The sequence below is a fragment of the Pangasianodon hypophthalmus genome, chromosome 24, assembly GCF_027358585.1.
Source record: "Pangasianodon hypophthalmus isolate fPanHyp1 chromosome 24, fPanHyp1.pri, whole genome shotgun sequence".
Classification (NCBI taxonomy): domain Eukaryota; kingdom Metazoa; phylum Chordata; class Actinopteri; order Siluriformes; family Pangasiidae; genus Pangasianodon; species Pangasianodon hypophthalmus.
The window spans coordinates 3737791-3861704 of record NC_069733.1 but is presented as its reverse complement, the minus strand read 5'-3'; the positions used below and the strand labels follow the sequence as shown (position 1 = coordinate 3861704).

Below are 123914 nucleotides of genomic sequence, written 5' to 3'. Positions count from 1 at the left end.
TGAAGGTCATAGAGACTTGTCTATTTTTGCTTGCTGGAAGTCTTAAATTTCAATGGTTTATAATTTCTATGGTCATAATTATTTTTGTGAGACAACTCCTATTCACAATATGCTCATATAATGTATGTTCATCTCCAGACTTCTATTCACAATAAGCTTATAATATATTTTCAGTGTGTTCAGTGCTTTTTATTATCGGATTGATCAAAATCTCACTATCAAGTGTGCCCTAGGATTGGTCTTCTTTTGAGTCTGGTTCTGCTCAAGTTTCTTCCTCATGCTGTCTCAGGGTTTTTTTTTTCCTTGCCATTGTCTCCTGCGGCTAGCTCAATTGGTAACTTGATCTAAATCTGGTTATTTGAAAAGCAGATTTATGACAATGTGTTTTGTTAAAGGTGCTATACAAATAAAATTGAACTGAATTTAATTGAATTGGAATATGTTTCTAGATACTTCGACAAGGTAGCATTACTGGTCATTCAGTATGGATCAGAGAAAGTAACAAAGTAAGTATAAAATATTTCATTAAAAACATTTGGTTATGCATGGCACTGTGATTCTATTAAAACTAGATAACTGCCAGGAGCAGTGAGAATCACCAGGGTGCCTGCTTACATTCATGCAAAAGAATTTTGGGACCTTAAAAATATATCACAAAGTGATCTTATGACATAGTATTTGATAGAAATTTCACTCAGTTCCCTCTCGGTCAGCACTCGTTCCAAATGACAGGGAACACTGGTGGTTGTCTGGTGATCATAGAATAAAATACATAACTAGCATTCTATTGCACCCCTCCTAACTACCTGAGGAAGTGAGAATCATCTTGATAACACCTGCCACAAGGTCATGAGGAACCTACCATTGACTGGAAAGGTGTTTGGAGATCAGTGTTTGGAGACCACTGTAATCATACCACTGGGTTGGGCACCAAACCCACAGTTGCAGATAACTTGGTCAAGGGTGCCTGTGACAAGCAGGAGGGAGGGGCCAGGCTGTGACGACGCACGCCTGGCACTGAGTTGGCTAAGTTGAGTTGGCACTGAGTGGGAGAGAGGGCTAAAGGAGCAGCTAGAGATGCCGAGGGAGAGAGAGAGATGCACGCGTGTTTTGTGTTTTATGTTCTGTTTATGATTAAACGTTATGTTTGAGTTCACTTGATTCCCGCCTCCTCCTTGCCTGTTGTTGAATTTGTTACATTGGTGCCAAAACCAATGTAAAACCAAGCCAGTGGAAGGGCAGCAGGAGGGGGGGCATGTCTGGCACTGAGTTGGCTAATCAGTGGGAGAGAGGGATAAAGGAATGGCTGGAGACACCAAGGGGGAGAGAGAGATACACGCGTGACAGTTAGTCCGCAGTTAGCCAGCTAGACAGCTAGTCTGCTGCACCATTCTTCCATTCTAGCAAGTGGGCCCACTTGCGGAGTTTTTGTGCATGGCAAAAAGTACCATACATAGTGCTGCCCTGGTAATTAATGTATCTGACCACTATAACATTGTCAGACTGGACCAGTGGCTGTGCCTTAGAAACAGTAAGAAGAATTTGAGGGCTAGATAGACAGCTCTCAGTTCCAGTTGGTTGATGTTCTACTCTCACATTGGGGCTACACACAGCTCCTGTGCCTCTTTGGCACCACACTGCCCCCAGCCAGTTAGAGAAGTTTCCATGATCACTATCTCTTTCCAATGGAGCTTCTCTCCCAGGACCCCTTTCCTGAGAAAAGCTTCATGAAAAATAATTAACATGTCTTCAGCATGTTAATAATCTTAACATCCTTTGCATCCCATACAGAATTGTTGGTCAACTAGACAGGCAGTTGTGGGGATGATAGTGCAGAGGCCCAAATTCACACTATGCCCCTGGAAACAGTGAATCATAAAAAATGGTTTATTTTGGAGCATTGTTTAGATCAGGCTGCTGGAGCAGACCACTGATGAAAAAAACAAATAAACAACAAAAAAAAATCACACCTCCCATTTGTAACAAGTTAATGAACTTTCTTAAAATGAGCTTTACTGAGCTTTCTAAAAAACACACAGTTATCTGTTCAACACGAATGTATTTGTTTTCTGTTACATGACTAAGAGGTAGAAAAGGCAGCACTGTCAGCATGGTGTGTGAATTCTGGCCACATCACTCCAGTTCATAAATGGTCTTAACTAGAGATCTGTGCTGTTTTTTTAAAACCTGCTTGTGCAGTTATTATTTTTGTTTGTCCCTGCCCATGATATTTTTTAACAAATAACATTAGTTCTATTTCCCCAACTATAAACGTATAACATTAACATAAAAATATATACTTGTGTCCTAATTTAATCCACTGCAACACTGACCAGGCAGTTTCCCTCTCATTTTTCTCCCCAATTTGGTCATTTGCCAATTCCCACCCACAAGCTAACTCTCCCCATCACATGACACCTACCAGCCAGGGAGGGTGGGGCAAACACGTGCTTCCTCTGGGAAGCCAACCTCTGCCTTTTTTCAACCTGCGGCTCATGCTGTGTAATACACTCAGGGGATAGCTCTATCTGCCCTCTTCTGCACACAAGAGCTATTATTATGTTTCATGAAGCTTGGCATGAGTTCATATTCATATAATTATTCATTCATTTTTATTTTGTATGAAAAGTCACACACACAGTGATTCACCACAGCTGAAGGCTGGCTGTTTTGGAGGCTGGATGTTTTCTTGACATTTCAGTGATATACAAGGACTATTAGAAATACTTTCCTTTTTCTCTGAACCTAGTCAAATCCTACAATGCTCATATAGAAATTTATCTACATGTTAACATTAGTATTTAAAAACACATGTTTTTGTGCCCAGCTTGTAATGTTCTCATAATGTTCCAAGTGAGACCATCTTTTGCTCTAAGACAAGCATAATAATGGGTGGATTCTATTAAGGAGGGCTCGGGTGGAAAAAGTACCGAGCTAGGCCCGCTATCCAAATGGATAAAAGATGGGAAATAAAAGAGCCTCAATATGGCTCTGGGGCGAAAAGAGGGGCACATGTGGCTTAGACACAGGTGCGACTGATGCCGCCAGCAGCAGGGTGCGAACCAAGGAGCTTGTGCGCCCCGCTCGGCACTAGGCTACTCACATGGTTAGCAAGCCATGAGCAGAGCGAGCTAAAGAGGCGGCAAGCCACCACCAAGCCCCTCTAGCGGGCTTAGAGATAAGACTAGATATAGATGTTAGAGAAACCTAACACTGGTCCTGAACCTCAACAGAAACTTCTCTAAATCTATTCTAAGAAATAAAGCTTTCGCTTCTCAACCAAATTACCTTACAGAGTATAACACCACTCTGCTACTCAGCACGGACGTTATGTCCGCGTGCCAACTGACAAAGCGTGCACAGGTGCCGCGTATCTCTGCTGCACGGGGTTGAGGTGCCCCCCCCCCCACCCCCGGAATGGCCCCTGACGTTCCTAAGCCCGCAGCCCGGTCCCTGCGGTAGTCCCTGATAAGCTCTGGGTCCAGAATGTGCTGTGCTGGGACCCATGAGCACTCCTAGGCACAGGAGCCAATGTGGCTGTCACATGACAAAAGAAGAAACACCTCAGACCAGAAGACTCAGGAGGTGAACTAATCACTGTACATAGCCTATGCTGCTGTCATGTGACAAAAGATGGCCGCCGAGAACTACAACACGAACTATTACAGACTCTCTCACATTCACGTTCACCTGATTACTGATCACATACACCTGGACTCAATTATACAACCACAGTATTTAAGGACTCTCATCCCACACACCCATTGCGAAGTATACACTCATTGTATATGTTGTGCGCTGATCACCTGACCATTGCCTGTTTCCCGTTCCTGATTTTTGCCCTATATATTGAATTTTTTTGCAAGCTTCAATAATGTACAATTGTACCTTCACCTGCATCCATATCTGCTGCTTGACACCTAGCTATTGAATTTCATGAACACAAGCTAAATATCTTAAGTTGGAGCATGAATTATAAATGAAGATTCTGTATATAGAACTAGACATAGATATGAAGGAGAAACTGCCTTTTAAAAATAACCTTTTATAAGTGACAAAGATGAAAAATATATCCAATATGTTTTTGTAAAGAAGATGCTCTAAAGGTAGGAAGGAAGGAAGGAAGCTCTAAAAATGAGTTCCTAACATACACTATATGGCCAACAGTTTGTGGACACCTGGCACCTGACCACGCTGGCCAGTAGTAGTATTGGATTTTGGATAACAAATTCATGTTTAAAAGAGGGACTCAATATAAATTAGCCAGTATTATACAAATACAGCATGTACAGATCTGAAATATTATTTATTCATTTATTTATGGAAAGCAAATTCTACTAAGGATTGAGGAAGTAACCAATCCGTAGTTACCAGTGACCCTTATATTATTACAAAAGAAATAGGTATAAGTGCCCCTTTGCTGTTATAATAACCTCCATTCTTCTGGGAAGGCTTTCCACTAGATTTTGGGGGGCTGGTAACTGAGCACACACTGGAATGGGGTAAGCTGGGTGGCTGGATGTTGCAGGGAGTTCTGGGCATATTCTGCCCATGGTAGGAACTGGGCCCAGTCTCCTGGGTTGGCTGAGCAGAACATCTGAAGGAATTGGCCGATTTCTTGAGTAGCTCATTCAGCCTGACCATTGGCTTGTGGATGGTATCCTGACGTCAGACTCACCATTATGCCCAGTTTCTCCATAAAGCTGGCCCATACTTGTGATGTGAATTGTGGTCCCCAGTCACTCACAATATTGTCTGGTATCCCAAAATACCTGAAAACATGGTTAAACAGGACCTTGGCTGCAGCAAAGGCGGAGGGCAGGTTGGGTAGTGGGATCAAGCACAGGGATTTAGAGAACCTGTATATAATTACCCAAATGATGGTGTTGCCACTTGATTCAGGCAAGTTTGTGAAGAAATCTATAGCCAGATGTGATCAGGGACATTGGGGTGTGGGCAGCAGCAGGAGCTTACCAGCAGGTAGAGTTCTGGGCACTTTGCTCTGGGCACAATTGGGACAGGAAGACATGTACGCATGTCTGCCAGCATATTCGGCCACCAGAACTTTTCCCGCAGCAGGTGGTAGGTACACTGGGTTCCTGGGTGGCCAGTAACAACGGAGGTGTGGGCCTATCTGTTGTTGGTTCTCAGGTGGAGGGGGTCAAAGATCTTAGTGGGTGTACTCGATGCAGATATTCGTTCACATGGTGTGTTAGAGATTGCCCGATCCAGTTCCCAGTCAATAGAGCCCAATACACAGACGGGGGAGAGGATGAATTCCTCTCTGTCGAGACGGGGGTCTGTGGCATGCAGGTGGGATAGAGCATCGGCTTTGGTATTTTTGAGCCTGGGTGGCAAGGGACCAGCTGCCTTGTTGGGGTTCAGGCATTTGGCAGAATGGAGATATTCCAGGTTTTTTTGGTAGGTGTAGATGATGAAGGGATGTTTGGCCGTCTTGAGCCAGTACCGCCAGTTTGAATGCCAGCAGCTCCTAGTTCCCAATGTCAAAATGCTGCTCAGCTGATATCAAGAACAATATGTTGGAATTCTCACTTTTCCACTTTCACATATAGCTGATGTTGTAAGAGGCACTGGAAGACTTTGCGGACATGGTTAACATGGGACTCCAGAGAAGGTGAATAGACCAGAATATCATCAATGTAGGCAATCACACATTTACCCAGCATATCCCTTAGGACATTGTTAATTAGACACCGGAACACCAAAGGGGCACTAGAGAGCCCATATGGCATCACACAGTACTCATAGTGGCCAGAGGTAGTGCTAAAAGTGGCCGTACATTTGTCCCCCTCATGAACACGCACTAGATTATAAGCACTGCAGAGGTCCAACTTTATGAAGAATTGGTCCGAATGGAGTTGTTCCAGAGCTGCTGGGACTAAAGGCAGGGGATAACGGTATTTGACTGTGCGCTGGTTTAGCCCTCTGTAGTCAGTGCAAGGTCTGAAGCCCCCTCCTTTCTTCTCCACAAAAAAAAAAAAAAAGAAACCAGCTGACGCAGGAGAAGTGGATGGCCTGATGTACACCTGTTGGAGCGCCTCCTGAATGTGCTCCATGGCTCTTTGCTCAGTCACGGAAAGGGGGTAAACTTGACTTTAAGGAGGAGTGGTCCCAGAAAGCAGCTGAATGGCGCAGTCATAGGGACAATGGGGAGGTAGCCTACTGGCCTTACTTTTACTGAACACCTTGCTCAGGTCTTGGTATTTGGAAGGAATAATCAAAGAGGCATGATTTTCAGGGCTTTCGATGGAGGTGGTGGTGAAAAACCTGAAGACAGTGGGTATGACAGTAGTTGTTTGTCTGACCAGGAGAGCTGGGGGTTATGACGTTCCATCAGAAGAAGTCCCAGAATGATGGGATGTTTGGGGGAGGTGGTAATAAGTAGGGAGATGTGTTCTTGATGAAGATCACTGAACCGGAGAAAAGAGGCTGTGTGTGGTGGGTGATCACGCCTTCTCCAATGGGTCCCCCGTCAATAGCTTGGATCTTTCTGGGTTGAGGCAGAGGTTCTGTGGGGATGTTTAACAGGTTCACGGTCTCCTTGTCTATGAAATTTCCAGCTGCTCCTGAGTCAATCATTGCTGTCAATGCAGAGAACAACCCTGCATGCTGCAGAATAACTGGTAAGATAATTGCATTGCAGGGAGGAGACTGGAACGGACTCCCTCTCATGGTCGAACCAGTAGAGGCACTGTGAGGATTTCAGGATTTAGACCTCAGTGGAACGCTACTTTTAGTGCCATATTGTTCCAGCCACTCCCTGCAGCGATGGGCTAGAATTCAAGTGCGTAGTCAGACACTTGGCAAGCTCCCTGTGTGAGGGTCAGGAGCTGTTCTCTCGCTTCCTTGCCATCCGGTGAGTGGTCGAACACACGGCGGAACAGCTCCGTGATGTGCTGGTAAGAAGCTATGGGCTCCCTTCCTTGCTCCCAAACTGCTGATGTCCATTTCAAAGCCTTCCCAGTGAGCAGATTCAGGACGCGCAGGATCTTGTGTTGTTCAGACATTCCTTCATGACTAGCAAAATACAGAGAACACTGAGTAAGAAACCTTTACACTGGGAAACATCACCTGAAAACTGGTGCGGGCATTGGTGAGCTGGTGAAAGCAGACGGTGCATGTTGTGGCGTAGCAGACCGTGATGGGGCCACGGCATTGAGATCTGCATTGTGTTGCCGCTGCTCTCCCATTAGCTGCCCATGAACCATCATGGAATGCTGCCAGCTTGGCTTATCTGCTGCATCCATGCTATCGGCGAAGTATTCTGTCATGTAAAGATAGTTGAGGCAGATGCAATTGCAAGTAAGACAGCGTTTAATAAAGCATGTGCAAACAATCCAAAAACGAAGAGTAATAATCAAAAAACCAGGGAAAGGCAGAGGTCAATTCAATTCAATTCAATTCAATTTTATTTGTATAGCGCTTTTAACAATGGACATTGTCACAAAGCAGCTTTACAGAAATAAATGGATTCACAGAAATATATTGTAAATATTTAAATTTATCACTGTGAATTTATCCCTAATGAGCAAGCCAGTGGCGACGGTGGCAAGGAAAAACTCCCCGAGATGATATGAGGAAGAAACCTTGAGAGGAACCAGGCTCAAAAGGGAACCCATCCTCATCTGGGTGCAACGGATAGTGCAATTATAAATAAATCCCTTCTATTGTGTACTATATGGACAAATAGTGCAATTGTGCAACCAATAAATTCATCACAGTATTTGCAAGAGGTCCGGCTGGTTAAAATCTATCCACTGTCCACTGATGGAGTCCTGAGTACGAAGCTGCTCGTGGCAACTGCAGCCCCAAAGCCACTACAGCAGTCGCAGTCCCAAGCCATTACAGTACAGCTCCCCATATGTGATCCCCAAGCCATCTCCACAGCCCCCAGGTGGCACCATCCCCAGCAATCCAAACAGTTCTTCAGGCAGTCCATATGGGGCCACCCCCAGCAGCAGCGAGCGAACTCAACCGATGAGAACTCCAACCAGAAGTAGGGCATCAGGATGGGTCAGGCAGCAAGGAGGAGCAGAAGGGGTCAGGATCACTGGCATCACTGGCATCTCAGAAGTAGCATGTGTAGCTTGACAGAGAGTGAGGGAGAGAGAGAGATGGAGAGAAAGGAAGAGATTGTTAGGTGAGCTTTTGTCCTCTAATGGTTAAGCACGATGTACTTTGCATGCAGAGTGCAAGCAGGGACTCCGGCAAGACTAGCTATGACAGCATAACTGAAAGGGAGAGCCAGAAGCTAACACAGACATGAGGGCACCCTGGGACATAAGGCAGCCAGCCACTCCACAAGGTCAGGCAATCAACATGTCAGAGAGTAGGCAAAATGCACAAAACAAAGAAGCGAAGTGTGGCCAAGTATGGTAACAGCCTTTTTTTTTTTTTTTTTTTTTTTGCTTTGGCACCCGGGGAGCAGTTGGGGGTTTAGTGCCTTGCTCATGGGTCATACCTCAGTTGTGGTATTGAGGGTGGGAGAGAGAGCTGGTCATTCACTCCCCCCACCAACAACCCTGCCAGACCTGAGACTTGAACCCATGACCTTCAGGTTCACAAGTCCAAGACTCTAACCATTAGGCCACAACTGCCTGGGTTTTTTTGTCAAGTATTTCCCCCTCGCTTCTGCACTTAAGCAACTGGCAACGTGACAGTGCACGCTTCTGGGTTATGTCTTTGTTTACATCGGGATGTATGTTTTTGTTTTGATTCATGTCCTCTCTCCTTCCTTGTATTGTCATTGGTTGTCTCCTGAATGTGTCATGATTAGTCTCATCTGTTTCCATTTACCATTTAATTAGTTTGTGTATTTAAACCCTCATGTGTCTTTGTTGTTTGCAAGGTAATGTTCAGTGTTTTGCCATCTGACTTTTCCGAGCCTTTGTTTTGTGTTTATGTACCCCAGTTTTTGATCTCTTTCCGTTCTTGTGTTGTGTTTTGAATATTCCCTCATATTGCTGTTTGTACACCTCTGACTGTTTCCTGTTTATTGATTCTGAGTGTCATTTTGGATTTGTCTGCCTGCCTTTCTAATAAATGCTTTTCCTGCAAATGCATCTGTCCCAACTCGCATTACATGACAGTTTACTTTTTGCAGACACCATGGATGCAGCAGGAAGGCAAGTGGGGCGTAATGCCAGGATGACCATGCCAGTGTTCAACTAGGGACATTTCCCTCAATAGACTCCTTTATATCCCCCTGAACCCTTTGATGTTTTTGAGGTTTATCCAGAAAGTTACCTCCTGCAATGCCAAGTATATTTTGACAGACTGTTGGACCCCAAGCCTGAAGAGAAGCAGTGGCTGGAGTTCTTGTTGTACTGGCTTGCAGGCCCAGCCCGCCAGTGGGCAGAGCTCCTGACTGCCACAGGAACCAGGGGCCTAGGAATCATGGCCAAGCTCGTATGCTTCCTGAGAGAGGTGTTTTGGTGCCCTCCAGAGGCCGACAGGGCGGCTTCCCATACCATGCTCCTTTGTGAGGCTGCGGTGTGACCTCCCAAGACCTGCTCAAGCCTGAGGCTGGCAGCCTCACAGGCTCACCGTCTGCTTCCCGCCAATATGCACCATGTCTGCTCCCTAGCTGTGCTGGAAGAAGCCCACAAGAGAAATCTGTCTTCCTTGTGACCTGGTGTTTTGTGTGGACATTTTGCCCATAGGGGCAGGGTGCTTTGGCAGAAGCACCCTGCAAAAACACCCTGTTTAAAGGTGTTTTCGCAGAAGCACTCAGTGCTTCCAGGTTATGTCTTGTTTACATCACCATGTGTGTTTTTGTTTCGATTCATGTCCTGTCTCCTCCCCTGTATTGTAACTGGTTGTTTCCTGAATATGTCATGATTAGTCTCACCTGTTTCCGTTTACCCTTTAATTAGTTTGTGTATTTAAACCCCAATGTGTCTTTGTTGAAGTAATGTTCAGTGTTTTGCTACCCGAATTTGCTGAGTATTTGTTTTGTGTTTATCTATCCCAGTTTTTGATCTCGTTCCGTTCTTGTGTTTGTTTAGAAAATCCCCTCATATTGCTGTTTGTAGATCACCCAACCACTGACTGTTTCCCGTTTTTTTGATTCTGACTCTTGTTTTGGATTTGTCTGCCTGCCTCTCAAATAAATGCTTTTAACTCCAATTGCAACCTTCTCCACTCACTGTTTATGACATTTTTATTTACTTTTTAATCTTGCTTTGGCTATCTTCTTGCAAAAATCATGTAAGTTAAAGAGCAAGTCTAATAATCACTCTTGTAAAAACAGTCAATTTGTGTAAAGATGTCTAAAACCTTACTAGCTAAATGTGATTTCCTCACACAGTGAAAGTATAAATGTCTTGAAGTTGTTAGATACTGTAGTTGCCTATGTGCTGTAGAAAAATAGACATAAAGCATTATCAATTCACTTAGGTTCATTGAGGGTGGAGTGACTGGCCACTTTATGTCCCAGGGCGCCCTCATGTCTGTGTTACTTTCTGGGTCTCCCTGTTAGTTATGCTGTCATAGCTAGTTTTGAGTCCCTGCTTGCACTGTGCACACAAAGTACATTGTCCTTAACTACTGACATGACAGTAAGCACACCTAATAATCTGTGTTTTTCTCTCTCTCTCTCTTGAGCTTTGCATGCTACTCCTGAGATATCAGTGATCCATTCTGCTCTCCAGACCTGCCTGATCCATCCTGATGCCCTACATCTGGTTGGAGTTCTCATCACTTGGAAACCACTCGCTGCAATTGATACAAACAGTTTTGCTACGATGGTTTAGCACTACAATTGCTATGATAGCTTTAGGACTGCAATTTGCCACAAACAGTTTTGCATTCAAGTCTCTGTCAGTGAACAGTTTGATAACTTCAACAAAATAGACTTCATGTGAAAACTATAATGAATTTCCTGGCTACTCAATTGCACTTTTTGACCATGCAGTACACAATTATAAGAGGGAATTATTTATAGTTGCACTATCCATTGTCTCCCGGATGAGGGTGGGTTCCCTTTTGAGCCTGGTTCCTCTCAAGGTTTCTTCCTCATATCGTTTCAGGGAGTTTTTCTTGCTCATTTCTTGCAAATTTATAAATCCTTCTATAATTGTGTACTATAACTGTGTACATAGTCCAATTGTGTAATCAGATTGATTACAGTTTTCATATGAAGTCTGTTTTGTTGAAGCTATCGGCCATGGTCACCAAGATACACCATCTCCAGCAGTCCCAATGATCTTCAGGCCTTCTATGTGGGGCCACCCCAGCAGGAGCAAGTGAACATGTGAGAGTGGGAGGGCAACAGCATCCAAACATCCCAGTTCACCACAACACTCTATGCCTGTGAACACTCCAGGTCTGCTCCTTTACCTAAGAAAAAATATTCACAAAAGGCTCAACTAAACAAATATGTTTTCAGCCAAGACGTAAACACTGAGACTGTGCCTGAGTCCCGAACACTAATTGGAAGGCTGTTCCATAACTGTGGGGCTTTGTAAGAGAAAGCTCTACCCCCTGCTGGTAGCCTTCACTATTCAAGGTGCCAACAAATAGTCTGCACTTTTTTCATCGAAGTAGGCATGACGGATCATAAAAGTTTGGTCAGGTATTGCGGCGCGAGACGATACAGTGCTTTATAGGTCAATAATAGTACATTATAATGAAAGCAAAATTTGATGCCAATGCAGTTGAGATAGGATAAGATAGGAGTGATGTGGTCATATGGTTCTAGTAAGGACTCACACTGCTGCATTCTGGACTAATGCAATTGCAATTCTGAACTAATGACATTACAATAATCCAACCTAGAGGTAGCAAAAGCATAAACTAATTTTTCTGCATAGTGTAGTAGACTTTAATTGCAAAACAGTAGTAGTATGGGTAGTGCCCAATCCTACATTATACAGAATGAGTTGTGGTCTTTGTTATGCTGACTTTGTAAAGTTTTAACTGCTCATGTATTGTTATTCAATTCATGTCAGACATTGTTACATTTTGTAACAGACTGATGCATTGCTTCCGACTCTTTCTGACCTACCGACCTCAGTTTTTTTCCCTGTAAACATGAACATTATGTAAATGCAAGCTGCTGAAAGGAATCAGTGCATGAGGACAGTTCCCAAGTGACATTCTTTTTTCCAGTAGAACTACCAAGCACACACAGACAGGCATATGCACATGTTTTCATCTCCCAATGCTATGTTCTCTTGTTAGAAAATACATATACAGTGGATATAAACAGTCTACATCATCAAAATCATGCTTTTTTTCAACCTTTAATGTGATATACTGTAGCAACCAATAAAATTAAAGTTAAAAACAAATATAAACATTTTAGGGGAAAAAAGAAAGAAAAAACTTACAATGACCTAGTTGCATAAGTGTACACACCTTGTTATAATGGGGCATGTGACTGTGCTCAGAATTAACCAATCATATTCAAACTCACGTTCAAAAGTAATTATCACACACCTGTCATCAGTGAAGTGATTCTGATCAACCCCAAATGAAGATCAGCTGTTTCTGTAGGATTTTCTTGATATATTCATGGTTTCATCTGACTGCTGAACCCAGGCTCCGCAAAGAGCTTACAAAGCATGGACAGGATCTCACTGTTGAAAGGTATCGATCAGGAGAGGGGTACAGAAGGATTTCCAAAACATTAGATTTACCATGGAGCACAATGAAGGCCATCATCAACAAGTGGAGAAAATGGGACACCACAATGACATTACCAAGAGCAGGATGTTCCTTCAAAAATTGATGAAAGGACAAGAAGAAAACTTAACAGGGAGGCTGCCAAGAGATATATGGCAACATTAAATGAGCTGTAGGAATATCTGGCATGTACTGGTCATTCCCTACAATTATCTCTCATATTCTTCACATGTATGGGCTATGGCGCAGGGTGGCTAGACGGAAGCCGTTTCTCACATATATACATACAATTAGCCCAAACCATGTGGCAAAATGTGTTATGGTCTGATGAGACCAAGGTAAGGCATAATTATAAAAGCCAAGACAGCCTATCACCCAAAAATCACCATACCCTCGGTGAAGCACAGTGGTGGCAGCATCATGCTACAAGGCTGGTTCTCTTCAGCTGGGACTGGGGCAAGATAGAGGGAATCATGGATAGCTCCAAATAACAATCTATTTTGGAACAAAATGTGCAGGCCTCTGTTAGACAGATGAAGATGAAATTTTTTACCTTCCAGGTGGTTACTATATCACAAATATCAGGGAGAAAGAAACCTAACTTCTAATTGTGAGTTGTAAACATTAAGCTCCTTTTGGACCGAGCATGTTTCTAAAGCTCTTTGAAGTATGCAAGAGTGTGAGCACTGTCTTCTCACACCTTCTGTGCTGCTGAGGCTAGTCAAAGGAAAGAGAGAGAGAGAGAGAGTGAGAGAGAGAGAGAGAGAGAGAGAGAGAGAGAGAGAAAGTGGCCTGTGGACTTTATGGAAATAGCAACCCACATCCATCAGAGTGTGATCGGGCTGTCAGAATAAATTATTCATAGCTGCTCTTGCTGAAAACTACAGAAGGAAAAAAACGGCCTGTGAATTATTGAAGACACATGCAGAATTAATTAGCAGCATGATTAAAAAATAATGAGATTATCATAAGTGCTTTTCAGTAATCTGCTGCTCTAGTTCCCCAGCAATCAACAAAAAATATCTGGCTTGCCATTTTTTTTTTTGCAATAGGTGACACTGATGTATCACAATGTAGAATTCACCCCAATATTTCTGAATTGGAACTGACTGCTCTAAGACATACAGAGAATCTAAAGAATCTAAATTTTTTGTTGCAGTCATGGTTGCTTTGAACAAGCATGGAGAACAAGTGAATGTCAGTGATTCCTGTTTTGAAGAGCCAGACATTCATTATAATGCTGTGCTTAAAATACAGCAGTCATTTCAAATTCATCAGCAGCATCTGCATTTCCTTTCCCCCCTCTAGTGATTAAAGTCCTCTCAGTGTTTATCTGTGTCAGTGAGAACTTTTATGCAGACAGTTAAGGAATTGAGCACTCCATCAGACAAGTTCATTTCATTTGTGTGGCAATGAAGTCAAAGTCAAAGTCAAAGTCTGCTTTATTGTCAATTCTGCCACATGCTCAGCACATACAGAGAATTGAAATTATGTTACTCTCAGACCCTAGGTGCATACAGATAACACACACAAAATGTAGAGAGCGTACGTTGGCCAGTACGATGGTGGGGATCGCTGGCTTGTGTGGGTTAGCTGCTAGCCTAGCCCGGATACCTCCATGCTTACCCCTCTTCTGCTTCCTCTCACGCCGCTTGTGGAGCAGACCGAGGTCACGCAGCTGTTCGGCGTGCGCAGAGTTTAACTCCAAAAATGTGGTTCTACCGACGTCGAGCAGAAACCCACGACTGTATACACACTTAAAGACAAATAGACGTGACGAATACTTACAATAACACTGCGACTTAGAAGATAAAAAACACGAAAACACCGTTCTGTCGGGAGAGAGAGAAGCCGCAGCGTGTGCACGCGCCGCCATCTTGGATCGAAAATGCCTCCATCAGATCTTCACCAGATTCAGTCATGTTCAGACATGAGGAAAGTCTCAGCCAAGCCTGTTGTACAGGAAAACAGATATTCAATGCTGCAAACACTATATTATACAACTACTGGCCACTTTATTAGAAACACCTGTATACCTGATCATTCATGCAATTATTGAATGACCCAATCATGTGGCAGCAGCATAATGCATAAAATCATGCAGTTACAGGCAAAGAGCTTCAGTTAATGGTGACATCAAACATCAGAATGGCAAAAAAAATCTCTGTGATCTCGGTGACTTTGGCCGTGGCATGGTTGTTGGTGCCAGATGGGCTGGTTTGAGTATTTAAGAAACTGCTGGGGTTTTCATGAACAACAGTCTCTAGAATTTACACAGAATGGTGGGGAAAACAAAAAACATCCAATTACTATTCTTTACAAATAACTACTTTTTATAACTGTGATGAGCAGAAAAGTATCTCAGAACCCACAACACATCAAACCTTAAGGTGGATGAGCTACAACAGCAGAAGACTACATTGGGTTACACTCCTGTCAGCTAAGAGTGGGGATCTGAGGCTACAGTGGGCACAGGCTCACCAAAACTAGACAGCTGAAGATTGGAAAACTGTTACCTATTGTTTTTCCAATGTAATCTACCCATGTAGTCTTCTGCTTTTGTGAACTCAGGTGTGAGTTCACAATGAAAGAGGAATTATAGGAATTATAGGATTATAGGAATAATATCTGTGCATCAGAAATAGTGTGTTGAAATAGTCTGTTTTTTCCCAGGCATAGGCTGAAAAAAAGGAGAAAAATGTATGTTCCCCCCTCCACCCCTTTCCAATGCCCACAGTTTTTGGGATAGTTTCAGGTCTTTTATGTGGCTTTTGAGATGTAGTTAAGACAGGTAAGACAATGAGTGAGGTAACAGTGAAAGAGGTACAAATGTACCCTTTTACATTTTCAGACTTTCAGGTTCTGTGAGATGGATTGCAGCACATATGTACCATTCACAGGTGACATTAATAGCTAATGGCCCACCACACCAGTTCTGGTAATGGAAATCACACTCGCAGTATCGAAAACAGTTGCACGAAACAAGCCGCTAGACTGTACGCTGTATGACCGTATGTTGTCAAATTCACTATATAGTAGCCTATAGTTATGTGATAGTCCCTTGTTTGAAGCTATATACACTATATTTTTGAGGACGCCTGACGAATCACACCCATGTGTGCTTGCTGAACACCCCTTATAGATTTAATCCCCTTTTACTTTTATTGAAGAATAACATCCACTCTTCTGGGAAGGCTTTCCACTAGATTTGGAGCATGGCTGTGGGGATTTGCCCATTTAGCCACAAGTCAGGTCAGGGCTCTGTGCAGACCACTCAAGTTCTTCCATAACAGCTTTGGAAAAACCATGTCTTCATGGACCTCACTTTGTGCAAAGGGGCAATGTCATGCTGGACCATGTTTGGGCCCCTTAGTAACAGTGATGCTACAGCATACAAAGACAATCTAGACAATTGTGTACTTTAGAACTTTGTGGCAACACTTTGGGAAGGGTCCACGTATGGGTGAATGGTCAGGTGTCCACATACACATTTGACCATATAGTATATGTTATTATTAACCCTGCCCCATCAAAGTCTACAGGCACGAGCTGCTACTTTCAGTTACTGAAGATGAATGTTTTTCCTTTTTTCTAGAGGAATTTTTTTTTAATTATCATGATAATGTTTGCTTGTTAGTGACTAACAGGTCTGATAAATTAAATAAATTTGAATGTATGAATGAATTTTTTATGCAATTTTATGCTCTTTATTTATTAGAGAATCAACTGGATTCACAAAATTAACTGCTTCTAGCTCTCTCTCTCTCTCTATCAGGGCTGGAGGGGTAGGTAATGCAACAACAAACAGTGACGCTGTGGTACAACTGGAAAAATGCAAAGTAAGGAAGTGCAAAATACATTTCACGGCTTGCTTGTGAATTAGAATGTCAATGTTTTGAGGCAGAGCTGAAAAAGGTGACATTTTCACCTTTGTAATGTTGGAGTGGGACTGAATTTTTAGCACTGATTTTTAACAGTGGCCTTCCCCAAGGCACATTAGACAAGATAGGCAGGTTATATATTAGTATACTCTTACATTTACTCATTTGGCAGAAGGTTTTATTAGAATTAAATGAGAGGTAGATGGGGTAAATTTTGTCTATCTATTTTTTGTTGTTGTTGTTGTTATTTGCTATTTTCTTATGCTGCTATAATAATATTCCTAATCTTTAACATGGATGTGTTTTCTTTTTTTTAATTTAACATTAATAAAAAAAGGTGAGCACTGACTCACAATGTCATGACTTTGCATAGTAACAATGTGATTAGCATCTACTAGCATACTAGCATCTATGTTGTGATTTTTTTTTTTGGTTGCTACTACATATCCAGGAGTTTCACTTTTCCAGTTGAGAAAATGTCAGCTTGCAGTGATTCCTGTTTAACATATACTGAACTTTACTCATAAATGTACACAGTTGAAATGTCCCTTTTGTATACAATTTGTCAAGAAGGAGAGGTAGACATTATCAACTGCCAAATTGGCTAAAGAACCTTTGTACATTGCTCCCATTAATTTACCTAATTGTAGGAGTAAATTCTCTTATTTATAAGAATTTTGTTGTGACTTCACACCAACTTTTTCTCTGCGAAACTTTATACATGTCAAATATGATCTAAAAGAGGCAGTACATGACATTGGGCAGAGGTATAACAAATGTGTGAAGAAAAATGGGCACAGATTTAGCAAGAAATCTGGCAGAATTATAATAGACATTTCAAGAAGAACAGGAGAGCAAATGTTACTGGGACGATCCATAAGAGTGGAAACAAGCTGAAGTCATCCCAGTCTTCTCTATCCCCAGCCACAGATCTCCTCCTGTGGGATTGGAAGACCTACTTCTTCAGTTTGACAGCTTCCTTCTCCAGTGGTGTCCACCAGGGCATCCTAAGGTTACCACTATGACAGGCACTGACTGCCTTTCAGCCACAACTTCTTGTAGCTGCCTCTGTGATTGAGGATTTGAGTGTGGTCCATTCAGACTAAATGTTCCCAACCTTATTTGATACATGGGAGGAGGCCTTTAGGATGTTTGAGTTAAATATGTCTTTCACTCAAAATTCTGCCACTTCAGAGTAACCTAGTAGGCTATCCGGGTAAATCTGGCCAGTGCCCTGTGCAATGAATCCAATTCACCACCAAGTGCTGATCAGTTGACAGCACCGACCCGCTCTTTACATGAGTACCCAAAACATATGGCCTCAGGTGTGATGATACAATCACAAAATCTATCATTGAACTTTGGTCCACAGTGCTCTGACCAACCTTTTGTTTGACAAAAGTGTTTGCAATCAACAATCAGTCACATTTCACTGCATGGGTTCAGATTCGGGAGGCTGCTCCTCCCAATCACGCTCCCCCTAGTATCCCCATCATTCCCCAGATGAGCAGAAGTCCCCCATTGGCACTATGGAGTCAGTAGAAGGAACCATCCGAACTGCGAGTCCCACAGCCAGGGACTGATGAGTATCCCCACACCTGCCAGAGGCCTGTCTCCTGTGGAAACTTTGAAGTATAAGAGAGACCACCTCCAATCAAGAGATTTGGTACCAGAGCCTTTACTGTGTGTGGATGTAAGGCTGACTATATGCAACCTCTTCATCATGACCTCTTCACTCCATCCATGAAGGGGACCCCACTAAATGTGTGAAAATTTTTTATCTGACTGCACACATAAATTAGTACTCTTTATTTGTGATCTTTGTAAACCAGGGCCTAAAAGTTTTGGTAAAAACATTCTTAGACTTCTTCACTTTGGTATGCAAACTTTTGCACTCAACTGTATGTGTTTCACACATCTTAAGCAAAATATCAGAAAGTTTAATTGTGTTCCCATCAACTATATTTATGCTGACTATTACAGAAGAGAAGCAACAACAACATATCAAAAGGTCATCTTCATCAAATAACATCATCACCAACAAACACTAAGTCACAGAGAGACTCTTTTTGTGTCTAAAATGGTGCCTTGCCTCTTATTCACTACCAAGTGCATAATAGGTATTCTGTATCCTCTAGGGTACAGAATTTGGACACCAAACTGTTGCATTGAAATGAGTGCTCTGGATATTGTCCACTATGCTTTTACACATGGCTACAAAATAACAAGGCTCCCATAACAGTGAATTCACTGTGATTCACTAAATTGTGAATAGGGTGAGATTTCATTACATTATGCAAAATTTTCTTGTCATTGTTACTGCATCTTCTCTTTATCAATATGCTCAGAAATAAAAGAAAAGAAACTCCATTTGTATGAGCATCACAATGGTCTAGATGAGTGTATGAGGCAGAGGAGACAAGGCCAATTTGGCTGATGCATCAAATAGAGCAGTGAACAAAAGCTAATCTATTGAAGGCGAATAAAAAGTCTGTGCAAGAGGTAGCAGAGATAGAGATAGAAAGCTCTAGAGATTGCTTTGGCACACAGAAAATGTTTACTCTGCTGAGGTGGAACAGAACAGGAAGCTGGAGACAAATGATTTGGCACCAGGACACAAAGCTGAATAGGGCTGCGTGTGTGATTTCAGCAGTGCTGTTTGATCAGGAGCCCTGTGTGTACCTGTGTGTATATGTGTGTGCATACCTGTGTTTGAATGAGCATTAAAGTTCTGTGAGCAGAACTGACCACTTCTCATTAAGTCTTATCACTGTTTACACACATATGTTCCAATCTCATTCACTCTCGGTCTCTTTCACACACACAAACCTAATCTCTCAAGTCAGCTATGACAAGACATTTGGGTTGTGTAAATCACTGCCTTCATCCACACATAGCTGCCTTTTGCACCAACAGGGCTAACAAAAGTGGCTAGCAAGCTAACAATTCCATCTCTTTCAAGGTGAAAAAAAAAACATCTAATGGTGCTGGTGTATTTTTTTTTTTCAGAAAAGAGAAGTGGCTACCAAAGTGGTTAAACAGAAAAGCTTTCTCTAGTGTTGCTAGATCGCAAGTTTGAATCCTGCCAATGCCACAGGCTGGCCGTGGTCTCTGGGTGGGAGGGATGCACATCTGTGAGTTCATGTATGTGGAAGAGGGTAAATAGCACTTTCCTCCAAGTGTGTTACACTACCGTGTGATGTAGCATGAGTAGCAGTTTGAAAAAAAAAATGCAGTTGGTTGGCATCACATGTCTTGGCGAAAGCACGTCAGCCTTTACCCTCCCCAGTTGGTAGCTGGTGCATGATAGAGGAGAGCTGGCTAGTAAGCGGGAATTGACAGGGGAACCAATTGAGAGAGAAAATGTGGGGATGTGCTGGCTATAGAGCCTATTATTAACAGATCATGTGACGCATACACTGTAACCATGAAAACATTACTGCCAGTCCTAGCGAGTACCAGCTAACTAACTAGCCAACTTGCTATCTAGATTAGCCAGTATTATTACTTGCAGTAATAAAGATTAAATAAAGATCCATCAATGAGGAGGTTTGCCTTCACTGTAGCTTTGGAGGAAGAAAATCAAAATAACTTGAGCTGCTTGTGCAACTTGATGGTTCGTAGCCACAATTAATGTCAGATGTCACATTGCAACATTTGGCTGAATATTCCCCACAATTTTTTTTTTTACTTATATTGCAATGTTATGGAATATTGGCTTTGTTTTGCCACTAAGCTGCAACCTGATTGGTCAGAAGGATAAAAAAGTGATATTTGGACACTATATTCAACTGTGGAAGCTTCACTATGAAAAAAAAGTAGGTGCATTCAGCCTGCCTTGCAGCCACTTCTCATAGGATTACACGTAAAATTTAAAAAAAAAAAAAAAAAAAAAAAAAGCCTAGTGTGAAAGCAGATGAAATAAGGTTTAATTTGGGGGCAGTGTGTTCAATCAAAGTACAAACTACACACAAAAGGAAACAACAAAAACAACAATCACAAGTTGTGTATTTTAATGCAAGCATAGGCATTTAGTGCACAGCACTGGCCCACAAGGTCAACTGACTTAAAACATTTATCACAAATGCAGCTGCACCAAATGTCCCTGCAAGGGTAGGAATATTTGTATTTGACAGTTTTTGGTTGGTTCCCAAAAGGTCCCACAATAATTATCAGTAGAAAGCATATCATATCATAAGGATTGTAAGACAAACATTTTTAGAATTTCTAACTCTCTCATTGGATATCACGACAAGCCATGACTGCACAGACTTTTTTTTTTAAACCCTACCAGTCAGTGGCTGTTCAGAGCATCTGTATGGCCAGGCATCTAATGTGCCATACAAAGAGGTATTAAGAGCCAGCTATGTATGTGTGAGTGTGTTTGTGTATGCTCTGTTTTTGCTATCTTTGTGGAAACCAACTGTTATGAAGGAAAAATGAGGAACAACTTGTAAACATCTGAATGTTTGTTTGGTTAGTGGTTGGTTGGTGGAGTTGGTCAAGGTCAGGGTTTAGGTTGTAGGCATGCCAGTGTTTAACTACAGTGTAGTTCAAAGGCATGTAAACTGAGACTGTGTGTGTATGTGTGTGTGTGTGAGGTCTGAGCTCCCTTTTCAGAGGCAGTGAACCGGCTCCAGCCCCCAGCCTGGTCTGATATTGTACACCTACATTTGAAAGTAAAACACACACACACACACAGGTGATATAAGGTTCATTTTCCACAGGAAACTGGGGGGCAGTAGGGGGGGTCATTGGAGGTCACAAAAAAGGTGGGTCAAGTCACAGCGTGTCCTCAGACCTCATCTCTGACCTGTCAGGCTTATGAGACAGAGAAGATCAATTACCTGATCCACCCAAACAGACAGAAAGAAAATCCACTTAACTCATTACATTTACTTTGACGTTTAGTCATTTTTCAAATGCTCTTACCCAGAGTAATTTACAAACCTTCAGGAATCTGTAAGGATACATAATCTGAAAGACAAGAGAACATCCTTTTAACACAGTCTTTAGTCTACCCTTTACTCTTCTACACCTGTATATTGTAATGATTTATAATCCCACTTTCTGGTGTCGGCTCTTTTTTAGTCTGGTTTTTCTCAAAGTTTCTTCCTCATGTCATTTCAGGGTTTTTTTTTTCCTTGCCACTGTCATCTCTGGCTTGGTCATCAACTACATCCGGATTTCTCTAAAGCTGCTCGGTGACAATGCTAATTGTTAAAGTCACTATACAAATTTAATTTAATTTAATTTAGTTATTAAGGATGAGGAGTTTTGTAGTTTTTTTCCCCTGTATTCCCATAGGCATATTACAACCATGACACAAGATTTTTAAGGAAGATTAAAACAAACAAAACTCCAGCTTGGTTTCTTCTTCTTTATAATCCAGGAAAAAATGTATATATCTTTAATATTTTACATATACGGTCAGAATGGGGGAAAAAACTCTAGTTTAGAAAAGACATGTCATGTGCCTGTACTGAACTGTGAATGTGGAAGGACCAAATTTCCATAGATGTACGGCACTGACATCTAGTGGTACACACATATGCATGTTCAGTTTAATTCAATTTTATTTGTATAGCGCTTTTAACAATGGGCATTACCACAAAGAAGCTTTACAGAAATAAATATACTCAGGGTATAAATTGTAAATGTGTGAATTTATCCCTAATGAGCAAGCGAGAGGCAATGGTGAGGAAAACCTTCCTGAGATGATATGAGGAAGAAACCTTGAGAGGAACTGGACTCAAAAGGGAACCCATCCTCATCTGGGTGAAACTGGATAGTGCCATTATCAGTAAATCCCTTGTACTACATGGACAAAATAGTGCAACTGTGTAACCAGGAAATTGATTACAGTTTTCACATGAAGTCTTTTTTGTTGAACCTATCCACTGTCCACTGATGGAGACCTGAGTGCAAAACTGCTCATGGCAACCGCAGCCCCAAAGCCATCACAGTACAGCTGCCCATGTGAACCACAATCCAAAGCCATCTCCACTGTCCCCAAGCAGCACCATCTCCAGCAATCCCAATGATCTTCAGGTCGTCCATGTGGGGCCACCCCCAGCAGCAGCGAGCGATCTCCAACTGATGAGAACTCCAACCAGAAGTAGGGCATCAAGATGGATCAGGCAGGTCCAGAGAGCAGAAGGGGTCAGGATCACTGGTATCTCAGTAGTAGCATTTGTAGCTCAACAGAGAGAGAGAGAGAGAGAGAGAGAGAGAGAGAGACAGGGTGGGGGGAGATGGAGAGAGAGGTAGAGATTGTTAGGTATGCTTTTTGTCCCGCAATGGTTAAGGACAATGTACTTTGCATGCAGAGTGCAAACAGGGACTCCGGAAAGACTAGCTGTGACAGCATAACTAAAAGGGAGAGCCAGAAGGTAACACAGGCATGAGGGTGAACTGGGACATAAAGCGGCCAGCCACTCCACCATCAACGAACCTGAGTGAACACATAAGTTGGGGGGCGACAGCATCCAAACATCCCAGTTCACCACAACACTCTATGCCTGTGAACCCTCCAGGTCTGCTCCTTTACCTAAGAAAAAAAAATATTTGTAAAAGGCTTGACTAAACAAATACGTTTTCAGCCTAGACTTAAACACTGAGACTGTATCGGAGTCCGGAACACTAATTGAAAGGCTGCTCCATAGCTGTGGGGCTTTGTAAGAGAAAGATCTGCCCCCTGCTGTAGCCTTCACTATTCAAGGTACCAACAAATAGCCTGCACCTTTTGATTGAAGTAGGCATGACGGATCGCTCAAACGTTCGCTCAGGCATTGCGGAATAAGACCATTCAGTGCTTTATAGGGCAATAGCAGTATTTTATAATCAATGTGAAATTTCATTAGGAGCCAATTCAGTGTGGATAAGATAGGGGTGATGTGGTCATATCTAATGGTTCTAGTAAGGACTCTCATTGCTGCATTCTGGACTAACTAGAGCTTGTTTATAATAAGAACTAATTTTTCTGCATTGTGTAGTGACATTATATTTCTTATCTTAGCAATATTTCTGAGATGAAAGAAGGCTGTCCTAGTAATATTATCTACAAGGGCTTCAAATGAATGTCTGGAGTCAATAATCACACCATGGTCCTACACTGCTGCACATGATGAAATAAGTCACTTCAATTCACCTTAAAAGGAACTGTCCTTTAGTACTGTCTTAAGTCTGTTTTGTTCATTTTAATGCAAATATGAGGGTTTGCTCAAAAGCTATATGTTTGAATTCAATTCAATTTTATTTGTATAGTGATTTTAACACACAAGCAGTCACAAAGCAGCTGTACAGAATGGGATCAATAAAGTTTATCTTATCTTAATTCCAGATGTAGATGATGTAATGATCATGCCAGAGGTGACAATGGCAAGAAAAACTCCTTGCGGCAACTTTAGGGAGAACCCATGCACTTCTAAAAGTCTACAGTATCCCAGTCAGATTATCCACTGAAGTCTTGGGCAAAGTGCAAAGTTCAAGTAGGACCATACACAGCAGTAGAAAGTGAGTCACAAATTCAGAAGCTCCAAGCAAAAGTACAGCATCAGGATGAATCCACTTGAGCCACAGCAGGTACCATAAAATCAGGCAGCAGGAGAGAGGGAGATAGAAAAAGAGAGAGAGAGAAAGATTATTAGGTATTATGTGGGATTATTGTCCTACAGTGGTTTAAATGGGTGTATATTGTGATCAGAATGCATGCAGAAATCTTGTTCTACCTTCAAATAAATTATAAATAACTAAATAAATTGCATTTCATAAAATCCAGTTCAAATCATTTTCAAATCAGCAAGGGACTACAAATGTGCATACAGCAAGCATGTGCTTTGTCTGTGCTTTACTTAGAAGATTCATTTTCCTTTAAGTTATATTGAATTTCACCTTCCCTAATACACTTGACTACATACAGCAGGATAGTAGACACTGCCTAGATCTATTAAAAAACATAATAACAAAAGAACTTGGTGGAGTCTCTCTATCTGATCCCGAATCATTTTATGCCTCTTATACCACAGCAATTTTCCAACAGTTACAATTTTTTGCTGTTTAAAAAAAAAAACACACACATAATTTTATCCGTCCATAATTCCAATTAATCTCTCCAGCAAGTTTCCTGTTATCACTTATACTGTCCTCTCACTCTTTTTTCTCTCGCCTGAAGTTAATTAAGACAAAAAATGCAGCTTGTTACCAAGAAACCGCAAAAGTCCAAGTCCTGGCAAGTGCTGACACTGGAGACTCCTTCCAAAAAAGTTAAATAAACACTCCTGAAACTTTCATTATCTAAAATTTTTTTTTTCTTTGTTAAATTTGATTTTAATCCCTTTACTATTATATTATTTACTATTATAGACTGTTTGACTTAACTCGGAAGTGGGAAGTCAGAACTCAGAATTATGTCATTTCGATCTCCATGCCTTTGAACCAGAAAATGGGAGAAAAACATGGCCGCCTTCATGTATGTCTTTTGTTAGCAACAATCTAGACAGTTAACTGTGATGAGTGATATATTTAACTCCTCAAAACAGTAAACTGTATAGTCAGTGTAATAGATTTAACAAGCGAATATGGCTATATGTTGATTGATCTAAAACAAATACTGGTATATATAGTATAACTCATTAAAAAGTAAGAAGTTATCAAGCTACTTTACTTGCTGTTGATACTGTGAGCAGCCATGTTGATCTGACATCACTTGCTGAACTCAGGGTTGAGGAGACTGACCTCCCCCCCTGCCGGTTATGAGTTTTAGTCGAAGCATTACTATTACTATCACCTAGATGACCAGACTTTTTTTTTTTTTTTTTTTTGCAAATAACACGTTGGTTTGCTATGAAATCCACCAAATATTATTATTATTATTATTGTTGTTCTATGTTATTCACACTGCACTGACTCACTGTAATACTTGAATACTCTGTATGGATTTCTGAACTGTCAGCGCCGCACATCGATTATCTCTGCTATTGATTATAAGAGTCTGCTGTGTTTATCCGTGTGCAATGGCTGACAGCAGCATGGGCACTGAATCTGCAGACCCAAACCCAGAGGAACCCTGTCTTTACCGAGGGAGAACCAAATGTTCCCCGGAGGAAGAGGCGAGACTAGAAAGACAACACTTCTGGAAAATTATCAACGCATTTAGATATTACAGGTAGCTCATTCGCCATTTTGTTAACTCCTCAAGTCCTTGCTAGGCTGTTAGCTAGCAAGCTAAACAAAAACAACCCCACTCTCTCTACATTTATAGCGTTAATAAAAATACATAATTCATTTATCAAATGAATATTTGTGAATATTTTAACCGCTTGAAATGCATGGACTCTGCTCAGGTTAGCATGAAACCGCGAATTGCTCAGTTCACCGTTTCCTCAGGCTGAATCCCAGACGGCTCGGTTCTGCCTGTACATGTGCACTACTTAGGGTATAAACTAATGACTTGTGCAGCCTACATAGTGAACTACATGAGTAACAGAGTTTAATTTGTAATCCAGGTTAGTTTAAGTTTGAAGTAAGCTAGCTTTTGAGCTAGTTAGTAAGAATGAACTTCTTAATAATGTAGAAAAACATATACTGTTTATAATAATAATAATAATAATAATAATAACGTTGTTGTTAATTTTTTTGAGTCCAAAAAAGTTTAAGCAAAGTATTAAAAATAAAGAACCATACCACAGGGATGTTAAATGCTCAGTTCTGATTGGTCAGATGTTGTTGATTAATTTCCATAATAGCAGCTCTGAAAGTAGTTCCGGCTGCAAGGCAAATCACAGGTTTATATTAACGCGCTTGTTCTAATAAGTTATTGTTTCTATAGTAATAGCTGTTATTTAGCAAAGAAGAACAGATGAAAGAGATGTTTATTTAATGTTTATAGAAGGAGTCTTCAGTGTCAGCATTTTGTAACAATCAGTATGTTTTCCACCATGGGAAAGACATTAATAAATTAAAAATAAAATAAATAATAAATTAAAAATTGTTATCGTTGGTAAATCGCTCTGGTAGAAATGTCTCATGAGGTGAGCGTGTAATGATTTCGGCTTTCACTGTGCACAGTGCTACGCTGGTAGCTACAGGATTCCTTGGATCACTTGTTAGCTAAATTAGCCTAATATTGTCCAAATATACTCGGACTTTAGACATGTCTTAACCTTTGTTCCGTAATCCTACCATCTCTATATCTCTCTCTCTCTGAACCAGGATCCATGTTGAGGAGCGGCTGAAGCGGTGTGAGAGGCAGTTCCTCAGTCTTCCTCACCGCCATCAGCAACTCCTCTCTGGCTTCCTGGATAAGCTGGCTGAGATCCGACGCTGCATGGAGTGCAACCATGAGGTCCTGCAGGCCATCATACAGAACTGCACGCACATGTTTGAGAACATGGAGTATGACGAGGATGTAGGTGAATCCCAATCAGGTTAAGTAAGATTTCAGTTACAAGTGGTTCACGCTGACACAAAGACTTCACCAAGCAAATATTCAGCACTGCTTTCGTACATGTTATTTTCAACGGGATGCTCGGGATGCATGTTATTTTTTTTTATTATTGTTGCTGTGCTGAACATCCTTTTTTTCCTGTTGGAAGGACCACATGAGGAAAGCTGGGCCATCTTCAACATTCGACATGGACAAGCTGAAGTCCACCATTAAGCAGTTTGTGCGGGATTGGAGTGAAGCAGGCAAAGCAGAAAGAGATTCCTGCTACATGCCCATCATTGAGGAGATACAAAAACAGTTTCCTCCTGAAAAGTGGTGCGTATATGATTTTATATACGTGGCATTGCCAGCTAGCTGATGCTACAATATTTGTCATGACATATGTCTTGATCCAGTGTATCACAAAGCATTGCAAGTGGATCAAATTAATATACAGTCAGGTCCATAAGTATTTGGACAGTGAAACAATTTTAGTATTTTTTCTTTGTATTTTTTTGTATTTGGACACCACCACAATGGATTTGAAATGAAACACTCAAGATGTGATTGAAGTGTAGCTTTAATTCAAGGGGTTTAACAAACATATAGCATTACCCTGTAAGGAATTACAGCTTTTTTTTTTTTTTTTTTTAAACACGTAGCCCCTTCCATTTTCACAGGCTCAAAGTTAATTGGACAATTGACTGATAAGCAGTTTATTGTACTCACCGGAGAGTCATCAGGATTCAAATGTGCTGTCTCTTGGAATCTTATTTGAGAAGTTATTATTGATATGCTGACAAATCATTTCTCCACAGTGACGTCTCTGAGGTGAAGGTGTTGGTTCCTGGAGCCGGTCTGGGCCGCCTAGCATGGGAAATCGCCTGCCGCGGTTACGCCTGCCAGGGCAATGAGTGGAGCTTCTTCATGCTTTTCTCCTCCAACTTTGTCCTTAACAGGTACAAAGACGTCACAAAACATGTTTTCTTTTGAGAAAGCGGTAACTAAGCTTTCTACCATAAGAAATTCTTCAGTGCTTTGCACTTTCCCAGTAGCATGACTTAAAACCCAGGTGGCTTTATCAGATTACAAGAGCAACTTTCATTTCAGATATGCTGTTCACATGAACACTTAAAATAATCTGAAAACTGCCAAAAACTGACAGGCAAACTAGGCAAAAATTAGGCTCCTTGTCATTTTGCTGCCTAAGGAAATGAGCAAACTTGAAGTGAGCTTGACCCTGAATTCTCCCTTACGCTCAGGTGCGAGAAGGAGAACTCTCTGACGTTGTATCCTTGGGTTCACCAGTTCAGCAACAACAAGATGTCTGGAGACCAGACGAGAGCCGTGACCTTCCCAGACATTAACCCCCACAGTCTCCCGCCTGATTCTGACTTCTCCATGACGGCCGGCGATTTTCTGGAAGTGTATACGGATCCAAGTGAGTCGTAATTTCAGTGTTGGCTTTATCATGGTATCTACTAAGACTTCATCCTTTTAAACTGTAACTTTTCAACATTTTTTTTTTTTTTTTTTTTTTAAATCATGTAGGATATTTTCAAGGATGTGATGTGTTTTTTTTTTTTTTTTTTTTTTTTTTTTTTTGTGATGTCATTATCTGTACGAATATATCCTAACAGCATTACATTAGTGGCGTAATTATTTCAGAATGACAAAATTTATAACATTTAATTATATTTAATTACATTTATCTATACAGACTGTGTCTTGCTGGTGAAGTTTACAGTAAAGACTAAAAAAAAAAGATTTATTTTTTTTTCATCAGACACGTGGGATTGTGTCGCCACCTGCTTCTTCATTGACACCGCCCACAACGTAATTGAATATATAGAGACCATCTGGAATATTCTCAAACCTGGTGGAGTGTGGATCAACCTGGGTGAGTTCTAGTTTACCTCAGTATTATATATCGAACTTTAAAGGTTTTGGATTCGTGATATCAGTGTAATTTAAAGCTTCAAGAGCTACATGACCCTGGTTTTTTATATGTGTATACAGGGATAGGCAAATCATAAATTCATTAGGTAGCCCACAGGGCAAGTAAAAAGCTCCATGAGCCTTAGCTACTGATTTTTGATGTAGGTAATATGCATAATAAAATATTTACATTGTAAATACACAGTGTAGAGTGATATAAAGCGATAGAGACTGCTGCGTCTTTTTCACGGAGACGTAGCTCAGCAACAGAGTTCCAGACACCACCATTTATTGCTGTTGGAGTTTTTGACTGTTAGATGCAGACCATTTTATTTAGCACGGGAAATCACCACTGTCCTCATAGTCGGAGTGTACATTCCCCCCAGTGCTAAGGAGGCACTCTGTTAATTGTATGGGGTTATTAGCAAGCTGCAGATCTTCGCTTATCACTCCAACTGCTCAACAGATGACGCCATCACCACCACCCTCCATCTGGCCCTCACCCACCTGGACAAAAAAAGACACATGTTTGAATGCTGTTCATAGACTTCAGTTCAGCATTCAACACAATCATTCCTCAGCACCTGATTGAAAGCTGAACCTGCTTGGCCTGAACACCTCCCTCTGCAACTGGATCCTGGACTTCCTGACTGGAAGACTTCAGTCAGTCCGGATCGGGAGCAGCATCTCCAACACCACCACACTGGAGCCCCCCTGGGCTGTGTGCTCAGTCCGCTGCTGTTCAGTCTGCTGACTCACGACTGTGTAGCAATGCACGGCTCGAATCACATCAAGTTGCTGGGTCTCCTCAGCAAGAACGACGAGTCAGCACACAGAGTGAAGGTACAGCAGCTGACGGACTGGTGCGGAGTCGTATCTCTGAATGTGGACAAAACTAAAGAGATGGATGTTGACTTCAGGAAAGCAAGGAGCGACCACTCTCCGCTGAACATCGACGGCTCCTCTCTGGAGATCGTCACGAGCACCAAATTCCTTGGTGTTCACCTGGAAGAGAGCCACACCTGGTCCCTCAACACCAGCTCCATAACCAAGAAAGCCCAGCAGTGTCTCTACTTTCTCTGAAGGCTGAGGAGCTGCATCACTGCCGGCTTTGGAAATTGCACCGTCTCGGATCGCAAGACCCTTCAGCGGATAGTGAGGACAGCTAAGAAGCTCATTGGGGTCTCTCTAACCTTCATCAGACATTTACACCACATGCTGCATCTGCAATGCCACCAGCATTGTGGATGACCCCACACACCCCTAACACAAACTCTTCACTCTCCTGCCGTCTGGTAAAAGGTACCGAAGCATTCGGACCCTCACGTGTACCACTGTACCAGTTTCTTCCCCCAAGCCATCAGACTCCTCAATACTCAGAGACTGGACTGACAACACACACAGACACACATACTCATACTTCTACTCAACTGAACACCATCCCACTCTTTTTGCAATTTTTGCACATTTCTGTATTTACTACCTGCATTTTTGCTGCTACTGTATTTATAAAAAATATTGCATATAAATTCTTGTCATTACTATACTTTCTACCTGGCTGCTTCCCGAGTAACAGATGTCCATATATAGTATAAGCTTATTTGCCAAATACCATGTCATAGTATGTTATGTTTACATTCACGGCAATTTATTATATCGTTATTCTATTGCACTACTGTTATCTGACACTTTCATACTAGAACTGTGTACTGGTCGGTGCTGCACTGTCTCTTACTGTGCCTATTGTTCTGTTTTAGTAGTTATTGTACTGTCTTGTGCTGTTTGCATGTTTGCACGTGCAGTTTATATAGTAATGTGTAGTCTCTTGTAGTTCTGTGTTTTATGTAGCACCATGGTTCTGGAAGAACATTTTGTTTCACTGTGGACTAACAAGCTGTATATGGTTGACATGACAATAAAGCCACTTGACTTGATAAAAACAGCAAATCAAATATCTATGGGTTGTTGAAAAAAAAGCTAAATGAAACATGTTCTTGAACAGGGCCTCTTCTGTACCACTTCGAGAACATGGCCAATGAACTGTCCATCGAGCTGAGCTATGAAGAAATAAAGGACGCCATCGTGAAATGTGGCTTTCACCTCGAGGTATGACAACAATCCAAATCAGTGATTTACATATAAACATCTGATACGATTGTATGTATGTGTAAAATGTTTTTGTTTTCATTTTTCTGTCTCACTAGGTGGAGAGAGAGTCAGTGCTCACTACGTACACGGAGAACGAGCGCTCCATGCTGAAGTACTTGTACGACTGTGTGTTTTTCGTGGTGCGGAAACCCGCAGCTCTTCTCTCCAGCTCCCAAAACTGTAAAGACAGCGAGCTTAGTACAGAGAACTCAGTACAGAAAACAGAAACTACAACAACATGACCTCAAAGACTGGAGCCTTCAGACAATTAGCCATTTTAATATGTGGATTATTGGATGAGACTCTGTTCCCTTTTGCATGTTTCTCTGCGCCTCAGGATGCAGGTTACTAGTGATATTACAAGGGGATGAAGTGTTTAAAAAAAAAAAATCAGTGACAGTTATATCAACAACCTACTGAACCTGCTTGTCCAATAGGCAAAAGCAGATAGCATGGATATGTAATCTGCTCCTGGTCACGGATGTCTGTGATGTGTTTGGGATTTGAACTTTCGATGATGGGATATGTTCCGACTGGCTGCCTGTTTGCTGACCTCATTTGACAGGAATCGAGCTGAGGGGAAATGGTAAGGCCAAGTCGACGAGAGTGTGTTAAAAACAGCATCAGGTCGCAGCTCTAATGCCAAAAACAAAAATCCATAAAGGATAAATGGGTATGTATGCAGCAATTATAGCACTGATCTAGGATATATTGATCAAACCCTCTAAGTAAGATTGCTTTTTACTCAGTAATGCAGTGCTTCATCAATTTAGCACAACTTCTTTAAGTCAGTGAGGGTTAAAAATATGCTTTGAAGTTGGAGTTTTAACCCGGTAAGTGTACGTCTTAGTGCTGTACATAAATCAGCACATTTAGCACATGAAGTCTGGCCTTTACACATAACAGCTAAAGTTACACTTTACGTTAAAGGAACTTGCTATTGCAGTTAATTTACCACTGCTAAGACTTTAACTGTTAAACTGGTGTATGCGATGCATTGTGGGAACTCGCAACAATCCACAGGCCACTGAGATTATGCTCTATGAACACTCTAAGGGTGCTTTGACGTTTGCAGAATTTAGTCAGTTTGAATGGAACCCTAGTACAGTTTTTTAGGCGGGTGACAACACAGCAATCATTCTATGGTGTGGACTAATGTACACTATATTTCCAAAAGTATAGATACCTGACCATTACACCCATATGTGCTTTTAGAACATCCTGTTCCAGATTTATTTCCCTTTTGCTGTTATAATAACCTCCACTTTTCTGGGAAGGTTTCTGCTAAATTTTAGAGTGTGGCTGTGGGAATTTGTGCTCATTCAGCCACAAGAGCATTAGTGAGGTCAGGTACTGATGTTGCTGAGGAGGTCTGGGGTGCAGTCGGTGTTCCTGTTCATTGGGGTTGAGGTCAAGGCTCTGTGCAGGACACTCGAGTTCTTCCACACCAGCTTTGGCAAACCATGTCTTCATGGAGCTCGCTTTGTGCACAGGCGCATTGTCATCCTGGAACATGTTTGGGCCTCATAGTTCCAGTGAAGTGAAATTTTAAAGCTACCGCATACAAGGGCATTGTATACAATGTGTGCTTTCAACTATATGGCAAGAGTTTGGGGAAGAACCACATATGGGTGTGATGGTCAGGTGTCCACATACTTTTGGCCATATATTGTAACTAGTCCAAAAGTGTCCAAGAAATGTGGTCTTGGTCCGCTTCCAAGTGAATGATTGCAGTGAAGTCAAGTTTTTGGGTTGCAGAGACTTTTTACAAGGACATTTTGAGCCCTGCATGTTGGTCAGCCTGTTTTTGAACCAAATGTATCAAATTTGCTTCACACCTCTGAGTCTTTTCTACAAACTTTTCGATAATTCTATATAAATGGGTAAGTTCTCGCTACAGTCAATTTCTCACGGAAGCAGACCAAGACCTCCTGGTTAGCGTATTGGCCTGCACCCAAGTGTGTTCTCACCGAGGAGGAAAACATATCAGGGCTCCATTTAAACAGATTAAACACTGTATATGTGAAAGCAACCTAAAATAACCATGAAGTGGTGTTAGAATGCTGGTAATGTGTTGAGACCTTTCTTAAAATCGTGAACATTTATGTGCAAACACTAATTAGAGATGAAACACGACACGAAAGCCTCGTGTAACTGTTAGACATCCACACAGTACTTACTGAGTATTTTGTATTCTTAGTGATTCACTTACCATTGATCTGAACTATCTCACCTAAAAATCTCATTATTTTGGTGGTATTCAGACAGAAGAGTGTTCAGAGATGCTCCACGTTGCAACAGGAAACTCAGCCAAATATGTTGTATTTTTAATTATTTATTTTTCACATTTCTGTTAGATTTACCACTGGATGATTGCTGCCTTGAGAACATTTTGGCTGTCTAAAGTATAAAGAGTTCACACAAGCACTAAGGAAATAAGTTGTTTTAAACGTACTGTACAATTGTTCTTTTTTTATTACAATAAAGGAGTTATTTCTTTTTTTTTCCAAAATGTGAAATAAATGACTGCTGTCATGTTGAGATATATTTTAATAAAATAATTTTTTTCATGCCGATATTTTGCTTTCTACAAGTTCGCACTGAAAACCGTCCTAATCTATATACTACCAAACTAAAGAATGTTAGGAGAGTATAGTAATGTACTCATTTGAAATGGTATTTAGTGTGCATCTGAATAGATCGTTTTCAGCATTCCACACTACCAAAGAAGACTTTGTTTCAGAAATAAGCATAAGATAATATTTTTCTGGAATTATGGAGGATTTCATTACAAAATGGTGTGATTTTAAAACAGATTGTACAAACTTATAATTCTGTATCATGTTTCACAGCTTAGATGCATCATCAAGCTCATGGCTAACTCATCTTTAATAAAGGAAAAGCTGTATTCAAGCAGGACTTGCTATACAATACACAAAATGCACACAGTGTATAGAGAAAATCAGTACCTTATAAAGCACTTTTATTGTTGAAAGTTTCAAAATGCGCATATTGTATAAACAGCCAAAAAAAAAAAAAAGCAGAAATATGGTCAAGTGGTCAATAACCTGAGACTAAAGCTGTATTTGGATTGGATTAATTTTACATGAGTAGGTGGAGTAATGCCATTCTTACTACTATAAAATGACCTTTAGAAATAACCCTAGGTAATGTATACTATATCCTGACTTGTTGGTAAAGACGGCATTATATCCTGAGATTCTGCTTTTTTTCTTCAGTAAAAAGACACTCCAGAGAAGAGATTTTGTGCTTTTTCTTCAGTAAAAAGACGCTTCAGGAAACTTTTCTATCATCTCTTGCCAAAACCCAAGCAAAAACCATGTATGAGCCAAGGTTAAGACACAGAACAATAAAATGTAGATGCCATTTAAAAGTATGTGTCAGAGATTTTAGGTAAGCTATTGAGTACCTAGTCATGTGACTTACTAATGCTCAGGCTCTTGTAATAAAGGTCAAATTTTGTAATAAAATAAGTTGTATGCATGCGTTGTACATCAGGAAGACACTCTCAGCTCTGTGATTGATACAGAGATCACTTATCCCATTCTAATTGATCATAATTACTACAGACGTCCTCCAGCAACGTTACTTAATGCATACTGTATCCCATCTGAACAGTACTTTAATCAAACCAGCAGCGTCATCTGTCAGTGGTTTTTAATGTTGTGACTGATTGGTGTTATATCAGTCATCACAGTTACTAACAAAAGACAAAAACTGAGGCATCCATGTTTATTTTTCAAGGTCGAAAATGACAAGGTAAGTTGAATGCAGCATTAGCCCTCACTTCATCCCCACCTAAACAGAGCTATGCAGCAGCGCTTTAATCTTTTCGTCTGTCCGGCTGTCTCACCTCATCAGTACAATCTGCTCAAACACATCACCTTCCAAAGCTTCAACTTTCATGATGATACCGCAGTCAGCACCATCAAGCGAGTCTTCAGTGTCCGCTATGCTACTCTGGATATCTCATTAATATGACATCGAATGTCGATGGGAAATGGTGATTGAGAGAAGTTGTTGTTTTTAGGAGCTAACAGTGAAAAACTGTTATCGCTTATGCTTAAGATCGTTTAAATGTTTTCTCATTTGTAACCGTGCTCCCGTTAGGGGTCGCCACAGTGGATCATTTATCCGTGTATTTGATTTGGCGCAGCTTTTACGCCGAACGCCGTTCCTGAAGGAACCCTTCCCAATTTTATCCGGATATGGGACCAGCACTGAGAGCGCACTGTTGCATACGGGGTTGGTTCCCTGGCCAGGAATTGAAGTAGCAGTGAGAGTGCTGTGGCCTAACCACTAGTCCTCCAGGGACCCAATAATAATAATAATAATAATAATAATAATAATAATAATAATGATGATGATGATGATGATGATGTCCCCTCGTGATGTTGATGCTAACGAACGCTAACTTCTCACAGGCATACAGGAAATACATCACCAACAAACAAAACAGCAACCGAATCACTAAATACATGAGAAATATTTTAATATAAACATGTTTAATGTGTTTCAAGGTGGTGTTTTCCTTTAAAAATACAGTCGCTGGTTGTTGTTGTTGTTGTTGTTGTTGTTGTTGTTGTTGTTGTTTGGTCTGCCGGACACACGGGGGCGCTGTGCTCAGTTCTAACGTGTAATTTGCGTCTGTATGAGTTGACGTGAAGTTGCAGTCTCTTCATGTTTTCCGGAATTTCTTTAATTTAACGCAACAAGTAGGAAGTGTAGAACTTTCCGGAGACCTCCTGCGCACGATGAGAAAGCGCAGAGCCGAGAGCTCGTCACTTCACGAGGTTCCTCAGAAGAAGAAATGTCGCTGTGTGTGTGATGCAGAGCCCGAGCTGGAGGCAGTGCACGCGCTGCACGCCGCTCCGCGTGCGCTCTTCACCACTGTAATCGGAGAGCATCGCAGAAAGAGACCGAGATGCTGCGAGGATCCTGAACAGCACGGCAGAACAGGGGCACCGGGGCACAGACTGAGTAACGCTACAGACGGCGTGAATGAGGAGACCGGGGATGTGCGCGTTTCTGGAAAGTTCCGAGGCGCGAGCGGTGCGTGCATGTGCGAGATGGCGTCAGAAGGAAGCGCGAGCGGGACAAAACCGGAAAAGCGTACGAAGGTGGCGATTTTACACAATGTTGTGGTAACGAAAATGATCTTTGCTAATTCACCAATGTGTCAGTTCACACTTTCCACCTGGTAGTGGCGCTGGAGTTTTAGTTTGAACTATTTTTGGGTAAGGAATGCAACACGTGCAGGTGTGCAGTGATAGGACAACAATCAGCGACCTGCTGGTGTGAATGCAGCGAAGTGGACTTACTGTTCCCATCTTGAAGTTAGTCATTTTCACATAACACCAAACGTATTACCATATTTATTTTATCAGTGAATGAGGCGTTTTTTTGTTTTTTATCCGGTTACGGTTACATTTAATGTTGTGGATCATCTGCGAAACAAGTTCCTGCTATCACTATCCCGCAACAGCTTTCATTTTTCTCCCCTTCTTGAATTTCATAAGACAACATAAAACAAAACAAAATCCTCTGTCCTGAAGACTTTCTTGTGGTGCGCAAACTGTTACAAAGCACTGACACTGGAGACTCCTTCCATAAATATGAAAATACACATCATCTTATACAGAAAGAAAAGTTCACTATATCAACAATTGCACATTTTTCTTAAACGTGTCACTATTTAATTGACATTATTAGCGTCAGGTTACGTAGATTGTCGGCTACATAGGATACGTGTTCCTGCGAGTGAGTTGTTACTATGGTAACAATAACATAAAGAGAATTAAAGACTTCTGTCAGAGTATACATCAGAATCAAGAATTTAACAGCGTTGTGGCGTAAAATAAAAAAAAAAAAATCCATGACAACTTTAACTGTGCATAGTTTCACATCAAGGCAAAATGAGTTGTTTTCCAGTTTAGCTGTAGAGCAAAGTGAAATTTTGTGTGTGTGTGTGTGTGTTTGTGTGTGTATACATACATATATATATATATATATATATATATACACAGTACCTGTCAAAAGTTTGGACGCACCTTCTTATTCAATGGTTTTTCTTTATTTTTACTGTTTTCAACATTGTATATTAATACTGAATCCAAACAAAAATGTGTTAAATAACTCAGAATATGTTTTATATTTTCGATTCTTCAAAGTAGTCGTCTTTCGCTTTGATGACAGCTTTGCGCACTCCTGGCATTCTCTCAGTCAGCCTCATGAGGTAGTCACCTGAAATGGTTTTCCAACAATCTTGAAGGAGTTCCCAAAGGTGTTGAGTACTTGATGGCTGCTTTTCCTTCACTCTCCGGTCCAACTCATCCCAAACCATCTCAGTTGGATTTAGATTGGGTGATTGTGGAGGCCAGGTCATCTGATGCAGCACTCTGTCACTCTCCTTCTTGGACAAATAGCTCTTACATTACCTAGAGGTGTGTTTGGGGTCATTGTCCTGTTGGAAAACAAATGATGGCTCGACTAAGTGCAAACCAGATGGGATGGCATGTCTCTGCAAAATGCTGTGGTGGACATGCTGGTTAAGTGTCACCAGCAAAGCACCCCCACACCATCACACCTCCTCCTCCATGCTTCACAGTGGGAACCACACATTCAGGAACCGTCCATTCACCCTCTCTACGTCTAACAAAGACACAGCGGTCAGAACCAAAAATCTCAAATTTGGACTCATCAGATCAAATGACAGTTTTCCACTGATCTAAAGTCCATTCCTTGTGTTTCTTGACCCAAGCAAGTCTCTTCTGCTTGTCGTTCTTCCGAAGTAATGGTTTCTTTGCCGCAATTTGACCATGAAGGCCTGACTCACGCAGTCTCCTCTGAACAGTGGATGTTGAAATATGTCTGCCACTTGAACTCTGAGAAGCGTTTATGTGGGCTGTAATCTGAGGTGCTATAAATCGGCAGTTTCTGAGGCTGGTAATTCTAATAAACTTATCCTCTGCAGCAGAGGTAGCTCTTGGTCTTCCGTTTCCTGGGACGGTCCTCATGAGAGCCAGTTTCATCATAGCGTTTGATGGTTTTGGCGACTGCACTTGGGGATACATTCAAAGTTCTTGAGATTTTTCGGATTGACTGACCTTCATTTCTTAAAGTAATGATAGACTGTCTTTTCTCTTTACTTAACTGAGTGTTTCTTGCCATAATATGGGTTTGTACAGTAGTTGTAGTAGCACCCACCCTTCCTCTGCACAAGACAACTGATGGTCTAAAGCACATTAAGAAGGCAAGAAATGTCACAAATTAACTCTTGACAAGGCACACCAGTGAATTGAAAACCTTTCCAGGTGACTACCACGTGAATCTGATGAGAGAATGCCATGAGTGTGCCAAGCTGTCATCAAAGCTAAATGTAGCTGCTTTGGACAATCTAAAATATAAAACATATTCTGGGTTGTTTAACACTTTTTTGTTTACTACATAATTCCATACGTGTTCTTTCATAGTTTGGATGTCTTCAGTATTGATGTACAATGTTGAAAATAATAAAAATAAAGAAAAACCACTGAAGGAGGTGTGTCCAAACTTTTCACTGGTAATGTCATATATATATAATATGTATGTGTGTATGTAAGAAAACCTAAAATATCTCTTCTTTAGAATGAAATTTGATGTTTCTTTGGTAACCATGGGAACTAAAAGGGAACCATTTTAGTTCAGGAAGAAACTTGGGCCGCTTATCATCACAGCACCTTTTAGTTTAATTTAATTTTATTATATTTAAACAAAAATGCAGGTTTTGTATTGACTTTCCAATGAACAGCACTTTTACTTAGTTTTATGAACATAGCAGTTAGATTATGGTTTACCTTATATGATTTTGAGATTATAATAAAACAGATTTTATTAAATTGACCAGCCAATTTAGCCTGCAACTACGATAACTAAAACAAATACCTATAAAAACTACAGCAATAGTACTTTATGGTACTTCACAGTCTTCACGCATCATGCAGTAGGCTTCTTCAGGATCTGTTTCCACTAGCGGAGCAAAAATGAACATTTGTCCATATTGTGTCTGAAATGTCACTCTTTCGATATTAATTTCTTGTTTATAGAACGGTTGTGTGAAAGCAATCTCGCACTCTCAATCGTGCAGTTATTCAGCCGATATTCAGTATAACTGCATTCTTGCTTGTGTGATATTGCTTAATTCAACTACTTTGAATTGGTTCCTTTAATTCCAACATTTAGTTCCTACATTCTAAGAAGCAAAGAATGTGTTTCAAAAATAAATATAAAGGTATCAGAAATTGAAAATGAGATGTAATATCACAATATTTTGTCTATAAGTACTTATAGTATTCGACACATACTTGTGTCCGTTTGTTATCTTGCTTTATTATCTTGCTTTAATTATTTTGCTTTAAAATTATCTTGCTTTATTAGTGTGATTATAACAGATGCCATTCAGACAACAGACTTTATGGTGTGATTTATCGCTCGGGACCTAGTGTAAATGTCTCTTTATAGATGGTCAGTGCTAAAGTACAGACAGAACTAAAAGTACAGTTAGAAGAGTGTTTTGTGACACATCTTTTTACTATAATGGTAAAATATTGTGTTATATAAGGTGTGATGAAGTGGAGTTACCCCAAAGTTTATGCTGCATTCGACTTGCCTCGTAATTGGTAATTCGCAGGTCAGAATGATGTTATTTTTGACTTCAGCGCATTCGACAAATGAAGTGAAAAACTTGGGCACCTCAAGACACAAAATGGAATTACTGTTACCACCGTGAAGTTGATGATTTTCCTATAACAGCACATCCCAGAGTGTTTTAATCCTCTTATACCACAGCAGTTTGCCACTTTATTATTAATCCAATTTATTATTAATTGCAGAATGACACTTAGTACCTTTTATCCCTTTATAGTTACTTTTAATGTTGTGGAACATCTGCATAATTTAGTTCCTGTCATCACTTGCTTATAACAGCTTTAAATAGTTGTTCCTTCACCAGCCTCTCTTTTTTTCTCTCTCTTAAAGGGAATTTAAAAAATGCAGTAAGTAAACTCCTTTGTCCTGAAGACTTTCCTTAGGTGGAAAACCTAAAGTTACAGCTTTACTCTGACACTGGAGACTCCTACCATAAATATTAAATAAGCAATTCGTTTCAGAAAGCTTGACATGTTTGTTAAATAGGCTGTTTATTATTAGGATTAAATTGCATGGCGCTTCTGCCATACAAGCCCTTAGAAATGAAATGTTACTATAGAAATGATAAAGAAAACCTATGATTTGTCTTGCAGAGCTGCTGTTATAGAAAGTTACTCAGCACCTTCTGACCAATCAGAATCGAGAATTAAGCAGCACTGTGGTATAAATAATGATTATTGATTTAAATTGACTGTAAACATGACATGATCGTTGTTTGTTTGTGATGTTTAGTATTGACTGTTTCATGATGTATTAATTACATTATGCCTGTGCTGTTACAGGTGACGCTTCCTGATGACGAGGACGAGCTTTGTGCGTTTAACTCCTTCCAGTTCTGGAGAACTCCCCTGCCGGCGTTAGATCTGTCGCTCCTGGACAGTCCGTCAACAACCGAGCTCAAAGAGGACAGGTCTGTCAAAGACGGCACAGAAGAAATGGAGACATGATGCAGCAATATGTCACTCCATGATACGTTATAAACTCTGTGGTGCAAGGTCAACTTGCAAGTATTTGGATTTAAGAAAGGATGAGCTCCAGGAATCGACAATGTAAAGGGAAAAAACTAGAAAGAATACCAATACCACATGCCAGTTCTGCTTTCAAACTGCTTTATGTTGTTTAAAGAGGAAGTCATACTGCCACTTGTTTTTTCCCTCCTTCATGAATAATGTGTATTTCTAAGCTGTTGGTCGGACTTTACAATGCCTAATTTACGGTCATATGATTAGAGTCATTGTTAAAGCACAAACCTGGTTACTTAATGTTTGTTGATGGGACAATGTGCTGCTGTTTCAGTATTTCTGTTTTGTTCAGAATGCATTTCGCTTAATCTTAACTCTGTGGTTATGAGCAGAAGATCGTGAATTCAAATTCCAGGACTGCCAGAGAACCTCTCTTGGATTTTCATATAATAACCTTCAAGAAAAAAAAAGTTTGGTGAAACCTTTCATTAATTAAGCAATTATCCTGGTCAGGGTCACGGTGGATCCGGAGTACACCTTGGACGGGGCACCTGGTCCTTTTCAGGGCACTGTGAACACACACAGTCACACACTCACTCACACCTAGGGGCAATTCATCTTAGCCAGTCCATCTACAGGCATGGTTTTTGGGAGATGTGAGGAAAGTGGAGAACCTGAAGCGAACCCACACAGACATGCAGAATTCCACACAGACAGTAACCCGAGCTCATGATTGAACCCTGGAGTTGTGAGGTGCTGCCCTTGCTGAAGCCAAATGTATACAATTCTATTATTTGTTAGCTACATTGGCATTGTAACTCAACTAAAGTCTGCTTTACAGGTTTCGATTTTTTTCCAGCCTGATTTTGCTATTGGAGGCAAGAAAACATACATTGTAAAAGTATTTTTGACCGTAAATTGAAATCTGTAGTCTTACAACACAGCGTAAAATGCTGACTGGCCTGCGTAGTGGCATTGCGACTAAGGAGGACCAGCGTAAAGGAAACCAACCCATCTTGGGTGATCGACTACATTTGGGGTTTGGAGAAGATTTTTACTGAATAAATATGAGGTTTGTGAATCCTGGCTGATAGAATTTCAGATTCCTGCAAATTCCTTTTTTTCTTTATAATTGTGATATGTAACAGTTCAGTAGATATTGTACTACTTCTTGTATTAAAAGTCCATGTTTTTTTTTTTTTTTTTTTTTTTTTTTTTAACCTTTTATATGCTAAAGACTGACCATACTGATCTCGTGTGTCATTCGTCCTCTCGCTCTTAAAAGAAGTCATCAATTTTATATTTTTCTCATTCCATTTGGTCTGTCTACTGCAGTTGCAAAAAAAAAAAAAAAAAAAAAAAGTGAACTTTATTCCTATGTTGCTCTACTTTGTGTTTAAGCTCATGCCTTTTTTTTTTTTTTAACCTTAAAGAGGTCTCACAGTGATCATCGCTCAACGTCTCTCCACCATACAGAACTCTGACATCATAGCAATGATGTCATGAGGGTTTGTGATAGAGAAAGGCACACATGGTTAGCTCATGGCCTTAAATGGAGCTTATTACAAGCTGGTCATGACTGAAGCACTAATCATTCATTTGCTTACTATGGATCCAACTAATGTTGAATGATTCCCAAATAGTTATGTTAATTATGCATAAGATCTCTTTGCACCACTAAAGCCCTTTGTGTTTTGCTCACACTGCTGTTTATCACAAAAGGCAGTACTTTCGAAATGAAATAAAATAACTTTGAGACTGCCACCGTGTTGGGTCAACCTCCAAAGACCTTTGATCCGTGCAAAGGAGGAAAACGAAGTGTGAGATTTTCTGGGGTACTTTTTTTTTTTTTCCCTTTATGAGTCACAGCTAGTGATAAACCAGGCATGGAGACCACCGCGCCTTCTTAGCAAACCTGCTTAGCAAATCATGTCTAATATGGTAAGCTGAGTTTTTAATCTTTGCTTTTACACTGAACACTAGTTTCATACTAGAATTGTGTGTATTGAGCTTCGCAGTAGAACTGTTGGTCAAGGATCACGTTACCTCCTCCTATACATGCGGATATGTGATTAGGGTAAGCCTGTTACTTAAAAGGAGTAGTTCAGGGATAAAGTTAAAAATAATTTTTAAAAAATTGTTTGCTTGGTTAAAAGTAGTGGTGTGTTGATTGTGCAGTTTAGCAGTGAGATGTGTTATCTAACATATAGAACAAGTATGCTCATTGTTACTATAAATAATGAAAATTTAAAGCTAAATAATTTGTTATTATACATAAATTCATACTGTGTTGTGAACTTTTGTGTTATTGCAATTTATCAAAACTTGATCAGCCATGTAACTATAGACTGCATTAAAACATTTAGCATTCAATTACAAAATACCAATCAATTTCCAACCAAGGGAAAAAACCCTCCGAATATCTGTATTGGTAATAAAATACTTGTAGTCTCAAACATTCCTAGCAAATAGCATTATACTTTTAGGACATTTTAAGGTTCCTTGATTGTTCTCTGTATGGGTAATGGTTGTGGCTTTGTAAAAAGTGATAAAGGCTCTGTTGTGGGGTTCTATACAGATTTAGAAGGACAATCTGTTAACAAACATCTGTTTAGTGTTGTAGGATGAACCTTACATACGTTAAAATAAAGTTTTAAAAAGGACCAAATTGATATTAGTTGTAACTGATTTCAGTTCATTAAGTCTGTAGGAAATATACACTGCCCGGCCAAAAAAAAAAAAAGTCACCATTTGGATTTAAATCAGCAAATACTTAAGAGCTGTTGATTGGATTATTACTATAGTGATTAATAAGATAAGATAAGATAAGATAAACTTTATTAATCTCCAAAGGGAAATTCAGGTAGTCTTGTAGATAAGTAAGAAAGAAAGTAGTAAGAGTAGTAAAAAGTAGTGAGAGTATTAGACATTAGTGAAGTAATAAAGTAATGAGAGTAGTGATTAGTCATCTGCCATTGGCTGAGGTGTTGTAAAGCCTGATGGCAGTGGGGATGAAGGATCTCCTGTATCGTTCAGTCCTGCAGCGCAGTGAGGTGAGTCGTCCACTGCAGCTGCTTCTCTGGTCCATCAGGGTGTTGTGTAGGGGATGGTCAGGATATTCCAGAATGGCCTCTAGCTTTTTCTGTGTGCGTCTCTCCACCACGTTCTCAACCTCATTCCAGTCACTGAAGAAGCTTTTTGCACCAGTTTGTCCACCCGCCTTGCATCCTTCTGCTTTATGCTGCCTCCCCAGCAGAATGCAGCATAAAACAGCACACTTGCTACTGTAGTTTGGTAAAACATATGTAGCATCTTCCTGCAGATGTCGAAGCTGTGTTTCAGCTGATGATAATTCTTTTAACGCTAACTGATGCAGTTAGTAGCTTCTCATTTCTTTAATAACCTCATTGGAAGACGTATACCATGCTCATGGAAAAGATGTTACTGTGCTTCAGAAGGGTCAAATTAGTGGCCTGCATCAAGCAAAGAAAACAACTAAAGAGATTGCTGAAACAACTGGAATTGGGTTAAGAACTGTCCGATGCATTATTAACAGCTGGAAGGATAGTGGTGAACCACCAACTTCATGGAAAAAATTTGGTTGGAAAAAGATCCTGACTGACCATGATCAGAGATCACTTAAATGCTTGGTGAAGTTAAATTGTAAAAAATAGACAGTAGAACTCATGGCTAAGTTTAATAGTGAAATTAAGAGCATTTCCACACTCACAAACTCACAGGATTAGTACTAAACAGTGGGTGGCCATAAAAAAAACCACTTGTTAGTGAGACTAATCAGGAGAAAAGGCTTCAATTTGCTAGGGAGCATAAAGATTGGACTCTGGAGCAATGGAAAAAGGTCGTGTGGTTTGATAGGTCCAGATTTACCCTATTCCTTAGTGATGGGTGTGTCAGGGTAAGAAGGGAAGCACATGAAGCGATGCATCTATCATGCATAGTGGCCACTGTACAAGCCTCTGGAGGCAGTGTTATGATCTGCGGTTGCTTCAGTTGGACAGGTCTAGGCTCAGCAACGTTATGGGGCAATAAAATGAAGTCAGCTGACTACCTAAATGTACTGAATGACCAGGTTATCACATCAATGGATTTTTTTCTTCCCTGATGGCATGGGCATAAAATCAGGGCTCAGATTGTGAAAGAATGGTTCAGGAAGCATGAGGAATCATTTTCACACATGAATTGGCCACCACAGAGTCCTGACCTTAACCCCACTTGAGATGTGCTGTCTTTGGATGTGCTGGAAAAGACTTTATGGAGTGGTTCGACTCTCCCATCGTCAGTACAAGATCTTGGCAAAAAATTCATGCAACTCTGAATGGAAATAAATGTTGTGACGTTGTATGAAGTTTTTGAAAGAGTGGCATAGCGAATGTGCACCATAATCAAAGCTAAAGGTGGTTCGATGATATATTAATGTGTGTGACTTTTTTTTTGGCCGGGCAGTGTAATATTAAGTATATTATTATATCACACAGTAAAGAACTTGCATTTAGTTGTACAATGGTTGCACAAAACAGTGCACTCCCAGTGCCAGTCCCAAGCTTGGATAAAATGTGTGTGTGTGTGTGTGTGTGATAGTTTGCCCCACATCATTCATATTATGCCATCGATAAGGTATTGCTCAACCCAAACAGTTTGATGGTGCTGTAGCATGTGATTTGGGGCACAGGCCATGAGCAGGTTTGTTTACGGTCACGCTTTACTGCTGCTCTTCACCTTTCCACCACTTGTCCTTTTGACCCTAAGTCATCTACCATCAATAGTCCTGGGCACTTTCAGTCAGTCATGCAGGAAAGTTCTGTTTTTGTTTTCTTTTAGAAACGTGTTAAAAGCATGCAGACTTGTTATGAGGGTGACTATGAAGCGCTTCTGTTAAACAAAATACCGTGTTTTTGTATTAGACATAGCAGTAAAACACAGCTTTAGGATCACCTCAGCACACACTCCAGAGTGTCCAGTTCCTTCAGAGCTTCAGAGCCACGCCCACTTTCTTTCCTGCTCTTCTCAGCGCGAGCGCCGTGGTCGCGTGAAGAATGATGACTGACTGAACACGCGCGCACACAGTCAGGATGGAGGTGAGAAAATAATTTAAATTAAATTAATAATAATTTTAAAAAAAGAACAGCTTTGGATACGATTCTTTAAGCGTGTTTAGCGCAAATAAAGTGCTTAAGAAAAAAAAAGAAGAAGAAGAAAAAAGGTCCGGGTTTTTTCTAATGTATCATAAATCAACATAGCAATAAAATACCTGCATCATGAATTGATGCATGTGTAATAAGATAAAAACAAACAAACAAACAAACAAAAAAAAATATGTGAACAGGTTAATGTTAGACTTTTTTTAAAAAAATCTAACTCATAAATCTTGTAACATGAGGTTTCAAATCTGATTTTATGTGATTTGTTTATCTTTTACTTGCTTACTGTTGGACTCTATAAAGCAACCTTAAGTTTGAGAAAGGCACTATATAGATTAAACTTAAAGTTTCATCTAAAAGATTAATCTTAATCTAAAATAATTTAATGTAAAAAAAAGTTTATAAAATGTTTTAGATTACATGAAATTATTATTATTATTATTATTATTATTATTATTATTATCGTTATTATATTGCTGTTGTTAACCATGTCAGTTTAAAAATGTATAAAATGGTGGGTTCTACAGTGTTATATATATTTTCATATTATTTTTTATTATTTGATATTTGTTAGTTTATTAAAACTTTTGACACCAAATCAAATTGCTTTAAAAGAACACTCTTTCTGCTATTTAAACTTTGGATGATTAAACAATGTGGTTTATGGTTTCCTCCTACTACCAATACTACTGCTATTACTACTACTACCATTACTGCTAATGCTACTTGTACTACCACCTCTACTACTACTTCCACTACCATTAGTATTACTACTACTACTACTACTACTGCCACACCTACTACCATTACCACCACTACTTCTGCTACTGCTATTACTACTACTTCCACTACCACTACTATTACTACTACTACTACTGCCACAACTACTACCATTATCACCACTACTTCTACTACTATTACTAGTACTACTACTACTACCTTCAATACTACTACCATTACCACCACCACTACTTTTACTACTATTACTACTACTTCCACTGCCACTACTACTACTGCCACTACTACTACCACCATTACTACCACCACTGCTATTACTTCTACTATTACTACTAGTACTGTTTGAACCTGCAATTTTGATTAGATGATTCGATCTTGGTGCCATGTACAGTGTAAAGTTGAGAATGGATTTTTTTGCACAGTAAAAGCCACAGTGTTCATACCTTCTGATCCTGTGCTCATCAGTCAGACTGGGCTGAAATCTTCTAAAGAACATCCTTGTTGGCCAGAACAAGCCTGGTGTTAGCTTTACACCAATAATTTACTGCTTTTGTTTTTGAGAGTCAGAGCAATTCTGTTTTCTGACATTTATACTGCAACATTCTACATACACAATATTGTTATTATGGGTCATCTATTGGTAAGCAGCTTTTTCAGGCAGAGTTTGTGGTCCTGAGATAAGGGCTGTCTCTAGACACCATTTCCAATGCTAAATTTAGCTAGCTGCCTAAATAGCTAGCTATTTTTATCAGCAAGAGCCAAACTTCTTAAAAGCCTAAAAACCAATTTTTGTCTATTAAAAATCTTACCAAAGATCCAAATGCTTATTATAAATCTAATTCATTCATTCATTCATTCATTCATTAGTTTTAGCCCTATTCACAGTGTTACTTTCGGACAATAACTATGACGATCACATTTGGTGCTTGGACCCCTAATAAATTCTTACCTCCGGATCTCTATAAATCGAAATGGCACAAACAAGTTTCTAGCAGGTATAATAGATGTTGATTCTCGATGTTTGTGTCATGCATAGCTACAGTATATTATCACATTGTTGTATCCTGAATTTATTTATTGTAGAAAACTTCAATCATTATATTGATGCATACGTGAATATAAAGTGAAGCTTTATACCAGCTCTAGAATGGCCAATTTGATCAGCCTGTAGGATTGCATTCCTTTTAAGTACTTCCATTTTCCTTCTTACGGGCTCACAGTGTAGGTGATATGAACCATAGCAGCTCAATTTTAAAAGCCTTCCAAACTATGTGTCATTTGTTAATTTGTTAAAGTGCTTTTTGTTTGATTGCTGTATGGCCACATGGCTAAAGCCATGTTAAAAAGTGGGATCTTCAGCCTTTGATTGAGACAGTAAGTGACTCAGCTGTATTGACAGTTTGGGGAAGTTTATTCTAACACCGTGGTGCCAGTACAGAGAAGAGTCTTGGTGCATGCCTTCCTTGTGTCTTGAGAAATTCTGGAGCCGTACTTGTGGCTCAAATGGAATGTGGTGCAGAGTGGAGTTTGATACGTAGGTGGGGACTTGTCTGTTTGTGGATTTGTAGGTGAGGAACAGTTTTTAAATATGATGCTGGCAGCTAAAGTCAAGGGAACACAGCGATGGGGTGATGTAGGAGAACCTTGGGAGATTGAAAACAAAGTGTTCAGCTGCATTCTGGATCAGTTGCAGGGGTCTGATAGCGCGTTTGCCAGTAGCGAGTTTAAGTAGTCCAATGTTGAGAGGACAAGAGACTGCACAAGCACATGATTGATTGGCCCTGAGAGCAGTGGTTGAAACCACCTGGTGTAAAGGAGTACAGGAGAAGAACAGAGAATGATAAGTGGTTGGCCACAATTTAAGGTTGTGCTGAAGAAGCCAACCTCCTGTAAAGAAGCCACACTTTCCAGAGCAGGCACAGGTTCGCTTTAGCAGAACGATATGTGTCTGCTTATCTGTTGGTCAGTCCGAGTCACTCGGTAGGTCATTGGACCGAGTAATGGTGTATGCAGTCTCCCAGGTCATCAGAGACTCACAGTGTGTAAGGACCATGACCCAATCTCCAGGCTGAAATTTACTATGTTGAATGACAGGCGCCTGTAGCTCAACCCTTCTTGTGCTGATCTTGTACCAAGAGTCCAGTTTTTCCAATGTCCTTGCATTTGTTGAATCTCAGACAGATAGGGGGGACAGTTGTGGCCAACAGGCTTCATTGAATATGTCAACCAGGCATAGCAGCTTTGGCTGAAGACTTGATTGAATTGGGCACCAATAATGCATAGCAGAGTAGGAGGCATACCATTCAGGGTTGGATTTAAGAACATTAAATCTGGGGTTGGTGGTTTGAGGTAGTGCAGGTGATATATTTTGTCGAGCTTATATGGTAAATATCATGCTGTAATCGTGCTTCTGAAAGTGGAGTTCATACGTGCTGTGCTTGAGACAGTGAGGCAGTCTAAATCTTCAGTGTCTGTTTTTTGGGGGGAATCTGTAAACTTGTAAATCTGTAAAGCATGAAGGAGAGCATCGCTCCCTACTACACAGGTCATAATTTTCTGAAGCTGAATAATGTAACAACTGAGATGGCTTCGTCTAATTATGGCCCTTCCAGCGCAACCCTGACCCTGCCTTGGGTCCAAGTGCATTTGTTGACATTAATCGAGCTGTCCAGAGAGCCTTTGTGGGTGCTCTCATTAGTGCTGATTCTGTGCTGCCATGGATTCGGATGTGGCAATACCTCTTCATGAAGCCTTAGGTCTTTCTGTAGATGCTGACTCAGCAATATTGGTGTATACCAATGCTGTTTAGCATTCAAATGTTATTATCCTTTGCAAAAGTTTGTATCAGGAATGATAGTGTTTTCATTGTGCAGTTATGTAATGACATATTCATTAAGAGTAATACCTGTACATCACACCCATATGTGGTTCTTCCTCAAACAGTTGCCACAAAGTTTGAAGCACAGAATTGTCTATAATGTCTTTGTGTGCTGTAACATTACAATTTCCCTTCACTGGAACTGAGAGGCCCAAACCTGTTCCAGCATGACAATAGCCCTGTGCACAAAGTGAGCTCCATGAAGACATGATTTGCCAAGTTTGGAGTTGGGAAACTCCAGTGGCCTTCATAGAGGAGGTTATTATAACAGCAAAATCGTATTATTATAACAGCAAAATCAATTCAAAAATCACATATGGGTGTGATTGGTCAGGTGACCACATACTTTTGCCCATATAGTGTATAAAGTGACTAAAGTAGCACTGCCATTTAGGCCACTTTATTAACCCACTTTTTTATTCTAGTCTGGAAAGTCGTGGATCCAGACGACCTTTTATAAGAGGGAGTGTGTGAAGTTTTTACCAGCGTCTAGGGACCACCACAGGTATGTTTCTTGTTTGTGTGCTTTATTTGACAGTTCCTCTAGAGTTTGTTGAATTTCTATTACATTTTAACTGAAGCCTGTTCTTTATTTTTCAGGTGTTTCCCTGTTTGCCATGTTTGCCAAAACCTAGTCAGGTATGAACTCAATGATTGGTTTTTTTTTTTTTAAATTCCCATTATTACAGTACAATTAGGTGATTTCCATGCTTTTATTTACAAGCGTGTGGTTTTGTTTATTGTATCTGTTGGTTTTAATGTTTCTATTTACGTGTTACAGATGACACCTTTAGGCTAATGTAACAATTGTAAAATTGGTAGGTAAAACAAGTAGTATTTATGTACAGATTTCCATCTGTCGTTCTCTCAGATGTTGCTGTGGGAGGCTAATCGGCGAGCATTCAGAGCTCGACTCCAGTTCTTGGCTCCCTCCCTCTGGGGAAGAAGAGGTGTGGTGTGTTGTTCAGCACACCAAAACCAGCCCCACTGATGCATTTGGCTCTATCGACTTCCAGGGCAGCAACAAGTGTTCCTGCCGTGCTAAGGTTCGCTAAGCGCAGGAATGAATGTTGTGTGTTTGTGTGATCTCTTGAAAATACATAATTTGTGACTTGCTACTACACACTGTTTTTTCCCCCAAAGTATGTGCGTTTGTCCTGCGATGCTAAACCCGAGGAACTTCGCTGTTTAATGCTGCGAGAGTGGAACATGGCTCAGCCCAAGCTGCTCATATCAGTGCATGGAGGAACAGACAACTTTTCCTTACCCCCGAGAGTGGGCCAGGCGTTCAGCAAGGGCCTCATCAGGGCTGCCGAGACTGCAGGGGCCTGGATTTTCACTGATGGCTTCAATACAGGTATGTGTGTGCTTGTTTGTCCTTCCTACTTCCATTTACGTGTATATATAATTGGGTTAATTTTATCTTTCTTTTACTTAGGGGTATCGATGTATGTTGGAGATGCTGTGAAAGTCTATGGTACACACGAACGCAGGAAGAGAGCTGTGATTGGTATCACGCCATGGGGGCTTATTGAGAACCATACTGACCTCATAGGACGAGACGTGAGCTTTTTACAATCTCATAACAATAATGCTGGGAGATGATAATAATTGAGTTTCTATTTGATAATCAGATTTTCAGAAATGTAACTAGGAATTAAAGATCAGCGATAGGGTGGTGTAATGTGGCCTGCTGCATTGCAAGTGGAGTTGCTGATACCACCCTGAAGTTGATTATTTTCCAGCATGTCCAGCATTATAACAACATGTTCCAAAGTGTATTATTCATCTTATACTACAGCAATTTGCAATACTGTTCTTCCAGTAAAACACAACTGGTACATGAATTAGTGTATACCTTCAACATAATTCACAATAATCTATGGCAAATTTATGACAACCCTAAGATAAACATTATCATCTAACTTTCATAATGTTAACTGAATGTCTGAATATACATTGAGTCAATAGAATCACATGTTAGTGTTATCATGTGTTGTTAAATGTGTTATTATTACACCCCTGTGGCGCACCAGGTCCTGAGGCACTACCAGACTCTGGGGAATCCACTGAGTAAGCGCTCCAGTCTTAATCCCCTGCACTCGCACTTCCTGTTAGTGGATGATGGAAGTCTAGGTAAATCTGGAGGCCAGCAAGAGCTGAGGAGAAAGTTGGAGAGGCATATCCACCGGCAGAGGATCCACCCCAGTGAGTGTGTGTGTGTGTGTGTGTGTGTGTGTGTGTGTGTGTGCGTGCATGTATATGAACAGAGACTATACTCTTAGTGGGTTGCCTAAGGGTTCGTTGGCTAATTAATGTTACTTAGCTTCCAAAAGGGTTCTACTTGGAACCCTTTATAAGAGGGATACACTCTGTTGTAGGATTCTAAACAGAAACATTAATCACTTCAGCAAGGGCACCCCTTAAGGGTTCAAAATTTTCTAAGTGTGTAGAAGAACAACATATCCACCGGCAGAGGATACAACACAATGTGTGTTTGTATGAGTACGATAAACAGTCCTTAAGCTGTGGATTCTTAAGAATCCAGACATTGCTTAAGATTAAAGTATTCATTAACTGAGAATCCTCAATAGTGAGTCTGGGTGTGTTAATGATTTAACCTGAATATGAATGCATTATTTGGCATGAACAGATAATGTGTTCTAAACTTATACAAGTACAGATATGAAAAAGAGGCTCACTATTCTGGGTTTTTTTTTTTTAGAAATTTTGCCAGGAAGGTTCACAGGGCATCTGGTTGAGACTAGAGGTGTGCATCGGGATCCCACTGGGTGCAGCAAAAAAGTCAGGAGGTTTTTTTTTTACTTTTGTGTGGGCATGAGTGAGTGACTAATAATGTGACTAATTATTAATGTGAATGATGCATTTACAGCGTTCTTTCCTCGTCTTTAGTAACTGCCTGATGGATAAATTCAGCATTTGCCTGATGGATAAATTCAGTAGTTTTTAGGCATACATTTTGGGAAACCAAAATATGACAAACAAAAATAGGATTGTAAAAAAAAAAACAGGTACAAATAGGTACGTGGGCAGGTATAAACGTACAGGATTGAAAAAAGCAGCACTGTGTGCGTCTTGGGTTAAATCCAAATACAGCTTTGGATATTTGGAGCATTATACAGATACATATACAGGTACAGTTATTGGCATTACTTTACACCCCCAGTGTGTGTTAATAATGGGTTGCTGGTGTAATGTACTTGTTTTATGAGTAATTATGACCAACTAGCCCAACAAAACTTTGAACACGTCATAAGAGAGTTCAGAAGGATGCAAAAAACTAGTCCAACTTAAAAGCTTAATAGTACTTGAAACTCTAATCTTTAATAGAACTGAAGGAGGTATAAAGTGTAATTCTTTATAAACTGAAAAATAAACTGAATTTCCTACATTGCGTTTATTTCCTTGGACAAACAGCAAGTTCATGTAATCAGGCTTAGTTGGAGAATCTCCCAGAACTCCCAGGTCAATGTGAACATTTGTACCCAGACGGAAAGTGGTAATTACTGGTTGTTATTCCAGTATTCCACTTTATGTGATGTGAATGCAGGATTATATTGTTGTTTAAAATGTATGTTCATGGAAGATGTATGTATTCTGATATGTTTGCATGTATGTATGCATGTTTGTGTATGTATGCATGTTTTTTTTTTTTTCAGGACTGGGTCAGAGAGTTCCCCTGGTGTGTGTGGTGGTTGAGGGGGGTCCTGCAGTGCTCTCCACCGTGCTGGAGTATGTGAGCAGGTCTCCTCCTGTGCCCGTCATTGTGTTTGAGGGCACCGGCCGCGCCGCAGACCTGCTGTCTCTCATCCACAAACAGACAGCAGCGGACAGGTGGGGGTTCAGAAAATATTACACTTTGAGCCATAAGTCAGATCAACACAGCTAAGTCTTATATATGTAGTAGGTGTTTTACAAACTAATATTTGTAAATGTCCAGTTACATAAAATTCAGCAAGTTAGGCTGATAAATGAACTCAAACTGTGGTTTACACTGACCAATATACTACACTGTTATAAAAAAATGTTGTCTGTCATTTTTCAGTATAAAATCGAATGTAAATCCAACAATAATCAACAATATGAGAAATTTCTCTGCAGTATCCTGCAGATTAGGGACTGGAAGAGAACGTTTAAAATTTCGTGAATGCAGATCATCTAGAAAAAAATTTCACGTTACGACTCTTGTGTGGTTTCTAAGGTTTATAAAATGAATTGACACACTGTCACATATGACACACTGTCACATTGTCATATATATACATGACACGGATGTGTCCAAGTAGGCAGAGCTTAAAGACTTCTTCGTTTCAAGTTGCAACGTTTCAGGTAATGCACTGAACCTGAGTGTACAGTAGCAGTGAAAAAAATCACTGTTCCTTTTGACGTTTGACATTTGAGATATTAAGTTTACTACTACAGTTAAAGAGAAGACATGTTTTAGATGTAATTTTTCCAAAAGCCAGAAAAACAGTCGATGTGACCAAAATTGTTGTTTATACCTGTAGTGTTTTGCCTTAAATAACAATACAGAGACATGTGTGTATTACATGTGTTACACCTGTCTCTGGGGAGTGTGTATCTTTTCCCTGATGGATGCAGCTCAAATTTCTGCGTGTTCTTCAATCCTGCTGGCAGAATAGCCGGTCTGATGGGGTCGTAACAAGCATTTATGGAAAGTTTGCATGTAGAAATGCCCAAGACAGTAGTCTGCATAATTGTTTTGTGAAATGTTACAATATCACTTAATATTACATTTGAATTAATTCTCCCATGTTGATCTATTTTCACTTGGCTTAACGGTTTCCTACAATGCCGTCTAACTACCTGTTGATAGTTGTGCAGTAAGATTTAGCCTTCACTTCATGTCTACCTAAAGAGAGCGATGCAGCAGTGCTTTAGTCCTTTAGTCTGTCCATCTTTCTCACCTCCTCATCTGTACACTCTTCTCAAACAGTTCAGCTTCCAAAGCCTCAACTTTCATGCTAATACCACCATCACGGTCATTGCACTTGTCAACTAATAGATCCCCAACTAGCCGAACCACGTCTCTGCCTTCACTGCATCATATAGCTGCATTGCATTCTGGGATTTTGTGTCCAACGTTTGCTGGAGCTTTCCTTTAATGTATGAGCTGTTCCCAATTATTTGAGCCTTACCTAAAAAATGTAAACATATTTTTTTGTAAGTATCCACTTAATATCATCACAATTGCTTTTAAGAGAAACTCATTACACAAGCCTAGTCAGTGGAAACGGAGTGATGCGAACCACTGACCATTCACTTTCCCTGAAATGGATAAATGTTTATTTATGTCCTGTAGGGAGCTGGATGTGAATATAAAGGAGGATTTCCTGCAGCGCATTGAGAATGTGTTTGGTGTTGTGAGAACGAAGGCTTATCAGCTCTTCGCTCTGCTTAAACATTGCATGGAGCACAGAGAAGCGGTGAGTAACTAGGAAATGGTGAGGTGCATATACTCACCCCACCATTCATTTATTTAACCATAATTTTCTTCACACAGGTTAAATGTGTTAGGAAGTACATAAAAATAACTGTGAAACTTAAAAGAGCATTAGGCAAGATTTGTCAAAATGAGTCAAGTTTAGGTCTCATTTCTTCTTTCAGGCCACCCCCATTCCCACCCGTGTGCACAAAGCTTTGCCCTCAGAACCTGGCCCATACTGGCGAGAGTTAGCATGCTAACTAGAGTTGGCAACTTGAAACCCAAGTTATAACACTATAAACACATAATGATAAACTCATAATGATTGGGGCGTTGGGGAGTGTCTGACAAGAGGACCATCCAAACACAAACATTCACTCCAGACTGTAACACAGTTGTCCAAAATTGAGTTTTCTCAGTCACATAAGACACTTACACTGATCAACCATAACATTAAAACCACCTGCCTAATATTGTGTAGGTCCCCCTTGTGCTGCCAAAACAGCTCAGACCCGTCGAGGCATGGACTCCACTAGACCTCTGAAGGTGTGCTGTGGGATCTGGCACCAAGACATTAGCAGCAGATCCTTTAAGTCCTGTAAGTTGCGAGGTGGGGCCTCCCTGGATCGGACTTGCTTGTCTAGCACATCCCACAGATGCTTGTTCAGATTGAGATCTGGGGAATTTGGAGGCAAAATGTTTGTCATGTTCCTCAAACCAATCCTGAACAATTTTTGCAGTGTGGCAGGGCGCATTATCCTGCTGAAAGAGGCCACTGCCATTAGGGAATAGCGTTGCCATGAAGGGGAATACTTGGTCTGCAGTAATGTTTAGGTAGGTGGTATGTGGCAAAGTAACATCCACATGAATGCCAGGACCCAAGATTTCCCAGCAGAACATTGCCCAGAGCATCTGCCGGCTTGCCTACTTCCATTAGTGCATCCTGGTGCCATCTCTTCCTCAGGTATGCAATGCACACGCACCCGGCTGTCCACATGATGTAAAACTAGGTCACCTTCTTCCATTCTTCCATAGTCCAGTTCTGATGCCCACATGCCCATTGTAGGCACTTTTGGTGGTGGACAGAGGTCAGCATGGGCACTTGCCAAAATCGCTCGGATCCTTACGCTTGCCCATTTATCCGGCTCCCAACACATCAACTTCGAGAACTAACTGTTCACTTGCTGTAATATATCCCACCTCTTGACAGGTGCCATTGTAACGAGATAATCAATGTTATTCATTTTTACCTGTCAGTGGATTTAACGTTATGGTTGATCGGTGTATAGATTTGATCATAATTTTATTGTGAAATATTTTTTGACACAATCTCAATGATTTAAAATAATCAAAATTACAAACTGTCCCAAATCTGACCCCTTGACATGGACAATTCTGTATCTTTACATGAGGATAGACACAGTTACATAGAGAGTAGACATACAGATAGTAGAAAATAATTACAAAGCAACTTTTAGTTTCACTCAATTCAAGAATATATTTAAAATTGTGACTTAAAATTATAAATCCACGTTTAGCTGATTAAAAAACACTTGGAATTCTGTTTTTTTTTGTTTTGTTTTTTTTTTGGAATAGTGGTTATATGCCTATGCACAGGGGTTTAGTGTTTCCATCAGGAAATTGAAGGTTTTTTTTCTTTTCTACCCTTTATTTCTGCTGCTCTGAATCATTTCTTTTATCTGTATAACTGATCTCTACATATAATATCTATTCTGATTATCATTAGCAAACTCAGGAAATTCCCAGTGATCTTATTACAGCCTTGTGTCTGTCTCTTTCTCTCTCTGTGTGTTTTCCTTCTATTGTTCTCTCTTGTCTGCGTTTCTTTTCTTTTTTTTTTTGTTTAATAATAAACAGCAGTTGTTGTGTCTGCATGTTGGATATCTCACCAGGTGCACCTGTGTCTTTGTACTTACTGTCCTTTTTCTCCTCTGTGTCTCTCACTAGCACTACAGAGTTAAATATTACAGTGTTTTGAAAACCTCTAACTCAGTGTGAGGGCCTAATGGACCTAATGTGTTCTGTGAGTGGAAAGTTCAAAAATAAAAAGCTCTATGGCTGTAACAAATAGCCAGAATATTAATGTACATATTAAAATAATGAACCTAATGTTTGAAAGGTTTGATTATGTTCACAAAATAAATCTGTGATAAATCACAGACGACTTGAAAACTTGAATCAAACAAAGTTTCTGTTCTGTACAGTTTTGTGACTCTTCAGTACCAGGAGTAAAAATCGCTGGCCTTAATTTAATCATGTTTCATATTTCATCAACTTATCACACACTTCTCAGTTTCACTGTTTCTCTTGCTTTATCATCGTTTATGCCTTTTCTCATCCTTCCGCCACTCTCTACCTTTCTCTGTGTGTGCATCTGTGTGTGATGGTAAATATTAGCTGTTTGGGGGATGTCTGATGTATATCTGTGTCAGCTCTGAATGTAGTTCTTTGGTATCTATGGCTTGGATCATATACATCAGACTCACAGCAAAAACCCTGACTTGAGAAAAACCTGAGAAGATTGCTGAATTACGAACTGTGGATAGCAAACACGTCATATACAGTATGTTTGTGTAATGTGTGTTTAGTGATGTGTGTGTTCTTCCATCCAGCCACAGGATTTGCGAATAGGAAATGGCTAAAATAGAGCATGTACGAAATTCGGCGCTGTTTGGGTGGTGTTCATTGGTTTTTCATTTCGGAATTATATGCAAATGAGATGTGCCACTAAAAACAAAAATAAAATATGTTGCCAATATGTTCCATTTAGAGGAGTTTTTTTTTTTGCTCAGCATGTCTTGCATATATTATACCTTTACATAGAATATACTCACTACTCTCTTGGAAAAATGTTCAAACTACCTTCAAAACCCTAAAGCGTTCTTTGGTCTATTCCTCTGGGGATAGACTACATATTAGCTCTTTGAGGAAGCTAATACCCATTAACTATCCAAAGAACCCTGACCTTTTTTTTTTAATTTCAGATCACCATTTTTGACTCAGAATCAGAGGACCATTTGGAAGCAGATGTGGCTATTTTGACAGCTTCACTAAGAGGTATAGGAATCGCAGTTTAATTCTCAGAAGAACAATACTTTTGTTATATATGCAAACAATACTATGCAAACAGCCTTAGTTTATCTTGGTTTAACTGTTCTTCTTTATGTTAACCCATGATGCATTGTGTTATAAGGCACACCAGCAGACAAATTAAGCATTACACTGGCCTGGGACAGAGCTGACATTGCTCAGCAACATGTACTGGTATATGGACACCACTGGAAGGTGCAGTATGATGTACAGGATATAACGGAATAGCATGATGTGATAAGAGTTGTGCTAATGCAGTGCTGTGGTGATGTATTGAAGGTGGGGGCCCTGGAGCACGCCATGCTGAACGCCTTGCTGATGGACCGGGTCAGTTTTGTGAAGCTGCTTATTGAGAATGGCGTGACCATGAAGCACTTCCTGACAGTGTCTCGCCTGGAGGAGCTCTATAACATGGTAACACGTTCAGTACAGTTCACTTAATTATTCTGTAGGGGTTCCAAAGACTAGTGACCTAGCCGACGAATACATTCGCTAGTCGCTTCTGTGGACATATCGACTATTAAGAGTGGTACAAGAAGGCAGCTAAATGTTCTTTGTTATTCTTATAATATATCACACTAGAGGCCTGCAATTATTTTTGTTTTTCTTTAAGGCTATATAAAAATTTTAATAATAACATCCTTGCACTGTAGAGTAATGAATTCTGTTGTGACCAGTGCTGTGCATTGCTGTAGCATTCGGTACGGATGCAGCTCCTGACTCGTTTTCAGATGCTACTGATGCCAGACTTGAACATAGTGGTTCAAATCTCATGATGAGTCATTATCAGCCTGAAAAAAACAGACGCTGCTGTAGACATGGCACCTCCATCCAAGAAAGGCTGTTTATTAAATTATAAGCAGGACTCAAGCTTACGGACACAAGCTTCCATGCTGCGCATTCTCAGTTTCAGAATTAACAATTTCAGCTGAGAAAACAGGCACATTTTAAAAAATGTTATATCCTTAAGTAGTATATGATACAAAGATTTATTGTCCACTAATAAAATAGCCTAAAAATAGCAATGTCATGAATCAGTTTTGCATTGCTTAACTATGGAAAAGATGACTAGTCGATTACTTTTTTGTTACTAGTTGAATAGTTACTATTACTAATAGTTACTATTTATATTCTATGAGATATTGCAGTGGCACTGCTTGCACAGGACTCTGTAGAAGTACAAACAGAAAGACTAATCTCTTTGCTTTTCTTATCCGAATGAATACATAAAGCAGAGCTGTCTTGCATGTAACACTGTTTTAATATTACCACTGTTTCCTTGTTAAAGGTTATTTTAATAATTTACAGTATTTGCTGAAATGAAGTAAGTTTGATGAAATTTTGAAACTCAGTGAACACTCATCTGTATACATCTGGAGGAGTAATTGATTTGATTATATTTCTATAAAAAATACGAATGTTTCTTTTTTTGTTCGATATTGAAAAATTGCTTGATGTTATACAGATACAAAACCTACACTTTTACCCTCATCAAGCTATACTATACAAATTGTTTCTTCCCTTCACAGAAGCACCAGGGCTCCTCAGATCACTTCTTACGCCATATCATTGAGGATGCCAAACAGGTAGGAGTTAAATAAAACATTAGTTAAAGCTACTTTCAGTGTATTTTAGAAATGTTGTCCCAGGTTAATAACATGACTTGCATACTTGTGATGCCACCTTTATTATGAGGAACTAGATTGAAAGCCAATTATTACTTTGTTTAGAGATTACCATTAAATGCTATTTTGCCTTTGTGTCATCTCCAGTGCCGCCTTCCTGGGAAATATAAGATCTCTCTGATCGATATTGGTATGGTCATTGAATATTTGATAGGAGGAGCTTATCGGAGCACATACAGGAGCAAGAGCTTCAAAGCTGTATATAACCGAATTCACAGTGAACCGAAGGTCTGTCCATAAACACCGCTCATCCTGCTCAACCTACTCAACCTTCATAAAGAGTAATGTTATGCACACTTAGTAAGGACATAATACTGAAATTGCACACATCGCTGTTCAGACCTTAAACCTAACATCATTCCCGAGATGTTTTGATATTAAGTCACATGGTGACCATACTATAAAAAAATAATTTGTAGTGGCAGACATTTCCTTTGGAAACTTCTCAGGAGTTCTGATACGTTCTGATTTATGAATGACCCAGTTTTCATCTCTCTCCCCTATCAATCACAGCGACACTAGCCAATCATGGGCATCTGTGAGCTCAGTGCATGCAGAACGGGGTGGATAGTGCTTTCCTCCAAGTGTGTTACACTGGCCCGTGACACAGCATGAACAGCAGTTTGAAAAGATGCGCTTGGCTGGCTTCATGTGTCTCAGAAGAAGCATGTGATAGCCTTTACCCTCCTAGATTGGTAGCTGTCAAATGATAGGGGAGAGGTAGCTAGTGGGTGAGAATTGGACACGAAGAGGAACAGGGAATGTCTGTCATTACTTGTGGCTTTTTATAGTATGGCCACCGTGTGACTTAATGTCAAAAGATCTTGGCATGTGTGCACATGTGTACAAGAAGGTGTCCAGGTATTAAAACATCACTCCTGGCTTGAGCTTAAGCGTTCTTCAGAATTTAGGCAAGAGTTATGCACATGGGGTGGAGTTTGTCTAATCAGAGATGTGTCTATATCTGATTCTGACTTCATGCAGGTAATTTGCATAATCTGAATGGAAAGCACAGAAAACAATCAGTAGTGAAACCGAACAGTGAATACGCCCAACTTTAATTTAAATACAGCCCAAACAGGAAAAGATTTATAAGCAGAATTTGCCATTATAACTCCACACTTGACCATTTTAATTACCACATATCCAGATTTTTCACATATCATTAATATCAGGGTTATATATAGTAGTTATCCAAGTAATAATTTATAATATGCCATAGATGTAATAGAACTGTTTTATTGAGCTGTTGCCATGTTGGCTAGGAAGACAGTCGGGAGCATTCAGCATCCAGAAGGACTTGCACAGAGCCAGCTGATCAACCACAGCCTCAATTCTACAGAACTGCAGATCCTTACAGACGGAAGGTCAGTCAAATGAAAAAAAAAAAAAATCCTCACGGTGAATCACAGGCATAATAATCAAATGAAATATTTATTAATTCAGTGAAACACTCAATTATTTAGTTTGCTGGTTTATTGTAATACATGACACGAGATGTCAGTCTGAGAAAATAGAAAATACTACAAACCATCACCAGCTAGTACTAACCAAGTGAGCCATCACTTCACGTGAGACTGTGGTAACTCTGGACAGATTGGCTCTGCAGCGTTTCAAGTTGGTATGGCATTGATAGGCAAGGCTTGGTCTACAGAGGCAACATGACAAGAACTTCCAAGTGACATAGATCATTTGTAGGTAACAGCACACACTATATGGCCAAAGGTTTGTAGACACCTGACCAGTCACATCCATATGTGCTTGTTGAACATCCCATTCCAGATTTATTCCCCCTTTTGCTGTTATAATAACCTCCACTCTTCTGGGAAGGCTTTCCTCTAGATTTTGGAGCATGGCTGTGGGGATTTCTGCTCATTCAGCTACTAAGAGCATTAGTGAAGTCAGGCACTGATGTCAGGTGAGGATGCCTGGTGCGAAGTCAGTGTTCGAATTCATCCCAAAAGTGATCATTGAGGTTGAGGTCAGTGCACAGTGCAAACCACTCGAGATCTTCCACACCAACCTTGACAAACTATGTCTTTACGGAGCTTGCTTTGCGTACAGGGGCATTGCCATGCTGGACATTTTGGGGCCACTTATTTCCAGTAAATGGAACTCTTAAAAGTCCAGCATACAAAGACATTCAGGAAGGCCCACATATGGGTGTAATGGGACAGGTGTCCACATACATTTGGCCATATAGTGTAGTTCTGGGTTCAGGGTTCTGGAGCTCCAGAGTGGGTTGCTAAAGTAGGTACAATGTTAGGTTGTGGCTGCTGGGAACCTGGCAGAGATTAACTATGCTCGAATAGCAGTGAGTGGGACTTTTAATAGCTGATGAGCAGGAGTCTCAGAGGTCATCACCCAGTCCAGGCAGAGGTGCTGCATAAATAAAACTTTTTCATATGTATGTATTTTTTATTTTATGTTCTAGATGAAATCAGAATCTGTGCCTAATAACATGGAGGCAGTGGTGGCAGAGCTGGGCAGCTCGTCCCTGTTTGTCTACAGTTTCAATGACCTGTTTGTGTGGGCAGTATTGAAGCGGCGGCAGCAGTTGGCACTCTTCCTGTGGCAGCATGGCATGCAGGCCATGGCCAGAGCTGTGGTGGCATGTAGGCTGTACCAGGCCATGGCCAGCGAAGCCAAGGAAAGCAACATGGATGACAGCATTATTGATGAGCTCAAGAAAAATTCTCTGTCAGTTTCTATTTGTTTTTTTTTTTAGATTGTATACCAATATGAAATAAATACACTGTTTTGTTGGTTATTTTGGATAGATAGATAAAGGAACCATGCTCAAAGTAAATATTGCCAAGGCTGTCACAATTTTAACTCTGAAGAAGTGTGGCTAAGACATTAAAATCTGAAGATTTTTGATTTGACCGTTCCCTCATTGTAGAACAAGTGTGATGTCTGTGTGTCTTTTCTTCAAGAGAGTTTGGCCAGCTTGCTGTGGATCTACTAGACAAGGCCTTCAAGGAGAATGAGCGCATGGCCATGAAGCTGCTGACCTGGGAGATGACTGATTGGAGCAACTTCACCTGTCTGCAGATGGCAGTGGCCTCGGGCCACAGGCCCTTCGTGGCCCACTCATGCACCCAGATGCTCCTCACCGACCTGTGGATGGGCCGCTTGAACATGAGGAAGAACTCCTGGTTAAAGGTCTTGACTATTGTGCCGGTGTTCAAATGTGTTCTTGTCTTAACTCTGTGATGCTCTTTGTGGTGGAACATGAAGGATTAGTAGTATCATAAAGCTAATGTAATGTACAAACTCAAAGCCAACTTCTCTGCACACAGTGTTGGCCTTTGGGTTCAGAATATTACATTATTATATAAATATGATATAAATATTAAAATTATATAAAACAATTAATGAGGAGAATGAACAACTGTAAAGAATAAGATGACCATTTTAGAGACTTTCCAACAGTTACAAACAGCTATACATTGTCAGAAATTAAGGGTACTAAATGGTAACTTTACTTGTCACTGGGGAGGTACCATTAAGGGTACATCTGTTGTACCTTTAGTGTGTCTTTTACCTGGTAATGTGAACATAATGTACCTTGAAAAATGATTTACAGTACATAATTGGACTTTAAGGACCACTTTTATACCTTTTAAAGTAATGTTTTAAAGGTACACTAAGTAAAAGATGCACACTAAAGATACAAAATATGGTAAGAAAGGTACAGTTTTGTAACCTTTTTCTACTGACAGTGTAGCATACCAAGCTCATCAGCAAATGATAGTGTTTACTGGAGAATGTATGTAGATACAAATCTCAATCCCACAATATCAATACTAGCCTCTTTGTCACTATAAATGTGTTTTAGTGCTCTTCTCCAATGAACAAATATATTAGACCTTATTCGTGGCTCTATTAAAGTCAAGGAGATTTCCTTTCGTATTTCAAAATCTATGTTAGTGTCCTATAAAAATTATAGTGACAATTTCAAAGAAAAATATTTTGTGTGCACCATTAACTAGTCACCATTATTCTGTTTTTTTAACGCAGATCATTTTGAGTATCCTGCTCCCCGTGGGCATCCAGCTGCTGGAGTTTAAGAGCAAGGCCGAGATGTCCCACGTGCCTCAGAGTCAAGAGGCCATGCAGTTTGGGAGGGACACCGGGAGCTTTGGAGAGCCAGAAACTGAAGATGTGATGCAAGCAGTGAGAGAAACATCTCATCATTGTTTTTCCTTACTCAGTAGCTGATAATTGGCTGTACAATACTGATATGTTCTGGCGGTTTGTTCTTTTCTGAAGGATGAGAGTGATGCGGAGAGAGGGAGGAGCCGTGTGAAGCACAGACCAGGCCTTGTTGCATGGTGGTTACCGTGGTCCAGGAAGGTCTATGACTTTTACAATGCGCCTGTGGTCAAATTCTGGGTACACACTGTAAGTCTCCTACCTCTTACCTAAGATAACTCCTCTCTTGCTCTCTCTCTCTCTCTCTCTCTCTCTATATATATATATATATATATATATATTTCCCTTAATCTGTCTGCTTCTCTTACTTTCTTTCTGCATGTCTCCATCCATTTATCTGTCATTTATTCCCATTATTCTCACTTTCACTTTTTGTCTGCCTGTCTATATTTATTCTATATTTATATTTCGCATATTCATCATATTCTACTTCTTTATCCCAGTCATCTTCCGTATGTCCATCTACTGTCTTCTTCCCTTCCTTTCTTTTTTCTGACCCACACTGTTGATCTATGTCTATGTCTTTTATCTTACGTTTTCCCTCTTTCTCTGTCTATATCTCTCTCAACCTTATTTGTCTATATCTATGAGATCCAGTGTGTGTTGTTTGTAGATGTCCTACCTGACGTTCCTCGCGCTTTTCTCCTACACGGTGTTGGTGCGGATGGAGCCGAGACCCAGTGTCCCGGAATGGCTGGTCTTTGCCTACATCTCATCCACAGCTGTAGACAAGATCAGGGAGGTGAGTCTAAAGCAGAATGTTCAATTTTAACTTTTAGGTGGCTGGGATTATTATTGTTCAATTCACACACTATATGTTTTGCGCACATTGTCATCTGCAAGAGCAGGTAGACTGATACGCCAAAATTTTGGTGATATTATGCCTCCTTGGTGGTCTGTCAGTAGTTGTTCCACAGCCTGTGAAGCATGCTTCCCTCAAGGCAGTTCTCATTGTGCTACAATTAGGGCAAGGCTTTGTAAGTGCTTATCAGAACTGTTTTGATCCCAAGCAATTTGGACATTGGTCATGTCCATCATTCAACACCACTGGGGCTTGGAAGAGCAAACAGTATGCAAATCAGTACATTTACTCTGAGGTTACAGGAGGTCAAGGTCCTGATCATGAGGTGACGACTTCGCTATTAGTACATGGCCGGGAAATGAGCATGTGGGAAAACTTTACTAGTTCTGAAATGTAAGGAAGTAGAACTTGAAACTAAAAGGTATCTTATACGACAATCTGACAATTATCTGAAGTTTTGAGCCTCAAAACATCAGGTCAGGTGCAAACATTTAACTTTATATCATTTATACGTTTATTCGTTATGTTATGGTGTGAAACATCTCAGAAATATTCACTGACATGCAACATATACAGTATAATAAAAAATATACTTAACAAAATATGTTTTTGAGTATATTTGACTTCATTTTAGTATTACTGTCTATTTCATACTTTCTTTTCAATGTTATCAGCACAAAATTTATGAGTTGACGTATTCTATCTTTGCTTAAAAAAAGCCCAGGCACCTCCAGCGCTTAGTGGGAGTTAAATGTGTTTTACTATTCTGGATTCCTTCAGTGTCCCAAGCTGTTAAAAAATAAACTGAAGGCCCACTTTATCTGTTTTACTGGAATCAAAGGTCTTCTCTTATCTCTATACCAGTTTTCTCTAAGAGATTGTTTCTTCTTCTGTCTTTCTCAGAGGTGTAAATTAGCAGCGGTGTTGCTAATCATTCACCCAATGCAATTGTTTACAGTACGCTTGAAACGTGACGAACACTGAGGCTGTTTAAACTTAAATATGCATTGGCCAGATGTTATTGTGAGAAAAGCAGTGAGAAGTAACAAGAAAATGAAACATTGATCTTGTACGCTGGAACAGTTTAGCTACATTTCAAGCTGGTTGTCAATGTTTGATGACATTTTTCATTCCATAACTTTACACATTACGACACCAGTGACAGAAAAAACACAAAAGAATAGAATTATATATATATATATATATATATATATATATATATATATATATATATATATATATATATATATGTGTGTGTGTGTGTGTGTGTGTGTATGTATATATATATATATATATATATATATATATATATATATATATATATATATATATATATATATATATGTCCGGATGTATTTGGACAATGACAGAGTTTTTTTAAATTTGCCTTTATACACCACCACAATGGATTTGAAATAAAACAATCAAGATGTGTTCGAAGTGTAGACTTTCAGCTTTCTTTTAAGAGGTTCCACAAAAATATGGCATTTACCATTTAGGAATTACAATCATTTTCAACAAAGTACCTCCATTTTCAGGGGCTCAAAGGTATTTGGACAAAGTGACATAACTGTATATATAACTGTAATTTTAAAACTTGGATGAAAATCCTTTGCAGTCAATGACTGCCTGAAGTCTGGGGCCCATGTTCTCAAAACTCAAATGGAGATTTCAAACTCAAATGGAGGTTTCCTCCCTGGAGATGCTTTGCCAGGCCTTCACTGCAGCCACCTTCAGTTGCTACTTGTTTGTGCGTCTTTCTGCCTTCAGTCTTGACTTTAGTAAGTGGAAAGCATGCTCTATGACTTCTTGACTTCTGTTGATGTTGTGAAGGTGTTTTTCTTCACCAAGGAAAGGATTCTGCGATCATCCACTTTAGTTGTCTTCCATGGTCTTCCAGGCCTTTCGGTGTTGTTGAGCTCACTAGTGCTTTCTTTCTTTTTAAGAATGTACCCAACTGTTGATTTGGCCACACCTAAGGTCTTTGGTATCTCTCTTATAGATTTATGTTGTTTTTTCAGCCTAATGATGGCCTCCTTCACTTGCATATGAATCTCCTCGGACTTCATATTGGTAGCTCCAGTCGAACAGCTGCCAAATGCCAACTCAATAGCTAATATCAACTCCAGACCTTTTATCTAACAAGGGAATGGACCGCACCTGGTCAATTAACTTCTTGTCAGTCAATTGTCCAAATACGTTTGAGCCCCTGAAAATGGAAATATTTTGCTTAAAATGGCTGTAATTCCTAAATGGTAAATGCCATATTTTTGTGGAACCTCTTAAAATAAAGCTGAAAGTCTACACTTCGTTCACATCTTGATTGTTTTATTTCAAATCCATCATGGTGGTGTATAAAGGCAAAATCACAAAAACTCTGTCTTTGTTCAAATACTGGCGGACCTCACTGTACATATATATATATATATATATATATATATATATATATATATATGTATATATATATATATATATACACACACACACACAGAGAGAGAGAATTCCCTGCCCCAAAGCATACCTTAACAATCTTAACATTAGGCTGCTCAGAGAGCACAGGAGATGCAGAATAAGTATGCATTTGAGATTTTATTTATTGGTTTAGCAGCTTTTCATCTTGCTTGCTGCTTTTGCTCTGCTCACAGCCACGCACACACACACACACACACACACACACAAGCTCAGCTCACTGCTAAGAGAAAACATACATAGACACTGGAAGTAACGTACAGGTGTGACACATAAACCAGCTTAAAAAACCTGCTGAATGTTTTCTACCAAAAAAATGTGAAAATTTGCTCTCTCTTATCCAGGTGTGGGTGTCTGAGCCTAGACAGTTCAGCAAAAAACTGAAAATGTGGTTCAGCGAATACTGGAACATGAATGACTTTGTTGCCATCATTCTTTTCTTCACGGGCATGGCGCTGCGCTGGTACACGGGTCTAAGCCACACAGTTGGGCGCATCATTTACTGCCTGGACATCATTTTTTGGTTTGTGCGTCTGCTAGACCTCTTGGCCATTAACCAGCAAGCTGGACCCTACCTCACCATGATCTCCAACATGGTATGTTTTCATTTTATTGATACTGTCCTAAGGGACAATTTTCACACCTACCCAAGGACACAGTCAATTCTTTTAAGTAGGGATGCATCAATACCAATCAACTAGCTATCATTATAAAGAATCAACAATCCTGGTAGCGTAAGTGTATGAACATGGATGTGACATGTCTGCTGTTCGTGGCTATTACTTACACTTAAATAAAATTGATAAATAATAAGCAGTACTCATTACTGGTATCAGTACGGGCAAGTACCAATAATCATGTACTCTTACATGTACCTGGCCTGAAAAAATGGATTCGATGCATCTCTACTTTTACAGAGTCACCTTTTTTTTTTTTTTTTTAGTATGGTCTGGTTTTCTTTCTTTGTATTAGTGTACATGAACCGAACCGAGTAAAGTGTTCATTTACATGTAAATTTCAATGACACGTGTGTGTGTTTGTGTGTGGGGATGTTACAGATGAAGAACATGTTCTACATTGTGGTCATCATGGGCATTGTGCTGGTGAGTTTCGGCACACCTCGGTGGTCCATCCTAAATCCACACGAGGAACCGTCCTGGAACCTGCTGAAGCAAGTGCTCTTCCAGCCCTACTTCATGATGTTCGGGGAGGTCTATGCTGGAGAGATTAACCGTGGGTAACAGAAATAAAGAAATACTTCCTGAGAGAGTAAGAAAGAAGGACATACATACGTACAATACATACAGACAGACAGAAAGACTCATCTGGTTGGAGCCTACACCTCTCCAAAGCCATGCGCAATACTATCGTCAATCGATCGCAAGCCTACTGTGAAGCACATTACTTTTAAACACAGCAACATTCATTGATTTATTCATTAATATTATTTAATATAGACATTATTTAGGAATTTCTACATTTTCACTATTATATTTAAAGTAGGAGATGCCCACTGACAGTATGTTAGATACATTAAGCTTTATCCGACTGTGTGGCATGTAGTAGAAATAATGGATGATAAATAATTATGGACATAGCAAGAATTTGATTCTTTATGCATGTTTTTCCAACATCATGAAGAGTAAATGGATGATTTTTCTGAGCTGAGAGGACTAACTTGTCTGCATTACCCTATGTTGTTGTTGTTGTTGGTTTTTTTTTTAACAGCCTGTGAAGAAGATCCCGATTGTCCTCCCGGTTCATTCCTCAACCCACTGCTGCAGGCCGTCTACCTCTTCATGCAGTACATCATCATGGTCAACCTCCTTATCGCCTTCTACAAGTATGCACCAGCTGTACATACAGTGGCTTGCACATATATTCAAACCCCTTAGAATTTATCCGATTTTTCTGAATAACAAATACACATATTCTTCCTGTCAGTACTTTTTTTTATTGCAATCTCATGTTCTTTTACAGTGACCAGTCAGTTAATTAATTATTGGTCAGCAAGTATTTCAAAGAAAATCAAAAGCTGAAAAATGCTGCTTGTGAAAGTAGCAGGTTCCGGAAGCTCCAGATGAAAGATATTGTCAGTGAAAGACACGGTCAGTCTGAAGGAAAGGAGTGACAATGAAATATGAGGAGAATTCTAAGCTGAGATAATAGAATTTCATAACTAAGGAATAGGGTATTGTATCTAAGGTATAGAAATTGTATCTAAGAGGTTGGACATCCCAATATGCACTGTTGGATCAATAGTGAGGAAGTGGAAGCTGCATCACACCACCAAAACACTGCATAGACAAGGCTGTCACTCAAAACTCAGCACAAAAACAAGACAGAGACTGGTGAGGGAAGCCACAGTGAGGCCAACAGTCACTCTGAAGGAGTACAGTGGCTGAGAGTGGAGTGACAGCAGACAACCATTCAAGAGCTCTTAATTGAGGACTGTATGAGAGGGGAGCCTATAAAAGGCCTATAAAAGGAGTGACCCAGTGAAGATGTGGTTTTTTGGTGAGACCAAGATTAAGACTATTTGTCCGAGACAAGTTTCAGAGCTCTATGTGTGGCGCAGACCTAATGCAGGCCACACCTCAATTAACACCTTTCCTACAGTGAAATATGGTGGTGGCAGCATCATGCTCTGGGGACGCTTTTCATTCTCAGAACCTGGGCTTCTTGTTAGAATTGAACAGAGAATAGATGGAGTAAAATACAGGGGGCTATTACAAGAAAACATGCTTTAGTCTGCTAAAAAAACCTGAGCTTGGGAGAAACTTCACCTTTCAGCAGTACTGTGGTCCCAAACACACGGCCAAAGCAATGCAAAAAAAGGTGAATGTTCTACAGTGGCCAAGTCAAAGTCCAGATCTGAATCCCATCAGAATCTGTGACACTGTTTGAAAATTACAGTCAACAAACAACATCCAACCAACCTGAAGAACCTGCAGCAAATCTGCCAGGAAGAATGGGTGAAAATCACTCCCAAACAGTATGCAATGCTGGTAGGAACTTACCCCAACAGACTTAAAGCTGTTATTGCAGTAAAAGGTAGTTCTAGCAAATACTAGTTTGAAGGGGTTGAATACTTATGCAAGCAGCATTTTTCAGTTTTTATTTTTATTAAGATCTGCTGACAAAAAAATGCTGACTGAAAATTTACTTTAAGAGCATACTGGTCTGCAATAAAAATACTGGCTGGAACAACCTGTATAGGTGTCATTTGTAATCCAGATGAATCTGATGACTTTTAAGGGGGTTGAGTACTTTCACAAGGCACTGTATATAAAACGGATATCAAGCTTAAGGCCATGACATAACTTGACATAATCTGACTTTTTTTTAATCTTAGAAAGTCTGTGATTTACAGGATAATTAAATGCTGATATGTATCCAAGGGTTAAATTTGGTGTAGGGAGATTTGAAGGCTCGGTTTCTTTTATGAGTGCAAACAATGTGGGAACTGCACCATTTCCCAACATTAATATCATAGAAATGTGCTTAAGGCAAGTTTTTGAGAAATCTGTTTCTGTACTAAGGTTTGAATTGATCTAAATTATCCAGATTGTAAGTTTTTAGTATTTTGTGTTTGTCAGATTTGGACTGAAAATGTAAATGCTGAAAACAAAAACGAGTTGAAACAGCTCTGTCATCTCTTTGTGTATGTTTTACACCCCACAGTAATGTTTACATCCACATGAAGACCATATCTAACCAGCTGTGGCGTTGCAACCGATACCGTTACATCATGACCTATCACAAAAAGCCGTTCCTGCCTCCGCCTTTGATCATCCTGAGTCACATGGCCTTGTGTGTGAAGGCAGTCTGGCAGAAACATAGACGGACATCCACACATGACAGAGGCTCTGTCCTTAGTGAGTGTGTGTGTGTGTGTGTGTGTGTCTGGGTATGTTTGTACATCTTGCAAATGTCCCCCCAGGAATAGGAATATCTGACAGTTTTGACCTTGTAGGCTGAGAAAAACTGCTTTTTGACAAAAACTGTAGCCTTTATGATAAAAAAACTAAAAGTGGCAAAAGTGCTTAGATTTAGGCGAAGGCACAACTGCTTTAGTAATTGTGTCAGTAGAACATCCCCATAACAATAAGACAATCCTCATATTATTTATTCAAGAGTAATATGAGAAATTCCATACCATTTTTAGTGTGTATTGTTCATTTCATAGTAGCCATATCACAAATATCAACAGATTGTTCCTTTGAAATTTTTACAATGGCCACTCTTGTACATATTGAATATCTCTCTCTTCCAGAACTGTTCTTGGCTCCTGATGATCTGAAGAAGCTGCTTGAATTTGAGGAAAAATGTGTGGCTGGCTATTTCCGTGACAAACATGAGAACCAGCACTGCAGCCAGATTAACCGGATCCGCCTTGCTGCCGACAAGTACGTCTCCCCCCGAGCCATCGGCACCAACTTCAATTATTTACCTTAAACATATAGACATATTTTTACTTAAAACATTTGCGTGTCAAAGCAATGGGTGACCTATAGAAGACACCAGGGCAGGAGCTGTGACCTCTGGGTTAGAGTCTGAGCAGAGAGCTGTAGGTCAATGATAATGTGGCAAGCTAGCACGCAAGTAGACATTAAAAGCTAAAAAAGTTTGTTATTGTTTGCGTGAACCACATAGACAATATATAATGTCCCTTCACATGGTCAAATTTTGACATTTTCTGCTATATATAATTATGAAAAATACTTGTTTTTTTTAAAATACATACAAAAAGGAAACACAAATTAGGAAAACCTGGAAAGGGCTATCATTTTAAAATCTGATCACCCCCAAAATCACATTTAAAGATTTCATTCCAATTTTACTGAAAGATGCCCAGACTACCTTTACATGTATAAACATTACAAAATTCAAATTTCAAAGAATTATTGAAGTTTTATCTCTTCATGCTAACATCGGTCGGGGGAAATAACTGCTGATTCGTTCACTCTCTTCTGTTTTGTTGATTAAAATTATTTTAATAATGTCGTTTGGTAACACTACTCTACCTTGAACCTACAGGTTAAAACATGTTGCCAATTATACACTAATAAGATGTGAATTTAGATGATTAATTTATGCTCAATAATTTACATAACTAGGTATTAACAAAGCATTTATTCCACATTATCACAACTAATATTGCATTATTATTCATTTTCACATAGCAGATCCCCTGATTCATAGTAAATAAAGCATTTACAAGTGTCTAATTTTTATTAGGTCATTTAAAAACTTTAAAAATTGGTCTGCTGTTCTTTACAGAGCGTGTAAGTGCTCTTCTCTGTTTTGATCATGTTGTAACAGCGCAGTAGCATTGCGGACATTTAAACAGTCGGATTCTAATCTGAATTGATTAGGTTTATGTCTATTTCGATATGCCACATAACTATCCAAAAAGTAATCACACCTAGCTAGCAAGGTTTTAGAATAGACATCTCTAGGCAGACTGACCGCTTGCACAAAACAAGGTTAGAAACTAATCTAAATAATTTCCATGTTATTTTGGTAAAATATATTTATGCTTTTGTAAAAAGTAGCGATGTCAAAGTATATTACTGACAGAAAAACTCAGCTGTTACATGTGAGAGCAATTCACTTCTGCGAGCACTGAGCACTGAGATGTGCACCTCCTTTTGCCATGGTATACACTTTGCTCACAAGTCAAGGTGCCCTCACAGCGTATTAAAGATACTGTTTAAATGCTATAACATCTTAAACAAAAATGTATGTTACTCATCTCTTGGTATTGGTATCCAGCGATTACCAAAAAACATGTACTCATACTTATTTTTTTTTTAAAAAAGACTAGTTAGGACCATGAAAGACTTGCAGCTACTTAATAACCTAAAACAAGTGTGCTAAAAACAGTAACCACTGCTGTACTCTGTGTGTGTGTGTGTGTGTGTGTGTTTCAGGGCAGAGGAGATGATGGGTACCTTAGCCGAGGTATCTGAGAAGGTCCAGTTCATCCAGGAGAGCCTGCAGACGCTGGATGCTCATCTTGGCCAGCTGCAGGACCTGTCTGCTCTTGCTGTGGATACCCTTAACCTTCTTTCGGCATCTGAAAACAGGCAGCAGGAAGCTGTCCACCTTGGTCCCAGTCCCCGATTCACAGTCATGTCCTATTCACAGCCGTCTTCCATTGAAGGGCATGTCACCCCGAGCCACATCCCTTCATCTCCAAAGGCTTATTTCAGCAATCCACCCTCCCTGCCGCGTGGCCTAGCCCATGGCAAGTCGTACAATTCCTTAGAGCTTCCGCCAGGGGGTACAGGCAGCTTCTTTGACAGCAAGCTCAAGTGGGTGCTGGGAAAATTGGAGGCGGAGCACAGAGGTCCAAGATGGAGACTTGGCGGAGACTCGTCCATAGGATTACGTCTCTCGCATGGATCTCTGTCCAATTTGTGGTCAGACCTGCACGGGTCACCTGGGCAGTCATGTGCCAGCTCTCTCACCACAGTCTGGGATCATGATCCACACCATCTGACCAGCCAGGAGGGGTCCATGGAGGAGGAAGAGGATGAGTATGAGGATGATGATGTGTTTATTGACACTAGAGCCAAGAGAGACAGCGTGCTGGGCATTGTGAATCCAGCATTCTGTGGCGATAGTGAATTAGCCATGCCCAGACAAAGCCGTTTCGGCGGGAAGTTTGCCATAGAGAGAGAGCTGGGTCATAGCCGCTCGCTCTCTGCTAGTGTGGAGACATTGGCCACACCCACAAAAAGGCACAGTGCTCCAGGGGAACCCATACCACTGCATCCAGCCCAGAAGGACAGAGGTATTGTGTCTTTATTTGACATCATACTGCAGGTCAGTAGAATAAAAAAAAAGCACAATGTGTCATTCATTAACAAATTAAAAAAAAAAAAATATTGGCAAATCAATGAGATATAAGAGGAATAAAACACCTCAGAACATGCTGTTATAGGAAACTATTTAACTTCTGCGTGGTCATGGCATCACACCACCCTGTCGTAGATTATTCCTTACTATATGTATGTGAGAATCCATGCGAAGAAGTTTAATAGTGAAATTACAATTGCTCTATGTTCAACATCCCAAAATCCTGCGTGTTAATCCAAAGACAAGAGTGTATACAAGACAAAGACATGCAAGTCACAATATTCACAGGACCATCTGATAAGAGACAGTGACATGTTTAAAGGTATGGGTTGAATTGTAAAAGAATGATCATGACAACAGGTCTATAGTTTTGGTGATTGGGACCCGACCAGAATTTTGAGGTGTGGTGGTTCAAGTCAAGTAAAATGGGATCAACTCCGATGTGAAACGAAAGGAGGATTGAGATTGATGATACGCAAGGGATATTTAAAATATACAGTATATTGTGTACGCTAAGAAACGCTTTGCTACCGCTCAGCACTGCATAATGCGCGTGCTTCATGATGGATTTAGTCTCATAGACTCATAAGTAATTCCAGACCAAATTTCAGCCCACTGTCATACATACTCCTGATGATTTTATACCCAGAGTATCAAGAAATAATGTTTTCTGAAAGACCAACAGTGTAGTTTTCTCTGTCGTAACATGCTCCGCCATTTTCAACAAATGCAAGTGACGTAGCGCACCACAGCATGCTTCATAACGCAGTCCAGCTAATTAAAAAAAAAGCAAAAGAAAGAAATTTATTTGATTTATGTTTATTTATGTTTATCTGTGTGTCTTGTCACTGACAGATGTCTACAGAATCTTTGAAAGAAAGCGATCATTTGGCCGGAAGTGTGTCAAAATCAAAGAAGGAGAAGCAACTGATGTAAGAAAAGACATTTTTTTAATGATTTTTTTTTAGCCTTATTCCACTTTATTTCCATACCGTATCATAGACTGTGTCGTAACATTGGCTATGCAGGTGAGAAGACTGGAAAGGGATTCGAGTCGGAGGAGCAGGCGGAAAGGGAAGGGAGTGGCTGGACGTAAATTCCGAACATCTGTCAGTCTGTCTCAGCTAAGTATGCCCATTACTTATTTATGTCTAGTTTGATAGTACGATAGCAATACTGGAATCAATACAGTGATTTTACACGTCATTGTTTTCATTTTTAGATTTCGATCACGTGGATTTCTTACAGAAATCCTTTACTTTGGGTCAGGTGAGATATTTTTTAAAGCATGATTTACAGTATGTCCTGCTTAATATTTAAATAAATAAATAAGGGCAGGGATTTTAGGCGTCTACTGGAGACAATCCTGTTTATAAGGCTAATGACTCGGGTGTAAATATCCGTGACTTCTTGAATACAAGAGCTTAAAATCTTACATATTAGAAAGTGCAGTTATGTTTTTTTATGAGTTGACATTTAATAACTGATTATGTAAGTTTATCTCCAACAGAACACAAGAAGCCCTAGCCAATCAGTTTGGAGCAGTTGGGCACGCTCGGCCAGCCGTCGTTCCTCGTAAGTTGCACATCACAAAAAAAAAAGTACACACACAGTATTTCTCACATTACTGTTTTTTTCTACTAAAATGAAATTTTGCTTTCATCTTCAATCTAACCTAACTGTCCTTACATTAATAAAATTAAAATAATTGTTTGTGTGTTATGCAGTGTGCAGAGCTGGGTAGCAGTCGAACGTAAGTATTCACAACCTTTCTTTTTGCCTTTTTTTTTAGAACGATTATTTCAGTAATCGCAGAGTTTGAAAGTCACCTTCTTTTTGTCTTTGTTCCGATCTGCTCAAACTTCTGCTGCCGTTTCAGCTCGAGCTTCTGTGTTTAAGTCACCTGAAGATTTGGACCCGCATTACTCTGGCAAGTTTGGCTCGGTTTACATTATATTTATTTTTCCATGCCTGGCTGTCAGTTAAAAGAGGCCCTCTGTGACTCTCATGGGCTTAGTACGTGATATAGAATAACTTTTGTTTGATTTGATTGTGCAGCTATGGAGAGGAACAACCTGATGAGATTAGCACACACGATACCATTCACACCGGTGTCCCTACTGGGTGAGTTACACTACACTGTTTCCCTGAGAAAATGCTCTGATCTGTTATTGCACTTTATATTCTACCACAGCACTGTTGTATTCTCAGATTTGATTGGTCAGATTTTTTTTTCCTCTAAAAATTGGTCCATTACGACTTGGTAAGGTGAGAAGAGAAGCTGCTTCTCACCTTAACAGGATCATCATTCATGTCTTTGGTAGATATTAATGTTGACGTGGTGTCTTCCCTGCATGTTTAGGAGGAGAGGAGGTGTACGTCTACACTCTGGAGGAGTCGCAGCCCGACTCCATGCTCTCCAGCGACTCCTCATGGTGTCAGAGAGGTCATGCGGCTGTGCTGCAGCCCGTGTCGGAGCAGGGAGTGCTGGATGGCGGGCTGCGCCGTGCTCAGTGGGCGCTGTGCACCTGGGCCGAGGAAGACGTGCTCAGACCTGGCTGCGTGTACGTGGTCAAGTCCTTCCACGAGGAAGTGGTGCACATGTGGCAGACAGAGTTCCCCAACAGCACCACGCTTCACCTCTGCTTGAGGGTAATAACAACAACTATTTATATATAATAAGATATATTATCCATATTATCCATCATTATCCATCCATCATGTTATCTGAGACACACACAATGTGTGTTCTCTGTACTGCTCTGAGAAAAAGAAAAACTTCTCTGGGTTTAATGTTTCCCCTTAAGGCAAAATCTAAAAGATTAAAAGAATCTTCAAGGACGTAATAATGTGTGTGATTTCGACATTATTAGTATGTTTCTGTTCTACTCTCTCATATTCTGTTCTATACTGTTATAATGTATTCTTTTATTTTATATTCTATTTTCTATTTTATTTTATTCTGTCATATTCCCTTCTATTCTCTAATAAAGTATTCTACTATATTGTCATATATTCTATATAGATTATGTATACTATTTTGTTGTATTCTATTTAATACTGTCATAATGCTTTCTATTCTCTTATATTTTATTCTGTATCGTCGTGTCCTTTTTCTATTTCTGTCATATTGTATTTTATACTATTATATCATTCTCCTCTATTCTGTATCGTCCTGCTGTAGCTTTGTCTATTCTATTTCTATCCATAATGCACTCTGTTCTATTCTTTCTGTCATACTCTATTTTATCCTGTCATTCCATTCTATTATGTTCTTCTGTTCTACTGTATTCTATTGTGTTGTATTTTATATTATTATTTCAGATTCTCTCTTCTTTTCTATCACATTTGATTCTATTCTATTCTTGTAGGAAATCCAGCAGCAGAGAGCAGCCCAAAAGCTCATGCAGGTCTTTAATCAAGTCAAACCCAGCTCTATTCCTCATTCCCCCAGGTAACTTACACCGCAGACGTGTACATGTGTGGGTGCGTTTAGGGTCCATATATAAATATTAAAACCAGTGCTTTCATTTAAATAAATGTGCTGTGGTCTTTTATTGACTAACAGCCAAGGCTCTCTGTTTAAAAGAGTTTTTTTTAAAAAATACTGAAATAATGACAGTTCTTGTTCTTGTTCTGGTTCTCTGTGTGTGTGTGTGTGTGTGTGTCCCTTCCTTAGATTCCTGGATGTGTCACTGCTGTGCTGGCAGACTAAAGGCCAGTGGCTTACTATAGAGAGGAGCATGAGCGGTGACTTCATGAAGTACAACAGTAAAACAGGAGAAGAAATCACACCCTCTTCTGGCCTGGAAGAGACAGTGTTGGCTTTCTCACACTGGACTTACGAGTATACTGGCAGAGAGCTGCTGGTACTTGACTTGCAAGGTATATGCATATATATTGTCTTATATTGTGTTTATTGATATTGATAATTCCTGTCAAATGATGTCAAACATGAGCGTTATATTAATGCTGTCGCTCTTCTCAGGTGTGGGGGCGGAGCTGACAGACCCCTCTGTGATCAGAGCAGTTGATAGGTTAGTTTTTGAGAGGAGATATAGTGTAAATTAAGTAGAACATGTTATACATATACATACATACATACTTATTTTTGTATTTATTACTATTTACAGCACATGCTCTCCATGTTCACCTTTCTACACATATTCTCAGCTGGTGTATCGTGTTTTTTTTGCAGATTTTGCTCAACATAGACCCATTAGTTCCTGACTTTTCAGGGGAACGTGTTTCACCTTGCTAAAGATTCTAAGGAGCAAAATTAGCTTTTTAAACACCTTTATTTAGTTACCTTAGCCACTTAGTTCTTTTCCACTGATTGTGTGTGCTTATGAATGTCATTCAATTTTATGTCTATCAGTCTTAGACAGGTCCATTCAACCAGAATCCAACCCATTTTAATAACAATACTAACAGTAATTAGTAATAATAGGGCTGTACATGCAAAATTAACAAATATGGGTGGTTACATATTAATCCTGGTGTAAATCAAATTCAATTATTAAATTACACCACTGCACACTTGCCAGTGCTGAAGAATTAGACTATATACTACAACTACTTGTTGTAAAGCTATCTTAGAGAACTACTACACCACAGTGCTGTTGAAGGCTGATTGGTCAAAAGATGTTGATTAATTTTCTATAACAGCAGCTTTGACATATTTATATGAACGTGCTCATTCTAATATGTTCATGTTTGTATAGTAACAGAATTTAAAACAAAGAAAAATATAGAGTATAATTGTATAATAAAGTGGAAAACTTCTCAGAGATGAAGCAAACGCATGCTGGATGTTACGTTTTGCAGTTTCTCATTAACAAGTGGCTTTTAAGTTATAAACGATTGTTTATAACCGTATTGCCATAAGTGAGAACAGGAACTAACTTGTTCCATAGACGTTCCACCATATTAAATGTAACTATAAATGAATAGGAAGTATGAACGTAAGATCCATTTGCTTTTGACCAATGTCAAAAACAGTCCAGGGTGAAAACCAGGACAGAAGACCTGCAGAGATCCAAAGCACAATCCAAAGAATAGTCACGAGGGTTAGCACGGTACAAAAAGTAGGTATCAACATCAGAATCCACAACCAATAAGGACTAGGCATAAAGCATAAATCACAAAAGGCAAGGCAGGGTCATACGCTAGAAAGCTTAACAGAATAACAAGGTGCAAATCACAAATGAGAGGCAAATTGTAAGACTTCACACAGAAGCACAAAAGTCCATGTGCTTTTATATTGTGCAAACAGGAAGTGCGTAAAGAAGAAATAGCTAGAAGGCTGCTGATAGTGCCCTCTGGTGTGTTGGAGGGGAAATGTCCAGCCTGGGTGCTACATTTAATAAACAAAAATGTTAAATGTTGGCAAATTGCTGTGGAGTAAGAGGACTAAAACACTTTGGCACATGCTGTTGAAAAAAAAAAAAAAAAAAAGAATCCAGTTCAGGGTGGAAGCATAACTCTGCTTTGCATCAAGCCATCTGGTCGTAGATTATTTTCCTATAACAGCACACCCCCAGAGTGTTTTATTCATTAATTATCTGTAGCTTTCAGCTGAAATCTGCATAAAGCACGTGATTTTCTTGTGTGTATGGTATGGTAGATGAGTAGGATCTTTGTTTTTGTAGCGCATCCAGAAAATTGCCGTTTGGCTTGGCCAATTTGGGCGTTGATGCAGTCCGGAGCTTTGTCCTCAAACATACCTGCAACTCGTGCTGCGAGAAACTTGGCCTTACAGGTGAGCTGTTGTTCTCTTTCTTTTTTTTTTCTTTCTTTCTTTTTCTCTCTCTCTCTCGCTTTCTCTCTTCTCAGAAACACTCAACCAGTGTGTCTGAACTACTAACTCGTATCAATGTAGTGAATAACAAAACAGCAAACTTCAAATCAAACAAGTTAAAAAGTTAATTCTGTTAAGCCAGAAGGTGAGAAAACAACAACAACAACAACATAAAAAAAAAAAGGCTTAATGAGCTGGAAGTCATTGCATCAGCATGACTACAAAAGCATGCAACGTGGAGGCGGAGCTTCCTACGTTTGGCATGTTGAGAGCTGTCTTTGATAACATATTTAATAGCCCTTTGTGCGTTCACTTTGATTAGATATTAATCATTCTCTCAAAGATGAGACGAGTTGACGGTCTCGTATCACGAGAGAGCACTCTGTTCAGAAGTGGTGGGAAAAAAAAAACAAATAAACACAAAAAAACGCCACTGTACTTGTTCAGAGGTTCGTACGTGCTTTTTCAGCACACTGAATCAAAACAAATTATTCATTATAAATCTTCGTATTGGATCTCATATAGTGTCATTCATTTATTCATGCCCATTATGTGTGTGTGTGTGTGTGTGTGTGTTTGGCTCATCAGATTTGCGGAAGAGCAGCAATCTTCACAAGTCAGCCTCTGGAGAGTATGTCAGCACAGGTTGACCTTTGCTCCGGAAGTGTTTATTTTTTTTTTCCACCTGGTGTGTACTGAATTTTTAACCGTAATACAAAGAAACACAAAGCGATCCACTGTCATATTGTCCATGCCCCTTATACACATCACACAATACAAACTGTGACTTCTGCCATGAGTTCATTACTCATAGGAAAGCTTGAAGGATGTTATTAATATCTATAGGATTGATTTGTACAAATATCCTACAACATCATGGCAATCTAGATTTTCTTAAACATTTTGTGAGTGTACAGAAACTGCACACAGACTGTTGATTTGGGGAGCTAATATTATGTTTCTGTTAAAACTTAAGTTATCAACAATAAGCTGATGATATAATAATCTGATCCATCTGCATTTCTAAACATTAACTGAAGAACTGGACCTGCGTCTGCAGGATTTTATATATTGCCATGCTGCCACCTGATTGGCTGATTGGATAATTGCATGCATGTGCAGAAATGCAGGTGTTCCTATTAAAGTGGCCAGTAAGTGTGTGATTGGTGTGATTACAAATCACACGTAAGTTCAATCATCTTTCATGCGACATTTATGGAGCTCTGGTTGTCGAAGTGAACAGCATCGGAGGGACAGTATATGAGATGTCACACGACGAACTTTGTGCCAGTTACATTTACAAATCATGCAATTATTATTATTATTGTTTGTTTTTTTTTTAATATTGTTGCATTGCAGAACAGTGTAGATCACTTTGTATAGACAGAGCACAGTGTTTAACATGCAGAACAAACAAGGTTTATGGTTAAATAAAAATGAGCCAGAGGTTGTGTCCATAAAATTGTCTTTAATTCTTTCCCCCACAAAGAAATGTCTACAAAAGCGATAAAATATCCTTTAACAAAAGTCCTTTGCCTGCTATGTACAACTCAGAGGAGACAATTCAAGAGTTTGACTACATTTTCACACACCTTATTCCACAAAGCTGTGGTTTAACCCCATAAAACACACAATCAGTCATTTTGCACTCAAGTGCTCCACACGTCTTATTTTAAACTTCATGCGTACAGGGGAAACACACACACACTCACACACACACACACACACACACACACTTGGCAAGTTACCCTGTTCTTCCTGCCCTCACCCGTCCCTCTGTTTTTGCAGCATTGTGTCATCAAGGACGCGTCATTATAAATGACAAACTTTGTTTTCTTTTGAATTCCCCGTTTTGATTGGTTCACAAGTAAACGATGCATTCTTTATATTTACTCCGTAAGCGCCATTTAGCTTCATTGCACTCCAGCTATGGCACTTCAGAGAAAAAAAAAACCCTTCCTTTACTGTTCAGTCCAGTGAGCAGCACTTTCCAATTCATAAATTGATAATTGATTGTAAAACAAACACAAAATAAATGTTTTCTTATGCTGTTTTTTTGTTGTTGAGAAAAACAGGGTTTTCACGTCCAGAGGTATACAGACATATACATGTAATATATTTCTTCATGTTGGGCTACTGTAGTGTGTAGGTACAGGATAAAGATGAAGCTTGCATCGTTGGACAAATTTGTAAGTAGTTATGAGCAAATATCACATTAAAAGGTGATTGAAACAGTGATCTTAATAAAAAAAAAAAAAAAAAAAACACAACAATCGCTTGGATTTGTGCTGAAACAGACCCGAGTAGGTTCCAAAAGTCTACGTCCAAGAACTGTTTATATTTCAAATACATTATTAAATGAATAATTATTATTCAAGAATACATTATTTAAACTTGAGGAAGATTAAGCATTTAGAAACCCGTCAAGTTTAAGTTATTGTGACACTGTGTTATGCGATTCATATGATGTGAATGGAAAATAATTCAAATAAATGATAAAAGAACATGATTTTTCTGTTAGGTTATCAATACTGGTCCATCCAAAGTGCAATCATTGGTCGGTTAGTAATCAAATTAACGTGCTACAGAGACCTAAAATATGTCAAACTCATTATTTAAGCAAAGCTCAATTATGAGAACATACTAATGTCAGTGTCAGTGGAATAACAGGTAATTGTATAGTGTACGTATGGAATAAAACATGACAGCTGTGCTGTTATAGGAAAATAATCCCTGACTGTGTTTTATTCCTTTTACACCACAGCAATTTGCTAATCATTTTTAATTGATTAAAGAACGAGTTATGTTTAATGTTTGGGAACGTTCCTGTTATGGCTGTTACAGTTGTATTTTATAGCTGACTTTCTCTCTCTCTCTCTCTCTTGCTTTCTCTCTCACTCTCTCTCTTGCTCTCGAATGGAATAATATTTAAAAAAATGCAGCTTTAAAGTTACAGCGTTATCTCTGACTTATACAAAGCACTAAAACTGGAGACTCCTTCTACATACGCTAAACGTAAAATGTCCAACATACAAGTCCATGTGCAGCCGGGACTACTGTAATAGCTGCTGTTATAGAAAATTAATCAACACCCGCTGACCAATCACAATGAAGAATTCAACAACGCTGCGGTATAAATTTCTATAAACATTAAGGTTAGTAAAGATTCTCACCCATTTTAAAACAAAAACAGGGACAAAAGTATTGCTGCCTTGTTAAAAAAAAAAAAACAACTGATGCTAACTGATAATAACAACTGACTCTATTAGTAAGAAAAATGATGGCTATACTGAATATTCAGACAGCCTGACTTTGTTCACTTAACTATGATAAAACAGAAACAGTTCTTGGTAGCACGCTATGACTTTTGGTTCCTGTTGTACACTACATTTCATTTTAATTGTTAAAAATTATGTATAAGTATTGAAAATACTGCCTCGTTTGAGGCAGTTCAAGTCCTTCATAAAACTATTTACGTGCCTGTTATGCTCTTTAGTTCACATGAAAATGTATATATGTGTGTGACAGTAGTCTGAGCAGGGTAACGTATTCAATCTTACTATATAACATTCACAACAAAAACCCCACCCCACCCCACCCACGACCCCAACAGTATCACATGATTAAACACAAAAGCCCAACAGTTTTTTCCCCCTGTTCCATTGCCATGAAACAGCATGCAAGGATAACTGAACAACAGGCTAGGATTTAATATAATATCAAAATCAAAATAAAAAATAATCTTACAATGCAAATGGGACAGAAATCAGTGTCCAGTTATTGCTACAGTTACCTAAAACAGTGTTAAACTGTTCGCTTACAGTGTGACTGCTCCTGACCCGAGTCCACAGTTTAAACCATGAAAAAAAAAAAAAAAAACCTTCGTCGCCACATTTACTGAGCGTTGAAATGGATCTGGAGCTTATTCAGCATAATCATACACTCTATAAATAAACTAACTTACATAGAGATCATAGGAAAAGCATAATAATAATAATAATAATAATAATAATAATAATAATAATTACAGTATTCTATTTTTTCCACCTCTCATTTCTCTGTATTGAGTGCTATCATCACTTCTATCAGTATTTACAGGGCTCTGGGCCTTTCACGAGTAGGGCCTAATAATTTTGAGTATTTACCCTGTCAGCAGTATGCACACATACATACACACACACACACACACACGTGCCAAAGCCTTGTCTGGGTAGGTCTCATTTCAGGCAGTATTTCAGAAATATTAAAGATTTTAGAATTTTTTTTTCTTGAAAATGTCCATTTTCTTTTTAAAATAGGAGTCTCTCTATTGAAAATAACAAAAGGTGAAGTCCCTGAGATGGATGCTTTCAGATGGCATCCAGAAGTGATTGTCTTGAATAAGAAAAACGTAGAGTGCTTACAGAAACCCCACCAAAGCACATTACTGAGGGAACATCAACTATCGAATGTAGAACATTTCAGCATGTGAAGTGTGTTTATATCCTCAGCACTTACTGTACTACCTTCAATGTGTAATCCGTAAGTGCATTCTTATACGTTCATTCCTTCATTTTCATCTAAATTTGATTGATTGCATGACGCACTGGTATCTGCTTATAGTGTGAATGGAACAGTGTTTCAGCCGCCAAAACCTGGAAATCAGTACTATGGCTTTGTGGCCTGTTCTAAACAGGTTGAACCCAATATCAGTAATCATATATGTAAGGAATAAAAAAACACAACAGGGTGTGCAGTTATAGGAAAATAATCAACTACAGGGTTTTGTTTTACTTTCACCACAGCAATTTCCCAGTGCTACCAATTTTAGATTCATTAAAGCAGTGGTTCTCAAAGTGGTGTCCACGAAGCATAGCCAGTTATTATACTTAGGGGTCCAAGCACCAAAGTCAACTCAGACCTAATGTGTTGTATTGGTGGAAAGTTCAGGAATAGAAAGCTCTATGGCTTGAAATATTTCAATAATGTTCATGAAATAAATCCATACTGAGGGGGTCAGTGGAAATGATTTTACAGTTAAAGGGGCCTCTGGCTACAAAAAGTTTGAGAACCACTGTATTAAAGAGTGTGTTACGTTTAATGTTGTGGATCTTCCACAAACAATGTCACATTATAGCAGCTATAATGTTAATGATGCTTTTTAGCCTCAAAATCCTGGAAATTGGTGTTACCATCGAGTAGTGTGAAATTGCTTTTTACTTCTGACCCTTCGAGGTATGTGTGAATAAAGGGGGTTATTGTAAATTGCTTCTGCCTGAGAGAAATATGAATATTGTAAACTACGCAAGAACAAATATACAAATGACACCCAGATCTGCTCAGTTTTGTTGTACTGGAATTGTAAAAAATGAATAATACAAAGCTACATGATTGTCAAAGCTACAATATTGCCACTGCAGAGCGTCCATAAGACAGCCAGGGCTACAGAATATCGTTCGAAGTGTGAAACATTTACAAAAGATTCAACAAGCATGGCATTAAGTTTCATTTGAAATGCCTGGAATGATGTGGCTTTCCAAAGCTATCAGTCACTTTTGTTTTTTTTTTTTTTTAGCATTGCATTTAAGTCAAGCAAGACAATGGTGGCATTTTCTTCCAAAATGGATTATTCCTGGACTGGAGAAAAAAAATTTTTTTTTTGAATCTTTTACCGTTTTGTTTTTAGGAGTATAATTCTGGCCAAATTGACATAAGTACTATTTCGCTGCAAATTAAATAATTACATAATTTTCATCATCTACTTAGCAACTAATAATAATAACCAAGTTAGCAAGTTGTCTAACTGATTATTTACAGACAGCTACTATATCTGTAGCAAGCTAGTTAAGTGACTATATGTGGAGCTTTTAAAAGGCATCCATTATTTCCATTTAACTTAACAGACTATTAGCCTTAATTATAATTATAATTAATTATAATTATAATAGCCTAAAAAAAGTAATGAGCTCGTCCTCACTGCTGTATTTTCTCAATAGATTGCATGTGTGACATGGACAAATTTTACTCTGTAAAATTATAATACAATAATACAAATAAATAAATAATGAATTGGTCTGTGTCACTGCTAATTTTATCTTGCCTTTTAATTTAAATTCATAGTTTAAATCAATCAGTGTTAAGCACCTTAGGCTGTATGAATAAACCTGTATAACGATTTTACAGATACTATTCTTCCTTCATTACACCAACTGATTAGCCAATTTTCCCTTGAACATGGTGATATTTATTTTGTGTTTGAATTTTCCTGCATTCGCCATTTTTTTCCCCATTCAATCAGTGCCATTGTGTCCACCAGACTTGGTAACACTCAAATGTCCATAGAGAGTCTGATACATTTTGTACACTTAGCTGTCAAAAGCTTCAGAATCTTGAATGTTGCAATCAAACTGCAGGACAAATGAAAAATTGGTGGACAAATGCTAAAGTCATTAGCTAGCGCACTGGGTAAGTAAAAGCTCCCATGTGCTGCCCAGTCCCATGATTTGGTTTCCTGGAAACCTAGTTAACTAGTGGTAGTTAAAATAATGTAATAGCATATGGACAGCTAGTTAGCTAGTTAAATGTGTTAATACAGACTATGGGAAAAGAAATCCTTATCATCTCCTGATAAAGTTTATGCAACACATTGTGTTTGCAACCAAGACAAAATGAGTTTTGTTTGAAACAGTTAATAGCGACCTTTTGGTCATATTAGTTGTTTCCATTGTCGGATAAATGGCTTCTACTAGTTATAGCTATATAGAGGCGTTTCCTCTAGCAACAGAAGTGTTGCATGCAAAATGACATTAATGATGAAGACTAGAATGAGATCAGGTTTTCCATGACAGTGACACAGTGTTCAATTTAAGAACGTTTTAACTTAAAGTAGCGGGACAACTGTTATTCTATTTTTTTTTTAAAAATAGCTCACATGTTGCAGTTTGGACATCCTTGCTGAGCAAACACTGCAGTGCGTATTTAAAGGGACAGTTTATAAAGCTTAAAGCGGCGTTACGTGAGACGATGATGATCAGAATTGTCTTCATATGAGCTAGTGCGATTTGCTTATCTTTTTTTCTGCTTGCAGCTCAGCAGAAGTAAAAATTATTTAAACTGCAGATGAAGATCTACTTTTTCTTTTTTTTTCTGGATATTTCCAAGGACCTTTCCTAAACTGATCTTGACTGATTGACTAGTGCTTATTGACATTATTGCAGTGTTGACTGATGACATGATGATCAACCGTAAGAATTTGCAAAATATATATCTCTCTATATCTTCTTATGGAAAAAAGATCAATAATCAATCATTGTTCTTCTCCTAGAAAATCATTTACACATCCATAGTTTCTAAACATTGTTGTAGCATCTATACATATCTACATGGCCCAGACAAGGCTTTTTAAACGTACCCAAAATGAAATTGTCTCTAGTATAGTTTTACAATTTTTCTCAAATTATGTACACATAAAACTACAAAACAAAAGTAAAAGATTTACACAAAGTACCGGCCTCTCAGGTTCCCGCTTATAAATTATGACTAGAATATAAACAGAACGTGGTTTAATACTGGAAACATATCAGAACTAGTGAATTACTATGTGATCCTCTTTGTCTAACCGTTGTCCCCCTTTTTCATATCACAATTCCGTAAAAAAAAAAAAAAAAAAAAGGTCAAATAAACTTACCCAAATAAATGACAGCTTATTAAATGATTGCTCTAAAAGTCTGTACATTTCTGGTCAGATCCTCACTAACAGGCGCGTATATACATTCTTTTGACTGAATCGGTGAAACTGAAGTCGAATGTTTGAAGTGCTGGACATTCCTGAAGTTTTGTCATTATATTGTTGCCTCAGGTTGCTGTACGCCAACATTGCCATGTTGTCGAGGTGACCTATTTAGCTCCGCCTCTTCTGCCTCAGTGGCTCAGCCCTCTGGAAGTTCTGCCATCATGCTCCTGTCACTTCATTTAAAAAAAAAAAAAAGTGTTTGTCACTTGGACATGACGCTGGCCACATCAGGATTGAAAAGCTCCTTGTAAAGTGGAGGGAAGAGCATGTTGACTGTTTCAGGATGTAATTGCTGGAAGGCCTGAAGCTCCTCCGTGTGTAGGGTGCACAGTGCTGCTAGTGTGGGGATTCGACCAATCAGCTGTAAAGAAGGCACATCGTTATAGTAATCTGCTTTCACGGCAAGACAATCCTAGCAGGCACAGAGGAAAAAAAAACAGAACATTTTAACACAAAACGCCTGGCACATGTTAGTGAACATGACACCACCATGCTAACAGCATCAATAATAAAACATGTAGTGACTTAAACCATGACTTAAAAACAAGTAGCTCCTTCTTCTTTTTTTTTGTCTTCTATCAAAGTTTGTTAATTCACAGGACAAAGTTCACCGAGATAAAGTAACCACTGCCAGAAACAAATGCCTGTTTTTGGCAAATAGAAATAAATTCTACAGCTAAATAGTAAATGCTGGCAACTTGGTGTTATTTAAAATTTATTGAAACCTGTGCAAAGAGAAAGCACGGAACAAAATTTTGCCTACTGGCAATTTTTTTTGGCACAATGAAACTAATCCTGTGAACTACTCTTTCATGTATCCAATTATCTTTTGGCTCTTATCACATGGGTTATTTTACTTATTGTTAATATTAATGAATTATCTATCCAGTTAATTATCCCACTTAGCCCTCTCACTCTTTAATTCTTTAGATTCTGATGTTTTTTTCCTCTACACTGTTAAGTGCTAACTCAAGCTAACGTCATGGTGAAAGCCAGGTTAGTTTGCTGTTGTGAAAATGGCTGGGTGTCAGGTTTACCCCCTTGCGCCTGCGTGTCAGAGCGCTTATGTGCTTATGCAGCCCGGGTTATTGTGACTGTTTTCATTGCCATGTACGTCTGTGTTTACTTTGACACGTGTGTTTGTTTTGGTTCCTGTCTTGTCTCCTCCCTTGTCTTGTTATTGGTTGTGTTCCTAATGTGTCATCATCATTAGCACCTGTTCCTGATTTGCCCTTGATTAGTTCGTCTATTAATACCCTCGTGTTTCATTGTAACGTCGCCAAGTATTGTTTCAGTTTTGCCGCCTGAGCCATACCAAGCCTTTGTACTGTGTTTTATTTTCCTGGCTTCTCGACTTCGTTTAGTTCTCGGTTTTCGTGTTCTCTGTTTGCTGATCGCCTGACCCATGCATGTTTATTGATTCTGATTCTGCCTGTCGTTTTGGATTTGTCTGCCTGCCTCTCTTCAGTAAACCCTTTACTGCATTTGCATGCGTCTCAACTCGCCTGCACCTGCTTTACGTGACACTGGGTTGCCAATATATTTCTTGCAGGATTTCCCAACCTCAGTCTTGAAATACTTTTACATAGCACAGATTTGTTTTTTGTAACAGAGTGTTTCATAAGAAGTACAGAACACACTAGATGCCAGATATGGATTAGAGCAAGTTTAAGTTTACCTTTTGGTTTAAATTAGATTCTCAAACCACTGGTTGGGTCAAATGTGCAAATGTGGAACTGGAGCAAAAACTGGAGCAAATGTGTCGACTGTTTGTTTTAAACCAGTGGTTTTCAATCAGCGATGGTGAACGGTAGAGAATTTAACGCAGTGGTACCTTAGTCAATGCGTCCTCGTCCATGTGGTTCTTCTGCATAATGTGCTGGAGGGCCAAGTAGATTTTCTCCTGAAGCTTCTGGACTTTTCTTGGTTCCATTAGCCAGGGCCGATCTGAGGAAACACCCAGCTGTTAGTTGTCAACATTCTCTTTTCGGGTTATAAAATATTCCTTCATTAAATCATCTTCAATTAGCACTTCAGTAAGCAGTATCCAGAACCTATCCTGGGAACATGAGTGTGAGGCTGGAATACACCCCAAATGGGACGCCGGTCTATCACAGGGCACCACGTATACAAAAACACATTACAGGCAATTGAGCGGCACCAATCTACCAACCGGCTCGTTTTGGGAGATGGGAGGAAACCAGAGAACCTGGAGGAAATCCAGGCGGACTTGAGCTTAGGATTGAACTGGAGATTCTGGAGCTGTGAGGTGGTAACCTATTGACCTATGCCACCTGTGGAGTTTGTTCCACTCAGTATCTCTTAAGAAAGTTCTTAAATTGGCAAATGCAAATTTTAAGAAAGTTAAAAGCTACACCATCAGCTACACCCTCGTTTGGACTGATGACACTTAAGGCTAGCAAATCAGAGACGGTTTCCACATTCATCCCTTTCTGAGCTGACCTCAGGTCAGTATCTTCTCCAAACCTTTAAGTAGGAAGACTGACCTGTAGAGATGAGAACAGCTGCCGAGAACAGTGCGATCTCCTCTTCCGTCAGCTGCAGAGAGCATAGACTCTTGGCAAAGTCAAACATGGCGCTGACGAGATCGTCACAGCCTACAGGAGAGAGAAAAGCGAACACTAAGGTGAGACACATGTAGGCTGAAAAAAAAAGAAACTATTAAAAGCATGAAAAGAAATGGACGTACCGAGTGCTTTGAATATCTGAATGCCGCCGTATTTGCCCTCGAACAGAACCGTGTTGTTGAGAGGGTTAAACGCTCTGCACATTCTTACCAACACCACCTCAAGACAACCTGAGAGAGACCCAGATTATAGTTTATTGCTCATTAATATCACTTTACATCCTCTTTAATACTGTTAATGTGTTACCTCCCTATATTATATATATATATATATTGTTGATTAATGTTGATTAATTTTCTGACAGTAGTTCTCCATATAACGTGCTCATTCTAATACGGCATTGTTTCTATAGTAACAACGTACACACGGACTTGTAACAGCCCAAAAAAAACATATGCGTGTAATTGTTGACATGGTGAAGTTTTCCGTAAGGAGAGGTTTATTTAACATTTTTGGGAGGAGCCTCCAGTGTCAGTGCTTTGCAACGGTCAGAGGTTAAGTTTTCCGACATAGGAAAGTCTTCAGGACGCTTTGCGTCTTCTTTTTGTCTTACTACTGTCAAGAAAGAATAAAAAAAGAGACGCTGCTGAGAAAATGACTGTTTATATAGGAGCTGCTATAACGTGAGTGATAAGAACTAACTTGTTTCGTGGATGTTCCGCACCATTAAACGTAACTACAAATAGATGAAATGTACGTGTTGTTCTTTAATAAATTAAAAACAGTTGCTTTAAACTCAAAACTGAATTAACTTCCTTCTAGTTTCAAAGCATTATTCTGTAACAGCTATGAATTATTCAGTAACTGACAGTAAACTAACGATGCAGATGTGGAGTTACTGACACCATGCTGAAATTGATCATTTTCTTTATACCACTAACTCCACATCGTACCGGGCCACATCACACCATATATAGCAAGCATGTTAGTAATAATCTGAGGTTAAAGGAGTACTAGCATTTCTGGATTAACTGTGTTCTTTTAACCCTTTAATCTCCCAGGATCCATGGACAAACCCAGAATAGCATCCCTCAGTCTCATAAATACATACTTTCCCTGAGAGTTTACTGCAGTTACTGAATAATTCATAACTTTTACAGAATAATTCTTTTAAACTAGGGAGAGGTTAATTCAGTGTTTGAGTTTTGCTTGACATTTATGATGTTTGACTTTGTTTCTCTCTTGAACTTAAGACAAAGTGCTACACATCTGATAGATTTTACACTCGGACAGCTGTAGCACTGTCTAAGTGGTATAAAAAGCACACATGTGGATCATTTTATTTGGAATCTAAATAAGTTTGATGGGTTTGATGGTGAAGGTTCAGACCTGATTTGAGCAGCAGTATCTGGTCGTTCTGACACAGTTCCATGAAGCCGGTGATGCGCTTGGCGAACTCCACCACGTACTGAATGGCGTGAGTGATCTGAATTGCACACTGTTGCCACAGCGCCTCCTGCGTCTACACACACACACACAGCATTGGTTATTATCTAATATCTATTATCAAGTGATGCTCTTTTATACTTCACTCAAATATCAAATATTTACATTTTTGTATAATGAACTTCACGAGAGGGAAACACCAGAGGCTGGTGAGGGAACGCCGGTTTCGCGCAAACTCCATAATATTAAATGTAACAATAAATGAACAAAAATGCAATGTGTCATTCTTTCATGAATAAAATCATTGGTAAAGTGCCGTGGTATAAGAGAACACTTCAGGTACGTGCTGTTAATGGGAAATAATAAAGTTTGGGGTGGTAACTGTAACTCCACTCCACATCACACCACCCTGGTCATTGATTATTTTCCTACAAAAAAGCATGCGCCCAAGTGTGTTACCATATGAGCAGCGTTTCTGGTGATGTACTGAAAAATGTGTACATCGTGGACATAAGCAATATAATAAGAAATAGTACTTTACAAGAAACATTACAAAAAATGGCATCCCCAGTGTTTTTCACTGAAAGTGAAAGAAAATATACGTCAATTTAGAAAAAACAGTTAAAACATTTGCAGGAGTATCATGCAATGAGACAAGAATGTAAAACATAAGGGTCAGTTAGTTACGTAATTATTAGTTAGTTGTTAGTTGTAATTCCTCTTGACATTTTATATACACTGCAAATCATTTCAAATCATTTCCAGGGTGCTGGAGTGTTTAGTCTCATTGTCCAAATAATTACAGGCTGCAGTATATTTTCATTTCATGAGCTTGCTTTAGTATATATTACACTTAAAAAAAAAAATCAATAAAAATCCCTGTTTCTTTAAGCTGTACACATCTTTAATTGAACGTATGATACTCTGTTTGAAAAGATTTCCCTTTGCTCACCAGAGGAAACTGCAACAAAAGGAAAAGTTTGTGAAGTTTTCCATTTATCACACATCCAGAAGACAAAACTAAAAATGCTCGTGTCAGCAAATTGCTTTTTGTGTGCTCTGCAGCTCTCTCACTGCGTTCTGAATCTTCATAAATGCTGTTTCAAAGGGCTGCTCGATAATTTCCCATAATCCATTTGATACAGGGAAAATGAGAAGAGCTTGTGATATGTCTCCTGCCTTTGGCCTCCTCTCTTTTTCTTTCTCTCTCGCTCTCCCAGTAACAGACAGGAAACTGGTTATTGTATAAGATGAGTTTTGTAAATCCTGCGTCATGAGAGATAGTCTAATAAACTCATCTCAATCATGGAGTCATGTTACTGACATAAAGAGAAATGTTTATGTTGCGTGACAGAACAGAATTTGAATATAAACCCAAATGGTGTGTTATGCAGATAGCAACCACCAAAAGTGTTGCTACAACAGTTTCTGTATATCAGAACAGTATTAACAGTGGACTAAAATATATACGACACTGTTGTGATCTGTTTTGGCTATCTGGCAGTGATTCAATCTGAATTTAATTCCTAAATTTTTGTAGGAATCAGGGTGATGGTCATATTTATCTGCACTGATCTGGACAGGAGGGAGTAGATCACAGTGTTGAGTTTTCTCCAACCTATAAGATGAGCAAGAAAATAAAATAAGAAAAATATCCTCACCTTGCTTTGGTACATCTTGACCTCCTCATACGAGTGTGTCTGCCAGGAGAGCTGCTGTAGCTCCTCACCCGTGTACTGGCACGTCTCCAGATGAGACTTTATTATGTTCTGTGCAATTCGGTCTGGAGAAAAGAGAGACAGATCCCAACTCATTTGTTTCTCATTAGAGGAAAATGAAGACGTGTTTATGGTTTGGTGTAATAGCGTGGTGTAAATGTAGACATAGATCCCTAATGAACAAACCAGAGGCGACAGCGTCAAGGAAAAACTCCCCGAGACAACATGAGGAAGAAACCTTGAGACCAACGAGGCTCAAAAAGAGAAGCCATCCTTTTCTGGGTGACACCCGATTATAAATCATTACACTTCTACAACTGTATGTGAGTCATGCAGAATGAGCAATATGAGCAGATTGTAAATAAGAGTCTTGGGATGAGCACAGGACGGTCTTTATGATTACAGCAGCAGTCCTTAAGTACAAATCTACAGTATCCATGTGAGATTATTCACTGAAGCAAGGGTTAATGGAAATTAATGACTGTTCTGATCATTGCTCTAAGGTCTGATTTACTAAAAGTGTGTGCATTTTAGAAAAACATAATAAAATCTTTGCAAAATCTTTGCAGTCTGATTTACTAACAATTGAGCAAAATAGCACATCTTGTCCATTTTGCGTGTTTGCCTTAAAGCTATTTGGATGTTTCTACCAAAAGGAACAAAATTGAGAGAGCTGTCAATGCAAAATTATTCATTTTGCAAGTGCAATGCAGTTTACTCAGCCTTAAATTCACTTCAGTAACAGCACAAATTAATACAGCTGAAGGGCATGTATTAAATTTGCTTAAGTTTGTTTGCAGTAAATGGCACATTTATTTATTTATTATTAAGAACATTTATTTTAATTATTCCCCGGTGTCTCAAAATAATGTCTCAAAACGTTTCTCAAAATGTTAAAAGTGATAAAAAAGTTTCTATGAGATCAAATTTTGGATACTGACAACAAATAGCACACGCCTTATTTACACATTATTTTCTTTCCCTGTTTTGCATGTGATGTCTTTCGTGCAATTATTCTTTGTAAATCACCCACAAAATTAGTATTCGTTATTTGGGATCTTAGTAATTCAGGGACTAAGCATCAGTTGATCAAATTGTTTAAGATTTATCACTGGTCTTTGTTATAGAAATGCTATTTTGTAGTACATTGTAGTACATCCATTATATTAATTTGAAACTTGACTAGCTCCAAGTTTTTAACCAAGTGAAATGATTTATTCTGATCCTCCTAAAGTGGCTGAAAAGATTAATGAAAATTTTCCAATCTATAAAAGGCAAAATCAGTGAGGCTCTGGCATACCGAGCTCCCCCATGGACACTCCGGGTGCTAGCTGGCTGTCCTGGTACGAGTTGTAGGGGAAGAGGTCGGGCACAGGTGTCAGGTCGTAGACAGGCTCCTGTTTGATGGGCTTCATGCCTGCCATGTCCAGTCCGGACTGGTCTGGGCTCGGCTGGGTCGAGTCCATGCTGTAGTAGGCAGCGGGTGCGCCGTTGGCATGCGTCTTGGCCATGTCAATGACGTGTCCGTTGGTGTAGGCACCACCCAGGTCGTGCCCGAGAGTGCTCAGATTGGACGAGTAAACGTCGCCCGTCTGCTGCTGCCGCTGTTCCTGCAGCCGCTGCTGGTGCTTCTGTACCTCTGCATACAGCGAGTCGCGCTGCTTCTTCGACATGCGGCCAAACTTAACCGCTGAAAAGAATGAAATAGAGGAGAAAGAGAGTAAGAATGTGTGAGAGAGCTGAGGTCTGATCGGCTGTGCCTACCAGATACGGTTAAAAAGGTTAATGGTATGAATGTTGCCATTTAAAGGATGGCTAACTAAAAGCTAGGCTTTTCCAATAAATCCAGAGCAAAGCAGTTTCCACTTGTCTAATCTATTGATCTTGGTCTTCAAACAGATGTAGATTTCCTGCAGCCACATGGGCCCTTTGCTGATAAAACTGAGTTCCTGTTTTGTACTTCTATTACAACTGTTCGTAATAATCTCTCCAGACAAAAATTTAACATCCACCAATGGGGTTGCCATTGGGTGCTTTTACATAGGCAGTGTTTTGTCTGTTTCAATGGAACCCTGGAGCATTTTTTTCCCCCTCAGTGTGGCTCTTTAGGTGAGAAGGACACAGCAGTCACACTTGGGTGTGGACCAAAACAACAGGTCTGAGAGTGAGGTGGTCTCGGTCTGCTTCGGAGTGAACTGAATTGCAGTAAGAAAGTGATTTATATCGGAACTGACCTGACCTGTAATCCAAGTATAAGGAAAGAAATGACACATGCCTAATTTTTGTCCAGGGAGCTAATGTTGTTTCAATTCTATTAATATAAATAATGTATAATTAATATTGCACATTTTTATTAGTATTAGTAGAAATAGTGATAGAAGTGACTGCCTCACCATCACGTGACATGCCCAGAGCAAGACACTTTTGTAGACGGCAGTGCTGGCAGCGGTTACGGTTGGTTCTGTCGATCAGGCAGTTGCGCTGCCGAGGGCACGAGTATGAGGCGTTGTTCTGTTGACTTCTCCTGAAAAAACCCTGCGGTACAACACAAGACAATAAAGATGTATCCCCAAAACAAGCTCACTACCCCTTTTTTTTTTTACCTGAGTAAAGAGCACTGTTAAGCTGTATTTAAATGCATTTGAGATAACCGAAGTCTCTTCTGGCTAAATTTGAAGGCAGCGTCATTGTCAGTCAGCTTGCTGTCAGTTTATTTAAGCTGAGAAGCCAGAGAGTAAAAAATGACATGCACTGTGAACAATTTGAAAGAGAATCTGTGATGTAAAACCTGTTAAGCATTAAGGCTGAACAATGATGACTAAAATGATAATAATGATTATATTACTCAGTGATGAAGCTGATTTAATAAATCTTTAAATCAAAATAATGGTGATATAATAGCACTTTTAAATGGTAAATAAAAACAATATTATAATATAAATAAATAAGCACTAAATCAACCAAATATAGTTAAAAATATGAAAATGGAATTTATTTTAATATTGGATAATTCATTAATTTTTGCTCAGCAAGATCTTGTTTCCTTATGACTATTTAATTGAGCAACACAAATACCATGATTCTACTAAGAAGTTTTTTGTTTAAAATGCCACCTAATACACATGTAATGTAAACATTAGAAAATTGTGTAATATATACACTCAATGGCCACTTTATTAGGAATACCTGTACACCTGTTCATTCATGCAACGATCATGTGGCAGCAGCACAATGCATAAAATCATGCAGATACAGATCAAGAGCGTCCAGTTTCGGTGAGTCCGTACCCACTGTACCCTCAGATCCCTGTTCTTGTCTGACAGAAGTTGACACTGATGTGGTCTTCTGCTGTCGTAGGTCATCCAGCTCAAGATTCTATGTGTTGTGCATTCTGAGATGCTTTTCTGCTCAACATGGTTGTAAAGAGTGATTATTTGAGTTCCTGTCAACTCGAACCTGGCCATTCTCCTCTGACCTCTCGCATCAACAAGGCGTTTCAATCCACAGAACTGTTGCTCACAGGATGTTTTTGTTTTTCGCACCATTCCGTGTAAACTCCAGAGACTTTACTTTATGTGTGAAAATCTCAGATGATCAGCAAATTCTGAAATATTCAGACCGTCAGTAACACCAACAACCATGCCACAGTCAAAGTCACTGCGATCACATTATTTCCTCATTCTGATGTTTGATGTGAACATTAACTGAAGCTCTTGACCTGTATCTGCGTGAGTTGCTACATTGTGCTGCTGCTACATGATTGGCTGATTAGATAACTGGATAATGGAGCAGGTGTTAGGTTCCTAATCAAGCGGATAGAGAGTGTATATACACATAGTGTGTGAATATCAGCACATATCTAGCACTCATCTGCTCTAAACTAAATAAAGATTTTCGACTCCTGATTATCAGAACAGGAAAAACCAGCTGCAATAGAAAAATGATGCTTTCTCACCTTACACCCTTCACATGTGATGACCCCATAATGGATCCCTGAGGACTTGTCTCCACAGATTTTGCATGGTATAACTTCAATTTGGGCTGCGGGGAGAAAGAGAGAGAAAGGAGAAGGTGAGAGAGCGTGTTACGCAATCGCTCGCGGTTAGATAAAAGCTGACATAATGAAGGGCCACTTCACACCCGAGACACTGCTTCTCTAATAATTTTGACATGGGTGGCCCTTTTCACAAAAGCTGTCGACACTGAAGCCCGCTGCGAGGAAAGGGAAGAGTGAAAAGGTGCCTTGCATTTGCTACACATGTGTACGCCGACCTCTCCAGCATGCGGCTGGAACAGAATGTTCCAGAAAAAAAACCCAGAAGGAAATACAAAGATCACCTCTTTGTTTGGTGCCGCGGTTGGCTGTCTTTGTTGAAAGAAATTGAACAGAGAGAAACCTCTTCACACTTGTTATGTAATGGAGTACAGTGGCTAATAAAAGACAGAACTAAATTAAAGACAGGAGGAAAAACACGTTTTTTTTTTTTTTTTTTACCTTTATAACTCTTATCAGATCTGGTTTAGAACTAATATATAGGGATTCAGAAATTATAAGTATTTTGACTTTCATGATTTGCTGACCAGTGCAAGAGAGCAAACTGTTTTTAATCCCTTTCAAATCATCATTACCATTATGTTGTCTTGCTGCATAACCCAATTGCACTTAAACTTCAGATCATGGACTGATGACTGGATATTCTCCTTCATGATTATCTAGTAGAGAGCAGAACTCATGGTTCCATCAATTATGGCAAGTTGTTCGTGCCCTGAAGCAGCACAGCATCCCCACACCATCACACCACCACCACCACCACCACCACCACCATGTTCCACTGTTGGTATGATGTTCTTATTGTGGAATGCTCTGCTGGATTTACACCAAATGTAACAGGACCCATGTCTTCCAAAATGTTTCCACTCAGTCCACAGAAGATTGTCCTCAAAGGCTTGGGGGTCATCAAGGTGTTTTTTTGGCAAATGGAAGACAAGTCTTTATGTTCCTCTAGTTTTCGCATTGCACCTCTCCCATGGATAGTATTATTTGCCCAGTCTCTTTCTAATGGTGGAATCATGAATGTTGAACTCATCTCAGACAGTGAGGCCTGCAGTTCTTTAGATGTTTATCTGGGTTCTTTTGTGACTTCCTGGAAGAGTCATCACCTTGCTCTTGGAGAACTTTTGGCAGGCTGACAACTTCTGGAAAGATTCACCACTGTTTCAAGTTATCTCCATTTGGAGATAATGGCTCTCGCTGTGGTTCGTTGGAGTCCCAGAGCCTTAGAAATGGCTTTGTATCCCTTTGCTGAGTGATATATTTCAATAACATACTTTCTTATCTCTTCTGGAATTTCTTTTGATTGCGGCATAGTGAGCTGCTTGCTGAGAACTTCACACTGCTGGAAAGGTTCTATTTAAATGATGCAGTAAGCCTGTGTGTGTGTCTAGTCTAACTGAACCCAATGATCAATTAAATTTGATTAACTGTTTGACTGAGTAACTAAGAGTTAAAATTACTTTTTCACACAGGGCCAGTTGGTCACTATTTGTGTTTATTCAGGTTGTATTTACCTTATGTTAAATTTTATTTGAAGATCTGAAACCATTACGTGTGACAAATATGCAAACATTGAAGAAATCAGGAAGGGGGCAAATACCTTTTCGCAGCACTGTATATTTCAAGCATTAAAATGGTGTCAACTAAAAGATTACAAATGTGAAATGGGGGAAACTGGGCAGGATTTGCAGGGTGGCAGTTGATATGGAAGCGTGCAAAAACACCTGCGCAGCTGTCAATCATTTCATATTCACATGCTGATTGGCTCATCTGCTGTTTTTATTGAGGAATAATAATATAATGTTAAAATATGGAGCTCCTTTGCAAAGTACTTACAGCTTGGTAGGTCTGTGAAATGAATATTTGATTGCAATTAATCACCCTATGCACTATGGATGATTTAAGAAGCACCCCGTTTTATAGTAAAGCACAAATTTTTATTCATATCAGAAGGAGAAATACTGAAAACTACAGTTCCAATTAACAGTTCCAGGACAGGCTCTCGAAATGACAAAGAGATACACAATCTAGACTTGCATTCCTTATCTGAGACAGAAAAATAGGAAAGAGAAAGAGAGAGAGAGAGAGAGAGATGCATGCTGAGGGCTCACTATAAAGAGATTAGCAACCCATTCTAATCCTAAATAATTTCTACACACGTTCTTCTACACAGGCTTATCTGATGCAGCGACTCTCAATTAATTTCTCTGCACATTCCACTGCACCACAGAGGCTGCAAAACAGCTACAAAACTTTCCACATCCTGAAGTATTTTCATTAGTTTCTGCTGAACCATGAGTGACCCTCATGTTCAAGCTTTCCTCTATCAGATCACTTTAACTTTGACTAGTTCATTTAAAAGGGAAAGAACAACAGAACGAGAAGTTACCTATGGTGTAGAAATGTCTTGAACTTTCAAAGTAGAAATATAGAACAAATTTTTTAAAAAAATCCCTGGATGCAAATGGGACAAAGTCACTTCACTTACCGACGACATCCGATTTCATTTTCTCCCTAAAGAACCTCAGACACACACGTGCACATGCGCGCACACACACACGCACGCGTGTGCGCGCGTGGATGTGTCCAATAATCTGTGTCTCTTAATACATGCTCAGAGTAGCTGGTGGGTGTGTGTGTGTGTGTGTGTATTTGTATATGTGTGATGTGTAAAACCATATATTATATTATATATATATATATTTAATGCATATTTCCTTTGCAGTATACACAATGTGTATATGTATTATCTATCTTACTTTTATATAAATATGTGCATATTAAAATATGCATATCCATTAAATGTGTGTACGCTGAGTAATCTAATGAGATTAACACCCACACACCCACAGAGCTTCAAGAATAAGTGTTCTGTGAGCTTCAAGAACATGTGTAGCAACCTGGGAAAACCCTTCACGTGGCGAAATATGAAAACTATAACTACGCACTTTCTTGAACGGAAATATGTTTCTCTTTTGCAATGTCTCTCAACCACAAGTTCCAGCATTTTCTACCACAGTGCTGTAGAATTCTCTACTCTACTGTTCCAACAGTAACCAATAAGGGTTAGGGTTAATTAATAATACGATAATACATTATTGTTTCTATAGTAACCGCTCATTCATAGGGACCTGAATGGTGGACAATCCAAGGGTGTACTCACACTAGGCGATCTGTACCATGCCCGAGCATGTTTTACCCCTAAAGTCCAGTTCCTTTGACTAGTGTGATCGCTTGAAGAGGTGGGCTCAGGCACGGCTCAGTTGGACTTGATTGCTAACCATGGCCGAGCATGGAACTCAAGACATGACCTCAATGATGCGACTGTTCCATTTAACAAACATGGCAGCTGATGAACGGGAACTGTAGTCAGTGAGTAAAGGACAGGACAATCGTATTTGGACACGGTACAAGGTAACCAGGCCTATTGTGAGGACGCCCTAAGACTAATGATAAACAACATAAATGAGAAGGAGACGTTAAGTTATATGGAAGGAGTCTCCAGTATGAGGATTTGTAACACTCAGAGAGATTACCTTGGTAAGCAAACAACCGTCGTGTCACACTGATCACTTTACCCCTTTATTCGGGGTGATAACTCAGACCTTCACCATCCAAAAGTCTACAGCTTGTTTGTGCAAATGAAAAGTGCACAATGTTTGTTGTTGCCCCAAAACTTTTATATACTCAGGTTCATCACTATTAGTGCTGCAGTCAAAACAAATACATACAGAATCACAATTAAATCAATCAAAACAAGTGTTCCATCAAACGCTTGTCAGGGTTGCCATGGTAATTGCAATGCCATGAAACCACTGAAGTTATTCAATAACATATCCACAGCCACTGGAGTAACCATTTTTTCTGCTATCACTGTTTTCCACAAGCCAAGTAATAGTAAACTTAGCATGCAGTTAAATACTAAATAAGGCTACAACAGAATGAATAATATGTTAGTACTGATGATTCAGTCTAACACTGTGTCATTGGCTGGTAAGGCTGTAGTCAAGACCACATTTGTCAAGTCCATGACAACCAGAACTAACTGAGAGCTAGTCAAGGCCAAGTCTTAAAGGGGCCAATGCCAAGTCAAGCTTCATTCATGCACTGCACCGAAGATTAGGCTATTTTGTAGAAGAAGGAATTACTTCTTGTCAAATGTCGTTCATTTGAAAAGAAAAGACAACAACAAACATTATTTTTTACAAACTCTCAGTCAAGACCAAGACCATACTAAGCGAGCCCACTGCCCAAGACAGAGTCCAAGTCAATACAGAAAACATCCTGAAACCAGACACAAGTCCTACAGGCCTAGTGGAGAATCACTAGGAGTAGGAGAATCCTAGGTAAATGACCATGAACAGCTCAGATAGCTTTCCATCATACAGATCGCATAGAGGTCAGTTTTGTTTGACATACTGTATGTCCGTGGCACGGAGCATTATGCTGAACTCTGAGAGACAATGGAGAGATGCACACGCACAGGTTATCACAGGTTACATTAAATAAAAACACCTTGTACTGATGAGCAGCCATAAAATAAATATGTTATAGAAACGACAGGGTTGTGTGCGGATCAGGTTCGGCACACACACGTAACTGCAAATACGACTGACATAAAACACATAAACTTATAAACAAAAGAAAAATCTATGCTTGATAATCAGAACATTGGTTATAGATATGTATGTAAATGTATGGTTCGGTGTGCACTTTCATTTTTTTTTTAGACTAGACTATTTTTTTTTTTTTTTTTTTTTTTTTACTAGAGTTAGTCAGGTTTGTGTCCAATAAGTATAACTGCAGTTTGGATTACAAAACTAAACAAAAGGAATGCGGAAGGGGTTTAATAAAAATATTGCATTAACAATTTAGGAATTACAGCCATTTTTTTTACATAGTACCTCCATTTTCACAGGCTCAAAAGTAATTGGACAATTGACTGATAAGCTGTTTCATGGCCAGGTGTGGCCTGTTTCCTCCTTATTTCATGAGAAAATAAGGACATAAATGGTCTGAACTCTCACTATGTGGTCCAAAGAAGATGTCGATGCAAGTGAAGGCAGTCATCATTAGGCTGAAAAAACAAAACAGACAATTAGAGATAGCAGAACCTTTAGGAGGGCCAAATCGACAATTTGTTATATTCTTAAAAAGAAGGAATGCACTGACGAGCACAGCAACAACAAAAGGCCTGGAAGACCACGGAAGACAACTAAAGTGGATGATCACAGAATTTTTTACTTGGTGAAGAAAAACATCTTCACAACATCTACCCAAGTCAAGAACACTCTGAAGGAGGTAGGAGTATCATTGTCAAAGTCTATAATCAAGAGACGACTTCATGAATGTAAATACAGTGGGTTTACCTCAAGGTGCAAACCACTGGTAACACGCAAAAACAGAAAGGCCAGATTAGACTGCTAGAAAACATCTAAAAAAGGATGCCAGGTTCTAGAACAATATTCTTTGGACAGATGAAACCAAAATTAACTTGTACCAGAATGACTGGAAGAGAAGAGCATGGAGAAGGAAAGGAAGGGCTCATAGTACAAAGTATACCACATCATCTGTCAAACATGGAGGCAGTGTTATGGCATGGGCATTTATGGCTGCCAATGGAACTGGGTCATTGGTGTTTATTGATGATGTGACTGCTGATAGAAGTAGCAGGATGAATTCTGAAGTGTATAGAGCTATACTTTCTGCTCAGATTCAGTCAAATGTTGCAAAACTGATAGGACGCCGCTTCACAGTGCAGATGTACTGTGTACAGTACCCAGTACAATAACGACCCAAAACATAGCACAAAAGCAACCCAAGAGCTTCTTAAGGCAAAGAAATGTAATGTTCTTAAATTGCCATGTCAGTCACCTGACCTCAACATAATATAATCTTTATTTTAATAATTATGTTAGTTTGCCAATTACTTTTGAGCCTGTGAAAATGGATGGACTATGTAAAAAAAAATGTCTGTAATTCCTAAACAGTTAATGCAATATTTCTGTTAAATCCCTTGAATTAAAGCTGAAAGTCTACACTTCAATGACATCTTGATTGCTTCATTTCAAATCCATTGTATTATTATGAAAATTGTGTCACTGTCCATGATACTTATGGACCTGACCGTATGTCTAGCTGTCTGTCAACAAGGAGCACTGGCCCAGTTTGCCTAGTACCAGACCCAAACTGGGTCAAACAATGTAACTGAATGGAGAATACACACACACACACACACACACACACATACATACACACAAAAACACTGCAGCATTGTGCAAAATGATGTCAAGCCCAAACTGTCCATACGCAGGCCTTTGCCTATTTTTATCGTCTTAAAAGCAGGACAGTACTGTGTGTGTCAGGGTACAGTGATGATGTAATTTTTTTCAAGCTATAAGCAAAAGTTTAATGGCAGTGTCTTTGTTTTCCAGAACCATTTGGCAATATATATATATATATATATATATATATATATATATATATATATATATATATATATATATACATACATTATATATATATATATAGCCAAATGGTTCTGGAAACCGCCATTTGCTTAACCCTAGTTAGGCATGTTATGTAGTTTGTGTGCTTTCTCAAATCTCTCTGAAATCAGGTTGAACGATGAGTTTGGTAGTGGGATGCTGAAGAGCGTGAAGACGCTCTATAAGGGTGTGTGTGTGTGTGTGTTAGAATGGCCAGAGGCTCTACATGCGTAGGCCTGTCATAAAAAATAAGGAGATGTCCGTGTCTGTGCCTCGGTTGCCAGGACGACCACCGCCTCCCTGGGGTTTGTGGGTAGGAGGCGCCTTATAGTAGGCCTGTCACTGCGATCATCCATGCCACCATCACGTTCAGGCAGGATGTGATGTCAGCCCGAACCCCCAACCCTCAGAATGTTTCATCAGTAATGTTTCTCCCTGCTTTTAGTGTAACACAGACACACAGGCAAAAATCATAAAATCACATGCTCAATAAATTTTTAGGTGATAACATATGAGGGAAAAGGTTCACATAGTGCTACAGGTCATGTAATTTATTATATGATAGATATTAAATAAACAGATAGCAGTAGCCTGGCAAATTTAATACAATTCATAACACAAATTAAAATCAGCCTGGTTATTAACATGTTAATAAATGGATTTCTTTTCGCCATCAGCCTGTACACACCAGTGTTTCACATTTTTAACAATCATGCCTACAAATTTAACTCCAGAGATGTTCATGAAAAGCAGCAAACAGATTTTAGGGGCTGTGAGTTTCCACCAGGGGCAAATTACTTTAGATTTCTCTCCCAAAGACCTGCTAACAGAAGTAACAAAATATGAAGACTCCGCTGAGTGTTGGTGTGTATAAAGGCGCGTCTGCATGTGTTAAGGCCTATTAGCCACGAGGGCCTCTTTATCTCTAGATTATGTAAGACAGGGAATGCAGTGCTGGCGATTCCATGCTTAATTCAGCTTAGCCGAGGACAGACGACACTGTAATACCTTCACTCCAGCTAGCCCACCTGCTAGCATGTAGCAATGTGTTAGCATATTGCAGTTTAATGTGGATTTGATACAGGCACGCCTTGTATTCCAGTGAGTTACCAAATAAACAGGGATGGTTTGTTAATACCAAATAAACAGGGATGGTGTGTGTGAGGAAGAATGTGGACTGTAGTAATTGAATCCTAATGACAAAGTGCGCATTTGTGTCTCTAGAGAAAGCTTTCCTCTCTATAGATTTATTTAATTATAGTCATTAAAATGGCTTGGAGTACCTCAACTTAAGAACAAACACACGCACACACACACACAAAAAATACTCAACCTCCTGTGCCATATTAAGCCTTAAAAAAGCATCTCTGCCATGTTGTAATGCTAAAACAAATGATTAGCACATTAATAATAATCGTTATCATTAGCTTTTTTTTATTACTAGCATTCTGAGAACAATGCATTTGATGGCAAATCTCAAGAGTGAAAATTAAAGTATACAAAAATAAAATAACCTAAGCTTTTTAGTATGCAAGTCCACATTTTGAATAATGGATTTGATACTGAAGCTTGCATTAAAACATTAAAAATGCTTTGAACTTGATCTCAGTTTCTCAGGAATCTTTATGAGCTTTATTCCAGTGTTGTGTTATTTGGCTGTTTGCCTGTTGACATGCTAAAGCTGTGTATGAATATTCTAATCAGAGGCTCAGATTTGCGCTGTGTAGGCGAGGGATTATTTCCACTACATGCGCACACACACACACACACACACACAAAGAAACACATATGAACAAACATCCCATGTTTTGAATCCACGTTTCTGGTTTAGGGGTGTTCTATCACTGATAAAACTGTACTTATGACTTACAACACTTTGGTGGCAGATGTGTGTGTGTGTGTGTGTGTGTGTGTGAGTTCCTCAAATGCCATAACAGTGAACAACTGTAAAGATACAGTAAAAACTTCTGGACAAATTGATGATGTAGCCATACAGACAGCAGACCATTCTGGTCAGTTTAAAGGTTCCTCAGACCCATATGTAAAACTAGTACTTAAGCCACACCCTTCATTCTTCCATTATTTTGTCAAGTTGAAGCTTATGTTTTTTGCTGCAAAATCACTGAAACATACGTAAACACGAACAAGCATTGCAATTTATTATTGAACAAACTCAATTCAATATTAAATTACAGTTGCTGTTTCAGCTCCTTTTCAAATATTTATGACAATATTTACACAGGGAAAGTTAGTCGTATTCACAGTTGGGTTATGCAACCGCTTAAGAAAGATTAGGCAAATCATCTGTTTAACCCCTGATCTTAGTCATGCAAATACAATGGTTTCTATTTCCTTTGCTGACTTTTTGGAAATTCCCTAAATCCTGCTAAACATTTGTGAAGAACTGCTCCATGTGTGCCAAATGAATGGGGTGGAGATTGTCAGGATTACAGAGAAAGTGACAAAGCGCTCGATCAGACAGAGTGTATAAAGTGGTACACATTGATTGGTGGTTGTACAAATATGACCAAAAGGCCCCAGATTGGACTGGCATGTGGTGCTCATCCATGTTTAAGATCTTCTGCCTTGGGGTAGGATTCAAAGACACATGCTTTGGGCGGTCAGATATGGATGATGGATCTTCAGGCATTACCAGTAATTAGATTATGAGTGTTGTGAAATCTGTGAGGCATTCATGGTGCTCCAAAGTCCGATAACACAGGCTATTAAGTATCATATAGGACTACAAAATGGGCTAAATGGAAACGCATATTGTGAGATTCAAACAATTTATCTTTTGCTCTCAAAGCTGCTGAATGATGTTTTCCAACAGATATTCAGATTGATAGCCATCACATAGGTAGCTCAGTCATCAATTGGCGGTTCCTGACACTACTGTCAAATATCGCAAGTCTACTACTGTCAGTGTCTTAGAATAAAAACCACACTGCAAAATAAAATCACAGTTAGAATGGTGCACTCCTCAAAACCCAGCCCTCTAGAGGGTTGAACCCTTTGCAGGTTACCACTATACAGAACCCTCGGAAAAGGCTGGCACCATGTAAACCACCTTGAGAAAACAACGTCCCAATAGTAATTTGTAGTTCCACAAGTCACCAGCAGAGCAGTGGCTTCAGTCAGCTAGTACAACCTTGCCCTCTGGCTAACACCTGTCTACATTGTGGGTAGTTGTTGATGAGGCCAGGGGCATCCCCCCACTGGCCTGGCATCATCTGTGCCTGACTACATCTCTGAGCTGTGATTGGCTATTTCGCTAAGCTAACAGAATGGCTGGAGTCCAGTATACCATATGCATATGCAAATGTATGGGCTCAGTACTGTTTATTACACTGTTCATATGCTGATATACGGTGCATAGATTAGAAAGAAAAGAAACAGTTCAAGTTTCATTCTTTTAATGGTAGCACACGTATATCCTCTATGACACATACAAATACATTAATAACACAACACAAAAGAACACACTTTTTCACTTATATTAGTGATATAAGAAAAGAAAATCCTTCCTTCTTTTCTTTCTTTCTTCCTTCCCTCCCAGATATCTAATGAAATAAAAGCAGTTCTTGATACTGGACTCAGACTTTTGGACGTGATTGTGTGGTTTATAAGATTAACAAGCAGTAAGCTGAATATTATTTTGTGAAACTGAAAACTCTATACAGTTGCGTCATCCACAGGGGTGAGTGAGGCAGAGCCCCACTATTTATATCAGCCGTTCAAGAAATGTTAACTCCATACGTTTTAAATTCTGTAGAAATATTATTTACCTGTTTTAAGTGACCAAAAACAGATATAAGCCAATGTTCCAATTGATTTGATTGCCTTTCTTGATGTTGTGTCACTGCCCTATAGTTATTATTGCGACAAGCGCTAATAGAGGCCCATTGGGAGAGGAATCATGTACCTATGAACATTTTCAGACGGGGAGGTGGAGCAAACAGGACGGTTAACGACAGCATTGTCAAATGGGGCTAGTTTAAAAATTTTCTGCAGCCACCAAGAGCAACCAAGGTGTTTTGGGCTAGTTTCAGCTGTTTTTTTATACTAGACATTTTTGCTGAGAACTGGCAAGTATATCTGCTATATGGAACACAGTTGAACAAAGGTACTTCTAAAAACTTTCAAAACAAGCTGCTACATTGTACGCTGGATGACTGTATGTTGTCAAATCTCAACTGTCTAATACAGGGATACTCTAAAAATTCACTTAATAGTAGCTTAATTGTGATAGCCTCTTGACTTAAATTTGTTTTAGGCTATGTCATTATTAATGTCCTGCCTCACTGAATTATATGGTCACAACCTGATATAACTCTGCTAAACCTCATTCACGTTCAAGATTTGTTTGCTTTTGATGTCAGATGCTCACGGCACAACTCTACAGTCTATGTGCGTGCACATGTATGTGTGTGTGTGTGTGTGTGTGTAGGGGGGGTGGTTAAACTGTTTAAGTAGGTTAGTAAGACACTTGCCTTGGGGTGGTACAGCAGTGTCGTAACTGGCTATTTGTAGGACAGCGTCCTCTCTCTCTCTCTCTCTCACACACACACACACACACTCACACACACACACAAACACACACAAACACACAACTTGAAAACTGACACATTTGAAAGAAATATTTTGGCTCATTTATTTTTCTAACTAAAACTAGTCTTTGAAAAAAAAAAGAAGCTTTTGCCATAGGGACCAACCATGGTCAAAACTGTCACATATTCTAATTATAACAGAGCATTTGGTTCCCACAGAAAAATGAATATTACATAACACTCCATATTGGTCCAGAAAAGGAAAGACTCCATACATTCATTAGCAAACGTGAACTATTATCCAATATTAGGAAGACAGTGACAGTTCTGTCCTTCTGTCTTTATAAACTATAATTGAAATCTCTGAAGGACACCTCTAGTTTTGTCCAAAATGAAGAAGATGGCTGTCCTTCGGCTCCCTTGCGATTTAAACAATCTTTATCAGAAGCACAAATGCAGGCAGACATCCAACCTAACAGCCTCCTCTTAAGTGGAACAGGGTAGCGGTGATGTGTTAAAATGTCTATGATAATAATATTAATCATTTACTAGCACAAGCGCCTGACAACACTAGAGCTTTTACATTTAGCTTACTTTAAGATTACTAACAAAAACTGCAACTCTGCTCTTACTCTACATTACAGCAGCATTATTTACCCCTTAACTCTATTTAATACTCGACTCTGTATCGTTAACATGTGAAGCCCTCGATGACATCATCTGTCATACCGACACAGCGTCCCACAGTGTTCCGTTATAACGTGAGTAATGTGAATGATGAAGTGTGAAACGAAGTGTAGAAATCTAACTAGGGACATTAAGGAATTCCTATTTCTGCCTTTCCTTTTTCTTCCTTTTTTTAATTTTTCCTGTTAATTTTTTTCTTTTTATTCTTTCGATTTCACTTCTTTATTGGCTTTATCCAAACTGCCCAAGTTCTTTCTTTCTTTCTTCCCTATCTTTTTGTTTGTTTTTCTTTCTACCTCCCTCTCTATGTTTTTTGTTTGTTTCTTTCTCCCCCTCTCTGTTTGTTTGTTACTGTCTCTCTCTCCCTCTCTCTCTGTTTCTGTCTTTCTTTCTTTCTTTTTTATTTCTTCCTATATTTCTTTATTTCTGTTTTGTTTGTTTCTTTCATTCTTCCTCTCTCTGTTTGTTTGTTTTTCTTTCTTTCTTTTTGTTTCGTTCTTCCTCCTTCCTCTTTTTATTTGTCTCCATTCTGTCATATTAAAGCTTTAGGTGTAAAATGTTACTGTTAGTTGCAGGATATCATCAACAATCATCAGCTGAGAATGCACCTGAACAAGGTTTGCTGAAAGTGCATTTGCGTGAATATCCGTGTGTGTGTGTGTGTGTGTGTGTGTGTGTGTGTGTGTGTGTGTGCGCTTTCTCTCCCAGGGCAGAATGTTAATAGCTCGCCCCGGGCCACAATTTGATTCAGGATAACGAGGTTTTTCCCCAAAGTGGCCCCATGAGCCTGACGCAAAACGATCACAGACATCTCTTCACCCGTGAGCTGTCTCTCTCACTCTCTCTCTCTCACGCTTTCTCACTCACACACACACACACACATGTACACACACTGGCCTTTCTTTACATTCTCATCTATCTTAGTTGTCCTCTCACATCTTTGGCTTTCTTTCTCTTTCACACACATCCTTGTTCTACCTTAACACCCTTATCTACTGAGCGTTTCTCTAACATCTCTTTCTTACTCCTCTCCCTAGGCTCTGCTTATCTGTCCCTTTCTCTCCCATCGTTCACACCCTTCTTTGGAATCTATTTACGGATCTCACTTTCACGCAGACAAAAACGCAAGCGGACACACACCCTGGCTGAAAGCAGTTCACTTTCAAGCCTATCGGAATTTACACTGTTCCATAACATGATTATGGTTTACAACACTCTCCATGCCAGTAACTTAAATGCAGAAAGAGAATTAGCTGTGTGTGTATCATAACATAATCATAGTGAGTAGCAACACAATGAAGGGCAGGTGATGTTTATGGATTGTGTGTGTTAATGTATAGAAAGCCTATAATGAAGAAAGTAAGAGGAAGCTGCAAAGAAAGAGAGAGAGAGAGAGAGATATCTCAGGATATGATGCCTTGCATAAAATTTCACTCCTATGAAATTTTTTTTAGTGTTAAAACCTGGAACTGAAATGGACTTAATCACTACAGTGCCCACGGTGAAGCATGATGGTGGTAGCATCATACTGAACTTTACCTTTAGCAACTTGGTTGCTTCTCTGTCTAATTCTTTGCTTACTTGGTCATTGAATTTTGGTGGATGGCCTCCTCTAGGCAGCTGTAAATGTGTCAGTGCTCTCTCTTTCTCTCAGTATAATTGAACTCAATGTAGCTTCATTAGAATGACCGAAAATGAGTTACATTTTTCCAAACCAGGCATATTTGAGTTGTACACAGCTGTACATGAAAAGAAAGAAGAATCTAGTGTTTCTACTGGCAAAACACGATCGCCGTGCATGTCCACTTTCCTTCGAGTGCAACCCCCTCTCTCCTTCTCTCCTCACTCGTTCTCAGCTACTCCTGTGGCACTATGGAAACTTTAGACTGCTGCAGAAACTGTAGAGTACTCTGAGGTTAACACACAGCACAGGTATGCATTATTCTGTATTCTTTCTATAGCCCTGAAACAGCTCCCACCGGTGAAACCCATCCTCCCAGAGCATCATAGGTAAACAATCAGGCATGTACAGCGTTGTATTAAAGCATCTGTCACGCCGGCTCACTAGAGTAGACGGAGACGGAAATACTCTTTTCCTTTTGCTCTCTGAGCCCGACTCTCCTGGAAATTGAAAACTTGGCTATTATATTATAATAAGAAATATATTTAGTCGTCTGATGTATGGTGCGCAGTGACCCAAGGTGGAAGAAGCGCATTATTTGGTTTGCCTTATTTAGGGATTTCATGCAGATAAGGAATCATATAGCTGTGAGCAAAGGTTTGAAAAAAAAAAAAGGGAAAATGGACCTCAAAAAGTGACTTTGGGCTGTTGTAAAGGCAACGGGTGCCATAGAAGAGAATAGAGATGCAAGCATTTGATGTGATATAATGGTGTTTTTAGTGGTATTAATATTGTACATACACTATATAACAATATTTCTAATGTAGAAACTAAAATATTTGATCCCTGACACACTGTCATAATTTCTTTTGTCAAAACTGAAAAAGGAGAGAAATAATTAACACTTTAACTCCTAATCTCGTACTGAGGCACAAAATGCTGTTGATTGATCCTGGTTATACTGATTAAAGTTATAATCTGATCAAAACAAATTTTCTTTTAGACTGATCTGACTTTAGACTTTTACATAAATTAACTGTAATGCATATACAAAGTAATGTTTTTTGATTTTTCACAAATCTAATATAAAACCTTATATTATAAACAGTGAAATTAGATTAAAAAAAAAAGCTTCCACTCTCTCAACTGTTGCATCAAACATATTCTAACATTTACATGACAACTCGGTGCCGTGTAGTTTATATTGTACTGCAATTTGTTCAGTTTACGCATATTGTTCTACGTTTCAAAGCCATATTCAGCTAACGTGTGGTACACCTTTGGCCTAGAATAAGCAACTCCATACTTTGAAATCATCATTCTTAACATTCAATGCTCTTGTCGTAACTCCATAGAACTTCATTGGTTTCGCTATTAAATACAATTTTATGTCAGTATGACGTAGAATTAGAAACAGTAAAAAAAATCTCAGGGGCATAAACAATCACGACCTCACACAAATGTTTTAGTTTTAAATAATTTGCAAAGTTTCCCAAACGTTTTGCACAATATAAAAATCCCCAATCACAACAGTTTTCTCCCAAAATGCTACTGTCATTTTTTTACACATCAGCTGAAAATAAATCATAAATTTAAGATTCATCCTTTGCTATAGGACTGAAAAGTCTAGTACTCGACTTGATTGACAGTGCTCGATTTATTTTGGATTATCTAGTTCTACTGACCCACTGTTCCAGGCTGTATGTCCATAAATAACCGGATATTTGAACAGACTCATGTGAAGCGTGTGTGTGTGTGTGTGTGTGATGATGCGAGCATTATTGGTTGTGATGCCAAATGCCCATGCCGCAGACATTTGCTGTGGCATTTAAAAGAAATAACAATCTATTGTCAAGTCCCTCCCGCTTACACATCCTGCTTTTACAAACTAATGCTGCAGTGCTGATCAGTGCTTAAATTCTTAGTTCTGACACAAAGATCCAGCACCAGGAGCAAGTGCATTACCTAAACACCGTAACTCTTACTCAATGAGAACCAACAAAAGGCCAGTATCAATGAAGCTCACACCTTCTTTCTAATTGTACAGATTTTATTTTTGTCTGATACGGTCTACATTTGCTGTATTGCCCAACAGACACGGGTTTAGATTATGTTTCGGTCTTCAGTGTTTGGTGGAAACAGACAAAGAGGGCTGAAAGAGAGGTTTCTCACTCTCATCTGACCTAGAGGAAACTTTGGAGAAAGAGAAAAGCTTGTTCATTTTTTTCCCTGCAATTATTTCCAAATATCTCTTTGTATCTCTCTCTCTCTGTGTGTGTGTGTATAAGCATTACATCCTGTTGAAATGGAGAAAGGCTTTTGGAAGGCAATCGGCTCTCGAGTTACTAGATCGGATGCTGTGTCGGTGTACTTTTAATCAATCTGGCAACTAGAGAAAGCTTTTGATTCCTGTAGAACACTGAAACATGTGAGTCTCCTACAACACACTCAGACGGCTACAGCGTGAATGACAGGCAAAAGCTTTACAGAGAAACGCTGTTCAGGTTCCCTCACATGCAAACACACCTCACAAACGTAAATCCACGAAGAAACACAAGTTGCTAAAAAGAGAGTCTAATGAAACATACAGAACATGTAGACTACATATTCCTGTACAACTCACAGCATGATGTAATACATCACCAACAATATGGTGTCATAAATTGCACATAAAGCTTTACCAACCATCAACATTATGCCAAAACCTTACAAAGATCAATCTTCAGTTAATGTCCAGTCATATAATAATCTTCATATTCACACACGCTAGAACAGCAAGGGTTTAAAAAACTTTATAGACTGCAGGTGTTTTTAATCACTGGGTCAGAAGCTGCACTTTAGTTTTAAATTTTTATAATGGTTTTGCTCACTTATTGATTTCCATTTTGATTTAAAGTAAAATGAAGATGTCTAGCATTTGCAAACTTATTATGGACATATTCTGTAAATCCTTATTTCAGTTATAAAATAAATAGAGTAACCAATGAAATTAAATCCTTGACATATGAAATCATTGGTTTGACTATTAAATAAAATAACAAATAAAATCAGAAATAACACCAATTTAATATTATATATACATAATTATATTGGATTTTAGAAGCAGAAAAAAAAATCCCTGGGGCAAAAAAAAAATTGCCTCCTTAGAGACAATTGAACTCAAACTGTTTCTCTCCATACATCAGAAAATATTTTTTAGGTCTTTTTTTATAGCTTGCAAAGTTTCTAGAACTTTTTTGGACTATAGGAAAATGTGCTAATTAAAATGAAAATGTAAGAGACAGATAAAGAAGGTTTAAAAATATATATTTTTTAGTTATCTATTATGGTTTATTTACATCTATGTTAAAGTTTTACAATCAATATTATAGAACACAAAAAGGGAAAAATAAGGGATTTATCAGTGTTAGCTTGTCATTAACAATATAGTCAACCTTCAGTGTTGGCCAATATTTCATTTTATTTGAGGTTAAAAACTGCAAATGCATGAAGTCAAATTCTATGACAGATCCATCGTTGTCTTAGGACAAAAAAAGAACGCTTTTTTATTTTAAAATGATTAGCTTAGTGTCCTAGTGCTGTTGTTCTCCGGAAAATGGTACTAAACTGTACTTTTCCTAGTCACTGAAGTGGTGTCATCAGGGGTACATCATTTGTACCTTTAGTGTTTAGCTTTCACCTGGAAAGATGCATGTAGTCTACATTTAAAGTACTCTAAAGATACAAGACTGGTCCTTAAGATCCATATATGCACCGTACATCATTTACGGTACACCACATTAACATTCCCTGGGGTGGTACCTGGGGTGTGTATCTTTTACCATGTTAAAGACACACACCCAACGTATAACCCCTGGGATAAGGAAAGGTACAGTCTGTACCCTTTTTTCTGAGGGTTTATCTTTAGAGCAATGGCACTGTGACTATCACACCAACTCCGTAACTTAAAAATAATCAAGCATGGTTCTTATTGTTTTTATTTATTTCGATTTTTACCCTAAGAGAAAGCCAGAAGTGTAGTAACTTTTGACTTTCCCTTCTTAACTTCACCATGCATTAGCAAATATTTGTAACCTGAAATAATGGGATAATATTGAATGTTTTTTTTTTCCTGAGTGTGTGTAAGCTGAACCAGTGAAATAAAGTTTTGGAAGTGATGAAGTGATAATACTGGTCTGGCTCTAATGTGAGTTTTTTTTTTTTTATTAACAAAGACTTAGATTTCAGTTAAACAATATTAACTGGACTCTATGAGGAAAATAACCGAGATCACTACTGTGTTGATCTGATGTCCTCCCGCGTGGCTCGGTAACGCGCGCGACTTTTAAAAAAAAACCGGTGTGCTTCTCTGAAAATAACCTATAACACGGATTATAAGTAGAAAACTGCGAGACAAAACGTTTACAAAGAATAAGAAGTGATTGTACGGCAGAGAAAGTCCAGGAAAAGTGATGAAAGTGGAAAGGAAGCGGCGGACCGGAAGCTGCAGTGAGGAATTTGGGCGCGAAGCGGCGCCTTGTGGACGACATCAACATCTCAACGCTGTTTTCCACATTTCAGGTCAGTTTTAAGGTCGGTTTTTCGACGGTGAGTACACATAATACCCGATGTTGTTCCATATTTCAGCGTCTTCCCTCACAGTTATGCGGTTGTGAAATGAAAATGTCCGTTTGTGTACATTTTCCATCAGCGCGCGCTGTCGGTTTGGATACCGACACGACGCTTCAGTCAGCTAGCAACCGCAGCTAACGGGTATTGGGCTTGAAAAGCAAAGAATAATAAAGATACCAGGACATAAAGATACTAGAAAATAACTATACTAGGAATGTTAGGGAAATGAACAACTGTATTAAACCTGAGAAGGTTTATAACTACAGTGAGTAGGCCATGTCAGGTGCAAAACAGTGATGAGGCTAGAGACGGTTAGCATCGACATCCTCTCAGCTGGATTTATTTACACTGCAGTGTGTCAACTTAGTGAACCATTAATTAACATTTACAACAATAACTTCTTTCAAACAGTGTGCAAACTAAACACCTTCCTCTCTAAAAACGTAAGTAATCCCTCAAAAACATTTATAAACACTAATACCTATTGTTTTGTCTCAAATGATTTGTTCAATATTGAACTAAAAACGTTTTCTTTCTATACACAATGGCACCGCAATAAACTCTTATATTAAAATACAACCCTATGATGAAGAAAATAAAAGAATATTGTATGTATATTACAGGTTATATAGGGTATATTTTGCAACTGGCCGCCTGTAAACGCGGGTCAAAATCCGTTACTGGTGTCTGGTGATGATCGTAAAAAAAAGTGAAAGGGTTGAATTAACACGGTAACAGAGCTGCAGTAATGCAGGTGTTCAGGTGCACAGTGTATTACACACTGCAGTAATGCAGGTGTTCAGGTGCACAGTGTATTACACATTGCAGTAATGCAGGTGTTCAGGTGCACAGTGTATTACACATTGCAGTAATGCAGGTGTTCAGGTGCACAGTGTATTACACACTGCAGTAATGCAACAGTGTTCAGGTGCACAGTGTATTACACACTGCAGTAATGCCTCGGTGTTCAGGTGCACAGTGTATTACACACTGCAGTAATGCAGGTGTTCAGGTGCACAGTGTATTACACACTGCAGTAATGCCAGTGTTCAGGTGCACAGTGTATTACACACTGCAGTAATGCAGGTGTTCAGGTGCACAGTGTATTACACACTGCAGTAATGCAACAGTGTTCAGGTGCACAGTGTATTACACACTGCAGTAATGCAACAGTGTTCAGGTGCACAGTGTATTACACACTGCAGTAATGCAACAGTGTTCAGGTGCACAGTGTATTACACACTGCAGTAATGCAACAGTGTTCAGGTGCACAGTGTATTACACACTGCAGTAATGCCTCAGTGTTCAGGTGCACAGTGTATTACACACTGCAGTAATGCCTCAGTGTTCAGGTGCACAGTGTATTACACACTGCAGTAATGCCTCAGTGTTCAGGTGCACAGTGTATTACACACTGCAGTAATGCCTCGGTGTTCAGGTGCACAGTGTATAACACACTGCAGTAATGCCTCAGTGTTCAGGTGCACAGTGTATTACACACTGCAGTAATGCAACAGTGTTCAGGTGCACAGTGTATTACACACTGCAGTAATGCCTCAGTGTTCAGGTGCACAGTGTATTACACACTGCAGTAATGCCAGTGTTCAGGTGCACAGTGTATTACACACTGCAGTAATGCCTCGGTGTTCAGGTGCACAGTGTATTACACACTGCAGTAATGCCACAGTGTTCAGGTGCACAGTGTATTACACACTGCAGTAATGCCTCAGTGTTCAGGTGCACAGTGTATTACACACTGCAGTAATGCCAGTGTTCAGGTGCACAGTGTATTACACACTGCAGTAATGCAACAGTGTTCAGGTGCACAGTGTATTACACACTGCAGTAATGCCAGTGTTCAGGTGCACAGTGTATTACACACTGCAGTAATGCCACAGTGTTCAGGTGCACAGTGTATTACACACTGCAGTAATGCCAGTGTTCAGGTGCACAGTGTATTACACACTGCAGTAATGCCTCAGTGTTCAGGTGCACAGTGTATTACACACTGCAGTAATGCCTCGGTGTTCAGGTGCACAGTGTATTACACACTGCAGTAATGCCAGTGTTCAGGTGCACAGTGTATTACACACTGCAGTAATGCAACAGTGTTCAGGTGCACAGTGTATTACACACTGCAGTAATGCCTCAGTGTTCAGGTGCACAGTGTATTACACACTGCAGTAATGCCAGTGTTCAGGTGCACAGTGTATTACACACTGCAGTAATGCAACAGTGTTCAGGTGCACAGTGTATTACACACTGCAGTAATGCCAGTGTTCAGGTGCACAGTGTATTACACACTGCAGTAATGCAACAGTGTTCAGGTGCACAGTGTATTACACACTGCAGTAATGCCTCGGTGTTCAGGTGCACAGTGTATTACACACTGCAGTAATGCCTCAGTGTTCAGGTGCACAGTGTATTACACACTGCAGTAATGCAGGTGTTCAGGTGCACAGTGTATTACACACTGCAGTAATGCCAGTGTTCAGGTGCACAGTGTATTACACACTGCAGTAATGCAGGTGTTCAGGTGCACAGTGTATTACACACTGCAGTAATGCAACAGTGTTCAGGTGCACAGTGTATTACACACTGCAGTAATGCAACAGTGTTCAGGTGCACAGTGTATTACACACTGCAGTAATGCAACAGTGTTCAGGTGCACAGTGTATTACACACTGCAGTAATGCCTCAGTGTTCAGGTGCACAGTGTATTACACACTGCAGTAATGCCTCAGTGTTCAGGTGCACAGTGTATTACACACTGCAGTAATGCCTCGGTGTTCAGGTGCACAGTGTATTACACACTGCAGTAATGCCAGTGTTCAGGTGCACAGTGTATTACACACTGCAGTAATGCAACAGTGTTCAGGTGCACAGTGTATTACACACTGCAGTAATGCAACAGTGTTCAGGTGCACAGTGTATTACACACTGCAGTAATGCCACAGTGTTCAGGTGCACAGTGTATTACACACTGCAGTAATGCCAGTGTTCAGGTGCACAGTGTATTACACACTGCAGTAATGCCTCAGTGTTCAGGTGCACAGTGTATTACACACTGCAGTAATGCCTCAGTGTTCAGGTGCACAGTGTATTACACACTGCAGTAATGCCAGTGTTCAGGTGCACAGTGTATTACACACTGCAGTAATGCCAGTGTTCAGGTGCACAGTGTATTACACACTGCAGTAATGCCTCGGTGTTCAGGTGCACAGTGTATTACACACTGCAGTAATGCCTCAGTGTTCAGGTGCACAGTGTATTACACACTGCAGTAATGCAACAGTGTTCAGGTGCACAGTGTATTACACACTGCAGTAATGCCTCAGTGTTCAGGTGCACAGTGTATTACACACTGCAGTAATGCCAGTGTTCAGGTGCACAGTGTATTACACACTGCAGTAATGCCAGTGTTCAGGTGCACAGTGTATTACACACTGCAGTAATGCCTCGGTGTTCAGGTGCACAGTGTATTACACACTGCAGTAATGCCAGTGTTCAGGTGGCAAAAATAATGCACTTAGTACATATGGAGCGAACTACAGAGCCAGAACTATATAACTCAATCATATTTAAAAAAAAAAAAAAAAAAAAGTCAGTGTTATCTGAGTGTTACTCACACTGCGGTTGTGAGTGTACAGTGGATCATTAACATGTTTACAAACCACAGACTGTTTCACAGCGTCTTATAGGAGAAAAAAAACAAACACTGTGCAAATTAATCAGAGTCATGATTCATCTGAACCTGCTCTATAATGAATTATCCATTAACACACACACTTACACACACTTAGACACACACAGTCTGGGTTCTTACCTCGCATAGTGGTGGCGACTCGCTCCCGGACGCGGCAGGCATGAAGAAACACACACACTCTTACACTCACACACACACACACACACACTTACACGAGGGTAAAGAAACAAGTAAGAACAGAAAGAAAGACACAACCAAGATCCTCGGATATAAAGTTTTCGCCTGGTGTCACTGGCCGGCAGAGAGATGCGAGAATAGAAACATTTCCCAAACACTGCTCCAGTCACAGCGAGCATGCGGCGTTTCACATGACACCTGCGGCCGGGAGGTTTTTTCACCGCGCCGGGCGCGAGACACCGCGCGAGCGCGCCGCTGATTGGACCGACGCTCTCGGCCCCGCCCACTCTCCGACGGACCCGAAGCCCCGCCCCTCCACGGTCCCTCTGGTGAATTACTTCCGCAAACTGCTTCTAATGCTACTAAAGTAACGCACAGTTGTTTTTGTTTGTTTGTTTTTTCCTTTTATTTTCTTTCAGTTCGTTTCTTTCTTTATGTTTGGCATAAACATAAAGTTATTTTTTTTCCCCTGAATGTATGCCTCTCATTGACTTTCCATCATTTTTTCATTTGTTTCCATCAAAATAAATAGAAACAAAAAGTAACATTGATGCCATCATGTAAAACTGAACTTGTATTAAAATATATTTCCAAATTTATAAAATGTTTAACTTGTATCCTCACAACACTGACTGAGAGCTGGCAAACCTGTCATTAAGGGTTGTTGGGATTTGAACAACACTTTTTTTGCTCAGTGTATAATTCCACACGTGCTAAATCACAGGTTAGACTATTTAAAAAAATGTGAAAAAATAGTATTTAAATGATTCTATAAGTCTAATTTTGACATGTCTAATTACTTTGTGATATACTACTTTATTTTAACACACTATTTATTGTGGTAGTATATGGTATTATAGTAGTACAATAATATCAATAATAATAATATTTTTATCATTTTTTTAGTGTCAGTGTATTGTTTTTTGCCATACACATGTCTAATATGCCATTCTGACTCTTGCATTAAAATTAGTAATGCAAGCAAATTTGGGCAATGCATGCAAGGAAAGTATTTTATATCCCCCATAAGACAGTTAAAAGTAGTTATATACAACAACATGCTCATTACGTGATTACATCAGTGTTTGCCCAAAAGTATGTATGACTATATGAAAGCTCAAATTGAAAAAGGATGTTGACTATGCATCATTTTTCATTTTTTAAACTTCTTAGCCATATTTTGAATAAACAAGCTACCTCAGACATATAAATTTATTAATACATTTAAATGAAAATTAACTAGGCCAAAAAGTAGTATCTGGCATAAATATGGCACCCTTGTCTAAGCACCCTTGTCCCACTGGGTGGTGGACATCAGTGCCATGGCCTATAGACGAGCCAGACAAATACCGTTCTACGAGGAGCATCTCTTTTTTTAGGTGTTCAGATCCAAGAGGTCAGCACTGCTGCTACCTGGGCATCATCTTGTACCTTCTCCAGGCTCTACAAAGTTAACATCATCCATCCCAGTGATGTAAGTATGATGGTCATTTCTGAGCACCTCTTTGGTTAGTCCTAAGTTGATTCCTGTTCCTCATGACATTGGTCTATATGATCCAGGTGATTCTCACCACCCTTAGTTACTTATGTAACTGTGGTTCTATGAGCCCCAGATAACTGCTGGAACATTGTACTCCAGTACCTTGTCATTCAGAAAAAGCTAATATGGCATGAACGCAAAAAAAATATTCCAGGAAAAGGTTGCTTGCATGACAGCGGTGTTTATTGCAAATACTGCGTCATACGTCACTGTGTGAGTTGTTGGAGAGTCTCAGCATGAGTGCACATGCCCACAAGAAGATGTGTCTCACCTGTGCTTCTGTTTTTTAAGACTGTCCACACTTCTTGTAGTGTTCCTTTTGCCATTTATGAAGTTTGAGCCTACAAAGATTAAAACATTTATATGAATTACTGATGGAAAGTTGCATGATGCATTTTTATATAACCACCTTCTCACCTGGATGTGCTTGCCTTACCACGATTGTAATGTTTTGGTTTAACATGAAGAACTTAGAAGAGATCCAAAGCAACCTCAAATATCGATGGAATTAAAATATCAATAATAGTGATATCACATAACAACTTAATCCAAAGAAAAAGGGAAAAGAGTCTTACAGATGATTTTTGTCATTTATTTAAAGCAAAATTGACATTCACTTTCATTCCCCTCTAATCAAGCCCTATTTTTACTTCACTTGTACCTTGACAGTCTTAACAAAACTTGTGCTTTCACTTGTCCCCATCACACTATTTTCATCTTTGTGCTGTCTGCTCTGTAGTGCCATGTTCGACCTGGCTAAACTCTTGCTGGGATAGAAATTACAGTTTCCATATATAGCTGTGAGATAAAGCAGATGGAGAAGGTTCAGTATGAATGGAGAAAATGTGCATACATGAGGAGATGTGCTTCAGTACAGATTATAATACAGATTATAATTTTTTTTTTTAAACTACGGATGAGTGGCACTGTAAAGAAAGTTGCCAAAGTGGCTGGTAAATTAAGAGTCATCTGTCAGTTCCAAATTTAATTTCTAGCCTCGTTAACATAATCTGCACTTTTATATGTTAAACTATCAGATTATTGCTCTGTTATTCATTTTGAAGTGTATTATTCAGTAGCCACTATGAATTATTCAGTAACTGCGGTGAAACTAATAGGAAACTAATGTATTTATGTAGAAGAGTGAGAGATGTAAGTCTCAACACACTGGGAATTTGCTGGGAAATTCATTTCCTGTTTAGTTACAATCAACTCAAGCCATTAAGGCAAGCAGACTCTGTGATGTTTTAAGTGAAATTTTTTTTTACAGCGCATGATGTACAATTATCATATAATAAGGACTTGTAATCAGCTATGTCTCATAAAAGAAGAAAAGATGCAAGTGAGTGACCCTTCTCCTGTGTGTGCATGTGCATATGTATGCGTGTGTGTGTGCTCCTCCCGTGGTAGACAGATCGCCGCGAGCTCATCTCCACTGACCTAAATTTCTGTCTTTTCCCTCTCTCTCTCTCTCTCTCTCTCTCTCTCTCTCTCTCTCTGTCTCTCTTTTTTCCATCCGTTTCCTTTTCCCCCCTCATAATTGTGATGTAATGACCGAAGCAAGCAGGCAGGACAATAAGCCAGAGCAGACAAATGGACGTGTGCTGGACAGGGCAGACGGTCTCACGCTGGAAAAAAAAAAAGGAGCTTTTTGTATTCTTATTCAAAAGGGCAAAAAAAAAAATCTGTGTCAGCTCACCTGCAAAGTCAAATAGTTATGTTTTGGATGGCTGTGTGAATTTGCTGTGGTCTTTCAGCTTTGTGTGTGTATTCAAAACAAGCCTGGGGACAAATTATTAAAAGGGCCAAAAACTCCATACATTCAGTTCAGTAGCTGTATGAAAATATGTTTGTCCAGAGTTACGTACGCAAAGCAGATTTATAGAATTACAGTGGGAGATGAATGATTCATCTCTCAACGCCATATGGTGTCTAAAAACCCTGAAGCAAAAAGAAGTCTGTAGTGGCTAAAGGCTTTACTGTACTGACTAAAACCCAAGCCCTGCCTCCTCCCTTCTCTTCTCTTCTCTTAGTTGTTTTCAATAATCTTCTTCTTATATATTCTTATTGTAATATTATTGTATTGTCTCAATCTTCTCAATGTTTTCTTCTGAGACTCCTCTATGTTTCAGTTATTGTTTTCTCACTGTTTCTCATCTTTTTTCTTGTTTTTATCTTTTTGTCACTGTTCACTTTACTCAATCTCCTCTTTACTATTCTGTTATTTTTATATGCTCTCAGTAAAATGTTCTTTTCTTCTTTCCTTCATCTCGCTTTGAGTCTAAACGTGATATCTCTTGTTATTTGATTAATCCCATGAAAATGTCAACCACATCATAAACTGGCATGCTCGTTCAGCGATTGTACTGCCATGTGCTAAAAATAGGAGCAGAAATATTTCACCTAGCCCTGTTTTTAAGGTTAAACCACACTCATGTAACTCTTTTGCCCTTGAATCGACCACCAGGAAGTTAACTTCAATATAATTAGAGAAGTTTCTATTGAAAATAAAAATGAGGGCACGTTTTCTCAGAGGAATCAGACCGTAAATCTCTAATGACACAACCCTTTTTTATTTTACACCGGAAACAAGCAGGTGTATTTGCAAGCAAAAGGGTTTTTAATTTTTTTCATGTGAGATTTGATTTCACATATATGACACTTTTTTTTTCTTAAGCACCTTTCTAGTTATTTTTTGGTGATCAGTCAGTCCTGAATAATTGAGCTATTCAGAATCAGTGTAAAGACCCATAATGTTATAAAACCTGCATGATAAATCAACTTATCTCGGGCAACATCATACTAAGAATTAATGAGTAGAAATGGATTGCCATAGTATCTGTCAGAAAGAGAGAAAGAGAGAGAGAAATCCACTTGAGAAATATATAGAGAGATACCGACCACAAGTGACAGAGGCAATTTTCGGTGGAAAAATTACTCCATCATAATTTCAATCCCAAAAAGGATTGGAAAGAAAGCCCTGAAGGACCCCGCGGTGTCACCTTGAAAAATGGCGGAAGAAAAGAGCACCAAATTACACACACACACACACAC

At 39.4% G+C, this 123914-nt stretch overlaps 4 protein-coding genes and 1 long non-coding RNA gene across 10 annotated transcripts; 3 read left to right on the top strand and 2 right to left on the bottom strand.

The window, feature by feature from the left end:
• Positions 1 to 20525: 20525 nt before the first annotated feature.
• Positions 20526 to 25373, bottom strand: LOC128317310 (uncharacterized). Of its 2 annotated transcripts, none has more exons than XR_008300824.1 (2): positions 24733 to 25373; positions 20526 to 24098 (listed from the first exon to the last, which is right to left on the bottom strand). It is a non-coding gene; the product is annotated as an uncharacterized LOC128317310 (long non-coding RNA). The 2 variants fall into 2 exon arrangements; XR_008300823.1 differs by having other exon boundaries at positions 25195 to 25373.
• A 43-nt stretch (positions 25374 to 25416) lies between these two features.
• carnmt1 (carnosine N-methyltransferase 1) lies at positions 25417 to 33617 on the top strand. 2 transcript variants are annotated; one of them, XM_026940237.3, is made up of 8 exons: positions 25417 to 25695; positions 26742 to 26937; positions 27125 to 27291; positions 27774 to 27914; positions 28218 to 28396; positions 28742 to 28855; positions 30896 to 30999; positions 31098 to 33617. In XM_026940237.3, exons 1-8 carry the CDS (start codon positions 25544 to 25546, stop codon positions 31281 to 31283), a joined length of 1239 nt encoding a protein of 412 aa, XP_026796038.3. In that variant the 5' UTR covers positions 25417 to 25543; the 3' UTR covers positions 31284 to 33617. The 2 variants fall into 2 exon arrangements, with proteins under 2 accessions (XP_026796038.3, XP_053084770.1); XM_053228795.1 differs by lacking the exons at positions 30896 to 30999; positions 31098 to 33617 and adding an exon at positions 29360 to 29498.
• A 2012-nt stretch (positions 33618 to 35629) lies between these two features.
• On the top strand, positions 35630 to 81350 carry trpm6 (transient receptor potential cation channel, subfamily M, member 6). 4 transcript variants are annotated; one of them, XM_034298881.2, is made up of 41 exons: positions 35630 to 36206; positions 40530 to 42650; positions 45632 to 45805; positions 49910 to 49989; positions 50085 to 50123; positions 50356 to 50530; positions 50628 to 50841; positions 50923 to 51047; positions 51521 to 51692; positions 53165 to 53339; positions 54829 to 54952; positions 57957 to 58029; positions 58166 to 58257; positions 58342 to 58476; positions 59592 to 59648; positions 59835 to 59975; positions 61013 to 61114; positions 62182 to 62447; positions 62684 to 62912; positions 63771 to 63926; positions 64023 to 64154; positions 64579 to 64707; positions 67581 to 67832; positions 68295 to 68469; positions 68965 to 69079; positions 70921 to 71114; positions 71513 to 71645; positions 73173 to 74038; positions 74959 to 75035; positions 75132 to 75231; positions 75326 to 75372; positions 75614 to 75678; positions 75831 to 75856; positions 75983 to 76033; positions 76162 to 76227; positions 76466 to 76755; positions 77475 to 77557; positions 77783 to 77988; positions 78092 to 78140; positions 79755 to 79864; positions 80492 to 81350. In XM_034298881.2, exons 3-41 carry the CDS (start codon positions 45800 to 45802, stop codon positions 80551 to 80553), a joined length of 5589 nt encoding a protein of 1862 aa, XP_034154772.2. In that variant the 5' UTR covers positions 35630 to 36206; positions 40530 to 42650; positions 45632 to 45799; the 3' UTR covers positions 80554 to 81350. The 4 variants fall into 4 exon arrangements, with proteins under 4 accessions (XP_034154772.2, XP_026795426.2, XP_026795430.1 ...); XM_026939625.3 differs by having other exon boundaries at positions 35631 to 36182; XM_026939629.3 differs by lacking the exons at positions 70921 to 71114; positions 71513 to 71645; positions 73173 to 74038; ... (11 more) ...; positions 79755 to 79864; positions 80492 to 81350 and having other exon boundaries at positions 35631 to 36182; positions 68295 to 68473.
• Positions 35817 to 40694, top strand: wu:fa19b12 (uncharacterized protein LOC560551 homolog). The gene is made up of 2 exons (XM_026939631.3): positions 35817 to 36206; positions 40530 to 40694. The coding sequence occupies exons 1-2, from the start codon at positions 35817 to 35819 to the stop codon at positions 40692 to 40694; spliced, it is 555 nt and encodes a 184-aa protein (XP_026795432.3).
• Positions 81351 to 83510: 2160 nt separating the features above from the next.
• On the bottom strand, positions 83511 to 119515 carry rorb (RAR-related orphan receptor B). Its single transcript, XM_026939574.3, has 10 exons — positions 119264 to 119515; positions 97382 to 97467; positions 95820 to 95961; positions 94727 to 95116; positions 93370 to 93491; positions 91652 to 91784; positions 90385 to 90492; positions 90182 to 90292; positions 89509 to 89621; positions 83511 to 88035 (listed from the first exon to the last, which is right to left on the bottom strand). Exons 1-10 carry the CDS (start codon positions 119268 to 119270, stop codon positions 87877 to 87879), a joined length of 1371 nt encoding a protein of 456 aa, XP_026795375.2. The 5' UTR covers positions 119271 to 119515; the 3' UTR covers positions 83511 to 87876.
• Positions 119516 to 123914: the final 4399 nt, after the last annotated feature.

Coding starts and splice junctions, on each gene's coding strand:
- carnmt1 (XM_026940237.3), top strand. CDS start 25,544: ATGGCTGACAGCAGCATGGGCACTGAATCTGCAGACCCAAACCCAGAG. Junction 25,696..26,741: donor AACGCATTTAGATATTACAG/GTAGCTCATTCG, acceptor TCTCTGAACCAG/GATCCATGTTGAGGAGCGGC. Junction 28,397..28,741: donor GGAAGTGTATACGGATCCAA/GTGAGTCGTAAT, acceptor TTTTTTCATCAG/ACACGTGGGATTGTGTCGCC.
- wu:fa19b12 (XM_026939631.3), top strand. CDS start 35,817: ATGAGAAAGCGCAGAGCCGAGAGCTCGTCACTTCACGAGGTTCCTCAG. Junction 36,207..40,529: donor CGATTTTACACAATGTTGTG/GTAACGAAAATG, acceptor GTGCTGTTACAG/GTGACGCTTCCTGATGACGA.
- trpm6 (XM_034298881.2), top strand. Junction 76,034..76,161: donor TTTGGACCCGCATTACTCTG/GCAAGTTTGGCT, acceptor TTGATTGTGCAG/CTATGGAGAGGAACAACCTG. Junction 77,558..77,782: donor TCTATTCCTCATTCCCCCAG/GTAACTTACACC, acceptor TCCCTTCCTTAG/ATTCCTGGATGTGTCACTGC.
- rorb (XM_026939574.3), bottom strand. Junction 93,492..94,726: donor AGTGTCCATGGGGGAGCTCG/GTATGCCAGAGC, acceptor TCTTTTCTCCAG/ACCGAATTGCACAGAACATA. Junction 90,293..90,384: donor TCAGATATTCAAAGCACTCG/GTACGTCCATTT, acceptor TCTCTCCTGTAG/GCTGTGACGATCTCGTCAGC.